The sequence below is a fragment of the Epinephelus fuscoguttatus genome, linkage group LG7 (genome assembly GCF_011397635.1).
Source record: "Epinephelus fuscoguttatus linkage group LG7, E.fuscoguttatus.final_Chr_v1".
Taxonomy (NCBI): domain Eukaryota; kingdom Metazoa; phylum Chordata; class Actinopteri; order Perciformes; family Serranidae; genus Epinephelus; species Epinephelus fuscoguttatus.
This window is the reverse complement of record NC_064758.1, coordinates 400,726-541,543: the sequence shown is the minus strand read 5'-3', so window position 1 is coordinate 541,543 and position 140,818 is coordinate 400,726. Positions and strand designations below refer to the sequence as shown.

Here is a 140,818-nt window from a genome sequence, read left to right as displayed (position 1 = left end):
GCGGCCAAGTTAATGACATGCAGAGAGGAGAGAAGGAGAAAGAGGACAGAGGGGGAAGAAAGAGAGACAGAGAGAGAGAGAGGGGGGACAGGGAGTGGAATTTGTGTGTGTGTGTGTGTGTGTGTGTAATTGTGTCGCTAAAAATTACAAATTATGAGCTGCAGGTTGCTTTAAGGTTACATTATTATTTTTCTCCATCTCTCTCTCTCTCTCTCTCTCCTCTCTTTCTCTCTTTATCTCTCTCTCCCTGTCTTTCTCTCTCATACATACACCCACAATGAATATTTGGTATGTATACTCTGACTAGGAGTTAAAAATCAAAAAAAAAAATTAATATTTTTATGGTTGTTTTTCAACAAAGACAAAAAAAGTCCTGGAGGGGAACAGTGTGTATTTTTATTGAAAAAATAGAAACTGCCCCCAAAAATGATAATGCATCAAAATTGGTGTTGTTATTTATCATTCACATATCACAGACTGTGATAAATAAAATAAAAAAATCCATCCAACATTTATTATATAGTTAATCTTAATTCATGTTTTTTTTTCATTAAAGTAACAGTGACTTCATGTAAATAAAATGGCAAATATATTGTGAAAATCCTCAAAAGGAATGAATATTTGATATGCATAATCTGAGAACAAGTTGCTTAAAAGATTTAAGCAAAAAAATGCAGAGAAATATGTTAATATTTAATATTTTGTGTTGTTCACTCCGTTCGAAGGGGACAGGTGTGATTTTTATAAGGGCCCATAGGGTTAAAAATGCAAGGTTCTTATGAAGGTGGTGTGAGCTTATAATTTGAAACTTGTAGACACAAGCCATGTGACCTAATGAAACTTTGACATGTGTGATGATCAAACAACACATCCATATTCATTTGAAATCATGTGACCTAGTGAAAGCTTGAGTGATGTGTACTGGCTGCTTTGAGGATCTAAGTGCAGCAAACAGACACAAATATATACTAAGACCTACAAATGTTGAATTAAAATCTGATTGTATACATATGTGACACTAATAATATGTGTATAATAACACTAGAAGTATGACACACACAGACAGACAGACATAGACGGCTCAGTTCTCAACATGCAGAGAGGGAGAGACGAGAGAAAGTGGACAGAGGGAGGAGAGAGAGAGAGAGAGAGAGAGATAGAGAGAGAGAGGGGGGATAAGGAGTGGAGTGTGTGTGTGTGTGTGTGTGTGTGTGTGTGTGTGTGTCTCTGTGTGTGCCAGACTTCTCCTGTTATTACACACATATGATTATTGTCACATATGTATACTATCAGATATTAATATATACTTCCCACATGTTGTACCACAATAGCCAGAATCATAAGTCAAACTCAATTTTAAAAACTGTAAAGGGTTCTTATGAAGGTGGTGTGAGCGTATATTTTGAAAGTTATAGACATAAGCCATGTGACCTAATGAAACTTTGACAGTTTGTGATGATCAAATCAAACCTCTGTCGTTTTTATATTTATTTGTTTTAATAACACTGTGCACAAGGACCAGACTGTCAGTCTGTCAGATCAGCTCTGAAATGTTTAATGCTCATAATATGAGTCTTATTGTTTTTAAAAATCTTTAGCTTCAAAGACGTACTATCAATGACTAATAATCTCTATCAATGATATTATTAGTCACTGATGGAACATAATTCCTATAGCCTAATATTGCAATTATTGTTTATTTCTGAGTGAGCAATGGTGCAACATTGCAGAGTCTTTAAATTTACTACATCTGTAACTGAAATACTGTCACTGAATGCTGTTGAGTCAAGAAACAAATATCGATCAATCAATCAATCAATATCACAAATCACAATTTGCCTCACAGGGCTTTACAGCATACAACATCCCTCAATCCTCAGGACCCCATGAGACAGAACGGGAGACAGAGAGAGATGCAGGCGAGATGATCAGGACAGTAGCTTACAACAACATTAATCAAAGCAATAAAATTAAAATGATAATTCTAGCAATTGTGGTACAATATGTTGAATTAATATCTGATAGTATACATATGTGACAATAATCATATGTGTATAATAACAGTCCCAGTATAACACCCACAGACATCGAAGACCGAGTTAGACATTCAGAAAGGAGAAAAGGGAGAAAGAGGACAGAGGAGAGAGAGAGAGACAGAGAGAAAGGGGTGCAGGGAGTGGAGTGTGTGTACAATATGTTGAATTAATATCTGATTGTATACATATGTGACACTAATCATATGTGTATAATAAAAGGGAGTGGAGTGTGTGTGTGTGGGTGTCTGTCTGTCTGTGTGTCTCTGTGTGTCCGTGTCTGTCTGTGTGTGCCATAATTCTACTGTTATTATACACATATGATTATTGTCACATAAATTGACAAAGTTTTAGGAATGAGTTTGGGACATGGTATACTGTCACGTCTGTGTGACCACACACACTTCACTCTGACAGTGTGTCAGAGTGAAGCCTTTGTTATGCTAATTAAGGACTGCATGCAGCTCAGACACAGAGCAGAATGGCTTGAAACTTTCTCAAACAAATCCTTCCAGATGCCAAACCGTGGGTCCCATCTTCAATCTGAAAACATCACCAGATAGATAAATTTGTTCTGAACGCAAACATATAAAGCTTGTATGTCTATGGACTGAAAAATGTCACCTTAATCACAGGTTTACAGTGTGTTGGCCCTCATCTTTTCTTCCAGAGATCATCATGAGGAGTTGTGTCCTGCACCTTCTAACGCTTCTAAAATCCAAACCGTTCAAGTTATGACAAAGTCCTTCACAAGTAATGTTCAGCAGGTGTAGAGCTGTAATTTGTGCAAGTTTGAAGCAGTTATGATAAACGGTGCATGAGCAAATAATTTTTGATCGACAGAATTTGTAAAAACGCCATCTTACATTCAAGACCGACAGCTCACTTCCTGTTGGAGTTAGGTCATGGGTGCGAGCGCGTGATTTGTAGGTCTTGATGAGACGAACGAGGCTGTTTTGGTTTGATCTTTCTAAGTGGTTCCTACCCGTCACCGGGCATTTTAGTGTGTCTAGGTGGCACAACAAATCCTCAGGAGGTTTTGGCACATCACCTGAAAACGCCATAACATCCAAACCAGTCGAGGATTGAAAAAGTTACGCACAATAATTGATAAGGACACGTTGAAGAATAATGTATGCGAGTTTGAAGCCGATCGATAAGCGGTGTAGGAGGAGATGTTTTTTAAAGGAATTTCTTTTTTTGAGGAAAAATCTTACTTTGAAAGGAAATAGCTCACTTCCTGTTGGATTTAGGTCATAGGTGCGAGTGCGTGATTTATAGGTCTTGATGAGACGGACACGGCTGTTTTGGTTTGATCTTCCTACGTTCCTACTGGCTGCAGCGCCATTTTAGTGGTCTAGACAGATAGGTGGCGCTAGAGCCCATTTGGCACTTTTCAGATTAATTTTTTCATGTTATAAAATTTTTCGCCAGTCCTGACATGCGTGCCAATTTTGGTGAGTTTTTGAGCATGTTTAGGGGGTCAAATTCCAGTTGAAAGTCGCGTACGCTGAAAGAAAGAAAGAAACAATAATAATAATAATAATAATAATAATTAAAGCTGCAAGCAGCGTTGGGAGGGACCTCGGCCCCCCGCCGTCGTCCCCCAGCTCAAGTTGCAGACCTAAGCCATGTGACCTAATGAAACTTTGACATGTGCGATGATCAAACAACACACACACAAACACACACAGGCCTGTGTCTGTCAGAGTGAAGCCATTGTTATGCTAATTAATGACCACGTACTTAGGTGACAGCACAGGCACTTCAAGTTCAGTTTGACTAATGACTAATGATAACAGAATCAGCAGGCGCATTTGACACCACAGCAGCAACACACCACACACCACACTATCCAGGCACCGCTGTGATAGAAGTTAACCTGCAAGACAGTGGAACACAAAGGCTCTGGAGAAGAGGCCGAGTTACTGACATGCAGTACGGCAGTTAGTGACAAGCAGACAGGAGAGAAGGGAGAGAGGAGAGAGGGGAGAAAGAGAGACAGAGAGAGAGAGAGGGGGACAGGGGAGTGTGTGTGTGTGTGTGTGTGTGAGTGTAATTGTGTCGCTAAAATTTGCAAATTATGAGCTGCAGGTTGCTTTAAGGTTACATTATTTTTTTTCTCCATGTCTCTCTCTCTCTCTCTCTCTCTCTCTCTCTCTCTCTCTCTATATATATATATATATATATATATATATATATATATAATATAATATATCTCACTGTCTTTCTCTCTCAAATATAAACCCACACAGAATATTTGTTAGGTATAGTCTCACTAGAGTTAAAAATCAAAAAAAAAATTAATATTTTTATGGTTGTTTTTCAACAAAGACAAAAAAGTCCTGAAGGGAACAGTGTCTATTTTATTGAAAAATAGAAACTGCCCCAAAAATGATAATGCATCAAAATTGGTGTTGTTATTTATCATTCACATATCACAGACTGTTATAAATAAAATAAAAATCCATCCAACATTTATTATATAGTTAATCTTAATTCATGTTTTTCATTGAAGTAACAGTGACTTCATGTAAATAAAATGGCAAATATATTGTGAAAATCCTCAAAAGGAATGAATATTAGATATGCATAATCTGAGAACAAGTTGCTTAAAGATTTAAGCAAAAAAATGTAGAGAAATATGTTAATATTTAATATTTTTCTGTTGTTCACACCGTTCTGAAGGGGACAGGTGTGATTTTTTATAAGGGGGCCCGCAGGGTTAAAAATGCAAGGTTCTTATGAAGGTGGTGTGAGCATATAATTTGAAACTTGTAGACACAAGCCATGTGACCTAATGAAACTTTGACATGTGTGATGATCAAACAACATCCATATTCATTTGAAATCATGTGACCTAGTGAAAGCTTGAGTGATATGTACTGGCTGCTTTGAGGATCTAAGTGCAGCAAACAGACACAAATATATACTAAGACCTACAAATGTTGAATTAAAATCTGATTGTATACATATGTGACACTAATAATATGTGTATAATAACACTAGAAGTATGACACACACAGACATAGACGGCCGAGTTCTCAACATGCAGAGAGGAGGGAGAGAAAGAGGACAGAGGAGGAGAGAGAGAGAGAGAGAGAGAGAGAGAGAGAGAGAGAGAGGAGCAGCAGTATGTCAGGTTATGCCACAGCCTGAGGACAACCATCCTGTGCACCTGTCTATATTTACAGTCCTTGTAACTCACAACATTTTCTTTATTCATTTTTTTTCTATATTATATATTGGTGTATTGTATTGTAGATTGATGTATTTTGTATTATATATCATATATTTAATCTTTTTTTTTTTTATAGTTTTCTGACTTACTTTTATTATTGTACTTTATTTGTAAATTTTAATGTCTTTGTAAATATTTTTAATCTACAGTCATGCAAATATAGCTTATTGAATTGAGAGAGAGAGAGAGAGAGAGAGAGAGAGAGAGAGAGAGAGAGAGGAGAGTGGAGTGTGTGTGTGTGTGTGTGTGTGTCTCTGTGTGTGTCCGTGTCTGTCTGTGTGTGCCATACTTCTCCTGTTATTACACATATGATTATTGTCACATATGTATACCATCAGATATTAATATATCCTTCCCACCTGTTGTACCACCATAGCCAGGAGCCGAAGTCAAACTCAATGTTAAAAACGGTCAAGGGTTCTTCTGAAGGTGGTGTGGCGTATATTTTGAGTTATAGACATAAGCCATGTGACCTAATGAAACTTTGACAGTGATGATCAAATCAAACCTCTGTCGTTTTTATATTTATTTGTTTTAATAACACTGCACAAGGACCAGACTGTCAGTCTGTTAGATCAACTCTGAAATGTTTAATGCTCATAATATAGGTCTTATTGTTTACATTTTAAAAATCATGAGTTCAAAGAGACTATCAATGACTAATAATCTCTATCAATGATGTTATTAGTCACACTGATGAACATAATTCCTATAGCCTAATATGCAAATTATTGTTAATATTTCTGAGTGAGCAATGGTGCAACATTGCAGAATCTTTAAATTTACTACATCTGTAACTGAAATACTGTCACTGAATGTGTCAAGAAACAACTATCGATCAATCAATCAATCCATATCACAAATCACAATTTGCCTCACAGGGCTTTACAGCATACAACATCCGTCTATCCTCAGGACCCCATGAGACAGAAGGGGAGACAGAGAGAGATGCAGGAGAGATGATCATGACAGTAGCTTACAACAACATTAATGAAAGCAATAATATTAAAATTATAATTCTAGCAATTGTGGTACAATATGTTGAATTAATATCTGATAGTATACATATGTGACAATAATCATATGTGTATAATAACAGTAAATATAACACACACAGACATAGACGGCCGAGTTAGACATGCAGAAAGAGGAAAAGGGAGAGAGAGAGGACAGAGGGGAGAGAGAGACAGAGAGAGGGAGGTGCAGGGAGTGGAGTGTGTACAATATGTTGAATTAATATCTGATTGTATACATATGTCACTAATCATATGTGTATAATAAAAGGAGTGGAGTGTGTGTGGTGTCTGTCTGTCTGTGTGTCTCTGTGTGTCCGTGTCTGTCTGTGCCATAATTCTACTGTTATTATACATATGATTATTATCACATATGACAAAATTTAGGAATGAGTTTGGTAAATGTTATACTGTCATGTCTGTGACCACACACTTCTCTGACAGTGTCAGAGTGAAGCCTTTGTTATGCTAATTAAGGACTGCATGCAGCTCAGACACAGAGCAGAATGGCTTGAAACTTTCTCCATCAAATCCTTCCAGATGCCAAACCGTGGGTCCCATCTTCAATCTGAAAACATCACCAGATAGATACATTTGTGCTGAATGCATATAAAGCTTGTATGTCTATGGACTGAAAAATGTCACCTTAATCACAAGTTTACAGTGTGTTGGCCTCATCTTTTCTTCCAGAGATCATCATGAGGAGTTGTGTCCTGCACCTTCTAACGCTTCTTAAATCCAAACTGTTCAAGTTATGACAAAGTCCTTCACAAGTAATGTTCAGCAGGGAGAGCTTGCAAGTTTGAAGCAGTTATGATAAACGGTGTGAGCAAATAATTTTGTTCGACAGAATTTGTGAAAAACGTCTTTCATAACATCACACACACACACACAGGCTTGTGTCTGTCAGAGTGAAGCCATTGTTATGCTAATTCTCATTAGGTGACTTCAAATCAGTTTGACTAATAAGTAATGATAACAAATCAGCGAGGCATTTTCAGCAGCAACACAACCTCACATGTCACAGCCAGGCACACATGAAAAATTAACCTACTGCACATTTCTTTGTTACTCAGGACTGTCTTAAGTTACTGAATTTTTGCAGATGGTCATTTCTTTTAGCATCACTTTTGTCTTAATGTTCAAATATTATACAAATTCATCCTCAGCTCAAATCAAACCTCTGTTTTTTTATTTAATTTAATCCTGTGCACAAGGATCAGACTGGCAATCTGTCATACAGCTCCCAAATGTTGACATAATGAAACATTAATAAAAGTAATAATATGATAATTATAATTCTGGCAACTATAGTACAATATGTTGAATTAATATCTGATTGTATACATATGTGACACTAATCATATGTGTATAATAACAGTAGAAGTATGATAAACACAGACAGACAGACATAGACGGCCGAGTTCTCAACATGCAGATTGGGAGAGACGTGAGAAAGGGGCCAAAGGGTGGAGAGAGAGAGAGAGAGAGCGGGGGGAGAGGGAGTGGAGTGTGTGTGTGTGTGTGTGTGTCTGTCTGTGTGTGCCATACTTCGCCTGTTATTACACACATATGATTATTGTCATATGTATACCATCAGATATTAATATATACTTCCCACAGAATCATAAGTCATAAGTCAGAATCATAAGTCAAACTCAATTTTAAAAACTGTAAAGGGTTCTTATGAAGGTGGTGTGAGCGTATATTTTGAAAGTTGAAGACATAAGCCATGTGACCTAATGAAACTTTGACATGTGTGATGATCAAATCAAACCTCTGTCCTTTTTTTATTTTTATTTGTTTAATAACACTGTGCACAAGGATCAGACTGTCAATCTATCAAGTAGCTCAAAATGTTTATTGCACACATGTAGCTTACAACAACATTAATAAAGTAATAATATGATATAATTCTGGCAATTATAGTACAATATGTTGAATTAATATCTGATTGTATACATATGTGCACTAATCATATGTGCAACAGAAGTATGAAACACAGACAGACAGACATAATGTAGTTCTCAACATGCAGAGAAGAAGGAGAGAAAGAGGACAGAAGAGAGAGAGAGAGAGAGAGAGAGAGAGAGAGAGAGAGAGAGATAGAGAGAGGGGGGGGATAGGGATTGGTGTGTGTGTGTGTGTGTGTGTGTGTGTGTGTGTGTGTGTGTGTGTGTCTGTGTGTGTCTGTGTGTGTCCGTTTCTGTCTGTGTGTGCCATACTTCTCCTGTTATTACACACATATGATTATTGTCACATATGTATACTATCAGATATTAATATATACTTCCCACATGTTGTACCACAATAGCCAGAATCATAAGTCAAACTCAATTTTAAAAACTTTAAAGGGTTCTTATGAAGGTGGTGTGAGCGTATATTTTGCAATTTGTAGACATAAGCCATGTGACCTAATGAAACTTTGACAGTTTGTGATAGAAGTTAACCTGCAAGACAGTGGAGCACAAAGGCTCTGAAGAAGAGGCCGAGTTACTGACATGCAGTAACAGGACACGAGATAGAGAGATATAAGTTAAAAATAATGATTATAGAATGTCAGAGCAGCAGAGCAGTCATGCTTCATGATAGCTCCTGAATCAACCAGTTGTTTTCTGTCGAAAAGTTGGATGAACACAGAAGATTTATGAGAAAATTGTAAAAGGAGTGATGAAAATCCATCAGAGGAGAGAAAGAGAGCAAAAGGAAGAGGAAGAAAGAGAGGAAATACAGTTGGAGGAAAACTTCAGAGAGAGAGAGAGAGAAAGAGAGACATCAAACAAAGGAAGAAAAAAGCAAAACAAACAAAGAAGGAAGAGGAAGGAGAGGACAAGGAAAGTGACAGCAATCAGCCAGCTACTGGACACTGAAATCAGTGAGTTTTGTCAATTATATCTATAAAACAAGCTCCAACTGAAATATTGAAGCTAACAGCTAACAAGCTAATCCTAGCTAAACAACAGTTGGCTGTGTGTGGTTGCCTAGCAACGGCATCAATAGCAGCAGCATAGAGCCTCTATTTCAAGGCAAACATCAGATGTGAATATCAAACTGTGTCAAGATGTCTACCTGCTCTGAACAGATTATCCTCCAGCTGTTAACAAAACAGCAAGAACAAATATAAACAAAAAACATCAGACAGACCAGAAACTGTTCCTGGACCACTACAAAGATGGCAGGACCTGCAATCTAATCTTCTGGACTGATGAACCCTATGCCTGGCTGAATGTCATCAGCTCTTATTACTCAACAGTAAAGAGAGCAGGCATTTGTAATGGATGGAAAATCAGTATATTGGAAGACAATGATCCATACTCAACCAGAACAACAATCAACCTGTTCAAAAGGACTGCCGATACAGGATACATTGGACAGTTTGAGCCTGCTATGAAACAAGTGTTGAGAAGGAGAAGATCTCAGAGCACACCAACATGTCTCCTGTTCTCCTCCTCAGACAAACTTTGACAGATGCCGACAGCGGTTTCCTCCTAGGCGCTCTGAGGACCTGGATGAGGAACAGTTCTCCCAAATGATGAGTTAGTCCAGCTCACAGATGGACCAACAACCTAACTCTCATCCCAACATGTAACACTCAAGAGAGAACTGGACAATGTCAACTCACACTGAGAGAGATTCAGCAAAAGCAACCAACCAGAGGAACCAGCTGGATCATCTCAGGAGAGTGGAACTACAGAAAGACAGAGACGACTGTAGAGAGAGATGAGAGAGGAACTGAAGGAGAGGGACAGAACATTGTCCAGTGAAGTAAGACTGAATCTATGTTTATGTTATCAGATCCAGACCAGGTGTGACTCAGACTACACATGAAGAACAACATAGTCCTCTCCTCGATTTAACGCAGCCAGAATAGTACTCACCTTCCTCTCAACCAGCTACTATACATATACCAAGTTCAATCTAGTACCTCGAGTTTGGACCACAACAATATGTCACTGGAGACCCAATGCAGCTCTGGACCTGAAACTAAGCAGCAGGAACAGCAGACACAGAGTCAACAAACACTCCCAGGCAGAAGGGCTGACATCCTCCTATCATGGAAATGGAAAGTTCCTGGATGAAAAAACCCTGTTCAATGAGCAGAAAGATCTTGCCACAAAAGCTCTGGAGCTGCTGATGGTGCGTGAGCTCGGTGAGCCACATCTCATCCATACACCAGACTTAACAGGACAGAGTGGCAGACTCTAGAGAGTGATCAGAAGGCCTCCAACAGCAGGATGTCATCTACACTGCTGAGGAGAGACTTAGACCATAGACAGAGTGCACTTCCGCCTCTCCAGGGACTGCGCCCTCAACACCAACGTCTTCTTGGCTCAACATCCAACTCTAGACCTGGACTGCCTTTATGACAACGTCCATTTGCACAAGAAGCAGTATCTTTACAAGACCCTGAAAGACGTTGCCCTCAGCAGAGAACTACAGATAAAAGACAACATGAAGCAGATCACGCAGACCATCAAGATCTCTTCAACCTCCAGACCACCCAGACCCCACGATACACTCAAGAGCATCAGAGAGAATGGCGAGACAGCATCACCACCATCTGAGCAGCCTACACACAGCTGATACACAGACCTCAATACCCAGCCAGAACCACCCTGCCTGGAGGTGACTCCCAACAGCAGAGGACTACAGAGCAGCAGAACATCGGAGGAGCTCGCTGCAGCTGTGAGAGGAGCATGGCCTTCCTCTGTGACATCAGGGACATACAACACATATTAAACTATGCTCTCGCCTGTACGTGTAGAAGAGCCCAGAGCATGAGCAAATAATAGTTAAACATGATGTTTAGATTTTTAAATTGATTGTTAGAAGAGCAGAGCAGATCAAATAATGTTAACTGTTCATGATGTTTAGATTTTTTTTTTTTTTTTTAAGTGGTTTGTTAGAAAACAACAATTCCTAACAATATTTCAACCACATATTATCAGTTCACTTATCATTATATTTATCCTTTATCTACACATGATTTTCTTTTCTTTCAGTGTTCATCTTATGCTTTTTAACAGATCACATTATGAAAATCACAATAACATGTTGGAACATTCAATCTCAGAACTTTGCTTTTGGTCTAAAAGCAGAAACTCTCTTTAGATTAAAGACTCTGACATCATTGTCTTACAGAGACATTGCAGAGAAGGCGTTTCACTGTGTATCAAAATACAATGAGATTATTATGTCAACAAATCCCACAATCACAGGAAGAGACTCAGGCATGATTATATGGTATAAATCAGAACTCATTCACTCATTAGAAATAATTAAAAGTAGAATCATATATTTGTGAAAATTAACAAAAGATGCTTTGTGTTGAGCAACATGTCTACATGTGTGCAGTCTACATCCACCATCAGAGTCATACTATAACCCGATGTTTTCTATCCTTGAGAAGACATTAACCATTAAAAGCATGAAATATTCTGATCTGGAGACTTGAATGCTCGAACAGGGGAAAGGCAGACATGAACACAGAGACAAACATTTACCTGGAGGATATCCCCCTCCTGAATGTCCAACCAGAAAGAGCTTTGATAAAGTACAAAATACAAGTGGCATCCAGCTTCTGCAGCTCTGTCCTGGGTGTACATGTCAGGGCGGCTGAGAGATGTGCTACATAGTTCAGCTCTGGGCAGTAGCACAGTGACTACTTCATCAGATCTCACCCAGTGTCTCTCAGAGCCTTCAGTCAAATATCTCGACAGATCAATCTATCTGAAACACCATCCAACACACAGTGACCATGTCAGCTTTATAACTGCACAGACTCATTCAGATGGAAACCAGACAGTGTAAGTACCAGGAGCGCTGGAAAATCAGAAATACAGAGTTTAATTCATTTATTTCTTTCTGAAATGTTTCCTCATAATAACATTGTGTAAACTTTGCTGTGAACAAATCAATTCAATTTTTCATCATTTGGCTTTGTTATCTAATTTGAAAATCTCGAACAAACATAAACAAATAAACAACAACAAATGGTTTGACATCGAATGCAAAACTTGAGAGAAAAACTTTAAGAAGATTATCAATCAAAACACAGAGATCCAGATAACAGAACATGTTCAGTATGATGATGTTCTGAAACAATACAAATATACCTAAAAACAAGAAAGAACAGCACAAAGAACCAGCTCTGTGAAATCGAGAATCCTTAGAGTCCAAGTTCTGGGAGAAATGGAACACCATAAACAAAAACCAGAAAGATGAACTGGCACTTCAAGATGGCAATACCTGGACTAATCACTTCAGAGATCTGTATAGTAATATCACAAAAATAATGATCAAAACAATATAATAAATGGAAAACCCTGGAATCTGTGCTAAGAAAAACCAAAACCCTAGATTACCCAATAACAGAACAAGAACTCACAAACCATCCAATCCGTCAAAACAAAAAGAGCTGTGGAGTGATGGAATATTAACGAAATGATCAAATACTCAAACAATAAAATTAAATGGCGATTCTCAAACTATTCAACATAATTATATCAGTTGCACTTTTCCAGACATCTGGAACAAAGGTTTAATAACTCCAATTCATAAATCTGAGATAAATATGACCCAAATAACTACATGATCTGTATCTAGTAACCTGGGAAAAATATTTTGTAACATCATTAATAAACGACTCGTAAATTTTCTTTCTTAACATAATGTTTTACATAAATGCCAAATTGGTTTTGCCAAATTGCACAAACACATTTACTCTCCACACCTTAATTGACCAAGAATTAAATGTAAAGAAAAGAAAGGTCTCTGATTTCAGAAAGGCCTTTGACTCCATCTGGCACGAGGGTCTTTTCTACAGGCTCCTTGAAAGTGGAATTGGGGGGAAAACATACGATTTCATCAAAGATATGTATACAAAAAGCAGATATGCCATAAAAATTGGAGACAAACAAACAGCCTTCTTCTCCCAGGGCCGGGGGGTCAGACAAGGATGCACCCTCAGTCCCATCCTCTTTAATGTCTATATCAATGAATTAGCCAATTAGATCGGTCCACAGCAGTCATCCTGAAAACACAAGGTCAAAGTCTCCTATACAGACGACTTAGTGCTGCTCTCACCCACTAAAGAGGGTTTGCTACAGCACCTGAACATCCTGCAGGACTTCTGTCAGACCTGGGCCCTGACTGTAAATACCACAAAAACAAAGATAATGATCTTTCAAAAGCAATGCACAAATCTAATGAACACACACAATTTCTATTTGGACAACACTAAATTACAACAGACAAAAAACTACACATACCTCTGCCTAAACATCACATACACAGGAAACACCAACATGGCTGTGAAGGATCTGAGAGACAAAAGAAGAGCTTTCTTAAAAAGAAATATAAAACAAACATTCAATTAATCTGGCTAAAAATATTCCAATTTGTAATTGACAATTCTCCTGTATGGAAGTGAAATCTGGGGTCCTAAATTAAATCAAAATTTACAAATGGGACAAACAGTCATGAAAGTTTCACACTGAGTTCTGTAAGAACATCTACAGGTCAGAAAGACCCCAAACAACGCCTGCAGAGCAGAACTCCAATACCCCTTATTTTAAAAATACAAAAGAGATCAATTAAATTTTACAACCACCAAGTCAAGTCACCCACAGACATACCATCACAAAGCCCTGCTGCCCAGAGTCTCGGCCGGCTGGTCCTGAGGCTCTCTGAATAAAACACCAACCCAATCAGACCCAATTGATAAACCATCAGAAAGAAAAATACATTACATATTGGAAAAACAACCAAAACACAGAGTAAATTACAATGTTATCTGGCCTAAAAGAGAATACCGTTAGCAAATTATCTGAGCACAATCCAAAGTGCTTCAGTGAGAAAGTGTTGGCTGTACAGACTCAGTGGACACAGTCTTGCCATAGAAACAGGTCGCCACAGACAGAACTGGCTGCCAGAGAGGACAGACTCTGCTCCCAGTGTGACAGAGGACAGGTAGAGACAGAGCTCCACTTCCTCCTCATGTAAATATCAAGCGTTAAAACAAATATTTCACACATATAACACAAACATGCCCAATTTGAATTTAAAAAAGACACAGAGAAACTCCCTTAATTACTGGGAGAAATCCCCAAATGTTTAACGACTGCAGCAAAATTCATCTGCTGCTGTAACGAGATGAGAACGACCAGTGGACCCGTATATACACAACTAATACACACACACACACACACATGCACACACACACTCACACATGACCACACACACACACACACACACACAAAAACACCCCACGGTAACACTTCAAGCCCCTCAGACACACATCCAGGTATATACTTTATTGTTAAATTTTATATATCACTTGTTATTATTTATTATTAATATTATTTACTACTTTTAATACTAATACTATTACTATTATTGTTGTTATACTATTTTTACACTTATTTTATTTTATGTTATTAATTCTCTAAGTGCTTTGACAATATTGTTATTATAACTTTCATGTCAATAAAGCAAATTTGAATTGAATTGAAATTGAGATGGGGGGACAGGGAGGGAGAGAGAGAGAGTTTGCTGACATATTGACATATCTCACATGTTCACATACTTCCTGTTTGTGGCAGACAAAGTTACAGATTGCACGAAGTATACATAATGTTGTATGCATCAAAAACACAGCATTTAATTTTTCAGTCAATTACATCAAAGGAAAGGTGTTTGATGAGACTACTGTGTTGTTGAATGTAACATTTCCTCAAAGATTTATATTCTTTCCTGATGTTTGTAACACTGTTACTGACTTGTACTTGAAATGAGGTGATTTACTGCAATCCTCCAAGTCAATCTCTTGGGTTCAGAGACATAAAATTGATAAAATACATGGAAATACTTTTAAGGTCATTTTTATAGTAATTTAAAACCTCATGTGTGTGTGACCACACACATACACACTTCACTCTGACACACAGACTGTCAGAGTGAAGCCTTTGTTATGCTAATTAAGGACTGCATGCAGCTCACACACAGAGCAGAATGGCTTGAAACTTTCTCAAACAAATGCTTCCAGATGCCAAACCGTGGGTCCCATCTTCAATCTGAAAACATCACCAGATAGATAAATTTGTTCTGAACGCAAACATATAAAGCTTGTATGTCTATGGACTGAAAAATGTCACCTTAATCACAAGTTTACAGTGTGTTGGCCCTCATCTTTTCTTCCAGAGATCATCATGAGGAGTTGTGTCCTGCACCTTCTAACACTTCTAAAATCCAACCCGTTCAAGTTATGACAAAGTCCTTCACAAGTAATGTTCAGCAGGGGTAGAGCTGTAATTTGTGCAAGTTTGAAGCAGTTATGATAAACGGTGTCGGAGCAAATAATTATTGATTGACAGAATTTGTGAAAAACGCCATCTTACATTCAAAGACCGACAGCGCACTTCCTGTTGGAGTTAGGTCAGGGGTTGCAGTGCGACATTTGTAGGTCTTTATGAGACGAATGAGGCAGTTTTGGTTTGGTCTTTCTAAGTGGTTCCTACCCGTCGCACCGGGCATTTTAGTGTGTCTAGGTGGCACAACAAATCGTCAGGAGGTTTTGGCGCACATCACCTGAAACGCGCCATAACATCCAAACCATTCTAGTAATGGAAAAGTTACGCACAATAATTGATAAGGACACGTTGAAGAATAATCTGTGCGAGTTTGAAGCGATACGATAACGGTGTAGGAGGAGATGTTTTTAAGGAATTTCTTTTTTAGGAAAAATCTTACTTTGAAACGATATAGCTCACTTCCTGTTGGATTTAGGTCAAAGGTGCGAGTGCGTGATTTGTAGGTCTTGATGAGAGCGAACGAGGCTGTTTTGGTTTGATCTTCCTACGACGTTCCTACTGGCTGCAGCGGCCATTTTAGTGGTCTGAACAGTTAGGTGGCGCTAGAGAGCCCATTTTGGCACTTTTCAGATTAATTTTTTCATGTTATAAAATTTTTCGCCAGTCCTGACATGCGTGCCAATTTTGGTGAGTTTTGGAGCATGTTTAAGGGGTCAAATTCCAGTTTAAAGTCGCGTCGGATGAAATAAACAATAATAATAATAAAAAACGCTACAAAAACAATAGGGTCCTCGCCCTTTCAGGCCGAGGTCCCTAATTAAAGCTGCAAGCAGCGTTGGGAGGGACCTCGGCCCCCCGCCCCAGCTCATGAAACTTTGACATGTGCGATGATCAAACAACACACACACACAAACACACACAGGCCTGTGTCTGTCAGAGTGAAGCCATTGTTATGCTAATTAATGACCACGTACTTAGGTGACAGCACAGGCACTTCAAGTTCAGTTTGACTAATGACTAATGATAACAGAATCAGCAGGACGCATTTGACACCACAGCAGCAACACAACCACACATGTCACACTATCCAGGCACCGCTGTGATAGAAGTTAACCTGCAAGACAGTGGAACACAAAGGCTCTGGAGAAGAGGCCGAGTTACTGATATGCAGTACGGCAGTTAGTGACGAGCAGAGAGGGAGAGAAGGGAGAGAGAGGAGAGAGGGGGGAGAAAGATAGACAGAGAGAGAGAGGGGGGACAGGGAGTGTAGTGTGTGTGTCTGTGTGTATGTATGTGTGTGTAATTGTGTCGCTAAAAATTACAAATTATGAGCTGCAGGTTGCTTTAAGGTTACATTATTATTTTTCTCCATCTCTCTCTCTCTCTCTCTCTCTCTCTCTCTCCTCTCTTTCTCTCTTTATCTCTCTCTCCCTGTCTTTCTCTCTCATACATACACCCACAATGAATATTTGGTATGTATACTCTGACTTGGAGTTAAAAATCAAAAAAAAAAATTAATATTTTTATGGTTGTTTTTCAACAAAGACAAAAAAAGTCCTGGAGGGGAACAGTGTGTATTTTTATTGAAAAAATAGAAACTGCCCCCAAAAATGATAATGCATCAAAATTGGTGTTGTTATTTATCATTCACATATCACAGACTGTGATAAATAAAATATAAAAATCCATCCAACATTTATTATATAGTTAATCTTAATTCATGTTTTTTTCATTAAAGTAACAGTGACTTCATGTAAATAAAATGGCAAATATATTGTGAAAATCCTCAAAAGGAATGAATATTTGATATGCATAATCTGAGAACAAGTTGCTTAAAAGATTTAAGCAAAAAAATGTAGAGAAATATGTTAATATTTAATGATTTTTTTGTTGTTCACACCGTTCCGAAGGGGACAGGTGTGATTTTTTTATAAGGGGGCCCGCAGGGTTAAAAATGCAAGGTTCTTATGAAGGTGGTGTGAGCTTATACTTTGAAACTTGTAGACACAAGCCATGTGACCTAATGACACTTTGACATGTGTGATGATCAAACAACACATCCATATTCATTTGAAATCATGTGACCTAGTGAAAATATGAGTGATATGTACTGGCTGCTTTGAGGATCTAAGTGCAGCAAACAGACACAAATATATACTAAGACCTACAAATGTTGAATTAAAATCTGATTGTATACATATGTATATTATGTTATATTATTATGTATATTATGTATATTACATATACATATTTTTTTTATTTTCCCCCGTTAAAGGGTTCTTTTTGGGGAGTTTTTCCTTATCCGCTGTGAGGGTCTGAAGGACAGAGGGATGTCGTATGCTGTAAAGCCCTGTGAGGCAAATTGTGATTTGTGATATTGGCCTTTATGAATAAAATTGATTGATTGATTGATATGTGACACTAATAATATGTGTATAATAACACTAGCAGTATGACACACACAGACAGACAGACATAGACGGCCGAGTTCTCAACATGCAGAGAGGGAGAGACGAGAGAAAGAGGACAGAGGGGAGAGAGAGAGAGAGAGGGGGATAGGGAGTGGAGTGTGTGTGTGTGTGTGTGTGTGTGTGTGTGTGTGTGTATGTGTCTCTGTGTGTCTGTGTGTGTCCGTGTCTGTCTGTGTGTGCCATACTTCTCCTGTTATTACACACATATGATTATTGTCACATATGTATACAATCAGATATTAATATATACTTCCCACATGTTGTACCACAATAGCCAGAATCATAAGTCAAACTCAATTTTAAAAACTGTAAAGGGTTCTTATGAAGGTGGTGTGAGCGTATATTTTGAAAGTTATAGACATAAGCCATGTGACCTCATGAAACTTTGACATGGGTGATGATCAAATCAAACCTCTGTCGTTTTTATATTTATTTGTTTTAATAACACTGTGCACAGGGATCAGACTGTCAGTCTGTCAAAGTAGCTCCAAAATGTTTATTGCACATAATGTAGCTTACAACAACATTAATAGAAGTAATAGTATGATAATTATAATTCTGGCAACTATTGTACAATATGTTGAATTAATATCTGATTGTATACATATGTGACACTAATCATATGTGTATAATAACAGCAGAAGTATGAGAAACACAGACAGACAGACATAGACCGCCGAGTTCTCAACATGCAGAGACGGAGAGAAGGGAGAAAGAGGACAGAGGGGGGAGAGAGAGAGAGAGAGAGAGAGAGAGAGAGAGAGAGAGAGAGAGAGAGGGGATAGGGACTGGTGTGTGTGTGTGTGTGTGTGTGTGTGTGTCTGTGTGTCTGTGTGTCTGTGTGTGTCCGTTTCTGTCTGTGTGTGCCATACTTCTCCTGTTATTACACACATATGATTATTGTCACATATGTATACTATCAGATATTAATATATACTTCCCACATGTTGTACCACAATAGCCAGAATCATAAGTCAAACTCAATTTTAAAAACTGTAAAGGAGTCTTATGAAGGTGGTGTGAGCGTATATTTTGCAATTTGTAGACATAAGCCATGTGACCTAATGAAACTTTGACAGTTTATGATAGACGTTAACCTGCAAGACAGTGGAGCACAAAGGCTCTGAAGAAGAGGCCGAGTTACTGACATGCAGTAACAGGACACGAGACAGAGAGAGAGAGAGAGAGAGAGAGAGAGAGAGAGATGGGGGGACAGGGAGAGAGAGAGAGAGTTTGCTGACATTTTGACATATCTCACATGTTTACATACTTCCTGTTTGTGGCAGACAAAGTTACAGATTGCACGAAGTATACATAATGTTGTATGCATCAAAAACACAGCATTTAATTTTTCTGTCAATTACATCAAAAGAAAGGTGTTTGATGAGACTACTGTGTTGTTGAATGTAACATTTCCTCAAAGATGTATATTCTTTCCTGATGTTTGTAACACTGTTACTGACTTGTACTTGAAATGAGGTGATTTACTGCAACCCTCCAGGTCAGTCTCTTGGGTTCAGAGACATAAAATTGATAAAATACATGGAAATACTTTTAAGGTCATTTTAAAGTAATTTAAAACCTCATGTGTGTGTGACCACACACACTTCACTCTGACACAGACTGTCAGAGTGAAGCCTTTGTTATGCTAATTAAGGACTGCATGCAGCTGACACACAGAGCAGAATGGCTTGAAACTTTCTCAAACAAATGCTTCCAGATGCCAAACCGTGGGTCCCATCTTCAATCTGAAAACATCACCAGATAGATAAATTTGTTCTGAACGCAAACATATAAAGCTTGTATGTCTATGGCCTGAAAAATGTCACCTTAATCACAAGTTTACAGTGTGTTGGCCCTCATCTTTTCTTCCAGAGATCATCATGAGAAGTTGTGTCCTGCACCTTCTAACGCTTCTTAAATCCAAACTGTTCAAGTTATGACAAAGTCCTTCACAAGTAATGTTCAGCAGGGGTAGAGCTGTAATTTGTGCAAGTTTGAAGCAGTTATGATAAACGGTGTAGGAGCAAATAATTTTTGATCGACAGAATTTGTGAAAAACGCCATCTTACATTCAAAGACCGACAGCTCACTTCCTGTTGGAGTTAGGTCAGGGTTGCAGCGCGACATTTGTAGGTCTTGATGAGACGAACGAGACAGTTTTGGTTTGGTCTTTCTAAGTGGTTCCTACCCATCACAGCGGGCATTTTCGTGGGTCCAGGTGGCACAACAAATCCTCAGGAGGGTTGGGAGCACATCACCTGTAACACGCCATTATATCCAAACCATTTGAGGACTGAAAAAGTTACGCACAATAATTGATAAGGACACGTTGAAGAATAATGTGTGCAAGTTTTTTGTTATACTAATTAAGGACTGCATGCAGCTCACACACAGAGCAGAATGGCTTGAAACTTTCTCAAACAAATCCTTCCAGATCCCAAACCATGGGTCCCATCTTCAATCTGAAAACATCACCAGATAGATAAATTTGTTCTGAACGCAAAAATATAAAGCTTGTATGTCTATGGACTGAAAAATGTCACCTTAATCACAGGTTTACAGTGTGTTGGGAGGGAGAGAAGGGAGAAAGAGGACAGAGGGGGGAGAGAGAGAGAGAGAGAGAGAGAGAGAGAGAGAGAGAGAGAGAGAGCAGGGAGTGGAGTGTGTGTCTGTCTGTGTCTGTCTGTGTGTGCCATACTTCTACTGCTATTGTAGACATATGATTATTGTCATATGTATACCATCAGATATTAATATATACCCACATGTTGTACCACAATAGCCAGAATCATAAGTCAAACTCAGTTTTAAAAACTGTAAAGGGTTCTTATGAAGGTGGTGTGAGCATATATTTTGCAATTTGTAGACATAAGCCATGTGACCTAATGAAACGTTGACATGTGTGATGATCAAATCAAACCTCTGTCATTTGTCTATTTATTTGTTTTAATAACACTGTGCACAAGGACCAGACTGTCAGTCTGTCAGATCAGCTCTGAAATGTTTAATGCTCATAATATGTAGGTCTTATTGTTTACATTTTAAAAATCTTTATGACGCTTCAAAGACGTACTATCAATGACTAATAATCTCTATCAATGATGTTATTAGTCACACTGATGGAACATAATTCCTATAGCCTAATATTGCAAATTATTTGTTAATATTTCTGAGTGAGCAATGGTGCAACATTGCAGAGTCTTTAAATTTACTACATCTGTAACTGAAATACTGTCACTGAATGCTGTTGAGTCAAGAAACAAATATCGATCAATCAATCAATCAATATCACAAATCACAATTTGCCTCACAGGGCTTTACAGCATACAACATCCCTCTATCCTCAGGACCCCATGAGACAGAAGGGGAGACAGAGAGAGATGCAGGAGAGATGATCATGACAGTAGCTTACAACAACATTAATGAAAGCAATAATATTAAAATTATAATTCTAGCAATTGTGGTACAATATGTTGAATTAATATCTGATAGTATACATATGTGACAATAATCATATGTGTATAATAACAGTAGAAGTATAACACACACAGACATAGACGACCGAGTTAGACATGCAGAAAGGGAGAAAAGGGAGAAAGAGGACAGAGGGGGGAGAGAGAGAGACAGAGAAAGAGAGAGGGGGGGTGCAGGGAGTGGAGTGTGTGTACAATATGTTGAATTAATATCTGATTGTATACATATGTGACACTAATCATATGTGTATAATAAAAGGGAGTGGAGTGTGTGTGTGGGTGTGTGTGTGTGGGTTTCTCTCTGTCTGTGTGTCCGTGTCTGTGTGTGTGTGCCATAATTCTACTGTTATTATACACATATGATTATTGTCACATAAGTATGACAAAGTTTTAGGAATGAGTTTGGTAAATGTTATACTGTCATGTCTGTGTGACCACACACACTTCACTCTGACAGTGTGTCAGAGTGAAGCCTTTGTTATGCTAATTAAGGACTGCATGCAGCTCAGACACAGAGCAGAATGGCTTGAAACTTTCTCAAACAAATCCTTCCAGATGCCAAACCGTGGGTCCCATCTTCAATCTGAAAACATCACCAGATAGATAAATTTGTTCTGAACGCAAACATATAAAGCTTGTATGTCTATGGCCTGAAAAATGTCACCTTAATCACAAGTTTACAGTGTGTTGGCCCCCATCTTTTCTTCCAGAGATCATCATGAGGAGTTGTGTCCTGCATCTTCTAACGCTTCTAAAATCCAAACCGTTCAAGTTATGACAAAGTCCTTCACAAGTAATGTTCAGCAGGGGTAGAGCTGCAATTTGTGCAAGATTGAAGCAGTTATGATAAACGGGGTAGGAGCAAATAATTTTTGATCGACAGAATTTGTGAAAAACGCCATCTTACATTCAAAGACCGACAGCTCACTTCCTGTTGGAGTTAGGTCAGGGGTTGCAGCGCGACATTTGTAGGTCTTGATGAGACGAACGAGACAGTTTTGGTTTGGTCTTTCTAAGTGGTTCCTACCCGTCACACCGGGCATTTTAGTGTGTCTAGGTGGCACAACAAATCATCAGGAGGTTTTGGCGCACATCACCTGAAACGCGCCATAACATCCAAACCATTCTAGTAATGGAAAAGTTACGCACAATAATTGATAAGGACACGTTGAACAATAATCTGTGCGAGTTTGAAGCCGATACGATAAATGGTGTAGGAGGAGATGTTTTTTTAAGGAATTTCTTTTTTTTAGGAAAAATCTTACTTTGAAAGGAAATAGCTCACTTCCTGTTGGATTTAGGTCATAGGTGCGAGTGCGTGATTTGTAGGTCTTGATGAGACGAACACAACTGTTTTGGTTTGATCTTCCTACAACGTTCCTACTGGCTGCAGCGGCCATTTTAGTGGTCTAGCCTGATAGGTGGCGCTACAGAGCCCATTTTGGCACTTTTCAGATTAATTTTTTCATTTTATAAAATTTTTCGCCAGTCCTGACATGCGTGCCAATTTTGGTGAGTTTTGGAGCATGTTTAGGGGGTCAAATTCCAGTTGAAAGTCGCGTACGCTGAAATAAACAATAATAAGAAGAAGAATAAACCTTACAAGAACAATAGGGTCCTCGCCCTTCAGCCGAGGTCCCTAATTAAAGCTGCAAGCAGCGTTGGGAGGGACCTCGGCCCCCCGCCGTCATCCCCCAGCTCAAGTTGCAGACCTAAGCCATGTGACCTAATGAAACTTTGACATGTGCGATAATCAAACAACACACACACACAAACACACACAGGCCTGTGTCTGTCAGAGTGAAGCCATTGTTATGCTAATTGATGACCACGTACTTAGGTGACAGCACAGGCACTTCAAGTTCAGTTTGACTAATGACTAATGATAACAGAATCAGCAGGACGCATTTGACACCACAGCAGCAACACAACCACACACATCACACTATCCAGGCACCGCTGTGATAGAAGTTAACCTGCAAGACAGTGGAACACAAAGGCTCTGGAGAAGAGGCCGAGTTACTGATATGCAGTACGGCAGTTAGTGACGAGCAGAGAGGGAGAGAAGGGAGAGAGAGGAGAGAGGGGGGAGAAAGAGAGACAGAGAAAGAGAGGGGGAGAGGGAGTGGAGTGTTTGTGTGTGTGTGTGAGTGTTATTGTGTCGCTAAAATTTGCAAATTATGAGCTGCAGGTTGCTCTAAGGTTACATTATTTTTTTTCTCCATGTCTCTCTCTCTCTCTCTCTCTCTCTCTCTGTCTCTCTCTCTCTGTCTATCTCTCTCTCCCTGTCTTTCTCTCTCATACATACACCCACAATGAATATTTGGTATGTATACTACTGACATGCAGTACGGCAGAGTTAGTGACATCCAGAGAGGGAGAGAAGGGAGAGAGAGGGGAGAGGGGGGAGAAAGAGAGACAGAGAGAGAGAGAGAGAGAGAGAGAGAGAGAGAGAGAGAGAGGGGACTGGGAGTGGAGTGTGTGTGTGTGTGTGTGTGTGTGTGTGTGTGTGTGTGAGTGTAATTGTGTCGCTAAAATTTGCAAATTATGAACTGCAGGTTGCTTTAAGGTTACATTATTTTTTTTTCTCCATGTCTCTCTCTCTCTCTACATATACATATATATATATATATATATATATATATATAGGAGTTAATAATCAAAAAAAAAATAGGAGTTAAAAATCAAAAAAAAAAAATAATATTTTTATGGTTGTTTTTCAACAAAGACAAAAAAAAGTCCTGAAGGGGAACAGTGTCTATTTTCATTGAAAAATAGAAACTGCCCCCAAAAATGATAATGCATCAAAATTGGTGTTGTTATTTATCATTCACATATCACAGACTGTGATAAATAAAATAAAAAAATCCATCCAACATTTATTATATAGTTAATCTTAATTCATGTTTTTTTCATTAAAGTAACAGTGACTTCATGTAAATAAAATGGCAAATATATTGTGAAAATCCTCAAAAAGAATGAATATTAGATATGCATAATCTGAGAACAAGTTGCTTAAAAGATTTAAGCAAAAAAATGTAGAGAAATATGTTAATATTTAATATTTTTCTGTTGTTCACACCGTTCCGAAGGGGACAGGTGTGATTTTTTATAAGGGGGCCCGCAGGGTTAAAAATGCAAGGTTCTTATGAAGGTGGTGTGAGCTTATAATTTGAAACTTGTAGACACAAGCCATGTGACCTAATGAAACTTTGACATGTGTGATGATCAAACAACACTGCTGATTCGGGAAAATGCACTGTTCTAGTTCTCTTAGATCTGTCCTCAGCTTTTGACACCGTCGACCACCAGATCCTGCTGAGTAGACTGAGGGATGAAGTAGGACTGTCAGGGTCAGTTTTACATTGGTTCTCGTCATACCTATCTGGGCGTAGATTTAGTGTCACAGCTAACCAAATGGTTAAAGGTCTGAGTCAGCAGATCTGTTGTGTGGAGTCCCTCAAGGTTCTGTTTTGGGTCCTGTATTATTCTTGTTGTATTTGATTCCCTTGGGAAAAATCATCCAGAGATTTTCTGATGTTTCGTACCACATATTTGCTGATGATATCCAGCTTTACTGCTCTTTCAAGCCGACTGAGCTCCAGAGGCTAAATTCCTTAGTTCATTGCTTGGTGGAGATAAAACAAGGGCTAAGTGATAACACCTTGCAGCTAAATGTGGACAAAACAGAAACGCTGGTTATTGCCCCTGATGACTCAATTCCAGGGATTAACCAGTACTTAGGTGACTTGGGCCAGTCTGTTAAACCGAGCCTAAGAAACCTGGGTGTTGTATTGGACAAAGACATGTCATTAGTGCAACACTGCAAACAGCTGACCAAAAATTGTTTTTTTCAGCTGAGGAAAATCTCCAAACTCAGGAAAATGGTGTCACAAAATGATTTGGAGCTGATCATTCATGCATTTGTGTCTTCGCGTTTAGACTACTGTAATAGTTTGTTTTCATGTCTGAACAAGAAGGAGCTGTCTCGCCTGCAGTTAGTGCAAAACTCTGCAGCGAGAATTCTGACCCGCTCAAATAGGAGGACACACATCTCCCCTATTCTTAAAGCTCTTCATTGGCTGCAGTTTCCTGTAGGATCAAATTTAAAATTCTGGTTTTAACTTTCAGAGCTTTGTATGGTCAGGCTCCACCTTACATCAGTGATCTGATCCAGCCTTACACCCCAGCTCTGAGGTCTGTGGATCAGAATCTGCTGATGGTTCCGCGCACTCGTTTCCGGACCAGAGGAGACCGATCCTTCCAGGCTGTTGCTCCCAGGCTTTGGAACGATCTTCCGCTCTCTCTGCGTTCGATGGAGTCTGTTGACTCCTTCAAAAGGCAACTTAAGACCTATTTATTTGTTCAGGCTTTTGCTTAATTGTCTTGGGGCTGCTATGTTTGTCACTGAGTTGTCTTGGCCTTTTTTAATTTAAATTTGTATGTACTTCTTAACTGTGTATTGTTTTGTTGTAATTATAAAGCGCTTTGTGACCCAGGTCTGTGAAAGGCGCTGTACAAATAAAGCTTACTTACTTACTTACTAAGCTTACTTACATGTATACACTCATTACATATCCATGAGACAACTTCAAACAAATGCAATTAAAAGTGATGCCACTTGTCATACTTGTGCCTTATCTCACAAAGACCCAGGCATATATACATGTGCCTAACCATTTCTCCTCTTTCTTTTTTTTTTCCTCTTTCAGCACAAGAACAACAGGGGGATGCAATGGAGCCTGAACTCACCCCGCAATGAAACAACCACCTTACCCTGAGTCTCAACTCCGTGGGTTTTGCAAACCTTTCCCTGTTCCTTATTTTTAATAAACCAAACACTGAGCTTCCCAATAGTGTGGTATTTGTTTGTGGAAATGTGCTAATGCAGTCTTTGAGAATGATAACCTTAAATATTTTTGTTGTTGTAGTCTGTAGTGAGTCTCACGTTACTCCTGCTGACTTAAGCCAAAAAAAAATTCTCATCTCTGTGTCAGTGAAGAAACTGTGCATGTGTACCCCTCTCTCTAAACGATTGGAAAATCCCCACACAGCACCATGGTGAAGACTGTACGAGAGGACAACACAGATGGAAGGGCACAGACAAACTGCTTGACATCCAAGTCACATTTCTGTGTTTATTAAAAATTAATTTGTTATAGTAAATAAGTACATAGTAAAAAGACAAAGATACATAAAATAAATATGTCTATAAACTGCTGCTGCTGCTGCTGCTGCTAGCCCAGTGACCCATTGTGCTGTCACTTGACAGTCATTGGTAGTCACCTGTTGTCGGTCTCCTTCTGTCCCACTGAAAGTAATTAAGATAACATTAGTTATAAATCATTAGAATCATTACATTATCAATAAATGTTAGGATGTGATTACTCCTGACAACCATACAAGACTAAGGACAGAACTGAAAACATAACAGAAGCAACATGCTGTTTCACCAAGGTAAGGAAAGACTAACATATTTAAACAAGGCAGACAATAATATATGTTATATACACATAACACATAGTTATACTGTGTAATGATACATTTCCATCATATAATTATGGGTCATTCTCAAAATACGGTGAAAAACATGTCCCTGCATTTTCCAGACACACAAATGCTTGAAAATTTTTAAAAAAAATCATCCACATTAAACCAAAATTATGTAATTCAATACCATTTTAAATGATGATGATAATTTCAGTTTATATATTTGCAGTTTTATTTTTTTATTTAAATTTTAATTTCCTTTGTAGCTAAAAAAAACACTTGTCCCACTGCCATGATTCAACGGTATTGGACGGTGTAAAAATATTTCCTCTTTTTTGTTTAAAAAAATAATAATTGGTCAATTATGGACAAACACTGCTCTTAATATATGAATAAAATTAAAACTAAATTGGCTATTTAATAATAAAAATATTTTTTAAAAGAATATCTGTCCCTTGATTGGGTGTCATTGGTGTTACTGGTATCAGAGACCCTTATTTTGAAAGGTCAAGAATATGTAAGAGGTCAGGTCAAGGTCAGAAAGAAGAAGAAGAAGAGCCATTTAAGTCAATGCATGGTGAGTGTCTCTTTACTGAGTAAAAGTAAGATATTTTCAGTTCAGTTTTGTTTTTCGACGTGGTTCTTTTTGTTGTGTCATTGGTGTTACTTTGATTTGTGCTAGAGTGAAATATTTTTATGGAAAAAAACAGGTTAATTAGTGTAATTTACAGATTTTAAAATGCTGACTCATGCCACATTTGAGCTATCTTAGACACCATTTTGTGCAATTAGCCTGTTATAGATGTTTGTCATTGGTGTTACTGTCATTGGTGTTACCGCCCTTGCCTGTAACGCCAATGACTATAGGCCTGTGTTTTATCATCATTTAGCATGTTTTATCTCAACTAAAACATATAAATATACATTTAATACAAAATTAAACAATTATTCTGAAAAACAACGATTGTACAGGCAGAGACGAGATGCAAATGTAAATGTGTATGTAAACATTACAAAAAGAAAACATCAAAAATCAACAACAAGCAAAGATGAATTTACAGCTCTTTCAGAGCTGCAGAGACCAGTGCCTTCTTTTTTGGCCCTCGTTTGTTTGCACTAATAACAGAGATAGATGAAATAGCTCTTGAAGTTTACGTTTTAATGTTATGCCTGTTTACTCCATGTTATGGAATTTTTAATGACTGTTTTAATGAAAGTCTTTAGCTGTTTTAAAGTCATTCAGGCCTATCCTTGCCTGTTTTCTGTTCTTTTTTTTACTGTTATCTTTACCTTCATCAGCTATGAATGAGAACAGTTAGATTTCATTCATACTGAGTTGAAATGCATGAAATTAATTGAAATTGAATTTGAAATTAAATTAATTGTTATACAGTGTTGTACAGTGCCATTTATTGGAATGTTAAATGTAACAATGAATAGAAATTATTTGTCATACAGTATAAAGTCATTGGTGTTACTACAAGGAAATTTGAAGATCATATAACATTAGACATCATTTAAGATATTATTATTACTTATGTCAGTGCAATTTAACTTTTATCCAAATATATTATTATTTGACTTCATCCATGGTAAATTTCAGTAATTTTATCAGCATATTTTGTCTTTTATCAAAAGTACACATATAGTCGAATAAAACATTATCACTGAAATTGAGTAATAATGTTAAATATTTCAAAATTAATTCCAAAAATTACTGTTTTATTTCATGGAGTTTGTTCAACAGTTTCCAGATGTTGTGATATGTGCCTTTTGATTCATTTTATTCCATTCATGAATCTTGTAATTATAACCGAAAGTGTGGTAACACCAATGACAGAAAACTAAGTACGCCTTATAAAAAACATAAAAATTTTTAAAAAAGACAAATGTTCTAGTTGTCCATTACAGTTGTTAACATGGTCAACATGCTAATAAATACTTCCCATTAAATTACATTTGTGAAAACTGAATTAATTTTTTTTACTTTTTTGACTTGGAAAATCACCGTATTTTGATAATGACCCTTATGCTATGTCATTAATATACTTATACTGGGCTGCATACATATACAAATACATATCCTTATCCACATCCCTTATATTTAAACTGTGCACTGTGTACATACTGTGTAATATTCCTGTGTGCAATATTTTGCCACTTCCTGGGGAATATACATATATAATATATATACATTCCTATATTTTTACAGTAAAAATACTACATGTGTATTAAGCTGCTGTAACGTGAATTTCCAAGGTTGGGATTAACAGAGTCTTACCTAACCGTAGTAAACTAACACTAATACTCAAATATTAGCACATTTTACTTTAAAAAACAACATACAGATGTAACTGTTTATGGTGTGCTACACATAGATTATAAATAAATGTAGTTATTGACAGCAACTTACCAAAAATCAGAGTTCTGTCTCTCAGTATTATGTATTTAAACGGCCCGCCAGTAACTTCCGGGAACTATCCGAGGTCTACATGAGTCACATGACGCACAAACATTTTGGACTTCCGTTGTCGCGACTCTGTTCTATTCTACGGCACTGCCATGACCTGATTCCAACAGGAAGTGAGCTATTTGCCCTTCCAAAGTAAGTTTTCGCCTCAAACATGCTCTTAAAAAAACATCTCTGCCTACACCGTTTATTGTATCGGCTTTAAAGACGCACACATGCCACCTCAACTGCTGCTAAACAGATCTTCTGTATAACTTTATCAGCGGTTTGGGAATGGGAAGAACTTGTTCGAGGAGTTAAATCTCCACTAAAACAGGTCTCTTCTCTATGTTCTGTCTCTGTCTGTCTCTGCTCTTCTGCCAGGTGCACATGGCAACCGCTGTCACACACAAACTCCATTTTAACCCTTTAGTTTAGTTAGTTTAGTTTGTTGAGGAAAATATTCCATTTTCATTTCAACATTTCAAAAGACTGTGGCCTGAAAGTGGTGACAGATAAAGGCATACTGTAAATCAGAAAACTATTCATCATGACCCAAAGTTTGTCATGGGAGTAAATTAACTCATCTAATTTGCATATTGTGGCGTCACTAGTCGGCGGTCATATTGGATTTCATAAATCTCAGTAAAACAACATTTTGAACATATTTACACAGTAGATTTATTTTGTTTTGTGTTGTTTTTTTTCATCTCATCCTCAAAAAAGGGAGGGGAATCTGATGGGAGTAAATTAACATATCTAATTTGCATATTGTGGCATCATTAGGCGGCGGCCATATTGGATTTCAGAAATCTCAGTATAACAACATTTTGAACACATTTACACAGTAGATTTATTTTGTTTTGTGTTGTTTTTGTCATCTCATCCTCAAAAAAAGGGAGGGGAATCTGATGGGACTAAATTAACTCATCTAATTTGCATATTGTGGCATCACTAGGCGGCAGCCATATTGGATTTCATAAATATCAGTAAATAAGCATTTTGAACATATTTAAACAGTAGATTTCTTTTGTATTGTGCTGTTTTTCTCATCTCATCCTCAAAATATAGGAATAGGAATCTGATGGGAGTAAATTCGCTCATCTAATTTGCATATTGTGACATCACTTCTACATACCTACAGCTACAGAAAGCATTCAAACATCAAAACGTTCAGCACTGTAAGGATTTTCTGATGTTTGTGGCACGCATATCAGAACCAGTGAAAAATTTTAGAAAATCATGAAATTAACCCCTAAAGTGCCAAAATGGGCTCTCTAGCGCCACCTGGGCACACTAAAATGTAGGAATGTTGTTGAGACATCAAATCAAAACTGACGCGTTCATCTCATCAAGCCCTACAATTCTCGTGCTCACACCCCTGACCTAAATCCAACAGGAAGTGAGCTATTTGCCCTTTCAAAGTAAGATTTTGCCTTAAAACTGCCTTTCCTAAAAAATCTTCTTCTCATACACCATTTAACCTATCGGCTTCAAACTTGCACGGATGACAGATTAACTCCTTCTAATCAGATCTTACTCATAACTTTTTCCATTACTTGATTAGTTTGGATTTCATGGCCTCCTAAAGGTGAGATGTCAGAAAAACATCCTGACGGTCTTCCAAAGCTGTCCCATAGGAAATGAATGGCAGCAGGGGGGAGAAAGAGACCAATCTAAGGGCTTTTTCTAGCCTTTACAGCGTCTCCATACTTTCAGCTACAGACTCTATTCCAACTCTCAAATGTTGCCACAGCTCTCTTCTGTTCAGACCTGTTTTCATCTTTTTCATATCTTTTACCGTTTTTTATCTGTGCCTCTCAAAGTACCATGAACAAAAGTGGAGAAATTTTAAGTTTACAATGGGTGTGTATTGCATGCAATGCTGCACGCTAGAGTGGAGAGGGCTATAAAAATCGTCTAAAACTTTTGTCTTTAACTCGCTGCCATGGCCACAATTTTCACTGTACATACACAATTTATATCACAAAATGTAGGAAAATTTGTGCTGGTCACGGATATGTTGACGTGGAATCTCTCACACTTACACATTTTTCCTGAGTGACTCCAAAGCGAAGGGAGCGCTGTTTTTTTTCTCATTCACTCCCATGTAAACTCAGAGGAGAAATTTCTGGAAACAGCTTAGGTGCAACACATTTTAAACTCGCTCCTCTGACCACATTTTTGACTGTAGAAATATAAAACACGGCACGTGTGTTCACGAGAAGTGGCTGTCTCTCACAATCACTTTATTTTCTTGATTGGACCAACGGTTTGGGTATGGGAAGGACTTGTTTGAGGAGTTAAAACCCATATTAAACAGCCTTTGCTGATCTGCTCTCATGAGCTCTGTGTGCCCCCCTCAAGTGCAGGCAAGTCATTAATCGCCATGACAACGGCTGCACACACAGACACGGCCACACAGCTCTGGGAAGAACTTGTTTGAGGAGTTAAATCTCCACTAAAAGAGGTGTCTCTGTGTTCTGTCTGTCTCTCTCTGCTCTTCTGCCAGGTGCGCTTACTTAATTACCATGGCAACCGCTGTCACACACAAACTCACAGAAATATGATGTCTGTGCGTGTGTCTACATCTTACATTCAGACATGACAGGGGCAGCATCTCCATTTTAACCCTTTAGGTGCCAGAGTTAATTGAGGAAAATATTCCATTTTCATTTCAACATTTTAAAAGGCTGTGGCTTGAAAGTGGTGACAGATAAAGGCATACTGTAAATGAGAAAACTTTTCATCATGACCCAAAGTTTGTGATAGGAGTAAATTAACTCATCTAATTTGCATATTGTGGCATCACTAGCAGGCAGCCATATTGGATTTCATAAATCTCAGTCAAAAAACATTTTGAACAGATTTACACAGTAGATTTATTTTGTTTTGTGTTGTTTTTGTCGTCTCTTCCTCAAAATAAAGGAAGAGGAATCTGATGGGAAGAAATTCGCTCATCTAATTTGCATAATGTGACATCACTTGTACATACCTACAGCTACAGAAAGCATTCAAACATCAAAACGTTCAGCTCTGGAAGGATTTTCTGATGTTTGTGGCAATATGTTTGATATTTCTAAATAATTCACAGTGACGACATAAGCTGGGGGCGGAAACGGGCGCGAGTGCAAGGTCCCGCCAAACGCTGCTTGCAGCTTTAATTATTATTAGGGCCCGAGCACCTAGCAGTGCGAGGACCCTATTGAAAGTAGTACGAGGACGTACTACGTACTAAAGCAGTACGAGGACCCTATTGAAATGCAAGGATTTATCATTATTAGGGCCCGAGCACCTAGTGGTGCGAGGATCCTATTGAAATGCAAGGTTTTTTAGGTCCCGAGCACCTAGCAGTGCGAGGACCCTATTGAAATGCAAGGTTTTTTAGGGGGCTAAGCCCACAGGGCCTGGGAACCGTGAATGCAAGCATACGCGGTTCCCAGGACCAGCGGTGCTGGGAACCCTCTTGTTTTTGTTCGGGTTTTTATTATTATTGTTATAGTTTTTCTCTATTTTTATTTTTCCGTTGGTAAAAGTGATGCTGCAGGCTAAACCATGCAAGGGAGGGTGGTGTCATTTGGAGGGTTAGTCCAGACCCCTGCACGTACCTCAGACGCAAAAAATGACATAGGTCTGTCAGCAGGGGGCGCTATAACCAAGGTCAACGCGTTTTGGGCCATAACTCCCACACTGTATGTCTCACATTCAACAGCCTCATATCCCCAGATTCCCTGAATAGTGCTGAATCACCTGGGCTGGGCCACGCCCATTTCCGCCTTAATTTTTTTTCACAAAATCATGAAAACTGGAAAACCTGCTTTTTTAAACTCCTCCTTGGGATTTTGTCCGATCAGCGTGAAACTTGGCACAGACAGTCGTCAGCTGGACCTGATCTAAAGTTATCAAAAGAATTTTGTTCAGTACAAATATGCACAAATTATTAACAAATACATTTTGCTAGCTACCTATAAAAACTCGAACTGTTGCATATCTCAGTCAAAATAAATGCTAACAACACTAAATCTGAGATCCTTGCTTGGCATGTGACTCTGAGGGTATGAGCCAAATTTGACTAATGTTGGCCACTAGGGGGCACTGCAAATATGGGAAATTTATATCTCTCAAATGGCAGCACCAATTTGTACGACATTTGGTGAGTATGATGCTGGGTCACTCCTGAGTCCATAACTTGAAGTTTATCACGACTGGTCAAAGTGGGTGTGGCTTATTACAAGATCAACAACAAACATTTATTTTTATACTGAGGGCTTTGAAATTCACAGGGTATATATAGAATAGCACACAGACCACCCATACCAAAAATTGTGTATCTACTCCACTAGGTGGCGCTATAACAGAGGCAAACGCGTTTTGGCCTGTAACTTCCACATTTTAAAACACATCTTCATAAACTTTATATCCACATGTTCCCTAAATACAGTTGCATCTTCTGACATAGGCCACGCCCACTCCCACTGCATATGTCTCTTAGTAAGTCACTACACATCAAAAATAATTTTTCAAACTCTTCCTAGCGTTTAAGCTCCATCTGCACGAAACTTTACACATACAATCTCCAGACTGGCCTGATCAAAAGTTATCAAAAGAATTTTGCTACTCCAAAAAATGCGGTACTTATAAATAAACATTTTTTTTCTGCTAGCTAAAAAACACATACTGTTGCATATTTCTGTCAAAGTAAAAGCTATCAACATCAAACTCAAGTCACTTGTTTCAGAGGTCAACCAGAGGCTCTGGGCCAAATTTGCCACAAATTAACCGGTAGGGGGCGCTATAAACAGAGAAACATCAAGTGACATGAGAGTTGATCAGATTCGCATGAAATTTGGTGAGCGTGATGCAGAGTCGCTCCTGAGGCCAGCCATGAAGCTTAGTGATGTTTGGTCGGGCCGACTTCCAAGGCCTCCGCAACACCCGGGGGCCGAGTTGCGCAGGGAGGCTTGGCCCCCGTTCATAACTGCTTGCAGTTCTAGTTTATTCTTCTTCTTCTTCTTCCTGCAAATGAATTGCCTTTTTGGGAGGCTTAACATACCCGAAAACTCATGAAACTTTGCACACATCTCAGAACTGGTGAAAAATTTGATATTTTAAGGGTCTCGTGTTTGGATTCCAAAAAATGGCTCATTAGCGCCTCCTACAAAAGTTTGAGGAAACAGCCCCTGAAGCTAGTTTAACCTACACGTATGAAACTCAGCAGGCTCATGTAACGCCCAGAGACGTACAAAAAAGCCTCATGGAGGCATGCTCTAAACCCAACAGGAAGTCAGCCATTTTGAATTTACTGTGCAATTTTGGTGCATTTTGGCCATTTCCAGGGTTCATAGATGAACGAACTAGTCCTAGAGATTTCATCCGATTGACTTCAAACCTTGGTCTGTCCCATCCCAAGACCTTGAAGATGAAAAGTTATCAAAAGCTTGAGTTTTCGTCAATGACCATGGGATGGCGTCAAAGTTAGGGGTCTCGCCACTAAACAGGAAGTAGTTTATAACTCCAGCATACATGGTCCAATTTTGGCCAAACTTCACAGGATTGATGATAGTCCCGCCCTGAACACATCTACATGTCAATAATTAGAGATAAACATAGCGCCCCCTACTGGCAATGGGAAATGTCATGTTTTAGACTTTAATGTACATCTTCTACAAACTTGACCAGATCCACTTCAAACTTGGTGAAAAAAGTCATAAGACGTTGATAATGCTTTTTTGTGGAAACTGTGAGTTTTCGTCGAAGGGTGTGGCTATGGCCTGGCAGCGATCTTTGATGTTTCGCCATGATGATAAACGTTGGTGTAACTTGACTCCACGTGGGAATATCTTGCCAAAACTTCACACATATGATGACAGTCCACCCTGAACACATCAACAGAGGAATTTTGAATCACCACGATTGCGCCACTTTCTGGCTACAGAAAGCTACTTTATACATTCTTTGATGTCCCGCTTCTAGCAGGTTAATCAGACCCACCTCAAACTTGCTGATCTAAGTCCTTAGTCATTGATGATACTTAAAATGAAGCTTTTGAGTTTTCATCAAACGCTGTCACCGTGGTGCCGCCTTGTTCGCCATCAAACACGATGTTGTTTTGAAGGGACAAGGGATGCCTGAAAACTCACCAAACATGGCATACACATCACAGGTCACAAGTCCTGTTGTCTGATGTGATTTTTGTGCTTTGATGCACCAAGATGGCTCAACAGCGCCCCCTAGAATATTTCAATTAAGCAGCCCCCAAAGCTGGTTTGACCTGCAAGTATGAAACTTGGTAGGCACCTGTAACACTCTATCATGTATAAAAAAGCCTCTTGGAGCCATGCTCCAAACCCAACAGGAAGTCCGCCATTTTGAATTTACTTGTGCCACTTTTGTGCATTCTTGCCCATTTCCAGGGCTTGTAAATCAACGAACTTGTCTTACAGATTTAATCAGATTGGCTCCAAACTTGGTGTATGTAAGCGTGACTATGTTGTGACCAAAAGTTATCACAGAATTTGCCCAATGTTGAATGGCACGCCCGCTGCCGAGTGTTGAATCTTGAGGTCTTGCCATGAAAAACAAAAACTGGTGTAGCTTTGGCATAAATGGTCCAATCTCCACCAAACTTCACGATTCATATTAGTCCTGCCCTGAACACATTTTCATTACCATATTTCCTGATAATCATAGCGCCACCTAGTGTCGAAAGGAAGTACTTTTTATCAGACACTTATCTTTGGATTAACCTGAAATTTCAATGCTGTTGTCCATATTTGATGTTCACAAACATATCATTAGTGTCTACATGTGCTACAGAGGGTTTAATTTTGATGTCTCGCCATGAAAAATGACAGTGTTGTAACTTTGGCATAAATGGTCCGATATCCACCACACTTCACATGATTCATATTAGTCCTGCCCTGAAAACATTTATATTACCATATTTCCTGATACTCATAGTGCCACCTACTGGTGACAGGAAACAGGTCTCATCAAACACTTATCTTTCGATTTATCTGAAAGTTACATGCTGTGGTGTGTATTTGATATATAAAAACATGTTGTATAATTAATGCGCTCTCCAACTCCCTCTACTGGAAAGAGGAAGTGATACAAAATGTGTAATATGTCATTCCAGCACTGTATCAAGGATATACCATGTCACTCCTGCATGTGATGTCGAACTTTGACAGAAATGAACTGACACGTCAGAAGGCATCCTGACTTCCGGAAAACTGACTTCCGGTACGGACTTCCAGTATGTATACAACTTCATGTATGGACTTCTGGTATGGACTGGATATATGGCGACGCCCTTGTCTGCCATCTTGCCTGCGGTTGGGTACGCTTGTTAATTAGGGCCCAAGCACGCTGTGAGAGGACCTTATTGAAACTGAAGGAATTCTCCTCCTTCTTCTTCTTCTTCTTCTTCTTCTTCATCTTCTTCTTACAAATAAATTTCCTTTTTGGGAGGCTTAACATATCCCAAAACTCATGAAACTTTGCAGATGTATCAGAACTGGTGAAAAATATGATATTTTAAGGGTTTTGTGCTCGGATGAAAAAAGAAAAATCCCTCAGTAGCGCCCCCTACAAAAGTTTGAGGAAACAGCCCCCGAAGCTAGTTTAACCCAGGAGTATGAAACTTTCAAGGCTTATGTAACACTCCGAGACGTACAAAAAAGCCTCTTGGAGACATGCTCTAAACCCAACAGGAAGTCAGCCATTTAGAATTTACTGTGTAATTTTGGTGCATTTTTGGCCATTTCTAGGGGCCCTTAATTTTCGAACTCCTCCTAGAGATTTCATCCGATCGACTTCAAACCTTGGTCTCTGCCACCCCAATGACTTGGAGAAGAAAGATTCTTCGAATCTTGAGTTTTCGTCAATGCATGTGACCGTGTGATGGCGTCAAACTTGGGGGACTCGCCACTAAACAGGAAGTAGTTTATAACTCCGGCTTATATATACAAAACTTCCCCAAACTTCACAGGATCGATGACAGTCCCGCCCTGAATACATCTACATATCAATAATTAGTGAGAAATATAGCTCCCCCTCCTGACAAGAGGAAATGTCATGGTTTAGACTTTGATGAACATCTCCTACAAAGCTGACCATACCCACCTCAAACTTGGTCAAATAAGCCATAAGACCTTGATGATGCTTTATTGTAGAAACTGTGAGTTTTCGTCAAAGGGTGTGGCCATGGCGTGGCAGCGAATTGCGATGTTTCGCCATGATGATAAACATTGCTGTAACTGTACTCCATGTGGGCATATCTTTCCAAAACTTCACACATATGATGACAGTCCAGCCCTGAAAACATAATTTTCACCATGATCACCATCATAGCGTTTCCCACTGGCAACAGAAAGTCACTTAGTTCATTCTTTGCTATCCGTCTTCTAGCTGCTTAATCAGAGGCACCTCAAATTTACTCATAAAAAGTCCTAAGACCTTGATGATACTCAAAAATTAAGCTCATGCGTTTTCATCAAACGCTGTCACTGTGGCGCCATCTCATTTCCCATGAAACACAAAGGTGTTTTTAAGGAGCAAGGGATGCTTGAAAACTCACCAAAGGTGGCACACACATCAGAGTTCCCAATTTGTATTGTCTGATGTGATTTTTGTGCTCTGATGTGCCAAGATGGCTCAACAGCGCCCCCTAGAAAATTTCAATGAAGCAGCCCCCGAAGCTTATTTGACGTGCATGTATGAAACTTGGTAGGCACCTGTAACAGTCCAAGACGTACAAAAAAGCCTCTTGGAGCCATTCTCCAAACCCAACAGGAAGTCCGCCATTTTGAATTTACTTGTTTACTTTTGTGCATTTTTGCCCATTTCCAGGGCTCGCCAATTAAAGAACTAGTCCTAGAAATTTTATCAGATCTACTTCAAACCTTGGTCTGTCCCACTCCAAGACCTTGAAGAAGAAAAGTTATAATAAGCTTGAGTTTTCATCAGACCATGTGACCATGGCACGACGTTTAACTTCCATGTGTCGCCATGAACAGGAAGTGGTTTTTAACTCCAGCATACATGGTCCAATCTTCAGCAAACTTCACAGGATTGATGACGGCCCCGTCCTGAACAGATCTATATGCCAATTCTCAGCAAAGAGTACAGCGCCACCTAGCTGCAACAGGAAGTTCGTCTTTTCAGACACTTATTTTTTTTATTTATCTGACATTTACATGACGTGGTATATATTTGATGTATAGGAGCATGACATATCCTTAGTACCTTTTCCAACCCCCTCTAGTGGCAAGAGGAAGTGGTGCAAAATGTGAAATAGTCATTCCCTGACTGAATGAAGGATATGCCATCTCACCCTTGCTTGTGCTGTCTGACCTTGACAGACATGAACTGACGCGTCAGCCGGCATCCTGCCATCATCCCCGAGTTGCGCAGAGGTGCGAGGTCCCGTTCATCGCTGCTTGCAGCTTTAATTAATTTTGTTATTGTAAATGTAAACTTTATTTATTCACAAAGAGAAGTTACCTAAGTCAACTTCTGAATTCTTATCTTTTCTGCTAGAATTTAAGACTCTTCTCAAGTAGCTCAGTTTATTAAAAACAAAACAAAAGGAATGCCAGGCTTCTGGAAAGTGCAGATTTTGTTGTTTTGTTTATTTTGTTCAGAGGAACTGAGCAGTATTGAGACAGCAGGCACGTGTGTCTCTGGAGAGCGGAGCTCAGTAAATGTTACAGGGCAGAAGCCCAGCTGAGCAAGTCATCTGTAGCACTCAAAACCGGAGGGTGGGTGTCGTTCGCATGCCATTTAGGGCTGCCAGCGGTGAAGACAGATAGATTGTAGGGCAAGGTTCCTTTGTGAGGTAGAGCTCATGTAGCGATAGCGGGGATCTGTAGGAGTGCCTTTGTTCGCTCTCCAGCCTAGTGAAGAGGCTCTCCTGCTGTCTGTGGAGACACCTCTCTGCGCTGGAGCGGCCGTCTCCCCCACAGCTGACTGACTGAGACTGGACCAGTGCCAAGCTGAGACCCTGGGGGAGGGTGAGCTTTTTTAATGACAAAATTCTAACTATCAGAGGCAAAATTCATGACCTCCTGTCCTCAGATAGTACCTATCATAGGCAGAGTTTGCGGGGAGGCAGGCGGTGCACTGGCTGAAATATGTCACGACATTGAGTCTAAAATATGGCCAATAAAAATCTTGCTTTTTTAAAAATGTATAAATATTTTAAATAATGCAATAAAACAAAACAATTGTATGAAATAAATATGAATCTTATTATGTTATATTTTGTAATAAATTCATTTTTGAACAGTTATGTGACTTGGCGTTGTGACGTTAGAGACGGTTTCCGTTTCCCTCTCATTTTGGCATTGATTCAGCTAGCTAGCTGTCCTTCAGTTAAAGGGCCAGTGTGTAAAATGGGTTGGAAACAGTGACATCAGTGGTCAAATTCTAGATTGCAGGGCTCACTCGCTCACCTCTCCCGTCAAGTAAATGACGTTGGCCTCGTAGGGACAAAAAGTCTTGCGCACGAGTTTTTCAGGAGTAGGTCTATCTAGCGACAAGGTGAATGTTTATTTAGAAATCTAAACCATGTTATGATATTGTAATGAATCCCTCACGAGCAGGAGACCAGAGGAGCGTTCGGGAAAAAGGCTCCAAAAACTCCGGTAACACTCCATGGGGTAAAAGACTCCGTCCCAAACGCTGACTCTTCTAGCGTAACACACACACTTCATACACACATACTCGTTTACCATACTGAGTGGGGACCCCCCTCCCCCTCTGCTCCACCAATCTCCAGCCCGCACACTGACTGACAGCGTAGCCGGTAAACAGAGCTCAGCTGTTTATTTAGCCTAGCAATATCTCCGGACTATAGTAGCTGCAATGGACGACTTTGAACGCGATTTTGAAGAGTTTCTTGTAGCGGACACAGACCCAGAGCCATACCTGTTTGAGCCGTAGTATACAGATGAGGAACTCCATGTGTTTGATGCTGAGCAGGCGAGAAGAGAGGCTGAATACACAGAATGGGATTCGGTGCTCCTGCTACCATCGTTGGGGAGATATATCATCAGGAGGAAAAGAGAGAGTACATCACAAGAAGTGAAGTTGTGTCTTCTTTTCCTCGCAGATGACGGTTCGGGTTCATCCTCTCCTGTTGCGTGGTAAGTGTGGTCCATTCGCAAACTTTATAACTAAAAAAACTTTTCACAACTCTCTATCGACTAACTACTAACACTCTCTGCTGTTTCCTCCTCCTTCTTCCTTCCTTCCGCTGTCTTCGTTGGTTCATTTATACACGCGAAACGCATTCTCTAGCTGGCTGGATTGTCTGCTCGGTCTGTCGTACATACATGGCTGCGCAAGATGGCGACCTCTCTGAAGCAAGGCCCTTGCTATACATATATATACAGTATATACATATATATATATATACATATATATATATATATATATATATATATATATATATATATATATATATATATATATATATATATATAAGCATAATTGTAAGGCTACGAAAACCAAACGAATTTTATTTTATAGCAATTATACACTTGTATAAACATATTAATGAGTAGAATATTCAGATTCAGATTCAGATTGACAATAAACCATGCCAAATATTACACACTGGCCCTTTAAGAATGAGCAAAAATGGACATTTGGCGATTTTTAAAATGTCCACTTTCAACTAAGACTTCAACAACAGTTGAACAAGAGCCACCTGGGCCTACATGTGAAGATCCGGACCTGGAAACACCCGAGAGCAGCTCTGGAATAGCAAGCCCAGCTAACTCCACATCACATCTCGCTCCGGGGCCACCGTTGAGCTGGTTAGCCACCGTGACCACAACAGAGCCACCACCGGGGCCACCAGTGGGTAACATTAATGATGATCTTGGCGAAAAGCACTGCTGTCCCAGCAATAAACTGGACAAACATGCAAACTCTCTGGCGCATCTGAACTGCATGGTTAAATGGGATAACTTTAAACAGAGTGCATCTTCGGGATCTATAGCGGCCAAACTGTCTGAGAGCCATAATGCTGCTGTTGAGAAGAACAGATCTTATCTGTGTAAAGTCGTGGATATTGTGAGGCTACTGTCTAAACTGCCTAAACTGCCTTTCCGTGGACACAGGGAGGGAAACGAGTCAGAATCGTGGGGGAATTATCTTGCGGTTTGCGGCTTCTTCTCGAAGTATGATTCTGACTTTAAAAGTATGCGGTCAAATTATTTCAACACTACAAGTCCAGATTTCCAGAATGAAGTAATCGACATATGTGCAAACTTGGTTCATGCAGAAATTGCACAGAAAGTACAGGACACTGGCTTTTTTTCTATAATTGCAGATGAGGCCAGGTCATCCAAAACTGAACAACTGTCAGTTTGTTTAAGATATGCAGAGCAGCTTGAAATCAAGGAGCGTTTTTTGATTTTTGTTTATTGCTCAGCATCTCGGAACGCAGCTGGGATTGTGGAAGCCATAAACAAAGGACTGGAGATGTGTGGACTGAAAAACATCCCAATTGTTGCCCAGAGTTACGATGGTGCCTCTGTAATGTCTGGTCAGGTTTCTGGTGTGCAGCAGCGCATCAAAGAGACGCATCCATACGCAGCATACATACACTGCTTGGCGCACAAACTAAATCTGGTGCTTGTGGATTGCTGCACTGTCAACCGTAGTGTGAAAACATTCCTGAACGTCATTGGCAAACTGTACTCTGTTTTTGCAGAGTCGTCAAACCATCATGGCTTTACTGAAGTCCACAAATCGCTGAATATGAAACAAACTGAAATTGTGCAGCCCAGTGTGACGCGATGGGCCTGCAAGTGGCGCTCTTTGCATGCAGTTAAAAAGCACTACTCTGCAATTACAGGGTGTCTGAGAGAAATAAGTGATGAGGGAGACAAGTGGTCAGTGGAGGCCACCGGCCTTTATGAACACCTTACCAGATTGTCATTCATTGGTGCAGTCCTCCAACATCACACTCTCCAAAGCAGCAGCGCTTACCGACAACCTGAGAGCTCACTTCGTATCTCGGAGACAGGCTGATAAGTGGAGCAATGTATGGAGATCAGTGAAACAGTTCTGCCGGGACAACAACGTCTCTGTACCCGAGGATGTGGACGTTGAGTGTCAGACTCCTGGTCCCCTTGCACCCAAAAGAAAACAGGCCACAAAACCCCCCACCTCCCTCGACAGTTTCCTGATCACAACTACTTTGGGCCAAAGACAAACTGATGAAAATGCTGCGCAAATGTCATAGAGTGAGACACCTGGATTCCAGCAGCACCTGTATCTCCCAGTGCTGGATACCATCATCAACGAACTGGACAGACAATTCATGGGAGAGGCCGTTGAACTCGCACGGACCTGTGCAGCGGTGTTCAGATGTGACAAAAATGGAATCGAACCCCTCATATACAAAAGTACGCACGGCCTCAGAGATGGACCTTGTTAAAGCCTTTGCTGTCGGACCTGTGTCACGTTAACATCTTCAAAAGACTGTGATAAAAGACAGCTATCCAAATCTGCACAAGATGCTCCAGTTGGCACTGACTCTGCCTGTTGGATCTGCCACCTCCGAGAGAAGCTTTTCTGTAATGAGAAGAAATCAGAACTGGCTACAGTCAATGATGGGAGAAGCAAGGTTTTCATCTTTTGCGGTTCTTCACATTGAGGACGACATAACAGCCAAGCTGTCACCTGAGAAGATTGTGGACATTTACGCAGCACGCCAAAAAAGGCGTTTACTTCTACACTAGGTAAGACACATGTTATTTAATATATGTAGGCCTATACTGTATATATTTACAACCATACTGTAACAATTGTTGCTGAGCATCATCTAATTGTGATAACAGGGTTTAACTTTATGGTTGGCTGCCAGTGTGCTTCAGCTGTGTGTGATCATGTGTGATGCGCTGTGTAGTTGGCTTTATGTGTGTGTGTGCGCCCGCGCGCGTGAGAGCGCACACAGACAGGTGTGAGCACATTCCTTTGTATACAATTTAACACGGAATTAGTTCATGGCGTACACTAAATGTTTTAAAAGGACACATGGAAAATGAAAGGCTAACAGTAGCCATAAAACAAATTGATATTTTAACTGACTTAACTTCATGGTTGGCTGCCAGTGTGCTTCAGTTGTGTGCGCTCATGTGTGATGCGCTGTGTAGTTTGGCTTTATGGCAGGCTTGGCACTGTTGTCTGTTACTATGTGTCTATGTGTAATAGCCTATGTCACAGAATAGTTATATTGCACAGCATTCGGTGTGGGCAGCAAAGGAATGATTTCATTGTACAGAGAAATGCATTTCCTTACTGTGCACGTGACAATTAACACTTTGAATCTTGAATCTAGTTGGACTGTACCCTGATGTGAAAAATGTTTGCCCCCCTAAACTTTATAATTGCCTTAAAGACATAACAACCTTGATGAGCACCAATTTCCTGATGTTAAATTCAAACAAAACTGAAGTTATTGTTCTTGGCCCCAAACAACTCAGAGAATCTTTATCTGATGACATAGTTTCTCTAGATGGCATTGCTCTGGCCTCTAGCACTACCGTAAGAAACCTCAGAGTAATATTTAATCAAGATTTTTCTTTTAATTCTCATTTAAAACAAACCTCACGGACTGCATTTTTTCATCTGCGTAATATTGCGAAAATTAGGCCTATCTTGACCCGAAAAGATGCAGAAAAATTGGTCCACGCTTTTGTTACCTCAAGGCTGGATTATTGTAACTCTCTATTATCAGGTAAGTCTAGTAAGTCCTTAAAAACTCTCCAGCTAATTCAGAATGCAGCAGCACGTGTACTAACAGGAACTAAGAAACAAGATCATATTTCTCCTGTTTAAGCTTCTCTGCACTGGCTCCCTGTAAAATCCAGAATTGAATTTAAAATCCTACTGTTAACTTAAGGTACTTAAGAAGACTTAAAGCTCTAAATTGTCAAGCTCCGTCATATCTTAGAGAGCTCATAGTGCCATATTATCCCACCAGAACAATGTGCTCTGAGAATGCAGGGTTACTCGTGGTCCCTAAAGTCTCCAAAAGTAGATCAGGAGCCAGAGCCTTCAGCTATCAGGCTCCTCTCCTGTGGAATCATCTTCTTGTTACGGTCCGGAGGCAGACACCATCTCCACATTTAAGACTAGACTTAAGACTTTCCTCTTTGATAAAGCTTATAGTTAGGGCTGGCTCAGGCTTGCCTTGTACCAGTCTCTAGTTAGGCCGACTTAGGCCTAGTCTGCCGGAGGACCCCCATGATACACCGGGCACCTTCTTTCTCTCTCTCTCTCTCTCTCTCTCACTCTCTCTCTTGTCCTATTGCTGCATCTTGCTAACTCTGGATGTCACTAACTCAGCTTCTTCTCCGGAGCCTTTGTGCTCCACTGTCTCTCAGGTTAACTTGTATTGCAGTGGTGCCTGGACAGCGTGACGTGTGTGGTTGTGCTGCTGCTGTGGTCTTGCCAGATGCCTCCTGCTGCTGCTGTTATCATTAGTCATACTTCTACTGTTATTATACACATATGATTATTGTCACATATGTACACTATCAGATATATATTTATTATATATCTATATATCTATATTTATTAACTATATATTATTATATATAGATATATATATAGATATTATCAGATGTACGACATCTATTGCACGTCTGTCCATCCTGGAAGAGGGATCCCTCCTCATTTGCTCTTGCTGAGGTTTCTACCATTTTTTTCCCTCGTTAAAGGGTTTTTTGGGGGAGTTTTTCCTTCTCCACTGTGAGGGTGCTAAGGACAGAGGGCTGTCCTATGTTGTAAAGCCCTGTGAGGCAAATTGTGATTTGTGATATTGGGCTTTATAAATAAAATTGATTGACTGATTAAGTAGTTTTAATTAGGGACCTTGGGCAAAAGGCAGAGGACTTTCTGCCAGACTTTTGTTTCTCCCACCGCCTTTTGAGGCCAAATTTGACCCCTAAACATGCTCAAAAACTCACCAAAATTGGCATGCATGTCAGGACTGGCGAAAAATTTGATAAAATGAAAAAAATAACCTCTGCTGCTGCAGCCCGTAGGTATGTCGAAGACAGATCAAACCAAAACTGGCTTGTTCATGTCATTAAGACCTACAAATCACACGCTTGACACCCCTGACCTAAATCCAACAGGAAGTGAGCTATTTGCCCTTTCAAAGTACGATTTCGCCTCCAAAATTCTCTTTTTCAAAAAATATCTCCTCCTACACTGGTTATCGTATCGGCTTCAAACTCGCACACATGACAGCTCAACCCCTGCTGAACAAATTTCTGAATAACTTTGTCATTAACTGGATCGTTTGGATTTTATGGGCTCTTAAAGGTGACCTGCCACAAAACCTCCTGACGATCTTCGAAAGAAAAGCTGACGGGCAACACATTTTAAATGGCCACTGTGGTCTGTAGGAATGTTGTAGAAAGATCAAATCATAACAGACTTAGAATTACCTGTGCCTTCCAATACTCTCCTCTCGCTAAAAAGATGTCATCTATTGTGCATAAACACTGGCATGTTGTTTCCACTGACCCTGATCTGAAAGGACACCTGGAAGACCCTCCGCGTGTGGTTTTTAAAAGACACCCCAACCTCAGAAACATGTTGGTGAGGGCAGACAATCCCAGTCCCCCATCCACTTCTGTTTCTTTTCTGAGTCCTGTAGAACCAGTCAACTATAAATGTGGCAACTGTCAACAGTGTAATTTTACACACAAAACTAAAACTTTTCATCATCCACGTACTGGTAAAGTCTTCTCTGTCAAAGGTGTGATTTCTTGTAAAACTAACAATGTTACATACATGCTGAACTGCCCCTGTGGTCTTGCTTATATTGGCAAAACATCCAGACCTCTTAAAGGGGCAATAAGCGAAATCGTTTCACCGCTAGGTTCGCTGTTGTGCACTGCTTGTAGAGCAAAACAAAGCAGTCTGCCTCTGCTCTCCAACCCCCCCCCCCCCAGCTGTGAAGCTAGTGGAGGCTAATGCTGTGTTCTGAGAATTCGCAAATTCGCATGTCAAGATTACATACAAAGTCAATGCAAAGATGCGATTTTACGCGAAATCGCGCCGGGCGGCGTGATGGACGCGTCTAGTGCGACGCGATGGACGCAATAGAGGCGTTTAGCGCGGCGTGCTAGACGCGACATTCGCGTCCAACGCCTCATCGCTCGAGTTGAAAATATTGAACTTTTGAAGGGAATTTGCATGACGCTGTGCCGCGAAAGCCAATCAGCGTTGAGATTCTCCTGACGTCACTGGCTGTGTCAACAACGTCCAGTTGTTGACACAGCAATAAACTGCTACTCACCGGAGACAGATGGACAGACGCTCCGCAGCTGAAATGGACCGCTTGTAGTTGGTGTCCTTCCGGGAGATCCTGGCACCAACCCTCGCCAACAGGTCCTCAAACTGGGCCCCAGTCAGCCTGAAGTACCGCTGAAAGCAGCTATCATCCAGACGGAGTTCCTGGAGGAGGTGGTGAAACTCGCCAAGCTGGAGGCGCTTCTGCAGGATAGGGTGAACCCAAAAACGACGGCGTTTGGCCCTCCGACACATTTGGGACTTCCAGAGCAGGTACAAAGCAGCAATGGTGGTTATCTCAGCCATGGTCGTCAGTGGCTACCCGGAGCTATATGATACTACGTGTCTACTCTACAGAGACCGCAACAAAAAGGAGCAGGCTTGGGTGAAAGTCGCCGAGGAGACTGGTCTACTTGGTAAGTTCTGTAAATATGTGTCTTTAATTAGTTTGCAGAATGGTTGTACTATGAACGTTAGCACTAGCTTAGCTCCAGTTAGCACAACCGGCTTCCCCGCTACTTGCGCGAATGACGCGATAACGCGAATTAACAAAATGGTCAGGCGTCCAAACTCGGGCGTTACGGGCGGCGCGTTACGAGTGATTAAATCGCGTTCATAGCGATTAAATCGCGTTCATCGCGTTTGGTGGGAACACAGCTTAACTGGGTGTGTTAGTAGCTGAGTGAAGTGGAGCCTGAGGAGGTAGCACCGGTTAGCCCCCGCTTTCACTGTAGGCAGATTCACTCACCACAGGGGCGAGAAAATCAAACATAAACAGCCAACTTAGTTTAGCAGTTAGTAATGTCTTTCACTCACGGTCTCTGCTGTGTTTAGCTATTTCCCTGCTTTCCTGTTAGCATTAGCACTTACTCGGCTGCCATGCTAACGCTCCAACTGAGCCGGGCTCACGCTTCTCCGCCAGGCTCAGTGAGTCGGAGCCGAGAAGCGTGGGGACGTTAGCCTTAGCACTAGTCGGCTGCTATGCTAACGTTCCAACTCTTCACCGTGAGCCCGTGAGCTCTCTTCTCCTGGAGAAGAGAGGAATGTTAGCTTTAGCTCCCACAGTTAGCACTAGAGCTACTACGGCTACTGGAGTAGCTTGCAGCTATGGAGCGCTTCTACCAGCTCTTCTAGTCGCTGTGCCTCGACTCCATTTCAGCAAATATATTACATTTATTAGAGGGACCATCATCATTGAAGTAGGCAGGGGAATAGCTAAACACAGCCGCCAGACTTTTACAATGCTAATTGCAAATTAGCTGGGCTGCCGGGCTACACACCTAACACAACTGAAACGTCTGACCCATTGCTGGGACCGAAGCTCCGGACATTAACCCATGCTACGATTGTAACATTAAATTTAATTGAATCGACATAGCGACATGTGCCTAACGTTACTGTAACACTAATTAAAACAGACATTTGACTTTATGTTGTACCTGTCCAGGAGAAGAGCTAGCTCCGAGTCAGACTGTGGCCTCTTTAGCTCTTGCAGTGCTCTCCACCTTGGAAATGCAAGGCCAATGTTAATCCGAGTTCTGTCCCTTTCTTTATCCGACAACTTCTTTTCCAACAACCGTTGTTTCTTTAGAGGTAATGTCAGATCCTGGTCTTCTTCAGGTGGACGTTCTGCTCTCTGTCATTTCATTTCGAAAATAACCGCCCACCATTGCTCACTGGCTGTAGCCTTTTATAGGGAGGGAGGGCCAAGGGCTCCAAGAGGAGGAGGAGGAGGAGGAGGAGGAGGGGGGATTCACATGAACGTACATGAACGCGCAGCCGGACTGGCTTGTAAACAATGGTCTGGAGATCAACAGCTTACTCCTCAAACGTGAACTGTTCTGGATTTACACTTTAGAGACTATAGCCCTATTCGGACGGGATTAGTTTTACATAGGGACGAGGGGTAAAGTAATAATTACCAGAGATTTTAGTCCCGTCCGAATGTGCTATGTCAGTAATCATTACCGCAGATGTCTGTAAAGATTACCGCGACTTTTACCTTCTGTAAAAGGGTCAAGGACAATTACCTCAGGTAATACTAATCCCCTGCAAACATACCAGCAGTAAACATGTGTGTTAGGGCTGTCAAAAAAAAATCGAAGTTAGAAATATATTCAAATAGGCTATATTTATTTTTTTATAAGTTCGAACCTAAATTTGATAATTCGAATATCATTAATAATTAATTAATACTATCCTGTTGTATATCACGGCAAATCCCGTTCGGGCGGAGATGGCTCGCACATGAGCCGGGCCAGAGAGGGACGCAGCGGGAGGGAGAGGCACCGACGGAGGAGTCTGCTGCACCAACACCACCCACTGCGCTGTCCACGATGTGTGACCTGTTCAGGGAGACATACAGGGAGAGTGGTGCACCTGCTGCCTCCCTGCCTACCCTTTCTGAAGAAGAGATGAAACGTTACCAGAATGAGACACCACTACGAGCCGGCCAGGATCCAGTCTTGTGGTGGAAAACTACGCACTGAAGTATCCAAACATTGCTCAGATAGTGAGACAGAAGTTGATCATACCTGGCACTTCAGTGAGGTCAGAACGGGTGTTTTCATCCGAGTGTCACGTTCATATTGCGTCAGCAATAAGCATGTTATTTTTTTTGTGTTTTTTTTGTAAAAAAATTAAATAAATAAATAATAATAATACATTCTAATATTATTCGAACTCTATAAAATTCATTCATTCATTCATCTTCTAACCGCTTCATCCTCTTGAGGGTCATGGGGGGGCTGGAGTCTATCCCAGCTGACATCGGGCGAGAGGCAGGGTACACCCTGGACAGGTCGCCAGACTATCGCAGGGCTGACACATAGAGACAAACAACCATTCACGCTCACATTCACACCTACGGACAATTTAGAGTTATCAATTAACCTAGTCCCCAATCTGCATGTCTTTGGACTATGGGAGGAAGCCGGAGTGCCCGGAGAGAACCCACGCTGACACGGGGAGAACATGCAAACTCCGCACAGAAGGGCTCCCACACCCGGGATCGAACCGGGAACCCTCTTGCTGTGAGGCAACAGTGCTAACCAAATTAATTCGAAAATATTCAAACTCAATTTTATGGTGCTTTTGACAGTCCTATCATCCGTTCATGATGGCAGGAGGGCACGGTGGTGCGTGAATGGACTTACCTCTCCCACTTGTGGTAGTTTTACTGATATTTCTTAATCCATGCGAATCGGCCATTAATATTACTGACGTCCTGTGATAAAGTGACATTACCCCAGGTGCCCATGTAAAACTAATCCCGTCCGAATAGTGCTTATGTCACCCAAGGGTATGAATGAAGAAATGGACATCCGTCCTTTCCTGTAACTTGTTCTATATTCTCTGTCAGTTGTTGCCTTGATATCTGCGTGTCTCCACTATGTACTGGTACCTCTTACTTTCTGGGACTTTAGTGTCCCATTTTGCATCTATTCGGATGCAGCATTAGTGTTATTTTAGGGCTTGATGACGGCACTTTTGCCCGATGGCTGCCTGCACGTTCCACTGAGTACCGCTCCCCTCTGTATTTATTGTGTTGATACAGATGTTGGTGTCAACAATATTTGTACTCACACTTAATCTTTGGTATACTTGCCTTGATATGAAATTTCACTATTTGGATGTTATACTGCTGCTGGTATTGTGACTTTAATCATGTGTATGTGTTTTTGCATACACACGCATCACAGTTAGTTTGTTTGTGTGGGTGTGTGCCCTTGTGCACGTGCATATGTTATCTGCTTAAATATTCTATTTTTGACTACTGTCACAGCCGTGACAGTAGTCAAAAATCGAATATTTAAGCAGATGAGCGGAGCAAAAAAGGTATATAATAAACCACAAAATGTACAATACAAGATTGTAAAGTATTAAATAAATATTGAATAAAGTGCCCTGACACCCATAGGTGTCAGGGTGTCAGTATTCAATATTTATTTAATACTTTACAATCTTGTATTGTACTTTTTGTGGTTTATTATATATACCTTTTTTGCTTGCCTTATGTCCTTTTCCCTGTAACCCTTTGGATCACGTGACCCACATCACATGTACTTAAGATGGCGTCACCCTGTGTATTTCATTTACTAAACACGGTGCAAATAAATGGACTGAACATTGGAGCCCTGCGGTGTGCGAGCTATTTCTTCTTTACATTTTATGTTTTTTTCGGCTCAGCACCTGCCCCTTTTTTGTGGTTCGGATGTGCGTGTGGACCTTGTACTCCCTCTATGAAATTGTAAAATATGCTGGCAATCTCAAGCACTCCGTGGGCATGATTTACATGCATGCAATTAAAAAAAATTACAACTCATGTCCTCCCCGAACTTGTCATCAGATCTGCACCCATAGGTCCCAGGCTGCATCCCATACCTGTGTGCAGGGCAGCCTGCTAAATGAATTGTCCTGCTAAATGAATTTATATTAATAAAGATTATTTTCCATTACTCCTGGTTCCCTTCTCCTTTCATTCGGGTGCATAGTAAATATTCTGTGCTCAGGCTCTCTACATTCTCAGCATCTGAGACAAGGTTCATTACAAAAGCATCAGTCGCCTCCTCCGCTCATAACTCTCCTGGGTGGGACGAGGACGCGAGGAAGGGAAGCGAGTGAGTAAAGGGAGGAGACACGTTAGCCTGATGAAATGCACCCAGTGACATGTATGGATTCAGATTGTGGACTAGCTTGTCTGCCTCTTTAAAAGGCGTGGTGACAGCGGTACAGTTATACACTTCGGTGGTAGAGCAGCGGGAGGAGGTGAGCGCGCGGACGGTCAAAACAAACAAAACAGTGATATATGGTTAAAAACTCTCAGAGTAATAGTCGGAGAAATCTGACAGGTGATCCTTTGAGAAGGGCACATCCAGATCCTTCGAGGCGAAGTGAGAAAATGGGGAAAAACGGAAAGAAGAAGCAACTTTTCATGGACTCGGTGGGTCGGCACGGCTGTGTTGTGAATGGACCAGAGATAGGAGCTGATAGGGATGAGTCTGATGAGGTAGGAGATGATTCTTTCAGTGATAGTAGTAGCTTTATGGAGGTAGGTGCTGGGCCGAAGCAGAGAAGGGAGCGGGATTATCTTGGAGGTAGCGGTAGCGGTACTGATAGGGCAAAGAGAACTAAAGTGTCTGAGGAGGGGGGGCGAGAGGAGTTGGGGTATAAAATCATATTGAGATTTGGTGAGGAGAAGGGAATTTCTTCTATGAAATCCAGTGAAACTCTCTGGACTTTTGAACAGTAAGGTAGGTGATATTCGCATGGCTAAAGTCCTGAAAGACGGTAACTTGTTGATTGTTTGCAAGGATGAAAAGCAACGAGAGCGGGCTGGTAAGATCACCGAAATAGGACGGAGTAAAGTGGTTAGCTCAAGCCGGATTGAAAGTGGAGGAAAGCGGATAAAGGGAGTGATTTGGGGAGTGCCAGTTGGAGTGTCAATGGAGGAAATTAAAGCCTATCTAAAATGGGGAGTTTTGAAAAGTGCCCTGCGGCTGCAGGTAACTCGTGGAGGAGTGAGAGATGACAGTGAGTCTGTGTTGCTTGAATTTGAAGAGGAGGTACTCCCAAAGAAAATCACTCTGGGTTTTTTGAGTTATAGTGTAAGAGAGTATGTGCCAAAACCAATGAGATGCTACAACTGTCAGAGATTTGGACATACAGCCAAAAATTGCAAGGGAAAGAGAAGATGTGCCAGGTGTGGAGAGGATCATGAATATGGGCAATGTAGACATGAGCAGCCAAAATGCTGTAGCTGTGGTGGCAATCACAGTGTGGCGTATGGGGGGTGTGAAGTAATGAAAAGGGAAGTGATGATTCAACAGATAAGAACCCAGAATAAGACCACCTATGCAGAAGCTGTGAAAATGGTGACACAGAGAGAAGGGCAAGATGGAAGGATGGAGAGAAGCAGAACAAGAGTACAATCAGCAGAAGTGAGAGAGCCAGATCAGGCAAGCAAGGGGAAGATGATGGTTGAGGAGCAAGAACAGATGCTAATGGGATGGCAATTGAAGAATTGCTGGAAGAAAAGGGCATGGTTTGTGTCAATGATGGTAGAGGGACCAGGATAGATGTGCGTACAGGGAACACTTCGGCACTAGATTTAACCCTAGTTTCTAGGAATTTAGCAGGAAGATGTGAGTGGGAAGTGGTAGATGACACAACAGTAGAGTGATCATTTTCCAGTGTTGTGTAGTGTATTACTCCAAAGGAATGAAAGGCAAGGGAAATTTTGGGGGAACTGGATATTTAATAGTGCAAAATGGGAGCAGTTTGAATATATGTGTGAGAGAGAAGTATCTAAAATAGATTTAAATGAGGAGGTGGAGGAGATTGATAGAAAGTTTAGAGCAATATTGATAAAAGTAGCTAATCAGACAATTTCTAGAAGTAAAGGAACAATGAAGAGAAAGGCTGTGCCCTGGTGGACAGATGAGTGTAGTATGGTAGTGAAAGAAAGGAATAAAGCTTTAAAGGTTTTAAAGAGAACACATAATTTCCAGAACTTAATTAAATATAAGCAAGCTCAAGCAGTTGTTAGTAGAACTGTACGTAAAGTGAAAAGGCAAAGTTGGCAGATTTTTTGTAATAAAATTGGTAGGTCAACTCCTGTTGGGGATGTTTGGGGCATGATTAGAAGCATGAGAGGTGTCAGGAGAGAATGGCAGTATCCAGTTTTGAAGCTGGAGGAGGAAATGGCAGAGTCTGAGGAAGAGAAGGCTGAAATGTTAGCTAGGGCCTTCATTTAGATCCATAGCTCTGACAATTTGTCTGAGGAGGGTATGAGAGGAAGAGCAAGAACAAGTGCAGCACATCCTGGGATTTTGGAAAGAAGGGAGGATACAGACAGTGTAATGGATGCTCCATTTACTTTGGCTGAAATGAGGAGAGCACTAGCTAGATCTGGGCTAACATCTCCTGGTGGGGATGAGATTTGCTATATAATGCTAAAGCACTTAGGGGTCTTAGCATCAGAGGTGTATAAAGTACTTGAAAAAAATAACTAAGTAAAAGTATAAGTACCATAACTGAAAATGACTTTGGTAAAAGTTAAAGTCACCTATAAGAAAATTACTTGAGTAAAAGTCTTAAAGTAGCTCACATTAAATGTACTTAAGTATCAAAAGTATCTTGTGAAAAAATATACTCAAGTATCAAAAGTAAAAGTACAAGTACAAGTATTTTATAGTACGCATGAAAAGAAGCAAAACAACCAAAAATTATTCTCCCCTTGTTTTTTTTATTTCACTTTTTCAGGTGAATGAAATGTGGTATAGAATACAACTCAAAAAATAAACAATGTCTTGCAAAATTTAACACAAGGACCACTTTTTCACTTTTTAACTATGTTGGGGGCAATCCTCATGAACTGAGGCACACTACCACACACACAAACTTTCTGGTTCAAGTGGAGAAGTTGAACTTGCAGTTCATCCTCAGCAGAAGCTGATTTTCAAAAGTGTCCGCAGCTAGCCGTGCTCTTTTTGGGCTGAAGATGAGACCTGCTATGCTGAACAGCCTTTCGCAAGCTGCAGAAGCAGGCAGAGGTGTGTTGAGTTTGACAGACAACTTGAGAACCACAGGAAACGTCTTGAGAATCTTGATGTCATCTGTTGAGTAGGCCAGGTACGAATCAAGCTGCTTGGTGGCGCTTGGTGTTTTGTGGGAACTTTTCAGGATGTGGAAGAAGTCTCCCTCATCAGATGAGCCAGATCCAGCATCTGCTGAAATGGAAGGATCCTCCAACTGCTCCCTGATGTAGTCCAACCCTGAAACACAAGGAGGGTGACACTAGCATTAGTACAGTCACATTTTTATTGGACAAATTTAATTACATTTATGACATTTTCCATAATTCTAAAGGAATAAATAATATTACATTGACTAACAACACTATCAGAAACAAAAGGCCAAAATTAGCACACAAAAAAAGAAATAAAATAGAAAAAAGTTGTGAGACAAATTGTGAAAATAACAGATCTACAACCAAGGCAGTGTGAGCTTGCAGATTGCCTACTTTCACAAATTCAGGGAATAGATAAGGAGAGAAACACAAATTTAAAGTCTTGACTCTGACAATTAAACATCTTAGATATTGGCTCAACTTCTATTCGATGAGTAATAAAATAACATAAATGTAGTAAACGTACATTAAATTTGTAATTTAATGAATATTTTCTCCATATTGTCTTAACGATTTTCAGTGTAGCATCATCTTGGATCCAGGCCGTTTTGAATTTTGGGATGAGAATCGCTGCAGCAACCGATTCAGGGTCTCTTAACATTTCACCAAAACGGTTCTGGATGCCCACTTGAATGGCTTCAACCAATGGCTTGCAGTGCTTCAGTGCAATCTTTATTTTTTCCAGTTTGCTGCTCAGCAGGGAAATAGTTGGAAGAAGCCATCCCATCTGGACTTCCACTTCTCCTTGGAGGATGTTGATGGACTGGGCGACAGGGCTCATGGTGGTGTAGTACTCTTTGAGGAAAGTGAGCTCAACTGGATGGAACCTGTTAGGGAGAAAACAAACCACTGTTTCACAATTATGCATGAATATTGTACCCAAAAATAAAAAAATAGATAAATACATAATTCAAACTTACATTGGAACCTTCAATTCTACACAGATCTCTCTCAAAGCTGGCTCTCCCTTCTCTCTCAGAATCTTGAGGAGCCTTTCCACAGCCATAAACATGGAGTTCCACCTGGTGGCGTTTGGTCGTAGCAGCTGGAGGGAGCAGGCATCTTCCACAGCTCAAAGCCATCATTTTCATCTAGGACCGAAGTCACATCAACAAATTCCACTCCCTCCTCCATCTCATTCCCTTCCTCATTCTCTTTCTCTTCCTCTTCTGCTTCATTATTGTTTTTGTCCACACTAAAAATTTGAAAAGCCTTCAGGAAGTTGGAGCCATTAACGGTTGTTGTCCTCACAACTTTGTTCCTGATGCCATATTCAGAATGGATGTCATTGAGTGCGGTGGCCAAAACATCAAAGGTGTGGGAACCTCTTAGCTGTCTGCAAGCTAGGACTGCTGATCGTCTAGTTAGGTCTGTAGGGTTCACCCAATGGGCAGTCACACCAAGGAAGCTCCTTCTCCTAAGTGACCAGCAGTCTGTAGTGGTGGCGATGTGATCCACTTTACTCATCTCCTCAGTTAAGACGTTTTTCATAGTCTTTGCTAAATCTTCAATCCTTGATCTCAGGGTGACCCGTGTGATGACTTTGGCAGTAGGAAGGAGATCTGTGAGAAGCTCTCTGAAGGCTTCATTTTCAACAGTTGACAATGGCTTGAGCCCGTTGACAACATACTGAACAATGGCCCTGTCAACTGCACTCTGAGATATGGATCGGGTATCCAGCAAGGTGGTCTGTTTGATGGTGGAGGTCCCAGCTTCCGAAGCCCTCTTTCTTTTCTGTGAAGTCAGCTGCTCATATTTTTTTAGATGGTGTGGATGTGCTCTCTACATGAAAAACACAAAAGTAAAAGAAATAACAATATTAGTTTAAATGATACTCAAGACATCATTCAACAGTTACCACAATGATAGGTCTGGATTGTTCTAACCACTTTCACCCTGGTGTCCCATTTGTGGGCATGTCCAACATTGATAAGGTCAACTGTCAACTATATTTTATCTTTCAAAAATACCAAATTGTTTAAAGCTAAAACATAATACAGCACACTGAGCTTGGACATCTAATTGCTGTACAGCAAATACAATTTAAAAAACAAAAACAAAGCCATTTTATTGAACGGCATGCTATTTTACTACAGCTCCCATGAACAAACAACAACAAACAATAACCCAATGCTTAACTTCAAGTTACTGATCTTGTATGATTTGATTGTGTATTTTTCATAAAAAGGTGAAGCACTTGATATTAAAAATGTATCATGCAGGAGGAAAACTGCCTCATTTGAGTAAGTTAAGATGCTAACCTTGTTTTATTGACACTGCTGCAGAACAGTTTTCCGCAAGATATTATCTACGGGCAATTTGCTTATGTTATTAGCACATAGCGTTAGCAACTTGCTTCTTACTAGCACGTAATGTTGGCTAACGAAAAGGCCAAAATGTTGGCTAAAACTATGTAAAACTATTAGCACATATTTATTAGTGCTGGGCCTTTAACGACCGTCGGTAACGCCGTTGCCGGCCATCGGTAACGGCGTCGTTAACGCTCGTTAACGGCCCAGCACTAATATTTATACTCCTCCTGCCACATGACATGACATTGGCAGCGATTAACTTACTTAATTCACTTACCTCAATGTGTTTCTTAAGGTTGGATGGAGAGTTGTTAAACGCCTTTATCTCGTGGCACTTTGGAAGGCACAACATGCACTTCATTCGGTAGGTTTTGGGATTTACCCCCATCCCGAGGTAGCTGAACATTGTTGCCAGGTATGACCACGGGTGACCGTCGTCTTCTGCCGAAGCTGTACCGTCTTCTGTCTCTCCCTCGTTGTCGACATGTTCTGCGGCTGCCATGTTTACAGTGCTGCAGATCTCTGCCGCCCCGCGCATCCCGCCCTTCACTTTAATCTTCGCGAGAGTACCGTACGTGGTTCTTCTCGTCCTCTCGGACCCGCGCATTCCAGATATCTCTTTGATTATTTTAATTTGTAACGAGTAACGAGATGGCAAATGTCAAAGTAACGAAGTAAAAGTATATTTTTTTTTACTTTTAAATGTAGTAAAGTAAAAGTAAAAGTCTTGATTAAAAAAAAACTCAAGTAAAGTACAAATCCTCAAAAAAACTACTTAAGTAGTGTAATGAAGTACATCTACTTCGTTACTATACACCTCTGCTTAGCATCCATGAAGCTGCTAGGTGTATATAATAAAGTGTGGGAAGTGGGGAAATTACCAAGTAGCTGGAAAGAGTCAGTGATTATTCCTATCAGGAAGCCAGGAAAGGATCCGTCAAGTCCAATGAATTATAGACCTATAGCCCTAACATCACATATGGGGAAGATAATGGAGAGAATGGTCACAGATAGACTGACATTTTATATGGAAAGCAGAGGACTCCTGTCTCCTTCTCAGAGTGGGTTTAGGAGGGGTAGAGGGACCATGGACCCTGTTATGTGTCTTGAAACAGAGATCAAGAAAGCACAAGTGAACAAAGAATCTGTAATGGCAGTGTTCTTTGATGTAGAAAAGGCGTATGATATGGTATGGAAGGAGGGAGTAATGATCAAATTAAATATGATGGGAGTAACAGGTAGGGTATATAATTGGGTTAAGGAGTTTTTATTTGACCGATTTATTCAGGTTAGAATTGGAGCAGCTATATCACAGAAATATAAGGTCAATAATGGTACTCCTCAAGGGAGTGTTATTAGTCCTTTACTGTTCTCCATTATGATAAATGATGTTTTTTCCCAAGTGCAGGGGGATATTGGGCGGTCATTGTTTGCAGATGATGGGGCCTTATGGAAGAGGGGGAAGAATGTTGAATATATTGAAAAGAAAATACAAGAAGCAGTCAATGTAGTGGAAAAATGGTCCTATTCTTGGGGATTCAAGTTTTCTGTAGGAAAAACCAAAGCAGTATTATTTACAAGAAGGAGGGGTGCTGATCCTCAGTTAAAGATGTATGGACAAATAATAGAACGAGTGAAAGATTTTAGATTTTTGGGCGTGTGGTTCGATGAAAAGTTGACATGGAATGAGCATATTAATAAGGTAAATGCTAAGTGTAAAAAAATACTGAATGTAATGAGATGTTTAACAAGATTAGAATGGGGAGCAAGTAGGTCAGTTTTGAAAATGATTTATGTTGCACTGATCAGGTCAGTATTAGACTATGGGAGTGCTGCATATGGTTCAGCATCTAAGTCTTTACTGAAAAAGTTAGAGGTGGTGCAGTCTCAAGCCTTGAGGTTGTGTTGCGGGGCTTTCAGATCAACTCCTGTGTCTGCTCTTCAGGTTGAGGTGGGAGAAATGCCACTGCATTTTAGACGAAAGCAGTTAATGATGAACTACTGGGCTAATCTTCAAGGGCATTCTGAAGGGCGACATCCAACAACAAAGGTGCTTCTTCCCTGTTGGGAGAGTGAAAGGGCCAAGCGCGAGTGCTTTGCTTGGAACAGTGTGAAAGTAGCTAAAGATATGGCATTAGATCAGTTAAGATACTCACCTACAGTGCCTTTATCAGTAACACCACCCTGGTTGTTTCCTGCAGTTTCAGTTGATTTATCTATGCTCCAGGAGCAGAAAGAATCTGGTAATATTGCTCAGCTAGTTGAGGATAGGCTGAATACAGTGTACCAATTAGCTGTGCCAGTGTTTACAGATGGATCTAAGGATCCGGTTACAGGGAGAACAGGGTTTGCTTTCAGTGTCCCAACAATGGAAGTCTATGTTAAAAAAAGAACCACAGGTCATTTGTCTGTCTATACAGTTGAGATGTTGGCAATAGCATCAGCATTACAGTGGGTAGAAGAGTCACAAATCAGAGAGGTTGTTCTTTGCTCTGATTCATGTTCAACACTAATGTCCTTACAGTCAAATATATCAGACAGTAGGCAGGATATTATTTATGAAATTTTTGAAACTTTGCACAGGATTAAAAATATGAACATTGGGGTGACATTTATGTGGGTTCCGGCTCACAGAGGAGATGGGGGTAATGAATTAGTAGATACATTAGCTAAAGAGTCACTAAAAATGAACGAGATCATGGAAATCACATTGAGCAAGTCAGAAGCAAAATGTTTAATAAAGGAGAAGATCATGAGAGAATGGCAGCACGAATGGGATACAGCTATTACAGGTAGACACCTGTATGCAGTCCAGTCAGTAGTTGGCAAAGTAAGACCAGCCAATAGAACCACCAAAGAAGAGAGGATTTTAACCAGACTGAGGGTAGGACATGCTGGAATAAACAAGACACTGCACCTGATAGGGAAACATCCCTCAGGGCTATGCAAGCATTGTCAGGAAGTAGAATCAGTGGAGCATGTTATTTTGTGGTGCCCAAAATATTCATATGAACGTGAAGTATTAAAGAGAGAAGTCAGGACTGCACAGGAGGAGCTGACACTGAAGAATGTATTAACAGTTGGTGTAGGAGGTCTTTTCAAGTTTTTAAATGATACTGGGTTAATTAGAAGGATTTAATCGAGTTGAAACTGTTTATTTATCTTTTTTTCTTTTTTCTTTCCATTTATTTATTTATTTATTTTTTGTTATTTTAGTGCTTTTGTTTTGAAATAGAGCGATAACTCTGGTCCACACTCCAACACAGTAGGTGGCGGTAATGCACCTCAACGTTGGTTGCCACCCGCCAAAAACACCAAAAAGAAGAAGAAGAAGAAGTACAGTTATACAGAAAGCTGCGTAGCTAATGAGCTGAGATGCAACTTCCTGAAGTAGAGGTATTTGTCATAACTTCGAGCTCGATCCCAACACGGACAAACAAAAACATACAGAAGCAAGAATATTTGTGATCAATTTGCCTAGGCTCTTGCCAGAAGTGGGCGGGAGGGGGGCGACCGAACAGAAGGCTGTTAGAAATCAGTGCGCTGACGCCTCCTGCTCTAACGTTAGTGGAGTTAGCTGGATAACGCTATCTTTTCATTATTAGCCGCCCAGTTTGAAAATGGCAGACGAGCTCGCGATCAAGCTCAGCCGTCGGATCCAGATTGAAGAAGGAGCCGAGGATCCTGTTGCTGTGGACGTCCCCGGACACCAGAATGGGTCTGAAGACAAACCGAGTACGGCCAGCGCGGACGCGGAGCTGGGTGCACTGCTGATGCGGAGAGAGGGGCTGAACGAGGGGCTGGGTGAGCCCTGCCAGCCCAGCATGAAGGTCTTCAATCCCTACACAGAGTTCAAAGAGTTCTCCCGACACCAGATCAGAGACATGGAGAAGCTGTTCAAAACGTGAGTATGTGTCAGTCTCGACAAACACTGCTACTCCTGACAAGATGGAGGCTAAATCTTTAAACATGCCTTTAGGCCAAAAAATTCATTTAACAGGGAAGTTCAAGCTTGTTCATATGAGGAAGTTAAGTTGGGCACGACGGTCACGTAGGTCACTTCTTAATAATAAAATTACCATTTGTTTTTTTTAACCACTGAAAAGTAGAAAAAGTACCACAGAATAACACAACACTTGGACTGAAATTAAAGGCCGACTGAGCGGGAATGACTGTTGCTTTTTGTAAAAAATACGATACTGCTTATAATAATAAAATGACCGCTAGCTGGGATCTGTTGCTATGATGGTGGGCATTATACTCTATCAGATAAATGATTAATAAGTCAAGTAAAAAACAGATGTAATGATAAGGCAGTAACGCACCAGTTCGGCGGATGTTTGTAGCTTGGTAGATTGCAGGGTGCGGACATTATGCAAGTCAGTGATAAGGAAATCATACAACAGGCTTTTATTACAAAGTGTTCTTCTCAGCTCTCTGTCATTTAACTGAAGTGTGATCAGTAATGCCCTCATTAAGCCCATGTACTTTATAAGACCAATTGCATCTTTGTAGTCTAAAAAAACAAAACAAGAAAAGAACAGAAAAAGAAAAACCTTCATGTTTTGCTGTATGGTGGTTTTTCCAATGAGGCTGTATGTGACATAGGCTGAATCAGATTCGTTTTTGCATATTTCTACTCCTGTTTTTGCTAAGTACTCATTTGTTATTAAAATTTAAGTGATTAATCATTTGATTCCCTTAGGTGGATTTATTAGTAATCGTGTAGGAGCAGTGTGTTATGTGGACTTTTATTTGTTTTAGTTATTGACTGGGAGGGTGGTTGGCGTTATTGTAAGCAACAAGATATTACATAATGTAGCCTTTATAATGACTGTGATATAAGCTTAAAAGTAAAGGCAGGAAAAATACCCCCAAAAAGGCCTTGGGCCCAAAGGGTTAAATTGTAATAGTATTAAATTGAAAACTCAACAGCACATAGGCTACATAGGTGCTGGACAAGCTCTCATTATTTAGGCATCAAATAAATTATTTTTAATATTATATTAGGCTCCTATAGGCCTATATGCGCGGCAGATTTTTTTAATGACAGTAATGAAATTGATACCATTGCTATTTTTAGATACCACAGGATACCTGATTACTGTATTATTGCCCGACCCTAGTGAGAGGTGCCAAGCGGATGTAGGGATACTCATGAGCCCCAAGTTGAGTGCTGCTGTGTTGAGGTTCTCCCTAGAGAATGAGAGGGTCACTTGATGCAGCTGCGGGTCGCTAAGAGAAGGTCTTTGATTGTTGTTTGTGCGTATGCACCAAACAGCAGTACAGAGTACCTGGCCCTCTTGGAGTCTCTGGGGGCTGTCCTGGATGGGGTGTCGGCTGGGGACTCCATAGTTCTTCTGAGGGACTTAAACGTTCACATGGGCAATGATGCCTCCCGGGTAAAGTCTACTCCAGGGTGCTGGAAAGGACGCTCTGACTAATTGTCCAACCTCGGATACAGGGGGAGCAATGCGGATTCCATCCTGGCCCTCGAACAGTGGACCAGCTCTTTACCCTTGCGAGGCTTCTGGAGGGGTTGTGGGAGTTTGCCCATCCAGTCTACCTGTGCTTTGTGGACTTGGAGAAGGCTTACAGCCACGTTCCTCGGGGGGTCTTGTGGTGGGACTACGGAGTACCGGGCTTGCTGCTATGAGCCATCTGGTTCCTGTATGACCAAAGTGAGAACTGTGTATACTATGCATATAATAATAATTTTCCACGTCGATTAGATAATCTCTTCACTCAGAGATGTCCTCTTTATGACACATGGCTTCACTGAGGTCTAACAAAGCTGGTTATCAACTGACTTTGTAAACTGTGGGTTTTCTAATGTAGTTTATGAGCATGTGTATGTGACAGAGGTAGCAAAGGCATCATGAGAACCAATGAAGAACGTAATGTGACAGGATATTAAATGGTGACATCCATTAGTTATAGAAACAGCAAAAAGTGATATTCAGCTAGATGAATTATAACAATGACATCACATAACTAGAGTCAAATAAGAGTCTGTAAAAACAAATAGCAAAAGTAAGACTATAAATAAGTGCAGGGATTTTTATATACTGTATATTCTTAGTATAAATTGATTATTTTTTGCTCGTTTGTCCATAAATATGTGATGCTTATAAGAAACATTTAAAGCAATGTCAGAGTATTTTTGCTGCTGACAGAGAGGAGAAGAAAAATGTTATGTCTGATCATGTCTATCTGACCAAAGTGTTGCATTTATAGTCATGGGAGCCAGTTAACTGTGTGTGGATTATTTTTCTCATAGAGGACAACAGAGAGTATAGTTCCCAATGTGCACGACCTGGGGCTGTTTCTGTGCGACGCTCTCCCCAGATTCTTCAGGTTCCTGTCATGTCTAGGCCTGTTCAGATATTTTAAATGCACTACTTACAGGCACTCTTTGTACATCTATCTTGGAAGGGTTCAGACCAATCAGACATGCAGTTTGAGCATTTATCTTTTGAGTAAAAACCATTCTGATGTGCAAAGACCATGTCTCTTTATGGAATTGTTGAGTATGATGGGAAGGTAAATGTGTCCCTCATCAAACCAACCATGAACAGATAATCAGACCCTCTGTGTTTACCGCAGTCAGTTAATTATAGGACTGTTTACTTACTACTCCTGCCCAGTCCGAACATGACTGGATCCAACGAAACAAGTAAAACAACTAAAATAATATTTTCCATATTATTAAGCCAGCCACTATATTCTAGCTGTGAGATCTAATGTGGATTTCAGCCCCAGGCTGTTTATGATAATAAAATGATTCTGGTCTGTGTAAGTTTAAGTTAAGTTTAATAGGTTTTCACATACAAGGATTGTTTGAGTAATTAAGAAATACTTTTCCAAGTCCAAGTAAAACCCATTTTTGACATCCCATTTTTTTATTACTGAAAAGGAAGAAACAAAGACTACTTGAGGTTGGCTCCAGAAGCCAGTCAATCTCCACTGACCCATGTTAGAATGCCTAGCTTTATTCAGGCTTAACATTATGTATAGTTAAGGGCAGCTGTGAGTGATAGGCTGCCTGCAAGGTGTCCCTACAGCCTGTGAATCAGATCCACCCTTCACTCCTCCACAGCTCCATCCTCTTGTCCAAATAAGATCACCTCTGGCTGCAAAAATCCAAGATGATGACATCCAAAATGCCAAACTCAAGACTTAAAACTGGCAGTCCACAATCTAATGGGTTACATCATGGTAGCTAGGGCTGGGCGATATGACAAAATTTTCATATCACGTTTTAAAAAAAATCATATCGATTTCATGGTATTTAACGGTGTTTTGCTGGGGTTCGACCCACTTGACATGCTGCAGTGTTGTGCTATGGCCTATTCAAGTAGACCTGTTTTATAGGCCTGGATATGAAGCGTCCGTAGCGCCAAATATAATGGTAGTTTCTAAAGAGTTTTTAGTTTTCTAAATATTTTACCCTATATGCAATTAGCACTGGTGGTGCATATAGGGGAAACACTGCTCTTTCTGGTATGAGTTCTCCTGGGTCATTGTGTTCTTCTTCAGCAACGTATACAGCTGCATCGCTTTCAGGACTCTCTTCGGCAGCCATTCTCGCCTCTAAACTTTTCTTTATGCTCTCACTCTTGCCGGCTCTAGCACGCCGTGTGGTGTGCAGCGGTGAAATGGGTCACCGCGCACGTTCCAGACATTGTTTGGGCTATTCAACTGTATTGCGGTAAGGGCTGCATGATTTTAGCTAAAAATAAAATCCTGATTTTTCTTTCTGAAAACTCGATTTTTGATTTTTTTTTCTTTGTATACTTTCATCCCAGTTGGTTACCTTCCAAATTACTTACTCAGATTTTACCTTCAATACCTATATTTCTTATCATAAAATATTACAACAAGTAGGGCTACATGGCCAACGTAGAAACTGCCCAAACATCACTTTTAATGCTTTTAACATTTTAACAATTTTAGATATATATTTATGAATTACTATGAATTAAGATGAATTACTTATTTATTATTTATTTATGAACTCTATACCCCACAGGGCTTCATACAAATGAGATGAGAATAAATTATTTCAAATATTTTGTTTTTATTTCAAAAATGATTGAGTAGCCTAAACATAAATGATTCCCCCTTGGGATAAAGTGACTAAACTTCCCTTAAAAAAATAAAAGGTTTTCCTATCCTCTTAAATAAAGATGAATATTCAAAGTGCAAAACTTTAACATTTTGTAAAATAAAGCTTTAAAAATGTGCTATATCTCTGAGGCAAAAAACACAAACATTAATTGCTATTTGCATGCTATATGCCTAATGGGGGGGGGGGGGGGGGCACTTGTGCAAAAAAAGAAATGTCATTTGCATGCTAAATGATAAAATCACGAGACTCATTTGATTTATCATGAAGAGAGAGGTAGAGGTGCTTCTGTAATGCCAGTCTTACATTGTTTGCCAGCCAGTCAGTCAGTCAGTCAGTCAGTCAGTCAGTCAGTCAGTCAGCCAGCCAGCCAGCCAGCCATCCAGTCAGTGAGATTGTTTCAGCCAGCCAGCCAGCCAGCCAGCCAGTCAGTCAGATTGTTTCAGCCAGCCAGCCAGTCAGTCAGATTATTTCAGTCAGCCAGCCAGCCAGTCAGTCAGATTGTTTCAGTCACTCATTACATTTGTTAGTCACATTTGCAATTGCAAGATTTTTGCAAGGAACACAAGCCTGTCTACAACATCTGGCTTGAGAGACGCCCTGTGGCATGTTACAATGTTCCCTCCAACACTAAAGTGCCTCTGTGACGGGGCACTCGTCACAGGGATTGAGAGGTATTTCTTGGCTAGCTTGCTGAGCCTGGAGAAGTTGTCTTCGTGTTTCTTCCACCACTGAAGTGGATCAGCATCCTCGCTTATCTTAGTGGTCAACAGGTAGGTTTCTAGCTCAGTTCTGATTTGGTCTTCCTCTGACAGGGAGGAAGGGGGCACATCCTTCTGCTGGAAGAAGCTTGCCAAGCTCCTCCTCTTCTTGGGTGCACAGCCAGGGCCAGTCTGAGCTTCTTCTTCTCCTTCCCGGTGCACCTGCACAGCTGGGCCAGGCTCTGGTGTGGTGTTGTCAGTGGCCAGAGGCAGCAGCTCTGTGACAGCTCTGTTCTTAATGGGTTCCACTCTCTCAGGGCGAATGTACGTCATGTGGAACCTGGGATCCATAAGTGAGGCCATGTCCAAGAGTTTGTCTTGGTCAGGGTTACTGTATTTGCCAGTCATGTAACTCAGAATGTTTTCTTTGATAGTTTGTGTGAGCTCAGTGTCATCGTCTGCTGGCTTGAGGAGATTGTTTCTGAACATGCTCAGAGTTGGTTTGATGAAAGAGACAGTCACATAACTCTCCCCAGACAGTGCATCAGTGAAATCTTGCAGTGGTTCAACAGCTTTATTCACCGACTCCAAAACCTCAAGGTCTTGCCAGGTGGGCACGAGGTGTCTGCTTTTCTTCTCTGACCCCAGGACACATGCTATGGCTTTCTCTTGCTCCAGGACACGTTCTGTCATCGCTTGTCTGGATCCCCACCTGGTTGGGGACTCGTGATGAGCTGATGAACGGGGAGGCCGAACTTCAGCCAGCTCTCTTTTTCTTTTCCAACTAAGTGAAAAAGAACTGACAACCTCCTTACAGACTCTGATGACACGATCAATCCGTGGGTTCTTCACACCATTCGTTGTATAAAAAGAAATATAGAGAAAATAAACAAACACTGTAACATCACATGGGACTACATTCATATATATGTTAAGAGGCTAAATATCGATGCATTTAGGATTGACATACATAGTGTGTGTCTGTGTGTGTGCGTGTTTGTGTGTGATATACAGTACAGGCCAAAAGTTTGGACACACCTTCTCATTCAATGCGTTTTCTTTATTTTCATGACTATTTACATTGTAGATTCTCACTGAAGGCATCAAAACTATGAATGAACACATGTAGAGTTATGTACTTAACAAAAAAAGGTGAAATAAATGAAAACATGTTTTATATTCTAGTTTCTTCAAAATAGCCACCCTTTGCTCTGATTACTGCTTTGCACACTCTTGGCATTCTCTCGATGAGCTTCAAGAGGTAGTCACCTGAAATGGTTTTCCAACAGTCTTGAAGGAGTTCCCAGAGGTGTTTAGCACTTGTTGGCCCCTTTGCCTTCACTCTGCGGTCCAGCTCACCCCAAACCATCTCGATTGGGTTCAGGTCCGGTGACTGTGGAGGCCAGGTCATCTGCCGCAGCACTCCATCACTCTCCTTCTTGGTCAAATAGCCCTTACACAGCCTGGAGGTGTGTTTGGGGTCATTGTCCTGTTGAAAAATAAATGATCGTCCAACTAAACGCAAACCAGATGTGATGGCATGTCGCTGCAGGATGCTGTGGTAGCCATGCTGGTTCAGTGTGCCTTCAATTTTGAATAAATCCCCAACAGTGTCACCAGCAAAACACCCCCACACCATCACACCTCCTCCTCCATGCTTCACAGTGGGAACCAGGCATGTGGAATCCATCCGTTCACCTTTTCTGCGTCTCACAAAGACACGGCGGTTGGAACCAAAGATCTCAAATTTGGACTCATCAGACCAAAGCACAGATTTCCACTGGTCTAATGTCCATTCCTTGTGTTTCTTGGCCCAAACAAATCTCTTCTGCTTGTTGCCTCTCCTTAGCAGTGGTTTCCTAGCAGCTATTTGACCATGAAGGCCTGATTCGCGCAGTCTCCTCTTAACAGTTGTTCTAGAGATGGGTCTGCTGCTAGAACTCTGTGTGGCATTCATCTGGTCTCTGATCTGAGCTGCTGTTAACTTGCGATTTCTGAGGCTGGTGACTCGGATGAACTTATCCTCAGAAGCAGAGGTGACTCTTGGTCTTCCTTTCCTGGGTCGGTCCTCATGTGTGCCAGTTTCGTTGTAGCGCTTGATGGTTTTTGCGACTCCACTTGGGGACACATTTAAAGTTTTTGCAATTTTCCAGACTGACTGACCTTCATTTCTTAAAGTAATGATGGCCACTCATTTTTCTTTAGTTAGCTGATTGGTTCTTGCCATAATATGAATTTTAACAGTTGTCTAATAGGGCTGTCGGCTGTGTATTAACCTGACTTCTGCACAACACAACTGATGGTCCCAACCCCATTGATAAAGCAAGAAATTCCACTAATTGACCCTGATAAGGCACACCTGTGAAGTGGAAACCATTTCAGGTGACTACCTCTTGAAGCTCATGGAGAGAATGCCAAGAGTGTGCAAAGCAGTAATCAGAGCAAAGGGTGGCTATTTTGAAGAAACTAGAATATAAAACATGTTTTCAGTTATTTCACCTTTTTTTGTTAAGTACATAACTCCACGTGTTCATTCATAGTTTTGATGCCTTCAGTGAGAATCTACAATGTAAATAGTCATGAAAATAAAGAAAACGCATTGAATGAGAAGGTGTGTCCAAACTTTTGGCCTGTACTGTACATGCAGACTGACTACGCTACCAACATTTCAAAGGGCATTTAAATGTGTTGTAAGGACCCTTTTACTTACATATCCATGTTGTGAATATGGGTCTTCCAGATGTGGAAACAAAGCAACTATCCCCTGTGCGTACATCACCCTGACATTTTTAGGGGGGGATGTCCTAATGTATGAATTCAATGACAACAATCACTCAATTGGACACAATTAAAAACAATCCCATACTAACAATGTTCTTTAGAGCCTACATGTATAGTTCTTACCCATGTGTTTGTGTCATCTCAGCAGCAAGTATGTTTATCATCTGTCTTGTGGTGGCATCTTTCAGGGATTTGGTTTTTGCATACTCTTGCATGATGTGTTCACCGCCAGGCTTTGTAGTGAGGATTTTTTCAATCAACTTAAATGGAAACAAAATATGCAGTCAGAAATGTTTAAACCATACGTACAACGGGGAAATTATAACATAAAAACACTCCCCATCAAATGGGATGAAATCCAGATTAAACTTAACAACAATGTCCACTACCCACCTCTTTTGCCTCACAGTTTATGTGGCATGGCCTTTTAGGTTGACTTCCTTCGGCAATGGCTGCTTCTTCAGGAGGGTCACACATTGTGAAGTTCAGAATGATAGTATCTTCACATGCTGCTGAGCATGATGATGATGATGATGATGACAGAGAAGCATCTGTGCATTAAGGAATATGAACAAAACAGAAGCATATTAAACACTGTAACAAAAAAAAAATGTAAAAAAAAACGGAAAATGACTGGCAGCTACGGCTGCCAAACAAAAACCGTCAAATAAAAGTAAAATATTGTAATTTAAATAAAGTTCAAAAACATTAAATTTACAGAAATTGTCATTAAAAGTTCTGCAGGAAAATACCGTTATTTTACAGATTTTTACTACATTATTACAATCAAACACCTTCAATAAAGTGATAATTCTCAAGTTTTTGCAGAAAAATACTGTCATTTTACAGATCTTTACTTAACTGTTATAATTAAACACCTTCAATAAAGTGATAATTCTAAAATTTCTGCAGAAAAATACTGTTATTTTACAGATTTTTTACTATATTATAATCAAACACTTTCAATAAAGTGATCATTCTCAAGTTTTTGCAGAAAAATAGTTATTTTACAGATTTTTACTAAATTATTATAATCAGACACCTTCAATAAAGTGATAATTTTAATTTTTCTGCAGAAAAATAGTTATTTTACAGATTTTTGCAAAATTATTACAATCAAACAGCTTCAATAAAGTGACAATTCTAAAATTTCTGAAGAAAAATACTGTAATTTTACAGATTTTTACTAAATTATTATAATCAAACACCTTCAATAAACCCCAAAACACCTTTAAAATGCAGTCAAATGACTGGCAGCAACGGCTGCCAAACAAAAACTGTAAAATGAAAGTAAAATATCCTAAAAATGCTTACATTTACAGACATTTTCATTAAAGGTTCTGCAGAAAATTCCATAATTTTCCTAAATTATTACAATCAAATGCCTTCAATAAAGTGCCAACACATGCTTAAGATTGTAAAATAACAAAGTAAGAAGTCTGAATACACTGCATAAAACAGATTAAAATTATCTGTAACTTGAAGTGTTTGTTTAGATGTAAAATAATGTAAAAAAAAAACAAAACAAAAAAAACTGTAGAAGTACAAACTCCAATATTCAATGATTCAGTTTTTTGTAGAATTACAGAATTTTTTGTCGAATTTAATATTTTAACTACTGCACTGATTAATAGCAGACTTTTTTCCAATCCTCATAAAATATAATCTTTAAGATTATTGTGAAATATCCTCAACTGAAAATATACTTAAGAAATACAAAGTAGATACATCTAAAGATTTTCAGTTTCAATTAAAGTGGGGAGGGGAAACATAATTACAAATAAAGTACAAACCACAACTGATTCTAAAACCGTTTATTTAAAGTATTCAGATGTAAATTCACAATATCAACCAGTTATTTACAAACAGTTCTTCAGAGCCCCCCAGGAGGTACTGAAAAACTAAAAATTATATTTCTCCATGTCTCTATTTTGTCTGTTAGCATTACTATCATGATGAGTTCATAATTTCACCTTTGAAACAGGTGGAGAGTCATTGACAGGGTGGTGGTCTGCTATTTTTAGCCTGCTTTTTCCTGTTCAATTTTCTATTATTTTCTACAATATTCTCCTGACCCTTGGGGGTTCTGTAAACTGTAGTTTTGGTAATATTTGTGGACAAGCATATTTTAATTTAGAATCCTACCTATACAGTGCATTAAGTAAAAACAAAACATAACACAAAAGGTCAATGAATCCAGAAGTGACAGTGCAACATGGCAGATAACGAGGAATCCTCCTCCAAATTGGCAGCAATCAGTTGGATCTTTTGTGCATCTGTAAGGAAAAAGGGGGAAAAAGGACACAGTAAGATTCGCTGAGAAGTCCTTCCTGTAAAAAGTAGGATTTCAGATTTTTTTTACCATTTCTTTTAACATGCTTAAAGAAATATTTCACTTTACATGAAAATACAGTCAGTATCTACTCACTTTCATGCTCTTTCATGCTGTTAAAAGTTTCTAGTCCAAAAAACACTCCTGGAGTTTCACAGTTGTAGCATTTTCCCAAACAATTGCATTAAACAGGGACTACATTTCAAACGTGAAAAACATTTTTAAAATGCCTCCAGGTCTGGTCTGGTGTAATCCAAATCTCCCAAAGCCCCAACATGCAGAGTTGACTTATTTACACCATGTTTTCAGGCCAGAATTCTCAGGTTCTTAGCTCTGAGTCATGTTCAAGCTCACCTACGGTTCACACTAGGGCTGTCAAAATTGCTCAAAAATGACGTTCGAATATTCCTTCTAAAAATAACTCATAGGTTCGAACCATTCAAAAAAAATTTTTTTCACATTATGTCCACAAGAGGGCAAACTAATACAAGGAAACATACTTGTATATGTATTAATACAAGGAAACGTAGCTACTTCTAGGTATTTTTATTTCAACATAAACGTTTTTGAAAACATTTACATACCTACACATTAAAACACATAAAACAATTATCTATAACATTACGTTAGAAACGACCGTGGACCTCTCGCTCGCCCCCCCTCTCTGACCCGTCACGCCAGGGCCACACGGCCCGCAGAAGCGCTGCGAATAGCCTCGAAGCGCTGCCAGTTTCCTTTCGGCACCCATGTTAACCAATTGTGTCATCCACAGTGTGACCGGCTCGCGCCCTGCAGCGATTGTTTCGGCGTCTGGTCTATTTTCTGCGCGAGCTGCGAGAGAATGTGTCAAGCAGTGCGTTCAGTGCAGCGGCCCAGGCCAATGCCCACTCGCAAGATAAAAATAAGGTTAGTTCTTTTATCGCTATTGGTGGAAATGTCTTGCGAATGTACTTTTTATGAGATCACAACCCCGTAAACCACTTTCTTTCAGCAGAAAACTATCTGGGTATTTGTAATGTTTCAATTGCAGAGGTAACAGGTAGCACACAAAGATCTTCAGAAAAGGTAGACACGTCTCGATTTCACCAGTTTATTTGGCCATGTCAACTAAACATGCTAACGTTTCGGCCTGGTGGCTTTCATAAGAGCATATCATTCATTAGCATGTTTAGTTGACATGGCCAAATAATCGGGTGAAATCGACGTGTCTACCTTTTCTGAAGATCTGTGTGCTACCTGCTTACCTCTGGGTAATTTGGATGCAACTGTAGTTTTGGTTTAGCGCCACACACCAATAGTGAGAGAGCACATCTTAACAAAGACCTACTACTATTTAGCAATGCTGTTGATTGATTCAGGTCTAAATCTTGACATTTTAGTGCAAGTAGTTTAAAGGGATAGTTCAGGTTTTTGGACATGAAGTTGTGTGAAACGCTGACCATCTGTAGCTCTGATGTGACGGTGTCATACTTGTCAACGAGCCTCCTGCTCTGAGAAATGGCCGTAGCTTACCGGAGAAAAAGTAGTTCTGAAGATAAAAGGGGGACACGTAACCAAAAGCTTTTAAGCTACAAAAAAGTATGCATGTGTTTTGTTAGACTATTTCAATAATTTTAAAACATCCCCGCATTACATCAGACCTTGCTATCGATGCAATGCGGGGATGTTTTAAAATTATTGAAATAGTCTAACAAAACACATGCATACTTTTTTGTAGCTTAAAACCTTTTGGTTACGTGTCCCCCTTTTATCTTCAGAACTACTTTTTCTCCGGTAAGCTACGGGCCATTTCTCAGAGCAGGAGGCTCATTGACAGTAGTGACACAGTCACATCAGAGCTACAGATGGTCAGTGTTTCACACAACTTCATATCCAAAAACCTGAACTATCCCTTTAAAATCTGTATGTGGAGTGCCCTCTACAGGTTGAAACCCGCCTATTACATTTGAATTTTATCTGGAGGCAGATGACGTATTTGGAGGCGCCTCACAGTGCACTCCACACTCAATAAAAATCATAATTAATAATATCACAATCACAATCTAAGCTTTGGAATAGTGGTCACATCTGCAGTTGATACTTACCAGTGATGGTCTAGGGTGCCTGTTCTCCCCCGTAAACCCTGCTCCAATGCTTGTCCTAAAAAATATAAGCAAGTTTCTCATCATTAGCAGTCATCAGTGTTGGAGGTGAGAATGTAAATTGTACTCATAATGAACCAGGCAGTTGCACATACATAACAAGGCTGTGTCAAATACTATATTACATCTTTGTAACTTTCTCCAAGACAAGCACAAGCAGTATCATATAGAGCTGCAACAATATGAGTCAACACAGAGCTGGCGAGTTCAGCGCGCAGGCTGCGTGGAGGAATACATGACGTGAGTCGGTTAGTTCCAGGTAAACTTTTTCCCGACCAATTAATGCATTGGAAAAAATAGTATTCATGGTGTACACTTAAACTGTGGTATTTTTTTGAGAGCAATCTACTACATCTAATATACTTAGAGGCTATTTGTACATCATACAACCCCACTTTAAAAAAACTGAACTATCACTTTAAGCCCAGGAAAACAATATTATGATCTAAAAAATCTGACAACATAACAATATCTAGTCTCATATCACAATAAGATCTATTATCGGTACATTGTCCAGCCCTATTGGAACAGAACTTGAATGAAGAAAATGTATGATTGAAAAAAATATTTTCGCTTATTTTAAAGGCTTAAAGGGATGCATAACAATGCCATTTTCACTGTATATCCATTTCTTATGAAACTGTATGGTAAGTGTTAGTGTGGTAACACGTTATAGCTTATAATCATAAATAATAATGAGCAAATAAAAAAATGTGAGTGACATCCCTCAAGGCAGGTTTGCCGGTTTTATTGGAGGTATTCAGAAGTAATAAAAGAGCTGATACCACAATACATTTTCATTTCAACAATGCATATTGCCACATTTTGATATCACTGTCTTTATGTCAGGATAACATAAATACTCACTGGCTCTGAAGATCTTGTGGCAGGAGCTTTTTCATTCCCAAAATTTCTGGATCATGAGGGAAAACACACACAGACACACAAACATTATCAACCACTGGCTTACTGTTGGAGACATGAGCATGCAAAGTACTACTCAGCAGCTTCACAGAAAACATTCTCATTGTAACTGATCTGAACTTGCTTTCATGAAACAAATCCAATAATGTATGTCTTGCCTCTGTTTGTCCATCTGTCCCTGGGTTTAATTATGCACCCACCATTCAGTGATATCTTGTCACTCCTGGTTCTTCAGCCTTCTTGTGATCTCACAGGTGATGCACTGCAAGGGGTCCTGTGTGAAATACAGTTTGGACACAGTGAAGAATATGGTAAATGGACTGTACTTATATAACACCTTTCTAGTCTTATCAACCACTCAAAGTGCTCTAAATTCATGTCTATCATTTACCCATTCACACACTCATAGTGGGTGCTAGGGGTGTCAACCAGCTCATCAGGAGGATCTACATTAATCATTTACGCACATACTTTCACATGCTCTGTCTCTATCTGTCAATTATGTCTCTCTCTGTACATATATGTACATACATAGACACATACATATATATACTGTGTGTATATATATATTATGTATATACAGTACATATATGTACTCTCTCTCTCTCTCACTCTCACACACACACACACACACACACACACACACACAGCTCCAAAAGGCAATTTTATGAAAAAGGGGCATGACAGTTTTGATGAAATTCTTAAGTTGTGTCTATATCAACCCCCTAACGTTTCGAAGACCATTACGGTTTGCGTTATACAGTAACGTTACTTTAAGCTTACATCTCAAATTGCTTCACCAACAGTGCTGAACGTTACGTTATAGCTGAGTCGTAAATTAACGTTAGGTTAACTTAACTCAGCAACAACCAACTGTAACGTCACGTAATGTTAATATCATTACAAAGAATTGCTGCCTACAAACAGAACAAGCAAAGCCTCCCGACTACTCCATTCAATATTAACGTTATGTTTTGCTGGCATTAATCATGCCAACAAGCTAACGTTATAACGTTAGCTAACTTCAATGTTAACTTACCTGTAACATTAACGTTAGCTAATTTAGCTAGTATCCTGACGGTTACAGACAGTAATTGACATGACACTACAAACAATAACGTTCTGTTAGGTTATCAACTTACAGAAAATATAACAGGGAATGGTTTCTTACCTGATGTCGCCAGAATAATAGTAATAAGGTGAAGTTCATGTAGTTAGAAGACAAAACAGATCCCGCCGGATCCTTCCGTTGCCTCCATATTCCAGTTTTTTTTGTTCTCCGTTAACAATGACAAGCCACGACTCACTAAATAAGCAAGCAGGTGTAAAATAAGCCAGTTATTAATCTAGGTAACGTTATTCGATGGGCAGTCAGTCGCGCCGATGTCCCGCAGCAGTCATTCAAACTGATGTATTTTCAAATTAAGGCGCGCAGAGTTGTCATTGGGCAGTTCTTCTTCTTCTTCTTTGTCTTCTTCTTCTGTGTTTAAGGGCGGTTGGCATCTAAATTTTTGCATTACCGTTTAGCCAAGGGTTTATATCTGCCTTGGTGAAACTATAAAATAATAATCATGGAGGCTCCAGTAACTTAAGGACGACTTCTCCCTTTTTCCCAGTCAATATAGTCATATACCACTTCCGCTCTTTCACCCTTCACAATAAGAGCCCATAACAGGAAACTCAAGATCATCAATCATAGGTTAGTATCTACTGTACTCTTATTACAAAAAAGAAAAAAAGACACCCACCCATAAATAAATAAATTAAATAACGTTCCCCTACATCCCTCATCGCATAGGCTGTTATATTTAATTGATTGTCCAAATGTTTTTTTCATTGCAGTGTATGAATACAATTTTTTTTATTAGTCCTGTCCAGTGATCTAAGACAGATTAAAATATACTACTATCCTCTATTAAATGGAGAAACCTCCGTCCTTCTCTGTTGAATGACTGCATATGATGTTTTGTTTGTCAGTTATTACAGAGATCTTTCCAGGCTTTCTATCGTTTGTATGGGTTGCTGTGGATGCTGTATCACCACCCAGAAATATTTTATTCACTCTGTTAATGTTTTCTTTTAATGATATCTTGTTTTTTGTCAAGTTTTGGGCATGTGGGCTGAAGCACACCCGAAGTAGAAACTTATCGCAGATAGATGTTTTCTACACCCTAATATCACAACCCTAACCAAAACTTAGACTTTACAGAGAAAAACATTAGATTGTTAGTATGGAAATAAACCTTAATATAATGACCTACATGTTTAATTACAGACATTGAATGTGAAAGTACATATAGGATAAATATAAAATTAATAAGATTTACCATTAATTTACAGAGAAAAACATTAGATTGTTAATACGGAAATAAACTTTAATATAACAAGCTACATGTTCAATTACAGAGATTGAATATAAAAGTACATATAAATATAAAACTAAGATCTACTGTTAATTTACAGAGAAAAACATTAGATTGTTAGTACAGAAATAAACCTTAATATAACGAGCTACATGTTTAATTACAGACATTGAATGTAGAAGTACATATAAATGTAAAACTAATAAGATTTACTGTTAAATTACAGAGAAAAACATTAGATTGTTAGTATAGAAAAAAACCTTAATATAACAAGCTACATGTTTAATTACAGAGACTGAATGTAAAAGTACATATGAATATAAAAACAATAAGATTTATCGTTAATTTACAGAGAAAAACTTTAGATTGCTAGTATAGAAATAAACCATAAATATAATGTGCTACATGTTTAATTACAGACAATTATTGTCATTTTACATAAATTTGACTGTAATTTAAGAAAGCAGAAATATAATGTATAATTAATACAGTAAATTTTCTGTAAAAAAAAAAAGAGAAATAAACATAGTTTGTCATTACTGGTATGACACTTTAAAAAAACAGGTGGGTTCTTAATTTACAGATAATATCTGTAATTTTACAGTTTTGTATACTATTTTTAAAAGACAGAAAACTACTGTAAAAATTTAAAGTTATTTACCGTAAAATTAGGATTTTTTTTTTACAGTGAATGGAACTGTTATTACTCCCATCCCAACCTTTAAGTTCAATATGAACACATTTATGAATGGTCAGTTATTACCAAGTTCTTCATTGCTCAACACGACTCGGAACGTTCCAGGTGACTCCTTCACTATTTCTTCAAAGACCTCTCCGTCAACTTCTGTGTCTGATTTGTCAAATACCTTCATATCAGGCTGCCTACCTTCTGGTATGTTAATTTTGAGACACACTGAAGTAAAGGAAAGAAAGGGAAAGGGATGTTTCAGTAATTGTAACAAGACCATTTCCTTCTGATGAGAATCAAAACCATAACTAAGTGGAGTGAGCCTCATGTCGTCACAAAATGCTGTCAAGTTGAAACTTAAGTCAATAGATTATTCCCATGCATTTAAAGGCACAGCAGAAACAGTTATCAACTAAGGTAGTTCAGAGAGAATAGTTTATGATGAATTAAGTGTATTAACTAAGTAAAAGGTTGTGATATTGTGTTGTTATCATGATGTACTCACTAACCTTCTTTCATGAAGGCATCCAATGTTAGGTCAGACAGCCTAACATACTTCTGCTCCCCACCGAATGACACACGCAGCAGCATATTCTGTTAAAATAACAAAGGTAAAAATGACAACCAAGAAAAAACAGTTGAACAAAGAGTAACATGCTTACATTGTTCCATAACCTGAGCCTACTCACCAACTACGGTCCACACTTTTTACTCACTTCTGCTTGATTACTGTGAACAGCAAGGCAAAGTTGACATAGATGAGTTGTGATAAACAAATCAAAATATTTATTACACACATCTATTGAGTGAATGCTCCATTCTGATTGGTCAACATATTTTTTCAGACCGTTGTTAAGTGTACCACACCGTTGCTAGCGACGCTGCTCTGATCAGAGGAGCACAGAGGAAAAGAGGTTAATAGGAACTCTGCAGGATATTTGCCTTTTGTTTATTTGTCCCTTAACTCACAGCTTCAGAGTACTAGTGTTAGTTAAATCAATGACTTATAACTAGTTACAGGGAGAATGGAGGCTCTCTGCCTTCCACCTAGCGTCTCTTGGCTGAAAACCAACATTGTGAGATCAGAGCCTCCGACCCGGTGTCCTAGCTCTCGTCTCTGCGGCACTGCCACACAAACGTAACGCGCCCCGTAACCCGTAATCTCTTGTTTATGACAGATAAGACTACACAAATATACACACGGTAACAAGGTAGGCCTATATGATAAATAACCTTATCCACCGCTCCATGGATTGATTTCTCACTGGCTTCGTTGAAAAAAAAGCACATGGCAACAGGGGTTACAGAGGAAAAGAGACTGGATTTAAACTATGTACAGATTTATACTAAATGACGCAATTTCAAAAGCGTTAAAAGTCGTACTTTGATCAACATTGTGTCTCAAATTATTTATTTCACAGAGTGAGCAGGTCTTTATAGAGAAATAAACCTGGACAAGGTGAATGGAACCCCGGACAAGCACTAAGTTACTTTGCAACTTTATTCCTCAGTGAGAGCTAGCAACAGTAGTAACTGGCGTGTGCAATTTCGCTGTCTTAGTGTATTTTTTAAGGTACCACTTCGGCCAATTCAGAAAATGGCAAACCGACCTACTGACCGTTTGAGTCGTCGAGTATTGAGGCCACACAGGGGGAGGGGGAGGGAGGCTAATTCAAGCTAATTCGCGGTTAGCTTTACTAACGATTAGCATATTAGTAAACAATAACATAAAACGTTACCATAAGACAGGCAGCAAGTAATTGTGTGTACCAGCACTGAGGGGAGAAACACGCAGTTAACGGTGCAGCTTTACTCAAAATGTCGAACTTCTGAACTGCTAGCAAGTTGCTAACGTTAGTTGTATGGGACATGTAGACGACAGCCATTCAACAGAGGAATGGGCAACGTGTCCTCAATCAACATTTATGAACCGATAAAACTGTGTTTACATGGAAAACAATTATTAAACAATGTTACGAACACCAGAATGTTAATGTTACTTACCCGACCATGGCACAACTCCAGGCCTGCTCCAGACTAACCTCCCCCATGTGCCGCCGTAGCGTTCAAGACGTCACGACTAGTGCGTAATCATCACTCTGTAGAGTTAAAGTAACACTGCATGTCTGCAGGATTTAACACTGACTTTTAACTATACTCTTAGAGTGGGTTTACTCCCCATATAGTTGAAAATACTCTATCTAGGTTAAAATAGGTTTACTCTGAAATATTGACACCCCATTTTTTACTGTGTGAACGCTGACTGACTGACTGACTGAACTTCGCTCACACTTCACAGCAGCATATCTCTTGTTGTAGTATTATTTTTTTTTTTCGTCAGAACGGAATTCAGCATTCTTTATTTTTATAATTCGCATATTCTTCTTGCTTAATTATTATAGCCCTATTATCATCCCCCTTACACACACACACAGCAGACGATACTTCAACTCGAACACTTTATTAAAAACGGTAACTATAACCGTCAAATATTCAATTCAATTCAATTTTATTTATAAAGCCCAATATCACAAATCACAATTTGCCTCACAGGGCTTTATAGCATACGACATCCCTCTGTCCTTATGACCCTCGCAGCGGATAAGGAAAAACTCCCCCAAAAAAACCCTTTAACGGGGAAAAAAATGGTAGAAACCTCAGGAAGAGCAACTGAGGAGGGATCCCTCTTCCAGGATGGACAGACGTGCAATAGATGTCGTACAGAACAGATCAGCATAACAAATTAACAGTAATCTGTATGACACAATGAGACAGAGAAAGAGAGAGAGAGAGAGAGAGATGCAGGTAATGACAGTAGCTTACAACAACATTATTGAAAGTAATAATATTATAGTTATAGTTCTGGCTACTGCGGTACAATATGTTGAAAGTATGTATTAATATCTGGCAGTATACAAGTGTGACAATAGTCATATGTGTATAATAGCAGTAGAAGTATGACTAATGACTAATGATGGCAGCAGCAGCAGGAGGCATCTGGCAGGACCACGACAGCAGCACAACCACACACGTCACGCTGTCCAGGCACCGCTGCGATATGAGTTAATCTGAGAGACAGTGGAGCACAAAGGCTCCGGAGAAGAAGCCGAGTTAGTGACATCCAGAATGGCCGAGTTAGCAAGATGCAGTAATAGAATATGAGAGAGAGAGAGAGAGAGAGAGAGCGTGTGAGAGAAGGAGAGAAGGTGCCCGGTGTATTATAGGGGGGTCCTCCGGCAGACTAGGCCTAAGTCAGTCTAACTAGGGGCTGGTACAGGGCAAGCCTGAGCCAGCCCTAACTATAAGCTTTATCAAAGAGGAAAGTCTTAAATCTAGTCTTAAATGTGAAGACGGTGTCTGCCTCCCGGACCGTAACAGGAAGATGATTCCACAGGAGAGGAGCCTGATAGCTGAAGGCTCTGGCTCCTGATCTACTTTTGGAGACTTTAGGGACCACGAGTAACCCTGCGTTCTCAGAGCGCAGAGTTCTGGTGGGATAATAAGGCACTATGAGCTCTTTAAGATATGACGGAGCTTGACCATTTAGAGCTTTATAAGTTAACAGTAAGATTTTAAATTCAATTCTGGATTTTACAGGGAGCCAGTGCAGAGAAGCTAAAACAGGAGAAATATGATCTCGTTTCTTAGTTCCTGTTAGTACACGTGCTGCTGCATTCTGAATTAGCTGGAGAGTTTTTAAGGACTTACTAGAGCTACCTGATAATAGAGAGTTACAGTAATCCAGTCTTGAGGTAACAAAAGCGTGGACCAATTTTTCTGCATCTTTTCGGGTCAGGATAGGCCTAATTTTCGCAATATTACGCAGATGAAAAAATGCAGTCCGTGAGGTTTGTTTTAAATGAGAATTAAAAGACAAATCTTGATCAAATATTACTCCGAGGTTTCTTACGGTAGTGCTAGAGGCCAGAGCAATGCCATCTAGAGAAACTGTGTCATCAGATAAAGAGTCTCTGAGTTGTTTGGGGCCAAGAACAATAACTTCAGTTTTGTCTGAATTTAACATCAGGAAATTGGTGCTCATCCAGGTTTTTATGTCTTTAAGGCAGTTAGTTAATTGATTACTTTCTTCTGGCTTCATTGATAAATACAACTGTGTATCATCCACATAACAATGGAAATTTATAGAGTGATTTCTAACGATGTTACCTAAAGAAAGCATATATAGAGTAAATAGGATTGGTCCGAGCACAGAACCTTGCGTAACTCCAAAACAAACTTTGGTACGTAAGGACGATTCATTATGAACGTCAACAAACTGAAAACGATCAGATAAATAAGATTTAATATCATCAACATAACATTGAATAATGAATGGATTTGGAATAATGTTAACAGACATGCATATTTTCTTCCTCACAGGCTGCTCAGAAGTGAGAACCATGGACAGCAGCATTGTGTGTTAGTGCTGCTGTCACACCCTCACACAGTGCGCTTCTCTGACAGACACACTTTTTTTTTTTTCTCCTCTCTCTTCGCTGTCCGAGCCTGACTCAGCCTGCCCCAATTAACTTAATTAGTCGGCCCAAACAGACCCGACCCATCAGGCTTATACGGTCGGGCTCGGGTTGAAATTGAGAAATCTACTAATATTAACTTGCCCCTTTACAAATTATTTTATTTATTGTTTTATTTAATTTTTTACATAACAACAAAGACTAAAGTTAATTGTAATTGTTAATCCAGGGCTCAACAATAACGGTTGCCCAATTGCCCGGAGCAAGTAAAACTCAAGGTCGGGCATGTAAACTAACAACTCACTTGCCCGATCGGGCAAGTTTCTAAAAATAGTAAAAGTTAATAACTAATTGATAAAATAAATGTATTTTAAAATACGCTCCTTCGGCTCTGATGCAGCAGTCTCTCTGCCTGAAGTCACAGGCACACGCTGTGTAACAATGTCCTGCCCACAGCCCCCATTGATTGGTTACATGGCACAAGTGAAGCCAATCAACACTGAAGCCTCTCTACATGCTGCACTGTGTGTGCATGTCCGAAGGCACAGAGCGGCACAGCATATAAGAGAAGAGGAGAGGGCCCTGTCTTACCTTTTTATAAACTAAAGTCATTTTGTTTTGCGCGATGGACGCTTCATATAATAACATAACAATATACTATTTATGGTGTTATGCCATCGTGTCATTTCTGTCTCTATATGGCCACGTGTTAACAATTCTCCTCTGCTCTCTGTATCACGCACGGCACAGTTCCGCCACACACACAGGTGAGCACGCTAGAGCGGCTCGGGCTGCATTTTCCTGACCAAACCTGACCTCAAGCCCGGTGCAGTTTGTCAGCTGACAAAGTTATTGTTATGGACAGTGTGTAAATAACCATCAACAGACTGTTGTTACGCACAGACAAACACGCTGCTCCCACAGCAGCGCAGCACAGCACTCTTGGTGCTGAGCTTGTGTTGCGTTCAGGCGTTGTCACGTAAATAACAACTTCCAGCACTTAAATAGGTCATAGCACAAAACAGCAGCATGTCAAGTGACTTTTTACTTTTATTATATTCAATAAAGTTGTATTTTACTGTGTTACTCATTACTGTGCTCAAATGTACTGTATGTACTCAGGGTACCCGCGGATCCTTGAAAAGTCTTAAAAAGTCTTAAATTCATGTATCCAAAAGTAAGGCCTGAAAATGTCTTAAATTCATTAGAAATGTCTCAAATTGGTCTTAAATTCATTACTCAAAGGTCTTAAAATTGTTGCGGAATGAATATTTAATCTGACTTTATTTCTTTTCTTTTTTTTATTCTCGCGGCACTTTTCTGTGAGTATCCATGCGCCGTCCAATAATGGGGCACGTTGGTGGTAGCACATACACAATGAATGGGTTCATCGGCGGAGGTCTGCGCTTTGCGCACTCTGTGTGAAAAGGGCTTAACGGCGCGCACTGCCCACCTGGCACTCAATATGCTGCTGTAGTGGTTTGTTTTCCAGACATGTGAGTATCTTTGAGCAGTGAAAGTTATTATTTATGACTTTTTACTTGTCGGCAGTGATTAGTTTTCCACAGAGCTCTACGTGCGAGCATTTTACTCGCATTTGCGACGAAAAATAGTTTTGTGCCAGCAAAATAAATCATTCAGCACGCAGTGCGAGTCAAGATTTCAACCAGCAGCAGAAACGAAAGGCGAATCATGCAGGTTGTGGGTTGAACGGGGGTCACAGACAGGAATATGGTGGTCAAATAGCCTACGGCGGCTCTGCAGCGCAAAATAACGGCTTACCGGCGGCGACAAAGAAATCTGACTCCAGGTCCAGTAGCCTAATTTTCTCTTTTGCTGGCGTCATGACTGCCGTTCACATTTCTCTCTGTGGCAGGCAACAGCCCACAAACCTCACCGCACTTTAGGGACTGTTCTTTACTTATGGAGAGACTGTTCTTTAGCCTACTTGTCAGGGGAGGAGGGTGGCTGGTTGATTTTTATTTTATTTATTTATTTTATTTCAATCCCCCCATGTTAATCACTTATTGATGCTGTTTTTCTATGAATAAGTCAATAAGTAATTTATTCCATTAAAATATCATTGATGTATTATAGAAAAGTGATTTATCCTTTTATAAATGACAAAAGGCACATCTGCCTCATTTTTGCTGTGGTATCATAATACTACTCAGAACCGTGATACTTTCACTGGTATCGTACGGTGGGTCCCAATTTTGGTACCATGACAACACTAGATGTCACAACCATTCCATTCAGAGTTGCGCAGTGAAGTGGCTCTGGTGCCGCTTAAAAAAGTGTTCCCCCACTTCTAATTTTACAAATTAAGCACTGGTTATAGTACAGCGGGATCCCCCAGCCATCGCTTATATTTATAGTTTTTTCGGTCTTAAATTCCATTCAAGGTGGCATGAAAAAGGTCTTAAAAAGTCTTAAATTTAACTTACTGAAACCTGTAGATACCCTGTGTACTTAGTCCTAAAGAGCCCTTCTGGTGCCAGTAGATACATAGAAACATCCCAGCAGGCTGTGCTTTGCAAGCATACAAAAAAGTTTCACGCATATGAAAATTATTTTTCATGCGTGTGCTTCACCTCCACTGGTACAACTCCGTCCTAGGGGAAACACTGCTGTGTGCGTTTTGTGCAACAGGTGGATGTGGTAGTCTACTGGTAGAGTAGAGAGAGAGCTAAGTAGCGTTTAAGTAGAGTAGAGCAGGGGTCCGTTTCACAAAGCAGGTTTAGTGAAAACTCAGTCTGTTAACCCTCAAATGAGGGAAACTCTGAGTTTTCCGTTTCAAAAAGGGAGGTAACTCAAACCAGAGAAAGAGGGGTAACTCTAGCCTATTTCAGAGAGAGAGGTAACTTAAAGAGGCAGCAGAAGGATTCAGGTTTTTTTTTTTAGCTTGGTGCCACCTAGCGTCAGCAGTGTTGCTCGCACTGTCGCAAAGACCAAATTGACCGTGGGGATCAGAGATAATCAATAAAATGTAGGCTGTAAAACCACCAATATACCTCTGTGTATATGTAGAATGAGAAGGTGTGTGGACACTACTAAATAAATGAGAAAAGAGACAGAGCAACAGTTATCAGATTTATCTGAAGAAAAAACAAATAGTAATGCAAATAATTATACCAGAATGCACAGTACCAGTACAAACAACTCACAGTAAATGATACCAATATGTACAGTATCAGTACAAACAACAGTAGACACGTAAGGGATAATGTATCGTGGGCCGGTGACTGTTGAAAAATAACTCCCGACAGGGGAATGGAACCCCGACGCGCAGCGGAGTTATTTTTCAACAGTCACCGGCTTACTATACATTATCCCGCTTAGAACATGGCTTACTACTAAAACATTCAATTGTTAGAACTGGCATCAATATTATAAAACTGCTGACAGAGTGTACTGACAGAGGAGAGGCGTTCACCAGACAAACGGGAGCGGAGGAGAGGATTTTACTCCACTTCTCCCGGTCGGAGAGGCCTCTGTGCCCAGTACCTGCGGCGGCGGCAGCAGGGGGTGGGGGTGGGGGTAATCACTGTCCAAGGGCTGCCGTAGAATGGCAACGAGGATGTCAGCCAACCAACACTCGCTTCCCGGTCCCTGGTCATGGCGATTTGTGATGCTGGCCAGCTAGGAATTAACTAGCAGCCAGTACAGTACAGTCCTCTCTCGGCTAACGTTAGCTAACATTTAGCCGTGTTACTTACTGATCCATTAGAAAGAAAGCTAGCAGGACACCGGTGTTGAAGACTCTTTGGTCACGGAGCTCCCTCCATCTCTTGAACGCCTGACTGAGGTTTACTCTTGTTTTTCCTCTTCTTTTATCACTCTCCTTTTTGTGCATCCTCGCCTCCTCAGACAGATTAGCTCGTTTTATTTTGGGAGGCCGTTTTTCACTTATCTCCAAACTTTGTCCGTCTGCCATTGTGCTCCTGACTCAACTATCTCATGCCCCGGCCAGTTCCTCATAAGGACCAGCTCCAGTCCCTGCTGAAAAAAGTCAGAGAAACCATTAGGCATATTCTATTGGTTTCTAATGGTTTTGTAATGGTTTCTAATGCCTACTTATGTTTTCCTAATGGTTTGGTTTGTTTTTCTAATGGGATTCTATTATCTCCTACACAAATACACAGGACTTTAACTGGTCCGTACTAATGATTCCTACAGGAGTCTAATGGTTCCTACTGGTGTTTCTATACCAGTCTAATGGTCACTATACAGTGGTCACTACAGGGTGTAGTGGTCTTTAATGGTTCCTAATGTGATGGAGGAACACAGATGTTATAGCCTTCTTTGGCAATCACATCTGTGTGATTTCTAGTGGGTCCTTGTGTAGGATATATAGTATGTTTGTAGATTGCAGTGTTCAGTGATTTCATTAAATACATCCCAGCCAACAGGTCCAAGTGGGGCCCACATGGGATTTACTTGGGTTACATGGGCTTTAACTGGGCATGGGCTCAGAGTGGGCTTTTACGTGGGTTGGTGTTGGACCCCATATGGGCATCCCAGAAGAATATACATGGGCGAGAGATGGGCATCCTAGTTGGCCAGCACATATGGGAACTAGATGGGTCCAAACTGGGCCATAGCCTATTGTGAAATGAGCTGTAAATTTAATTGTTTTTAGGTAAAATAATATTGTTATATACTGCTGTATTATTGACACTTAAGGTGTCATCAAAATGTTTTGGTATTTAAGCCACTATAATGTGAGGTAAAAAAAAAAAAAAACAAAGAAAAAAAGAAAAACCTGAATAAACTCAACCACAGCCGTAGATAGCCTATCTGCTCTTTAAAATAGCCAGTGCATTTTTTTTTTATAAACAGTGTGTGCCCGTGTGTGTGGTCGGGGTTGTCACGGAAATGAGAGAAAGTATCTTGCGATAACCGCAGATGACTCATTCATTCTGGAGTTGCCGCTCAGGATCAGCGCCTAAAATATTTCAACGGTTGAAGAGGAGTTTTGAGTTGGGCCAAACAGTGTCGAAGGTAAGTCCTGACTAACAACACTATAGAACTGAAAAAAGCACTGTGTAAACCTAAAAGTTTGTTCAACTACTTTTTTCCCTTTAACGATGTTCTTGGCTAGGTGGCTAAACGTCCATTAGCTAGCATGCTATGACTCAAATGAGTTTAACATGTAATGTCCTAACTTGCCAATGTAGACTCACTAACGTTAATTATGTTAGAACAACTGTCAGACAGTTGACGCTCATATCTAGAGGTTTTTTTTTCCAAATATAGGTTTGACATCAACTATTTTTCACGTAGTCACGAAAAAGTACTACATTAGCCATAATCCCAACGTCTACCAGCGGGGTCTGTGATTGGCTAAACTCTTTTTTACCCGCGAACGGTGTTTCCGTTTCCACTAGGAGGCTCGCGTGTTGGCTAACGTCATGACGATTCGTAATGCATTTTATGGCACAGTCAGTATGATTTCTTATGCTATATGTACACAGACATAGAACAACACATACTATAACACAGTGCCACGCATGCGTTAGCAACGTAGATATGCCGTCATAACGCCGAACGTTAACTTTGTGACAGTTAGTCAGCAACTCTGTATGTTGAATCCATGTATGGTTCGATCTTTCATTATTCCGTTTCAAAACAAAATCAGAAAAATAAGAAAATGGGTCCGTTTTCCCGTCTTGAAACCAAAACGGAAAACCAAAAATGAAAAACTGCGTTTTCCTGTAGGAGAACAGGGTGGAGACTAGCAGAGTCACAAGCAGCTGCAGTTTTCACAGTGGGACTGTTGAGTCACATTATTAAGATTTAACATTTTTTCAGGCGAGAAAGCAACCATATAGATTGCCCATATGCTGTTAGCTTATCCAAATAACACCTGTTTGTAAATCTGCTGTGACGTTTTCGGACATGTGAAAAGCCGTGACTGACCGGTGTTTCGGGTTAAGAGGTGACCGGTTCATGGACGCGCGTTGTCATGGCAACGGCAGAAACAACTGCGCTGGCTGTCCAACATGGCGGAGTCTGAAGCGTAAAAAACATCATAAACTTACCCATCTCCAAATAAACATTCCATAAATCATCATCATTTCATTTCCTATATTGTTTCCCCCGTCTTCTGTCTATATCTAAAAATCCAAGTTAATAACAAACTGACACTGTTGTGGTTTAGATCATTTAATTAATTTCTGAGAAGTGAATATGTGCACGGAACGTTTCTAATGCTATTTATTTATTCTCAACACAACATCAGTGTTGTTTTGAGCACACTGTTCATTGATCATCAGTGTCATAAAGCAACTGCATTGGGAACACTTAACACTCGCTCCTAAATATAATCTTGTGCCGCTTTGACTTTTAATGATAAAAAATGATAATGACAATGATAAAGACCGCTTTGAGTAGCTTGATCTTCATTTCTGATCCATCACCTGATAAGCTCACCTTGACAAAGTGCCTCGAATTAGACAATAACGAGCCTCACTCTTTTGCTCTTTCTGGATGTCACTTACAGGGAGTTTGAAAAAAAAAAAAAATTCCCTCACCAAAGACATGGGAATAAACATTGTTTTGTTGGATTAATTCCTCTGGAATTACACAAAAAAAATGTTGTTTTTTCTTCAAACTTGGTGGAGGCGTGTAGCATGGGCCAACGCAGAACCCCTTAAAAGGGGAATTATGGTTTGGATTCTTCAACCAATTATTGGTGTGGATCCGAATCACATCAAGGGGTTTGCTCTCTGTGCACCATTTTTAGTTGGGCATGAAGGGGTTAATTTCTGAACAGTGGTTAATACCTGAAAATGCTCAAGGGGTAATCACTGAATACCCTCCTGTATTTTGCAGAGGTACCCCCAGGCTATAACAACAGAGAAAAAACTTAATCCGACAAAACAAGATTCATGAAAAAATCTGGCTTTGTCTCACGGACTCATAGAGCGGGTCGTTTATCAACCAAGGGGTTAGTGGTTCGAATCCCAGCTCTGTTGTCCACATGTCAGTGTCCTTGAGCATGACACTTAACCCCCATGTTATTCCTATGGGCCAAATAGTAAATGGACTGCACTTAGATAGTGCTTTTTCCACCAGCTGAGGCATTCAGGCACTTTACAATGGCCTCTCATTCACCCATTCACACACACACACACACACACTCACACACCAATGGCGGGAGCTTACATGCTAACCTGCGTTACCATCAGGGCCACAGTCACCCCAAACTGATGTGTTGTAGGCTGCAGTGCACACTAGCTACCTTTGCTTTGGTTCGTAATGAGATGACCATTGCAAAGTGCTTAAGGTGTTTGAAAAAGAGAGCCTACCTTTTTCAAGGGTGTCAGTTGTCAGATAATTCAATATGATTGTTGCAAAGAGAGGCTTATTCCTTAAAGGCAAAGTATGGTTTTTAGCACCCTGGACCCTATTTTCCCATCTACTTTTATCTAAATGAGTGGTGGGATTTTCAATATTTGCAATTGCTCCAGGACAAGGCGAGGGACTGCAGGTCCAAAGCTTGTTTCAGTGTATTCCAGTGGGACAATTGAAAATGTCGATATGTTACATTTTCCCTTGCCTTGTCCTGGAGCAATTGCAAATATTGAAAATCCCACCACTCATTTATATAAAAGTAGATGGGAAAATAGGGCCCAGGGTGCTAAAAACCATACTTCCCCTTTAAGTCTTGAAATGTTCTTGAAATTCCTATGTCTTGAAAGTCAGGCTGTGACTAAAATATGAATATTTTTGTCTCTTTTTTTTTCTTTTTCTATTCCTCTCCAGGGAAAACCAAAAGACACTTAAACTGCTGAGTGACTAAACTGCTATCCCTACAGACACCTTGACTTCATCTCCCTCCAGGGATGCTGGAAGGTTTTTTTAGTGGGGGTCGTGCTGTCTACACCCCACTTCCCTTGTCCCTGTCTCCCTCCCATATTTGTCTGTTTATATTTGTTCAGTATGTTTTAACTTCGTTCTTGATGGTTTATGTTCTGAAAAAATGTAATTAAAATGACAAACTGCAATAAGTTGTCACGCCCCAAATGTCCTGTTCCCAAATCGGAGGGGAAAATATCCGAATACATACACAATTACACGTGTAGAGATGTCTCTGGTGCCCAGTGTTAGGACTCTGCTATAATTTTTGTTGCAGCAGTACGTTTCTCAGTATGTTTTTCTAATAGTTTTAGATCCTAATGGGACCAGTTTTCTAATGGTTATAGCTCCTAATGGAACCAGTAGCTTTCTAGTGGTATTACATTCTAATGGAACCAGTAGGTTTCTAATTGTATTACATTCTAATGGGACCAGTAGGTTTCTAATGGTATTACATTCTAATAGGGCCAGTAGGTTTCTAATGGTTTTATATCCTAATGTAGTACCATTAGGAACCTAATGGTACCATTAGGTTCGTAATGGTTTCTTCTAATGGTTCCTAATGGGGTTCCAATTCCCATTAGACCATTAGGAACTATCAGAAACCTAATGGTTCCTAATGGTTTTTTTTGTAATGGTATTCTACTGGATTTTTCAGCAGGGGTCCCTGATTGGCTGACTGACCAGTTTGGCAATACATAACGTATTTCCTGCCGTAAAGGAGATTTTTTCCGCGAAAATTCGTCCCCGGTGGCAGAAGCTTATTGCAAAGATTGCAAAGCCATTAAGTAACCTATGTAAACGCTGATAGTCTGATTTTACTGTGTATACTACCCTGTGCAACCCACATTATTTACATAATGGTATATATAGGCAAAAATGCTGTCTGTTGCTTCTTTAAGCTCTTGGTCAGTTACCGTAGTAACAGACTCTATGAACCTAACCTGGTCGGGACCAGGTTTTTCTCAATGAACCTCGAGTTTCTCTCTGTCTCCGCCCTCTTTCAGAGCCACACACTCCATTTGATTTCCTCATTCATTCAATCAGCAGGCGAGTTTTGGCGTAGCCTAGGTCTACCGTCTGTCATTTAAAAAAATCATTAAAAAAAATCAGAGTCAGTATACTAGAAGTCCATTAGGCACAGTAGGTGGCAACTTTTGTCACTAACATGGCATGTCCTTTTGATAATGATCCCGTGGATGAAGGTACAATATTACTGTGCAGAAAATTAAATAGTTGTCGGGAGATGGTTATCAGACCATAGATGTTCTAGCATTTCCAGACAATTATCTTTTTGAGCTGTACCGTTTCATGTCACAGTCCATCATCTACATACACAACCTAATACGTCCTTACATTTGCAACATTACCAATCGTAGTCATGCTCTCACATCCCAGGAGATATTGTGTGTTGCGCTGCGTTTCCTTACAAATGGAAGTTTTTTTGTACAAGGTCGGAGATGCTGAGCGCTTGAGTAAGGCAACTGTATGCAGGGCGGTCAGTCCCTCAGCCACTGGCCTTCCTAAATTCTGGCTTAGGGCCAGCTCCTCTGCCTTCATTAGAGGTAGCGGTGCTGGGCTACCACCCGTTTTACGGGCATCTGCCTTCTTTCTGTTGGCTGAGTAGAAGTCTGTGTTAGTTTAAATAGGCTTAATTATTTAACAGAACATGATATAGATGAGAAGATATTTATGTGTGTAAAAACAGCATTATGTTGGGGATAAAACAACTGCACAGTCAAACAGCCACTTAATATTTACTTTACAATGTAAAACGTGATCAAAATGAGGTACCCCCATGAGATTATGCCGAGGTCTTACCTGTTTGAACAATGTTTTTACATTTCATCCTAAACTGCTGCCAAATGCGCTTCTCCCCCACGGGATTGCACCTAAATGAAATAAATTAATAGGCTACCATTCTAGCAGTTTTCCCCTGTAATGTTGTTGTGATTGAGCAGCAATGTTCTCCCACGCCGTCTCCCTCTCTTTTGCAGCTGCAGCGGTGTTGCACTTCTTTTTGAAAACGTGTGCAAACTCGCCATATGAGCGCATTAAGATTTCTAATTCTAGTGGGGTGAAAAATGTAGCCCTCCTCTTCCCCGTTGCCATGGTGACTTGTGGAATCGGGCTCATTGATGCTGGCTTTTTATAGTTGTGGTGCACGTGCTTAACTCGTGAAACTAGGTGAAACTACTCCGAGTTGATTAAACTGATTCAAATCAGCTGTTCTGGAACCGGAAACTCAGAGTTTAGGATTAGACTCAGAGTTTGTTGGACCTGCTTTGTGAAACGGACCCCAGGGCAGAGAGATGGAAGCAAAATATATTAAACCCGGTGTTAATACAGCAGAACTGGAGAGAGGGGTGAAAAATAAATAGAGGTGGGCATGGCTCAAGTAGGGCACAAAATTATAGATGGAGAACGATTGACAAACATTGCCGCTGCCGATTTATCCACTTGCAGCAAACTGTGCATTACATAATCTGAGTTTTGCCCACATTCAACTACACTCTTGTCGTGAGAAGTGCCTCTTACAATTTCCCAATCAGTACTGTGCATATGCAACTCTCATCAGAGATGAGAGGAAAGGGAGATGGCTCACTCCTGAGCTACTTCCATCATCAGCTCTGGAAAGAACAGTGTGTTTAATTCTTTATCACCACTTGCTTGAACTGGCAAGTAAGTTACTGGATTTACTAGCCTTAATAGACATTTTACTTACCCTAGGCAATCTGGCAGTCCTTACTGTTGAGCTCTGGGCATAAACCTGACCATTATGTGCATGCTTTACACCTTATTTTTAACCAGTGACAAATACTGAAGGATCTAATTCAAAAGTAATAAATCCATCAGCTTGAAGTATTGATATGATATGCATTTAGGTTAACTGAGAGCATGTACTGAAATTGTTTTGTGATCAGCTACATCAACATTCTGTTGGTCTCATTCAGTTAAAAAAAAAAAAAAAAAAAAAAAAGGTCCACTTGTGGTCACAGAGTGATGTCTCTTTGTCTAACAAGCACTTCCTAACCAACAAATGTTTCATTATAGACTCAATAAATTAAAAGTAATAAATTATCATATAATCTGGCATCACTCACTGATTGTATTCATCTGCGACAAAAATGAAGATTTTCAAAAACGGCTTCCGAAGTGAAATTTTTTAAAAATATTCATGTCTGTGGAGACGTGTAAACCGGATAGACGGAGATTTTAGAAAATGATGTTGCAACCCAGTTTGCCTATGCCCATTAGGCGCCCCAGGTGCTAACAAAACGTTTGTTTACGTTTTGTTAGCACTTTTGGGACTGCTTACGAGCATACAAATGAACTTGGCACTGCTGCATCAACATCACCGCTACATCGGCGCACAAAGACATCTGCTGTGCACAATATTACTTGGTCCACACCATCTGCGGTTTAAGGTCCGCCAGAAACGACGGTTTTGGATCAGACCTGGTCGAACCAGCAAATGGTGGTACAGTTTCGACAAAGGACTTGTTGATGCAGCGTGGAAAGAAAACTTTCGCATGTCCGGAGCATCATTCTTAATGTTGAGTGACCTCCTTCGTCCTTACATAGAAGGGGAACAAACTATTATGAGAGCTCCAGTTGATGTTTTGAAAAAGGTCGCTTGTACACTTTACAGCCTCAGTGACGAGGGGAGACTACGCAAGACAGCGAACGCCTTTGGTTTGTGTCGACCGTGTGTCTTGAAGAATGTTCGCCAGGTTTGTACAGCCATAACAGTCTATCTAGGCCCAAAGTACATCAGACTGCCTTTCAAAGAACCTGAAGTAGAAGAACTCGTCACACAGTTTTACCATGCCCACGGTATGCCACAGTGCTTGGGAGCAATCGACGGGACGCATATTGAAATTAAACAGCCATCTACAAACTGTACGGACTACATCAATAGAAAGGGGAGATATACGCTTAAAGTCCAAGCTGCATGTGACTATAAGTACTCATTCATCGACGTGATCAAATGGCCCGGGAACATACAAGATGCTTGAGTGTTCGCCAATTCTCAGTTGAACACTCATTTCACAAGACTAGTCGTATTCCTGCTATTTAAAGACAAATTGTGGAGGACGAAGAACCCATCCCAGTATTTCTGCTTGGAGGTACGGCTTACCTGTTAAAGGGATAGTTCGGGTTTTTGGACATGAAGTTGTGTGAAATGCTGACCATCTGTAGCTCTGATGTGACGGTGTCACTACTGTCAACGAGCCTCCTGCTCTGAGAAATGGCCCATAGCTTACTGGAGAAAAAGTAGTTCTTAAGATATAAGGGGGACACGTAACCAAAAGGTTTTAAGCTACAAAAAAGTATGCATGTGTTTTGTTAGACTATTTCAATAATTTTAAAACATCCCCGCATTACGTCAGACCTTGCTATCAATTGGGACTATTTTCTGGCCAGTATCACTCCGCCGTGCAGGCCCGCAAGACAGCACGCCAACAGAAATCAATTAGACAGTTCATCACCACGCCGTGCAGGTGCGCAGGATAGCAACGGCTAACGAAAACTTCATCGGCTGTTTCCAACAGAGAACCAGTAGGCTATTATTAGTGAGGAAGAAGATGTACTAGCCCTATACTACAGCGCGAACACCGGCTCAGGCTCACGACACACCCTCGTCAGCTGCTGTAGGTAAACAGAGGAATACCAAAATGGTGCTAACTTGTGATTTCCCCAGCTGTGGGAATAAAAACATCGCTGGCTCCCAATTCCATCGGTTTCCTGTTACAGATGTAACCCGTAGGCAACTTTAGCTTGTGTCAACTGGGATGAACCTCGCTACCAAGCCGGCGAGGGTGAAGCAACTGCGCGTATGTCAAGCTCACTTCAGCTGCCCACTGATCCCGACGGACAGAGAAAACGCAATTTCTGCTCTGCTGTGCTCAAAGAGGAGATATATTACCTAATACCAGTCTATATAACGATGTCTGTAGCTGATTGTCTGTAAAACAAAATGTTTGATTGAACTAATAGCCTGTTGCATTGTGGAGAGTACATTATACGCGGCCTGGTTTTATCGTCGGCATTTAGTTTATTATATTAGGCGAACTGCTAAATCCATGACATGAGTAATCAGTCATATAGAAATGTGAATTCATATGTGATTAAGACCAGTCTCTGCTTTGTTCTGGTGGTGGGTCAGCCCAAGTTGCCTACGGGTTACATCTGTAACAGGAGACTGATGGAATTGGGAGCCGGCGATATTTTCATTCCCAGAGTTCGAAAAACTAGATTTTGCAGTTTTTACCATTTTTGGCAGGAAAAAAGTTAGGTGGAAGTGGCCGGGGCCATGCACATGTGACGCAGCTTCATTCAGGGAAGCCATGGATTTTGAATATGCGACATACAGTGTGGGAGTTACATGCCAAAATGCATTAATCTTGATTGTAGTGCCCCCTGCAGGTGCACATATGTACATTTTTGCGTCTGAGGTCCCTGCAGGGGTCTGGACCAACCCTCCAAATTGCACAACCCTCCTCCTTTCTCCATATGAAAGTAACATGGCGATTATTTGACCAATGAGAATTTGGTTGGACAAGAGCATATTGACCAAATAATCCACCAGTCGACCAGGAGACTACAGCCCTGGTAAACAGACATCTCAAAACCTGGATAAATTAAACCAAAACTCTGCAAGGCTTCTAAGTGGTGCAGCATGCACATGGCTGAAGGTGTGAATTCTCTTTCAGCTCTGTAGCCAAGCCATAATGAAGGAGTTGTCTACTTGATCTACTTGATTCTGTCCAGGTATGATGCTGGGAAAGACAACTACATTGACCTGATGGAGCTGAAACTGATGATGGAGAAGCTTGATGCTCCACAGACACACATCGGCTTGAAGAACATGATCAAGGAGGTGGACGAGGACCTGGACAACAAGCTCAGCTTCAGAGAGGTAAACCAAGAAAACCAGCTTAGAATCAGTCAGAGGATGTGATGTTCTTTCGTCCTTATTCACATCTCTCTGTTCCTCCTGTCCTTCTCAGTTCCTACTCATCTTCAGGAAGGCAGCAGCAGGAGAGCTGGCAGAGGACAGTGGCCTCAGAGTCCTCGCTCGCCTCTCTGAAATCGATGTCTCCGCAGAGGGGGTCAAAGGAGCCAAGACCTTCTTTGAAGCCAAAGTAAGTAGAAGTGACTTCTTCTACAAGATTTTAAATGTTTCCATACAGTCTTTACACTAATTTAAGAGTTTAGGAGGTGAAGAGATACAGTCATACCCTTTAAATGAGAGTAGAAAGAACATTCCCATTTAAGTCAACATAGTAAGATGGTCATTTTTTGTGTGTATGCAACCGCAGTTAATGGGCTAATGTCTGTATTAACATACTAACTTCTGGCAAGTTGCTGGCAAGTTGTCGTAATGACCAAGCGAGCAATCAATGAGAGTCGCCACAATCTTCTTTACGTTTCGATCCCTTCTGGATCTTCCAGAAGGGATTGAAACATTGTCCTAATAAACCACAGTTGTGACTTGGAGCAGTGTGCAGGCTTTTTTCCTTTTCTTTAATTAACATTAAATCACCTCGTGGGGCACCATTCCTGTAAAGGGAAAATTGATAGCCAGTTAAAGATATCAGTCTCATAAAATACGCTAAACTATTAATTTGGAGTTTTGATTAATAATTAAATTGACAACCAGGGCAGGAATTTCACGAGGGCCATGAGGGCCATGACTTTCGTGGCCTCCTCATTTGGCCCTGTGCCCTTGAAAAAAATATCTGCCCTAAGGCCACATTGGCCTTGATGCCCCGCCCGAACTGTCCCAGGTGATTTTGCGGTTTTCTCCTCTGCCTCTTTCCTGTCAACACGGCTTTGACACCTACGTCTATTGAGAAAAAAATAATGCGATGACATTCTGGATTCTTATTGGGCAACAACAAATGAGACGATGCGTACATCACCAGTCGGGGGTTTGATTCGAGCCTGGCATGAACCAGTCGGACGGGCTATAATGACAGTTTGACACCAATCTATCACCGCCAACCACGAGACTTCATCAAACGCCTGGGCAGGGATCGGTACCGAGACCCAGTATTAAACAACCCAAGGCAAGTTTAATCAACACCGTAATAACAGTAAGCTCCACCATTATCGGCGTTACTTTTTAAAGTTTCAGTTTCTTCATCATTCTGCAGCCTCTCTCCTGCTCTCTGCATGTCACCCCTCACAGCACGCGCACACACACAGACACACAAACTCAGCAGCAGAGAGGCCGCGGTGCAGATGAGGGGAATATAACTTCAAGATTACTCTAGTTAACGACAACTACACTTGTTACTGTGAGTAGCGTAAGTGCAATAAAACCTCTGCCAGTCAAGCCAATACTTTATCAATACATGTGATCAGCATGTAGAAAGACATATTTCAACCCGCTCTGTCCGCAGTCTCTCATTCACCGCTATTATGATTTATGATCGCGGACGACACAAGCACATAGCGATCACAGTGCTAACAGCAAAGTGTTAAAGACTTAAAACTAAAATGAAAGCTGTCTGTAGGTAGGCTAACACTTTATCTGAACATGTACCTGAGGCAGCCGACCTGCAGACAGTGAGTGTCCTCAGTAGAGGAGGGACAGAGAGCAGGATGAATGACTGATACTGATGTCTGTCTTCATGCTGAGATAACGTGACTTTCTTCACTCAGTATTGTGATGTCAGGAGGAATATTTATATTCCAGTGAGATATTATTGGGTTTTAAATAGTGACTTTGTTGTTGTAAACATAACTGTTACTGCCATGGACTGTATAAAACTATACCTTGTGTAACTGACCTATAAGGAAAGCATCAGGAGGTGAGGTCTGTGCATGTGTGTGTGTGGAGGGGAGGGGAGGAGAGAGGGAGATGCTGGTATGCTGGTAGAGAGATAGTGTGTGTTATTAGATACTGTTAATGTCACTTACTATGCTTCAGTGCATTGATAGCTCTCTTTTAGTCTGTTTCTGCATCATGTTGAGGAGGGCCATGCCTGTGTGTGTGTGTGTGTGTGTGTGTGTGTGTGTGTGTGTGTGTGTGTGTATATATATATATATATATATATATATATATATATATATATACTGTATATGCAAAATAAGTGGATCAGTTGCTCGCTGCTAAAAATGTGGCCCATCGACATGATCTGGTTTTGAAATGTGGCCCAGTTGAAATAGTAATTGAATAGCCCTGCTATAGTTTGTTTGTTTGTTAGCTATCTAACAACACATCAAAAATAATTGTAAGCCAGTCTTGTTCAGTGAATCAGTTTATCATGTACGCTCAAAAAATATTTAGGCCTAATATTTAAGATTGTTGCTTGGGGCGGCAGTAGCTCAGTCCATAGGGACTTGGGTTGGGAACCAGAGGGTCGCCTGTTTGAGCCCCTGTCTGGACCAAATATGGAGCGTGGACTGGTGGCTGGAGAGGTGCCAGTTCACCTCCTGGGCACTGCCGAGGTGCCCTTGAGCAAGGCACCAAACCCCCCAACCGCTCAGGGCGCCTGACCAAGGGCAGCCCCCTCACTCTGACATCTCTCCACTTTGTGCATGTATAGGTCCTGTTTGTGCATGTCTTTCGGACCTGTGTGTAATTGACAAGCAAGAGTGAAAACATTTAATTTCCCCTCAGGGGGATTAATAAAATAAATAAACTGAAACTTAAACTTAAAACTTATAAATACATGAGCCTGGTTGTTCTATATATATAACACATTGGGTTTATTAGTGCTATTAAATAAATCACATTATTACTTATTATACTCATTATTATTACTTGAGCTCAATTTATTTATTCATTTCACAGATAGTTAATACATCCTTAGCCCTTAAATTAAATTCTTTATGGACGTGGACTTAAAATCATTGTTTGACTGTATGGCCTTGCTCCCTGACTTTTGGCCTTTGTGCCCTCAAAAAATTGACAATGCGAAAGGCCAAGTGGCCTTGCCCCTAAAATGACGAAATTCCAGGCCTGATGACAACAACCAAAATTAACAGTAACACCTGAAGGTTCTCGGAGTTCTTGACGCAGCAGAGGTTGACTATTCATTCACTCTTGTGTAACATTAAATAGACAGCAGGTTTCGCAGTTCTCGAGTAAGAGAGGGATCTGTTGGAAGGGAGCAGACCTTCTACAGGCCTGTGACATCACAGAGTCACATGTCAGTGTAGAAGTCCTGTCCAATCAAGTTGTGAGACTTGTGTCTCACTGAGGTGTGAGGTGAGACCTCCTGGAGATGGGTGTCAAATAGCTGTCTTTGTTTGAAGACAAAGAACGTGTAGAAAAGGAAGCCTTTAAATCTCCAGTTTAGAGTTTACCAAATGACAAATAATCATATGTGGTCCTGTGAATCCCAAGAAGAGGAAACATTTCACTCTTCTGGAGAGTGATTTTGTAGCCAGATATTTTACCAAACTGGTTTAAGGTGTGGACAACTGAAGGAACAGAAGTAGTAGGGTTAGATGTGTACAATAATAAGTCGTCAGCATAGAGAGATACCTTGTGAGGTAGCCCATTTCTTGTTATCCCTGAAAAATCTTCAGACTGTCTAAGAGCTATGGCTAACAGCCCTATTGCAATGGCAAAGAGGAGGGGTGACAGTGGGCAGCCTTGATGGGTGCCTCTACCCAGAGAGTAATATTCAGACTGCTGACCATTGGTAATTACAGTGGCCAAGGGTTCACAGTATAACAGTTTTATCCAAGATACAAATGCCTCATCAAATCCAAATTGTTTGAGAGCTAAAGTAGTTACATTCTACTCGATCAAATGCTCTTTGAAGTGAGATCACCATTTCAGGAACAGAGGCTGAAGGGGAGTACACGATATTAAGCAGTCTTCTTAAATTAGAGCTAAAATGTCCAGGGGTCACACAAGGGTTAACCCCTGTGCGACCCCTGGACATTTTTGTCCATTTCCAAAACTCAAAACTCCCTCACAGACAAATCAAATGAAAGGTCACAGGGGGGTGATATTTTGCATGGGGGTGTCATTCTGGGTGAAATTTGAAAATCCCAATTTTGAGCACGAAAATCCATTATTTGACCCTGTAATGCATTTTTATCCCATCCATGACCCTTCAAGTGGACAAAAATGTCCACTTTCTAGAAAGTGTCCAACAAAAGGTCACAGGGGTGTGATTTTTGGCAAGGGGGGGTAATTTTGGGTTAAATTTGAAAATCCCAACTTTCAGCATGAAAATCCATTATTTGACCCTGTAATGCATTTTTATCCCATCCATGACCCTTCAAGTGGACAAAAATGTCCACCTGTCATTTAGCCATTTTTTATTGTTGCTATTTGTATTTAATATTCTCAAAATCTTTGAGGTGACCCATATGGAGTTACACTTAATCACTTTTGACATGGATTTTAAGATTTTAACCCCTTCCAGGGCATTTTGAACACATCTGGAGGCTGTTTCTATAGAGGGCAAAACCACTAAAGGGGGTGGTAGAGGACACAGAAATGTTTTTGCAATAGATGTCTTGGGTGGTAATCACAGACTGTGACTGTGTCAATGATCCCCAATAAATGTGGTTTGGATGCCATGATCTTTTGTTACTGCAAAAACTCATGATTTCTCTATTGTCAGTGGTGTCTTTAGTGTGAAAGAGGTGTACCTTAGAAATGAAGGCAAAATGAGAGTTCAACATAAGAAAAATATTGTATTTGAATTACAACAATAAACACAATAAATTCTGAACAAGAACAGTACAGTAGATATAACAATAACAATAGAACAATAACAACAAAAAACAGTGTGACATAACTATTGTGTGAGGGATAGGGAGGAATGAAAGTGGGGAGGAGAGAAGGACAGGAGAGGCTCAAATGGTGCATTCTGAACAGTATATTGCCTGAATGCATCTCTTACATACAAACCTCTTGCATCTAGTGCAAGAGGTCCCTGGTTTTGCCCTCTTTGCTGTGGGGCAGGTCCTGCAGAGGCCCCTGGTCTGTACCACAGCAGCAGCAGCAGCAGCGGCAGCGGCATGTGCATGTTTGGCGGCAGCTCGTGTCTGCCGGATGGGTGGCTGTAGGCCAACAGCTGGTGGTTGTGGAGCTGGAGTTGGTTGTGGAGCTGGTGGTTGCTGCTCGGCCCAGGCCTTTGCCTCCATCACCCGCTTGCGTGCCATGTCAGCCTGGGGTAACCGGGTTCTCCTTGCCATATGAGGATAGATGAGCTCTTTTCCCAGTGTGACAATGAAGAGCCGCCTGCGATATTTTTTTTTTTTTTCCCAGCCTGGGTTCAAGGCCGTCCACACAAGGAAACCGTTCCAGGTGGAGATGTCCAGGATCCTGGAAAACACTGTCACAGGCCACCTCCTCGTCTGTCTTCGGCATGTATAGGTGCCGATAACCTGCAAGATAATAAAATAAAATTAAAATAATAAAATTACTTTTCACACACACACTCACACACACACACACACAAATATATATATATATATATATATATAAATAAGTAAGGCATACCTTGTCCAAGTTATCCACCGCTCCCTTGCAACGGTTATAGTCCAGGATTACCTGTGGCTTTTGGTGTGCTGCCTCACTCACCACTGGCTGCCGGTGCTTGGTGCTGAGGAGAACCACCATCTTTCGCTCCTTTGGAACGTAGGAGCAAATCATTGTGTCTTTTGTGAAAGCAAAGGTGGTAGACAGCACCTGCCTTGCCCTCATGTCCAGGAGTTGTGCTGGGAGCTCCTGCCTTCTCTTTTTGAGAGTGCCGACAAGAGCCATCCCCCTCCTCAGCAGCTGCTGGCCCAGGTCATGTGAGGTAAAAAAAATTGTCGGTGGTCACTAGGGCTGTCAATGAATATTCTAAATTCGAATTTAAATTTGAATTTGAAAAAAAAATGGACCTTCGAATGTGAAAATTGATATTCGATTGTGGAGAGAGGAAAAAAAACACCACCGCAGCTGTCCTCTTTGCAACTGGGCGTTGGCATCAGACGCACATTTCTCCACGCTGGTCGACAAGCGGTTCTGCTCCCGGCTGTTGTCTCTGTCACCCGGCTTGACACATTCGCTCACAGCTCGCGCAGAAAATAGACCAGACGCCAAAACGATCGCTGCAGGGCGCGAGCCGGTTACGCTCTAGTGCTTGGAGACTATTCACAGCGCTTCCGCGGTCGTTTATAACGTAATGTTATAGATAATTGTTTTATGTGTTTTAATGTGTAGGTATGTAAATATTTTCAAAGACGTTTATGTTGAAATAAAAATACCTACAGGTAGTTATGTTTCATATACAAGTATGTTTCCTTGTATTAGTTTGCCCTCTTGTGGACATAATGCGGAAAAAAATATTCAAATGGTTCGAACCTATGAGTTATTTTTAGACGGAATATTCGAATGTCATTTTTGAGCAATTTTGACAGCCCTAGTGGTCACAGTTCCTGTGAGGCCCTCCGTCAACTCCATCACCACACGCTTCCCCAGGCCCTCCTGAATGAATAAAAAGAAAGAATGATTATAGGAATGAGCTCTGTATTTTATCTGTGTAGACCAATTTCTACATTTCTACCCAAGTATTTTGATCTATATGCTTACCTCACGTTTTGCTGTTGGGGAAGGTTTCCCCAGATAAAACTGCAGGTTCCAACAGTATGATGTCTCACACTCACAAAGGGCCCACACCTTCAATCCATATCTAAATGAGCGTGTGAGAGAATGAATCCATGAATGAATGACAATCTTAATTTCAAAATATGATAAGAGGCTAAATATAATAAAGCCAATAGGGTAATGATGATAATATGATAAAAATAAATGTTACCTGTCTGGCTTCGAAGGCATGTATTGCATGAAGGGACATCTCCCACGAAATCCTGTGGACACAGAGGATGCAGATGAATTTTAGCATTCTAGATTTCTGTGACAGTTCGTAACAGTCTATTGTCACCGTCAAATAAAGTAATGCAATACAATATAATACTAACCAATCAGCATCTCATCCACGCAGACCTCTGAGCGAGGTGCCCACATCCTCTGCAAGGCAGAGACCCAGATGTCCCACACCTCCCTGATTGGTCCCAACTTATCATGGTCCTGCTGAAACCGTGCCTCCCGTGTTTCACGGTCATCAAACCTGTTTGATTGAAAGAAATGAGAAAAACAATGTCACAACACATCCCTTTATCCATCTAGATGAAATGAATGAATGAATGCATGTACATATACACTGAACAAAAATATAAACGCACCACTTTTGTTTTTGCTCCCATTTTTCATGAGCTGAACTCAAAGATCTTAAACATTTTCTATACACACAAAAGACCATTTCCTCACAAATACTGTTCACAAATCTGTCTAAATCTGTGTTAGTGAGCACTTCTCCTTTGCCGAGATAATCCATCCCACCTCACAGGTGTGGCGTATCAAGATGCTGATTAGACAGCATGAATATTGCACAGGTGTGCCTTAGGCTGGCTACAATAAAAGGCCACTCTGAAATGTGCAGTTTTGCTTTATTGGGGGGGGGGGGAACTGCAAGAACTGGGATGTTTTCAGCTTCCAGGAATTGTGTACAGATCCTTGCAACATGGGGCCGTGCATTATCATGCTGCAACATGAGGTGATGGTCGTGGATGAATGGCACAACAATGGGCCTCAGGATCTCGTCACGATATCTCTGTACATTCAAAATGCCATCAATAAAATGCACCTGTGTTCGTTGTCCATAACATACGCCTGCCCATACCATAACCCCACCGCCACCATGGGCCACTCAATCCACAGCGTTGACATCAGCAAACCGCCCCCCCCCCACACGACGCCACACATGCTGTCTGCCATCTGCCCTGAACAGTGAAAACTGGGATTCATCCATGAAGAGAACACCTCTTCAACGTGCCAGACGCCATCAAATGTGAGCATTTGCCCACTCAAGTTGGTTACGACAACGAACTGCAGTCAGGTCGAGACCCCGATGAGGACGACAGGCATGCAGATCAGCTTCCCTGAGACGGTTTCTGACAGTTTGTGCAGAAATTCTTTGGTTATGCAAACCGATTGTTGCAGCAGCTGTCCGGGTGGCTGGTCTCAGACGATCTTGGAGGTGAACATGCTGGATGTGGAGGTCCTGGGCTGGTGTGGTTACACGTGGTCTGTGGTTGTGAGGCCGGTTGGATGTACTGCCAAACTGTCTGAAACGCCTTTGGAGACGGCTTATGGTAGAGAAATGAACATTCAATTCACAGGCAACAGCTCTGGTGGACATTCCTGCAATCAGCATGCCCATTGCACGCTCCCTCAAAACGTGCGACATCTGTGGCATTGTGCGGTGTGATAAAACTGCACATTTCAGAGTGGCCTTTTATTGTGGCCAGCCTAAGGCACACCTGTGCAATATTCATGCTGTCTAATCAGCATCTTGATATGCCACACCTGTGAGGTGGGATGGATTATTGCGGCAAAGGAGAAGTGCTCACTAACACAGATTTAGACAGATTTGTGAACAGTATTTGTGAGGAAATGGTCTTTTGCGTGTATAGAAAATGTTTAAGATCTTTGAGTTCAGCTCATGAAAAATGAGAGCAAAAACAAAAGTGGTGCGTTTATATTTTTGTTCAGTGTATTTTACATCTATAAAATAAATCAAACAAAATCATCATCATCATGTATGACTCAAAATAATGTATAAAAAAAATCACACCTGAGCATCCTGGATATAAGGATGAACCTCTTCCTCGACATTACTGCCGGGAAGAGGTCTCTGCCATCTATTCCCCAGAGGCTCAGGGTGTTTTCTCCACGGGATTTGAAAACACCAGCCAACAGGAGAAGACCGAAATAGGCCTGCATCTCCACTTTGTCGACTGGTACCCATGTTTGCATGACCCTTTGGCCCTGCATATAGAGATGAAACAGTATGAAAACTTCAAACAACATATTACAGTCATCACTATTATCACAGTATTGTTAAATTTTACTGAAATGTTATCTAAGAAGTGTAATAGTTTTAACTTACCTGCAGATTTGTCATGTTCACCACAATGTCATAAATTTCATCTGTGACATAAAGGTGAAACGTGCTGAGGATGTCAGTTGTCCTGTGTATTGCATAGTTGGTCACGCCCTCAACTGGACCACGTTTGGGTGGCTCATAAATAAATGTCTCTGAATTGACTGGAAGCCAGCGGATTCTGTCATTGAAATGATTTTTCCTGGTGCCCTTTGACCACCAGACATCCTGTTCCATTTCCCTCACTTCAAAATCTTCATCTTGCCCCTCGTCCTCCTCTTCCTCCCCTTGGCTCTCATCTTCCTCCTCTCCTTCTTCGTCCTCATCCTCTTCCTCAGCTCCTTGGCCCGGGACCCACTCCTCATCCAGAACATCATCCAAATCTGAGGAGTCTTGGTCACTGACAAGCCCATTTTCATCCTCCTCCTCATCTTGCTGCATCTCCTCCATGCCTTCATAGCTGTAGTCCTCCTCCTCTTTCAACCTTTCATCTTCCTCCTCATATCCTACCTCTTCATCTTCTTTCTCCCCCTCTGAGGCACTTTCTGTTTCTTCTTTTACTGACTCCAGGAACACCAAAATGCTTTCTCTGGCCTCAGGAGTGCCAATATTCCTCCGAAACCTGCTTTCTCTGCTTTTTCTCGCCGCCATTTCGCTCTGTCTGCTCCTCTGTGTGGCTTGTGAAACATGAGACCTGCACCCACTTTTTGTAAGCAATATATAGATTTGTTTGAAAACACCACACCGTTTCCGGGGGAAAATGTTTGATGTCCTGCACGTGTGTATGATGATTAGCAAATGGCAGACAGCCTTGATCTGATTGGACTGTCTTGTCTGTCAAAGTTTTTGATAAGCCCTCTGTTGCTGGGCACTGCCGCCGAGGGGCAACCTTTGAAGTGCTGAAAGTTACTTGTGTGTTACTTTCCTGTCTTATTATGGAGAGGGAGGACACTTTATTTCTAAGGTACATCTCTTTCACACTGAAGACACCACTGACAATAGAGAAATCATGAGTTTTTGCAGTAACAAAAGATCATAGCATCCAAACCACATTTATTGGGGATCATTGACATACTCAACCCTGTGATTACCACCCAAGACATCTATTGTAAAAACATTTCTGTGTCCTCTACCACCCCCTTTAGTGGTTTTGCCCTCTATAGAAACAGCCTCCAGATGTGTTCAAAATGCCCTGGAAGGGGTTAAAATCTTAAAATCCATGTCAAAAGTGATTAAGTGTAACTCCATATGGGTCACCTCAAAGATTTTGAGAATATTAAATACAAATAGCAACAATAAAAAATGGCTAAATGACAGGTGGACATTTTTGTCCACTTGAAGGGTCATGGATGGGATAAAAATGCATTACAGGGTCAAATAATGGATTTTCATGCTGAAAGTTGGGATTTTCAAATTTAACCCAAAATTACCACCCCTTTCCAAAAGGGGGGGGGGGGGGGGCACATATTGGTATAAATGATTGAAACAACATGAAACTGACCAAATGCTGTGGCATTAGCACACAATTTAGGCAATCAAATGAATCATAACATAACTCCAGTCAAAATTTTCCATTTCTCTTTTTTTCCCCTCTTTTCTACTCCCCCATTTTCTTTTTAACTTAACAGGGCATGTAACATCCCATAGTAGTCAAAGTAAAGAGAAGGATGTCCATGTACATTGAATTTATCCCAAGTAGTGGCATGTATGGTTAGAGTTCACGTTTGTCAGGTCCATCTGGAGCCTTACTCACCATCGTGCCCATCCGCGCTGTGTGGGGGGGTCCCGGCCCAATTCGCTGTATGTCTTTCCACAAACCAGATCGGCTCCTCGGGGTAGAGAAAAAAATGCTTCTGCCCGTCTTTGTCAGTGACCTGTAGCTTGGCAGGGAACAGCATCCAATAGCTGAATCCAGCATTCTAGAGCTGCGACCTCACTGGGACAAATGCGGCTCTCTTCCTGGAGATTTCAACACTGAAGACGGGAAAAAGTGAATCTCTGATCTGCGAAAGGAAACAAAGCTGGCTTCTCTCATCAGCCTCAGCTCTTTAGTCTGAAAGTAGTGAATTCGCACGATGAGGGGATGTGGTCTGGAGTTGGCTGGATTCTTCTTAACTGTGGTGATCCGATGAGCCCTTTCTGCCATCGATGAGGTAGGAAAGCTTCTGCTCCAAATCTTTCTCAATGAATGCTGTGGGATGCTGTCCCTTGATGTTTTTAGGGAGTCCTATTATGCGAATGTTGTTTCAAGTGGATCGGTTTTTGAAATCATTCAGTTTCACTTTCAGCTCTTCGTTGTCTTTAGACAATGCAGATGGGTTCCACTTTTTCTAGTCTTGTCTGTGCGTCATCCAGTGTTATTTCCAACTGTTGAATGGACTCGTGATGTTCATGGATGATGGCTCGGTTGGGCAGAGTTTGGCTATGTTGCATTCCTCCATGGATGTTAGCAATCTCTCCATATCTGGCAGGGTTAGCGGAGTGTTAGCCTCGGGGTCCTGATCCACTAGCCTAGTTTTGTCGCCTTGCTTTATCTGTTTATCTGGTTGGTCTGCCGATTGGCCCGTTTTTTTACTGGTCTTCTTCAAACTCATGGCTATAATCAGCACTAGCACGGATGGCTGCGTGATATTGGACGGATTTGAAAAGGAATTTCATCGACTGTCAACAGAGTAATCCTGGTTTGTGACCTACTCCGCCATGCGTCAAACCGGACGTCATATAATATGTAATATCTTCAGGTAAACAAACATTAACATTAAAATGACAGCTATCGCAGGTCCTTCCTGTCTGCTGCTGTTATTATTATTATCATTATTATTATTATTATTGTTTATTGCTGTTTCTTGTATTTTTTTGTACTTTTTTGCATGCTTAGTTTTTTAAGTTTTTAAATTTTTGAAATCTTGAATCTGACTCTTTCCCTTTGACTGCTGTAACACTGCAATTTCAATGGAGAAAACAAGCTGTGAGTGATCAAATTGGAAGTGGACGCTCTCAGGCGTTACAAATGAAGTGCACTTCAGTCTTAATTGTAACAGCGTGACTTGCAACACGGCTTAAAAAAAGGATGGTATTAAAGTTAAAGTTTTCATGACTGCTCAACAATATTTTAGTAAAACTGTTTCTACCTTAATTTCATACCATGGATGTGGTCAAATAATGGATTAAACATAATGATGTTATTAAAACTTACCGGATGCAACAGCTGGCACGTTTGTATTTTTCCTCGTCAGCAAATACATTAAGCACACCTACACAATTAAGAGAATCTGATTGATGGAAGTTGTAAAAACACTGTTCAGCCCTGAATCTGATTCATTACTGAATGACATCTAACTGAACACAGAGAGCATGCAGTGTGGAGAGGCATGTCTGTAAATGCGCATGACACCTGGACGGCCAACAAAGTAACACCCCAAGTCACTCAGCATGCATTCATTCTAGGGCTGGGCAATTAATTGAAAAATAATCAAATCCGACATTCAGAACCTCTAACCGATATAATCTTGCCCATATCAGTAATTTATTTATTTCCTAAAACCATTTCAGCGACTAAAGGTTATACCACCAATCTATGTCAGCTCTTGAGCACAATGACAGTACCGAACATGAACAGTGCATGGCTAAAAAAAAGAAGAAGACTGGCAAAATCCCAGCAACAAGTGCCTTCACAAAGAAGTTCTCTGTAACGCAAGCATTTACAAAGGCTACACAATATGAAAAAGAATCAAGATGAAAAGAAATAGAGATGCAAGTTGGTTTCTGATGGCAGTATTTCAAATCATTTATTTGTTTGCAAGAAATACAAGTTAATTATTGTCTACTTTTTCTGGAAACTTGCTTTTTACATTAAAACTAAAGTGTGACGTTTTCATTACAAGTGATGTGTACTTTGATTTCAGTTGTTCGAAATATTCAGTAAATAACCATGAATAGTTTATCTGTGTGTGTTTCCTTCATTTATTTTTCCTTCATTCATTTTCCATAACCGCTTATTCTGTTAGAGGCTGGTGTCTATCCAACTGACATTCGGTGAGAGGCGAGGTACACCCTGGACAGGCTGCCAGACTATCACAGGGCTGATGTTTCCTTCAGTTACTTTAAAATCACAAAGATAAGGTATACACTCTTTCATTAGAAAAAAATATCTCAGCTTTAATAGTTGAGCCTGTTTACAATACAAACCTTGCCACTGAACTATGAGGTCAAAAAACGAAAACAAAATAATCGTTGATTAATCATATTCGAGGTAAAATGTTCAGTTAATCGTGATATTGATTTGAGTTAATTAATTCATTATCTGTAATCGCTTATCCTGTTCAGGGTCATGAAGGGACTGGATCCTGTCCCAACTGACATTGGGTGAGAGGCAGGGTATACTCTGGACAGGTCGCCAGACTATCACAGGACTGACACATGGAGACAGACAACCATTCACACTCACAAATTAGAGTTACCAGTTAACCTGACATGCTTGTCTTTGGACTGTGAAAAAAAGTCAGAGAACTTGAAGAGAACCCACACTGACACAGGGAGAACATGCAAACTTCACACAGAAAGGTCTCAGCCAGCCAGTGAGTTCAAACCAGGAACCCTCTTGTTGAGAGATGACCCTGATAAAAAAATATTAGTTTTCATCAACACATAAAAACAAACCAACACACTAAACACATGCATGTGTGGAATCAAAGATTGTATGTCGCTGGTTAATAAAATGTCATCATTCAGTTCTCATCAGAAGTTGATGAACCTACTTGGCATGTCGCACTTGCAATATCTCACGTCAGTAATGTCAAGTCTCTATCGGTAGCAAACACTGATGTAAGCAGGTGATGGGGGATTTATAGACTTATGTCACCTGCAAACCTTATGAAAATTAAACAATATGCGTTAACAGCTGATCCCCACTCTCTCCTCTGTACAGTTATATACAGAGATTTGTTAAAAAATTGGGATGAGAGTGGGACATCCCTACCAGTAGGTCTACTGGTAGGGATGTCCCGATCTCATCCCAAAGATCTGTAGTGGGGCAGATCAAGGTCTTTTTTAACTGATCAGTATATTAGGTATATTGATATTGAGCTATGTAGAGGATCCAATCCTTTGTTTTACATCAGCTGTTTTTTTTTTTCTTTTTGTTTGTTTGTTTTTTCTTGCGAAACTTTCATGCATCATGTCAAAATGACAAAAGCTCTCTGGTGCCCACTCAACTACTACTATACTACTGAGAGGAGTGTATGTGGAGAGAAAAAACATGAAAAAAACAAACTAACCAAACAAAAAAACAGAGCTGGTTATCGTTACCTCTAAGCATCCAGTGGCTGCAACGATATCAAATTAAGCTTTTGGTGAGAAAGTTGAATAAATCCAGCTGTTTGAAAGAGAAATTTCAATTCAATTCAATTCAGTTTTATTTATAAAGCCCAATATCACAAATCACAATTTGCCTCAGAGGGCTTTACAGCATAAGACATCCCTCTGCCCTTGGACCCTCACAGCGGATAAGGAAAACACCCCTGGAAAAAAAAAACCTTTTAACGGGGAAAAAAATGATAGAAACCTCAGGAAGAGCAACTGAGGAGGGATCCCTCTTCCAGGATGGACAGACGTGGAATAGATGTCTTGTGTACGGAATAGATTAACATAATAAATTTACAGCAATCCATATGACAAAATCATACATAAAGAGAGGGAGAGACAGAGAAAGAACCAGGGCAAGCAGTTATGACAATAGCTAAAATAACATTTAATTTTAGTAATAACTAAATAACATTTAATTTTAGTAATAACTAAATAACAGTAATGTGGGTAGCAAATGAAGAAGAACCAGCAGAAGCTGAGGAGAGAGAAAAGGAGAGAAGGGGTTCGGTGTATCATAGGAGGTCCCCCGGCAGACTAGGCCTATGTCAGCCTAACAAGGGGCTGGTCCAAGGCAAGCCTGAGCCAGCCCTAACTATAGGCTTCATCAAATAGGAAAGTCTTAAGCCTAGTCTTAAATATGGAGATAGTGTCTGCCTCCCGGACTGAAACAGGAACATGATTCCACAGAAGAGGAGCCTGGTAACTAAAGGCTCTGGCTCCTGTTCTACATTTGGAGACTTTAGGAACCAGGATAGAACAGCAACAACACAGTGGTATTAAAATAGACATAAAATAAAATATGTTAAAATAAGTGCATGAATAGAAATTAAATTAAAATAAAATTGTCCATTCCACAGTCCAGCCAGTTGTGGCTTATGTGAAGTGTGTAAGTGTGTTTGTGACTGGATTCAGAAGGTGTTAAGCAGTCTTATTGCCGTGGGGACGATGGATCTCCTGAAACGCTCTGTTCTGCAACACAGTGAGATGAGCCGACTGCTGCAGCTGCTCCTCTGTCACTCCAGGAGGCTGTGGAGAGGGTGTCTGCTATTGTCCATTATAGCTTTCAGTTTGTTCAATGTGCCCCTCTCCACCACAGTTCTTAGTGGGTCCAGTTTCCTGCCGAGCACTGAGCCAGCTTTTTTAAACCAGATTGTCCAAGCGCTTGGTGTTTTTGTCTGTCAAGCTAGCTCCCCAGCATACTGCACAAAGAAAAGTGCACTGGCTACCACTGTGTGATTGAACATGGTCAACATCTCCACACACACATCAAAGGACCTCAGTGTCTGCAGGAAAAACATGTGGCTCTGCCCATTCTTGTAGATGGCGTCAGTATTAGAGGACCAATCCAGCTTATCATCCAAGAGGACCCCCAAATATTTGTAGGTATGCACCAACTCTGTGTCCTCCCCATGTATGGACAGTGGTTGATGGGGTGACCTCTTCCTTCTGAAATCCACCACCATCTCCTTGGTTTTGGCTGTGTTCAGGTGCAGAGAGCACTTACTGCACTGGCCCCTGAAGGCATCTACAAGGTCCCTGTACTCCTGCTCCTGATCGCTCCTGATCTCTCCTGATACAAGCCACAATAGCTGTATAGTCCGAGTATTTTTCTATGTGGCAGGACTGCTGTGTAGAGTGTGAACAGGAATGGTGCTGAAACAGTTACCTGTGGAGCACCAGTGCTGCCCCTGACCATCCCAGAGACACAGCAGGGTTCAACGCTAAGGTTTTTTTTTTTTTTTCACTTGCCCGGTCGGGCAAGTTGGTCAGAGATCTACTTGCCCGAAGTCAGTTTTTACTTGCCCTATAAAAATTGTTTAATTTAAGCAGCTATCAAATAACAAAGACTGCAGTTATTTTTATGTTATGTAATCTTTATTCACACTGTATTAATTAAAACAACATATGTCATGTATTGTAGCTTAATTCCTACACAAAAATGACAGTGTCAGGGCTTAAAGTGAAAATTTGTCAATCGTTCTTTGTCTAGGTGAAGCACACGCATGAAAAATAATTTTCTTTTTCAATGCTTGCAAAGCACAGTCTGCTGGAATGTTTCTATATATCTATTGGCACCAGAAGGGCTCTTTAGGACTAAGTACATACAGTACATTTGTGCACAGTAATGAGCAGGTGAAATGTCTGTCTAGCTTACATATGAGGTGTCTCAAGATTTAGGAACATATAGTTATACTGAATATAATAAAAGTAAAAAGTCACATGACATGCTGCTGTTTTGTGCTATGACCTATTTAAGTGTTGGAAGTTGTTATTTACGTGACAATGCCTGAACGCAACACAAGCTCAGCATGAGTGCTGTGCTGCACTGCTGTGCGAGGCTGCGAGCAGCTGTTTGTCTGTGCATAACAGCAGTCTCTTGATGGTTATTTACACAGTGTCCATAACAATAACTTTGTCACCTGACAAACTGCACCGGGCTCAGGGTCAGGTTTGGTCAGGAAAATGCGGCCTGAGCTGCTCTAGTGTGCTGACCTGTGTGTGTGGCCGAACTCCGCCGTGCGCGATACAGAGAGCAGAGGAGAATTATTAATGCGTGACCATGTAGAGACAGAAATGACACGATGACATAACACCATAAATAGTATATCGTTATGTTATTATATGAAGCATCCGTCGCGCAAAATAATATCAGTGGGGGCTGTGGGCAGGACATTGTTACACAGCGTGTGCCTGTGACTTCAGGCAGAGAGACTGCTGCATCAGAGCCGAAGGAGCGTGTTTTAAAATACATTTATTTTATCAATTATATATTAACTTTTACTATTTTTAGCAACTTGCCCAATCGGGCAAGTGAGTTGTTAGTTTACATGCCCGACCTTGAGTTTTACTTGCCCCGGGCAATCGGGCAATCGTTATTGTTAAGCCCTGAACAGCTTCCAAGCCTGACATACTGAGGCTGCTCTGTCAGGTAGTCTGTTATCCAGGAGGTCAGGAAGCAATCTACTCCCATCCCCCCCAACCAGTCTCTCAGTACGGGGGCTGGATAGTATTAAATGCACTTGAAATGTCAAGGGAAAGGATCCTCACACAAATATCGTGGCTCCTTCAAGTAGATGTAGGCCTGATGCAGCATGTAAAAAACCACATCTTTACATGCTGCACCAGGTTCTCCCTGTGTGGTGCTGGCAACTGTGACGCGCAGTAGCAGTGCGTGAGCGTGTGTGTCCTGTTTTTGTCTGATTAACCTGTTTTAGCGTCCCTCTAATTTATATTTTTAATGTGTTTACTTGAGATGTTGAGGCAGAAATGGCTCTTAGAGTTTCCTGAGTCCCTCCAGTACAGACTTGGACACAGGAGTTTTGGACAACACGTCCGTGTTCCCAACAGAAATTCTCCGGTATGGTCCTTCAGAAGGGAGCAGAAGTTGGGAATCCAAACCAAGGGTGTTGAGGAAACGGGGTAGTGCACCAAAGACTGAAGAGGCAAGGCCACCGGAGGATCCCCCTTTCCTCTGTAATTCTTGCGAACTCACAGTGTCTTCATAACAAGATTGACATTCTAGGTTTTTTTTTGTTTTTTTTTTAAACAATCTGTTTATTGATTTTTTCACATAAAAATACAGTGGTTCACAGGTTCTGTATTACAGTTGTCACTTTAACAGAGCCATACAACAAGACTCAACATCCCTCTCCCCCCACCCACCACCCCTGGCACCTACCCCATTCAAGCACAAGAAAACCAGAAGCTGGAAAATTACATAGCAAGAAAAAAACAAAATAAACATCTCATGCAAGATACATTGTTGTAATTCCCATTTCAGTCCAACGAGATCTTACATTCTGTGCTGTTCACATAAGACAAAAAAGAGTCCCAAGTCCCATCAAATGAATCAGCTCTACCAGACAGGGTCAGTCTGATTTTCTCCAGCTTGAGAAAATAAAGCACCTCTTTGATCCAGATCATATAGGTGGGTGGGACTGTGGATTTCCATTTCAACAGAATTAACCTCCTGGCCAGCAGGGTTGTAAATGCAATTAAATCTTTTTTAGCAGGAAAAAGAACAGATTGCGAAGGCCACACACACCAAACAGAGCAGTCAGAGCATTAGGGGCGATACCTTTTCCAATTACCCTGGACAATGTAAGAAAAATTTCAAACCAAAATCTTTTCAGTGAGGGGCAGCTCCAAAATATGTGTATGTAACTTGCAGTGGCCTGTTGGCATCGGTTACACAAAGGAGACACTGTATCAAGCATTTTTGCAAGCCGAGCTTTGGTGTAGTGAGCTCGATGTAAGATCCGGCATTGCATAAAGCTGTGTCTAGCACAAATTGAAGACTTATGGACTCTCCTCAAGATTTCCACCCACTCCCCATCTAGGATTGTCACTCCTAAATCTGTCTCCCAGACCGTTTTAAGAGTAGCAGAGGAGCCCAGATGAAGGTCATAAATATTGGAGTATATTAATGAGATCGCCCCCCTCAATGAGGCGAGAGGTCTCAGGAACACCTCAAAGTTTGAAGGATTGGGTAGAGCTGGGAATTCTGGGAATGCGGTACGGGCCCAGTGCTTGAAGGTACCTAAAAAAAATTGTCCCTTAGGGAGTGAAAATTTATCAACTAATTGTTGAAAAGATGCAAAAATGGAGTCAGCATACATGTCTCTTATGGTTTTTATGCCCAGCCTACCCCATACAGCAAAGGTATTGTCCAGTAAAGACGGAGGGAAGGTGTGATTAGCTGACAAAGGAGCCCCGACAGAGAATGTATGCAGGCCAAAATGGCGTCTAAATTGAGCCCAAGTTTTAAGACATGAGGCCACAATCACATTTCTAGTAAAACCAGAAGTAGAGGAGTGAGGGGGTGAGTATAATAAGGCCTTCAAAGACACCAGATGAGCTGAATTCACCTCCATGACTAACCACGATGGGGGGACCTCAACATCTTCACACCGAATCCAGTAATTCAAATTCCTAATAGTAGTCACCCAGTGACAGAATAAAAAGTTAGGTAACGCCATTCCACCTGCGACTTTGGGTCTTTGTAATACTTGACGGCTCAACCTGGGAGTCTTCTTGTTCCAAATAAAATCCAGAATAAGGCTGTCTACGAAAAAAAGAGAGAGGAAGAAAAATTAGAATGCACTGAAATAAGTAAAGAAAGTGCAGAAAAATATTCATTTTAACTGTATTGATCCTAGCAGCAACAGAGAGATTTAGGAGGGACCGTCGTTTAAAGTCATATTGAATTTGTGTGAGCAGAGAGAGAAAATTTTTCTTGCAGAGATTAGCCTGTGTGTCAGCTATATACACTCCAATTTAGACAGCAATTTGAAGTCAACGTTCAGTAAACTAATGGGCTGGTACGAACCACATTGTAAGGGGTTCTTACCTTTCTTTAAGAGCAGCGAAATACAGGCCTGATTTAAGGTGTGGGGGAGTATACCCAAACTGAAAGACTCAGTGAACATCTCTAGCAGGTGCTAGCTCTCCACCTGCACTGGGAGGTGATCTCTTAGACTGTGCCATCAAATGTCAGAGGTTTAAACATAAGTAGTAAGAAGCCTAAACATAAATCTATCAACATAGTAAGCATAAAAATGGAATAAATCTGGAAGTGTAGAATAGGTGCCAACCCAACCCCCCCAGGAGCTAAACAAGCAAACAACCCCCCCAGCTCAGAACAGAGCACACCCCCTTTATCCCCTCCTAGCAGAAGCATCCATATAATGATGCGTGACCCCCCCTCTTCTGAAACAAAACTTGTTGTTACCTGTTGTGTAGCCGTACTACTAAACGACCATGGGGAATGCAAAATTGAGCTGTCCCATAAAAACAAAAAAGTTTAAAAAAAAATCAGTTTTATTCAAGGTGATGTCACTCGTAGCAGAGAGTTGGAGAAGCAAGTTAAGAGAAAACTTAAAATTGCTAAAATCTCTTATTAAGGACAAGGTGCTTATAAGAGATCTTTGGATCGGGTATCGGCGCCAATCATGTTATTTTTACAAAATCGGAATCGGTAATAAAAGATCAGAGGAATCAAAACAACAAAAATGGCCAGGTTTTTCATCTGTGTTGTTCATTGTTGCCTCCGCTTTCCAATGTATAAAGTGTGGCGATCCTGTATATTTTATAAATATATATTTTTTTATAAGACAGTGGTTATCAGCTGATGGCTTGCTCACCTTCAGACACACCCACCGGTGCTATCTGCCAGTGGGATGGCTCGATCAGCTGAGCCCAGGTAGACCGGCCCCTACATTATGCTGCTCCTGTCAGTATGGCTAGAGACACCGGCGTGTGAGAAATGAGCCAGAAGTCCTCTGCGTATTCGGCTTACCATTTTACACCGCTCAAAGTCCGCAAAATAGGTGCTCTTCCCTGTGGAATATCATCCATCCGGCCACCGGATTCACCTCAGATTACCTGCCATGGACATCAAGGGATCCTACGGAGCCTCCATGCCCGAAACAACACCAGAGTGTTACAGCATTCACCCACAGTCCTGTGAGTTGGCAAAAGCTGGGGGTTAATTTTCCTTTTATTATTCCTTATTTGGAACCTTTGGGCCGGGTTGATTTATTGTTTTGCAACTGAATTGAGTCAGAGTGGAGAGTGGCTTTTCTTTACTTCCTTGTTTACAAGAAAACATGGGGTGGAGTTTTCTTTTATTTAGCGAACTGTGTGGATTGAACGGAATTGAACTGTGATATGTTATTTGGAAATCCCAGAGTGGAGTTTTTTGTTTGAACTGGATTGAACTGACTGAACAGAACGGAGCATTTCTTTTCTTTGGTGAAAAAAATTCATACTTTCTTGAAACCGATTACAGTTGTGTTTGTATTTTTGAAAATTGAGTATAATTCTTTTGTTCTACAGAAACCAGGTAAAAACAATTTAATTTTGGTGTCAAGGGACCTGTTTATGGGTTTTATGGTTTCTTTGTGGGGTTTGACTGAGTTAAAGAAAAATATTTGTTTCATTGGTCAAACTGCTACAAAAGATATAGGCCTATTTTGTTTCTGGAAGACAAGAAGAAGATATTGAATTTGTTTACATTTTGTGCTGCTGAACCACTGATAAGCTTTTTGGATACTATTTAGATAAAAAACAAACCTTATGGGGCAACTTGGATACATTCTTTTTTTTTTCTTTCTTAATGCTTCGCAAAGTATCGTATCAGACTCGGTATCGGATTTGGTTTCAAAATAAAGGACTTGGTATCAGATCGGATGCAAAAAAAATGTGATCGGGACATCCCTAGTGTAAAATCTATTATGGGCATGAACAAAAAAAAGTGCTCTATTTCTTTTGCTGGAAAATCAGATTCCGAACTGTCTAATTACCTGAATAACTTTCATAATCGTTTTATGTTTACGATTTTACCACTGTACTGTCTGTGTTTAAAAAGCTCCCCCACAAGAACTGAATGTACACATTGACAGTGACTCTGTGTTTAAACTATTCAGGGGAGTAAAAGAGAGGAAAAGTCCTGGCCCTGATAATATTAGTGGCCGCCTTTTGAAGAACTGTGCAGCATCACTTTCTGAAATATTTTCTTTTATTTTTATGAAGTGCCTTCAACTTCATAAAGTTCCTAGCATCTGGAAAAATTCTGTAATTGTGCCTGTTCCCAAGATTGATGCCCAAGTCTCTCAATGACTTTCGGCCTGTCGCTCTTACTTCTCTTGTGAAGGCATTCAAAAAGATAGTTAAGGCTGAGCTCTTGGGAGGGACCCAGGGATTACCGGACCCACTCCAATTTGCTTACAGGCCTGGTAGAGGTATCGAGGATGCTGAGGCCACCCTACTTCATTCAGTCAAGAGCCACGTTGATGGTGTTAAGAACTTTGCATGGTTGCTTTTTATTGATTTTTTTTTTCTCAGATTTCACCTGTATCCAACCTAGCTGACTTTTTAAGTGACAGATCCCAGAAAGTGAGAGTTAATGGTGTTTTATCAGATGTCCTTTTATCCTCCAAAGGCTCACCACTGGGGTGTGTCCTCTCACAACTTTTGTTTTATACACTAACGAGTGTCAGTGTAATTATAAGGGCAGACATATTTTTAAGTTTGCGGGTGACTCTGTCGTAGTCTCTCTGCTCAGTGATAATGACTGTCAACATGGCCCTGAAATGGAGGATTTTAGTGCCTGGTGTAAACGCTCCTTCCTGAACATCAGTGTCTCAAAAACTAAAGAAATGATGATAGATTTTAGGAGGAAGTCGTTCATTGATGATCAGGCTGTTGAGGTGGTGAAACAGCACAAGTATTTAGGGACAATAATTGATGGGTGCACTCACTGTTGATGCCAGCACTGATGCTGTATGTGCATAGGTCCACCAGCATATGTATTTTTATTGCAAACTGAGGAGTTTGAATGTTGATAGTTGTTTTATGAAAATGTTTTATTCTTGTTTTATTGAGTCTGTGTTAACCTTTTCTTTTATCTGTTGGTTTGGGTCTCTCCCTGTGAAAACTAAGAAGTGGCTGGAACACTTTGTGAGAATGTGCAGTATAATAGCTGGCATTACTCTGAAAGATCTTTCACTCTTATACAGAGTCAGAGCTACAAGGAAGGCACAGGCTATCTTGGATAACTGCACTCACCCTCTTTTTGCAGAGTATAATCTGTTGTACAGATATGCTCTACTAAGGTGTAGGACAAACAAACTCAAGCATTCATTTGTCCCTGCCATCATTGGACTCCTCAACAGCATCATGTGACATGTTTTTTACTTGAAGAAAAAGAATGGTGTTATTGTCATTGTAAACATGTTACAACAAAATTATAGAGTGCCACTCCGTATGGTGTAGGAAAAAAATAAATAAATATAAAAAACAGTACGCATACAAAAGACAGTACACAATTAAGATATAAAAGTCAGTAAAAGTGCAGACAGTAAAGTGCATAAGCTTAAGTAAAAAAAAAATATATATATAAATAGATTGGTCATCTTATTGCTATTTTCATGTGTGAGTGTTTAGTGTTTTGATGGGTCTGGGAAAGAAACTGTCTCTGAATGTGGATGTGCGTGTTCTGATTTGTCTGTACTACCTTCCCAAGGGAAATAACTGAAAAAGATCATCTCCTGGGTGTGAGGAGTCCTTGATGGTGTTGTTTGTTCTGTTAAAGTAGCTGGACGAGGCGATACTATCCAGTGAGGGCAGAGGGCAGCCGATGATCTTTTCTGCAGAGCGTGCTTGTTGTGTATTGTGTGTGTGTGTGTGTGTGTGGATATGAGATTTCTTTCTTGTTATTCACTGCTGGCTGCACAAAAAATTGCCCCTCGGGGATAATAAAGTTTACCTTACCTTACCTTACATCTTCCACTCCTGTGTGCTCCTGATAGGCAAACTGTAGGGGGTCTACAGCATCAGTGATCTCTGATTTCAGGAAACGGAGGACCAGGCGCTCCAGGGTCTTCATAAATTGTGATGTTAAGGCCACCGGTCGATAGTCATTTGACTCGGCTGGACGCCCCACTTTTGTACCGGTACAAGACAAGATGTTTCCCACTGCACGGGGACTTTGCCTGTTCGAAGACTCCTGTTAAAGATCCACTGAAGGGGCTTCGCTAGCTGGGCTGCACAGTCTTTTCGGAGCCTTGGACACACTCCATCCAGGCCCGCAGCTTTCCCTGTACGAAGTCTCCTGAGCTCTGCCCTCACCTCATCTGCTGTAAAGGACAGTGGTAGTTGGCCATGGGTGGTAGATGTTGGAGCTGTAGTAGTGGGGAAGGGGCTACTTCCAGGTGACAGTGGAGCAGGAGCAACAGCAGCAGGTGACACTGTGGAAGGGGGGATGGTTGCCGGGGGTAGGGTAAACACTGCCTCGATCAAACCTGTTAAAGAACAGGTTGAATTTGTTGGCTTTGTCCACATCACCATCCATAACCTGGCTTTTCTTCTTTGAATAGCGTATGATGTTCTTCATTCCCTTCCACACATCTCTGATGTTGTTCTGCTGCAGCTTACTCTCCATCTTTCTTTTGTAGTCCACCTTTGCCTCTCTCAGTCTCCCCCTCAGCTCATGCTGAACCTTCCTGAGCCTCTCCTTGTCCCCTTTCTTGAATGCCAGCTTTGTCTGGTTGAGGAGCTGCTTGAGAGGAGAGAGTAGTGTTGTTAAAATCCCCCGTTATTGCAATGAATGCACTAGGATACTGGGTCTGAATCCTAGCAACAGTTGGATGATGTCACACACCACTGCTGTTGCTGCCTGTGGTGGAATGTAAACAATAATGGTGACAATGTGTGAAAACTCCCATGGTACATAATATGGTCTAAGACCGACTGCCAACAGTTCAATATTCTGACAGCAGATCTTGTCCTTCACCGTGATATCCAGGATGAAACCATACAGTCCCTGACAAAAGTCTTGTCGCTTATCCTAGTTGTAGGAACAACAAATAATAACCTGACTTGTAGTTGATCAATTGGAATCAGAAATAGCTTATATGAAAGGCAAGGGCTTCTAGATTATGCTTATTATACCAAAATAAAGTTGTGTGTCACTCATTGAGTTTTATCATTTAATTGGGACAGAAAGGTCAGATTTTGCTTGGACAAAAGTCTTGTCGTGTCTTTAAACAATTCAACCAATCACAGATTAGAGCTCCACCTGTGACAAATACTATAATTAACACATTCCCAGGTGTGTATAAAAAGAACCCCAGCACACCAGACCTTCATGTGAAGTGCAACCTGACCGCTGACAACATGCCAAAGATTCAACCACAGACCAAAGTGATGATCATCAAGAGCCTGAAGACCAAGTCTGCTGCTGAGGTGGCAGACATCTTCAGTGTATCCAAACGTCAAGTGGAGAGGATAAAAAAAAGATTTGAAGAAACTGATGATGTTCATGACAAGCCCAGGTCAGGCAGACCCCGTAAGACAACTGTTAGAGAGGACCGTTTGTTGCTTCGGCAGTCCAGGGCCAGCCCTTTTTCAACTGCAGCAGAGCTACATCAGAACTGGTCACCAGAAACCCCTGTATCTACCAGAACAGTTTGTCGAATTGTCTCACGCAATGGTCTCCATGGCCAAATTACTGCTCACAATCCAGCATTAAACAGAAGACAACAAAAGAATCGTGTTGCATTTGCCAAGGCCCACAGCTTGCAGAAAGGATGGACAGTGGAAAAGTGGCAGAAGGTTGATTTTTCTGATGAATCATCCATTGAACTGCATCCCAATCGCCACAAATACTGCAGAAGACCTGTTGGAACCCGCATGGACCCAAGACCCAGAAAACAGTCAAGTTTGGTGGAGGAAAAATCATGGTTTGGGGTTACATCCAGTATGGGGGGTGTGCAAGAGATCTGCAGAGTGGATGGCAACATCAACAGCCTGAAGTATCAAGAGGTTCTCGCTGCCCATTACATTCCAAACCACAAGAGAGGGCAAATTCTTCAGCAGGATGGTGCTCCTTCTTATACTTCAGCCTCTACATCAAAGTTCCTGAAAGTGAAGAAGGTCAAGGTGCTCCAGGATTGGCCAGCCCAATCCCCAGACATGAACATTATTGAGCATGTCTGGGGTAAGATGAAGGAGGAGGCTTGGAAGATGAAACCAAAGAATCTTGATGAACTCTGGGAGTCCTGCAAGACTGCTTTCTTTGCCATTCCAGATGACTTCATCAATAAGTTATTTGAGTCATTGCCGAGATGGATGCAGTCCTCCAAGCTCATGGGAGTCATACACGATATTAATTCTTTTTCCCAAGGCACCATGACTTTATGTTCTTATGTTATTGGAGCATGTTTGTGTATTCAAAATAAAGTATCATTTCTACAGTACATTATTTTTGTATGCGACAAGACTTTTGTCCAAGCAAGATCTGACCTTTCTGTCCTAATTAAATGATACAACTCAGTGAATGATGCAAAACTTTATTTTGGTATAATAAGCATAATCTAGAGGCCTTTGCCTTTCATATAGGCCATTTCTGATTCCAATGGATCAACTACAATTCAAGTTATTATTTGTTGTTCCTACAACTTGGATAAGCGACAAGACTTTTGTCAGGGACTGTATACTGTTCACAAGCAGGATGAATCCCCCACCTCTGTTTTTGCCGCTCGCCTTCGCGTCTCTGTCAGCTTGCACAGTAGAGAAGCCAGGTAGGTTCACACAGAAGTCAGGCACGTTGTCATTCAGCCACCTCTCCATGAAGCACATTAGACTACACTCCCTGTAGAGTTGTCGGCCCCTTCACCAATGCCAGCAGCTCTTCTCACTTGTTGGATAGCGAGTTTACATTCCCCATATGGACCGACGGCAAGAAAGGCTTGTATCTCCACCTCCTAAGCTGTAACTCTGAATGGCTTCCTGAGCTCAGCCGATATCGGGTGTCTAACTCCACAAGTGGTTCCTCTCAGAGCTTCCCAGATCTTCCCTCGTGTACACAACTTTACTCATCACATTGGAAAAATTAACAATCATAAAAAAGAAAAGAAAAAACACTCAAACATGACTTAAAGGGGAACTAATGTTTTTTTCAACCTGGCCCTATTTTCCAATCTACAATAAGTGATAGGATGTTCAGTATTTGACATTTCTCCAGTACGAAGCTAGGGCTGACCTGCCTGCAGCCCGTGAGCACGCGCTATATTAAATAATCAACCAGTATCAAACAACGTCAAAATACGTTTTTTTCACACAGATAGGCTTGGATTGTTAGTATAATTAAACGACAACATAATGGAAAGGAGAAATGAACACGGCTGCCGGTTCCGGGGCTGTAATACAGCGGAATACGGTGAGAGATGAAACAGGGTCTGTGGAGAGTGTGGTGAGTGCAGAGAAGCACAGTGGGGATAAAAACGGTGATACAGGTGAACAGTTGGAGGCTGATGCAGCGGGGCAGGTGAGGGAGGTAGGACAGGAGGCTGGGGGAAAGCAGGTAGAGGCTGTTGTAGTGAGGCAGGAGGAGGCTGGGGTAACAGAACAGGTGAGGGCTGCAGGACAGGTGGAGGATGGTATAGTGATACAGGAGGAGGCTGAGGTAACAGAGCAGGTGAGGGCTGGTGTAGTGGGACGGGTCAAGGCTGTAGATAATACATAGCAGGAGCTGCCATCTGGTTCTGGGTTGCAGAAACAGCTGGTGCAGGCTGCTCCAGATAATAGTCAGGTGACGGAAATGGACACAGATGGTGAGTATGATTCTGACAGCGTTTCAGTTGCAAATAGTGTCTCCCAGCATGAAGACTTCTATTCTTTGGAAAAGGTATGACTTTTTTTTTTTTTTTGGGGGATAAGGGTAAAGAGCTGGTTCATGGTTCCGCGTCCTGGATGAAAACCACATTGCTCCTCCTCAATCTGAGGTTCAACTTTTGACCGGACCCTCTTCTCCAGCACCCTGGAGTAGACCTTACTTGGTAGGCTGAGGAGTGTGATCCCCCTGTAGTTGGAACACACCCTCTGGTCTGCCACTCCAGAGGCACTGCCCCCGATATCCACACAATGTTGCAGAGGCGTGTCAACCAAGGGATTACTTTCCTGACATTAACAAGTTTATTCAGACAGTGAACACTCTTCAGAAGGTTATAGGGAAAGACCTGCTGGATGAGAAAAAAGGTTTTGTCGAAAGAAACTATTATGAACAAAGGTCAAAAGGGGAGAAAAAGAGCGAAGAAACTGAAAGTTTCATGAGTCCAGCATGATCATGCAACACTGGGTGTTTCCTCTCTGCTGTGTCTACCTGTCTGTTCTGCTGCTCTGTGTCTCTTCTCATATGCAGGCCTTGAGGGTTGCTTCTTTAAATATCAATGGGGGTAGAAGTGCACAGAAAAGAGCTTTAGTTTCAGAGGTTGTTGAGCAGAAAAAATTGGATGTCATATTTCTGCAAGAAACACATAGCCTAGTAATAGCCTGAATGAGACAGACTGGAGAATATTGTGGAGGGGTCAGCATGTACTCAGCCATGGCTCTTACCTTAGTGCTGGAGTTGCTGTTTTATTTCCCCCCTCTCTACAAGTAAAACTTTTATCCAGCACAGAGATAGTGGCAGGTAGAGTTCTCATAGTGAAAGTATTGTTAGAGTTTACTTTCACTTTTATTAATATTTATGCACCCAATCAAGGCCCTGAACGTTTAGCTATGTTTAGGTTATTAAAAGACAAGCTAGATTCTGGGTCGTGACTTGTTGGACGTGTTTAAAGAGTCCTTTGAAAAAGGGACCCTTCCAGCCTCCTGTAGGCGTGCAGTGATCTCACTGTTGCCTAAAAAAGGAGATTTAACCCTGCTAAAGAACTGGAGACCTGTGGATCTTTAATGCACGGACTACAAAATACTTTCAAAGGTTTTAGCCAACAGATTGAAGCTTTTTATTGAATTATTTATTGGTATCGATTAGGGATACACCGATCCACATTTTTTCACTGATCCCGATACCTGAATTTGGATATCTGCCAATACTGATACTATTCCGATACCAGTGCTCTGTTTGCTTCAGCATTATTGTTGATTTTATATGAGGCTGTAATAAACTCTTCTCTATGATATATATCTCTCTATGATATGTACGCATGTATGCATGTTGTGTCCCAAAAGGCAACTTGAGGTAAGTATACGGTCAGAAAAGCAGGAAATCCTGTTAACAGGAAAAATACCATCCTGAAAATAAATATGCAACTGTAAGGGTTTCAAATTGATTGTCAATATTTATTAAATTCCAAGACAGTGTTAAACTACTAGTGCAATATACACAACCAAAAACAAAACAATACCTGTCATATTAATCTGAACAGCACAGATACAAATCAAGTAGACACTATTATGTAGTAGTGTTGTCACGGTACCAAAATTGGGACCAACGGTACGATACCAGTGAAAGTGTCACGGTTCTGAGTAGTATCACAATACCACAGCGAAAATGAGGCAGATGTGCCTTTTGTCATTTATAAAAAGATAAATCACTTTTCTATAACACATCAATGATATTTCAATAGAATAAATTACTTACTGACTTATTCATACTTCAAAAATGGCATCAATAAGTGATTAACATAGGGGGGGATCAAAATAAAATAAATAAATAAAATAAAAATCAACCAGCCACCCTCGTCCCCCGACAAGTAAAGAACGACCCCTTAAGTGCAGTGAGGTTTGTGGATCATTATCTGCCACAAAGAGAGGAATGTGAACGGCTCGTTTCCCCTCTGACATGTCACATACCTGTGTGCCGCCACGGCTGGGCTGTTCAGGTACTTTTGGGCAGTCATGACACCAACGAAGACTTATTGGACCTGGAGCCGGACTTGTCCGTCGCCGGTAAGCCGTTATCTTGCGCTGCAGAGCACTACGGCCAACGTATTTCACAGAAACACATTCCTGTCTGTGTCTGTGACCCCCGTTCAACCCACAACCGGCAGGATTCGCCTGCTGCTGGTTGAAATCTGTACTCACAGCGTGCTCCTGAATGTTTCTTTTGCTCGCACAAAACTATTTTTAGTCTCAAATGCGAGTAAAATGCTCGCACCGTAGAGCTCTGTGGAAGACAAATCACTGTAGCATATATAAATAAATCTAACCTACAAGTAAAAATAAATTAATAATAACTTTCACTGCTTAAATGTACTCAATAGCTCAGCTAATACCTGAAATGTCACTGGAAAACAAACCACTGCAGTGGCATATCGAGTGCCAGGTGGCCAGCGCGCACCGTTATTGGACGGCGCATGGACACTCACCCTCTTGCGATTGGACTTTGAACTTATCCCACAGTAGTGGTACCTGTGGTACTCCAACATTATAGTATCATGTGTACCGTCGTGTTTTAGTACCGCAGTCTACCGTTGGTACCAGTATACCGTGCACCACTACTATGTAGCAATCATCATATCATTCCAGCAGACAACGTGAAAGCACAGACACGGCTGGTGGATCGGAAATTTCCGCAGGTGGATCGGAAATTTCCGACCCGTGAATTACGTTGGTATCGGAACGCGATACCGATACTGGATCGGATCGGCCCCATCCCTAGTACCGATCAGGCATACTGTGTCCCTGATAGATCCGTTCTGGACAATTTGTTTTTAATGGGGTTTTTTTGGACCTAATTGTATTGCAGAGTTTTGCACAGTGGCGACCGGATCTTTGCTCTCAAACCATAAAAAAATGTGATGGCACAACAGTCTTCTTCAGTACATTATTCTGTGCTTTCTTTTGATTTTCACATTGGCTAGTCATCCTGTTTAATTTGTCTTCTGGTTAAATCAGAACCGTTGAAACAAGTTGTAGGAAGTAGAGTTCTCAACAGGCCCAAAAATTCAACTGAAACTGAAATGACCCGAGGGACTTGAAGCCCGAAACCAGCCCAGCCCGACTTCATCATATACATCACTGGGTCCAAGCCCGACTGAACCCAAGTTTTTTTTTTTTTTTTTTTTTTTTTTTTTTTAAATGGAAGGGGAAAAAAATGATGATCCCCCTGTGTGCCTCAGCAGTCTGGCTTCCAAGGCTCAAATACAGTATCTTTAATCACATAAAGTCAACCAATCATTCATGTCCCAAAATAATATTACTAGACAGACAGGCTTCAACGTCAGCGTGGGGGAGAGCAACCATTGCGCATCATGTAGCGCTGCGCCGCTGCATTTAATGAGCCGCAGCCGCTCTCAACACTTTTCCTGCACCTGAACGCTGACTGACTGACTGAACTTCGCTCACACTACACAGCAGCATATCTCTTGTTTTACTCGTACTCGTACTCGTACTCGTCGTCCTCCGCTTATCCGGGTCCGGGTCGCGGGGGCAGCAGCCTCAGCAAAGAAGCCCAGACAGTCCTCTCCCCAGCCACTTCCGTCAGCTCTTCCGCGGGAACCCCAAGGCGTTCCCAGGCCAGCCGGGTGATGTAGTCCCTCCGGCGTGTTCTGGGGCGGCCCCGAGGTCTCCTCCCGGTTGGACATGCCCGAAACACCTCCCAAGGGAGGCGTCCAGAAGGCATCCTTACCAGATGCCCGAACCACCTCAACTGGCTCCTCTCGATGTGGAGGAGCAGCGGCTCTACTCCGAGTCCCTCCCGGATGTCTGAGCTCCTTACCCTATCCCTATCCCTCTTGTTTTAGTATTATTATTTTTTTCGTCAGAATGGAATTCAGCATTCTTTATTTTTATAATTTGCATATTCTTCTTGCTTAATTATTATAGCCCTATTATCATCCCCCTTACACACACACACACACACACACACACAGCAAACAATACTTCAACTTGAACACTTTATTAAAAATGGTAACTATAACCTTCAAATATCAACAACATAACATTGAGTAATGAATGGATTTGGAATAATCTTAACAGACATGCATATTTTCTTTCTCACAGTCTGCTCAGAAGTGAGAACCATGGACAGCAGCATTGTGTGTTAGTGCTGCTGTCACACCCTCAGACAGTGCGCTTCTCTGACAGACACACTTTTTTTTCCCCCTCTCTCCGCTGTCCGAGCCCGACTCAGCCCGCCCCAATTAACTTAATTAGTCGGCCCAAACCGACTCGACCCGTCGGGCTTATTCGGTCAGGCTCGGGCTCGGGTTGAAATTGAGAACTCTAGTAGGAAGCCTCTGCAAGTAATTGGTTGCTGGCAGACACTCTGTGCTGCAATTTTCTTTATTATTTTCTTTATACCTTCTTCCACTTGGGTCCATTCTCAGGAAGCACGGCATTTTATTTCATTGTTATGCGGATGACAGCCAGATTTATGTCCCCCTTAAAAAGGCTGACTCTTCTGCACTTAAGCCACTTCTAAATTGTCTGGATGACGTCAAAGCTTGGATGGCTCGAAACTTTTTAAATTTTAATGAGAACAAGACGGAAGTGATTGTCTTTGGTAGCATTTCCGTGACCTCCCCAGTCGACCTGGGTTCCCTGGCGCAGTTCGCCAAACCCACTGTTAATAATCTGGGGGTAAAAGTGGACGCGGAACTAAAGTTCGACAGCCAGATTAAAGCTGTGGTAAAAACCAGCTTCTTCCAGCTAAGACAACTTGCTAAAATTAAACCCTTTCTGCACAGACAGCACTTTGAAACAGTAATACATGCCTTTGTAACCACTCGGCTTGATTACTGCAATGCTCTTTACATGGGGGTCAGCGGGTCCTCCATTGCACGTCTGCAACTAGTGCAGAATGCAGCTGCACGTCTCTTAACTGGCACTCGAAAGTCTGAGCACATTACACCGATTTTAGCTTCACTTCACTGGCTACCCGTCCATTTTAGAATTCATTTTAAAATTCTTTTATTTGCTTTTAAAGCCCAAAATGGCCTTGCTCCAGTGTACCTCTCTGAGCTTCTGCACCCTTACGCACCTACTCGATCCCTCAGGTCAGCTGACCAGCTGCTCCTGAGGGTTCCCAAAACAAGGCGGAAGCTCAGAGGGGACCGAGCGTTTGCTACTGCCGCCCCTAAGCTTTGGAATGAACTGCCACTGCACATCAGGCAGTCCTCTTCCGTGGCCACTTTTAAATCTCTTCTTAAAACGCACCTCTTTTCCTTGGCTTTTAACACCACCTAGATTGTTTATTTTATGTGCACAGGTTTTACCCTTTATTTATTATGTTTTCTGTTTTAATGTCTATTTTATTGTTTATTTTATTGTTTATTTTTCTTAATGTACAGCACTTTGGAAACCTTGAGTTTATTTAAACTGTGCTTTATAAATAAAGATGGATTGGATTGGATAATCAGCAGTGCCGAGCACTGTAGAGCCGATGCGCTGCTGGTTCTGCCGGCCTGAACAGAATAGAATGTCTGTAGCCTTACTGTTGTGTACAGCCTTATAGACTGAGCTGAGTAGTGATGCGCGGGTCGACCCGTAACCCGCACGACCTGCAAATGGGCCTGCGGGTCGGGCAGCAGTGATCATCTGTTAAATCGGTCTGTAAATGATATTTTGACATTATTATTATAATCTATTAATCTATAATCTGTTACTGTCATGGCATCCGAAGGTACTGATGCGTTGAGCAGGTGACAGTCCGCGGCCGTTTCCAAAACACGTCACGCACTCCAAAAGAAATTTGTTGAAACTTTAAACAATAATTTATTGTACAAAACGGGGAAATCAAACGTTGACAAAAACGGTTCCATAAGTCATATTAAATTCGAAAGATAACGAAAAAACAGCTACAAGTTAGAGGGAATAGTGATAAAGTGGTAAAACTTGGCATTGATCCACAGCTTCAGACGGATGTGCTCAAGCGTGCTGTGCGCACAAGTTCAGTTGGTAGGCTATACTATATTTTCACATTTTTAACAATGCAGTTTAAAAGTTTTGATTTTTATTGATAACCTACATTTACCAACAACAAAAACACTACATTCAGCATAAAAAAATGTTAAAAAAATAAATAAATTTAAAAAAAAAAGTAAATAAAAAAACGAATATCAAATACTAAATTTTCATAACGAATACCTACCCATAGAAACAAATATTTGAATATCCGAATATTTGGGTACAGCCCTAGTAACCTCAGCTGGAGAAACAGGGGGTTAAAGGTCCTGGAAGTTTGGTTGGGGAGTGAGGACATGGTGGCACAGAACTGGGCGGCAGTGCTGGGAAAGGTGCAAGCCAAGTTGTTTCGATGGAAGTGGTTGCTACCCCAACTGTCCTACAGGGGAATAGTTCTGATCATCAATAACCTTGTTGCCTCATCTTTGTGGCACAAACTACAACTACAAGTACTAACCCCACCACAGGGCCTCTTGAAGCAATTGCAGCGGCTCCTCATCGATTTCTTCTGGTCGGGTCATCACTGGGTGAGAGCATCATGTATCTCCCTGTGGCAGAGGGGGAGCAGGGCCTTGTAGACATCACTGCAAGGACTGCTGCTTTTAGACTGCAGGCAGCTCAGAGGCTGCTGTACGGCTGTTCTGTGTGCTGGGTGGCTGTGGCTCGGCTGTTGCTTCGGAGGGCTGGGGGGCTCGGCTAAAATAAACACCTTTTTCTGCTGAAGTCCGCTGCATACAGTTTTACTGGACTGACACCATTCTACAGCTCTGTCATTGATGCCTGGAAGACTCTGAGGTTCACTAGACCACTAACCCCCAGCCTGGGATGTGGGTGTTTGAGGAGCCACTGTTTGACAATGAGTGGTGAAGCTGGGCCATCTTGCAGGGATGTCCATGGAGAGACTGGCTGAGGTGACGGGCATATAGTCGACCCAAGTGTTGCAGAGGCTGGTGAATGAGGTGTGGCAGTCACTGTCAGTACCTCTCCAGGCCTGTGCTTTGAACACGGATCTGGCTGACCATTGGAGTGAGAGATGTGAATACATCTTCCCTTCCCTGAGTGTGGGTCCTGTGGTGGGGGGGTGGAGAGGAGAGAATAGCCTGTTTCTTTCCATTAAGACACTTGGCACTTGGGACTCTCAGCTCCTGTAAAGGGAAGCAACTGTACATCAGCTGTGTGAAGGTGCTGAACATCAGCGCTCTTGCAGGAGTCAGAGCATTGAGGTGGACAGAGGTGTTCGGTTCAGACTTTTCCCCTGATGGCAGCTGGCTGGTCCTGTATAAGCCTCCAGCTGAGAAACGGATGGCTGACATCCAATGGAGGATTATACATGGAGCAATAGGCATGAACAGATACAGAGCTCACTTTGATCCGAGCACTGGGAGGGCTGGCCTTTCTGTTCAATACCAGAGACCTTAGATCAATTAGTGGTGTCCTGTCCCTGATTAGCTGGTCTTTATAAACTGGTGCGGGAGTGGGTGGATAGATTTGGAGAGGGTTTTTTTTTTGCAAATGCTAAATTAGCTATTTGGAAAAGCCGGAAAAATAAACTTGTTGGAGTGGGCTGGACTGATGCAGTGCTCTGTCTGAAGGGTTTGGTGGCAGCTCGGGAGAATGGCTCTTTGGTGCTCAATTTTTAGAAAGGTAGGTGTAGTTTTTTAGGTTTTGTGTTATTCGTGTGTATATGCGGAAATATTAATGTTTGATTAATTTATTCTGAAATAGGTTTTTTAAACAACTATCAGAATGTTGCATAAATAAAGTTGTTTTCGAATCTTTTTCTCATTCTTCATCTTCTTCTTCTTATTCTTATTATCATTATCATTATCATTATTATTATTATCATTATTGCTGCTGATACTGGGTGCAACACAGTGCTGTTGGTCTTTGAAATTCAGTTTCAATTCTCATCTCTTCGGTGATAAGCTCCACTCCATCACCTGACAGCTGTGTGTTATCTGGTTGGACAGGTCAAGGCCATCAATGACTCCAATCGTTTTGAGGCAGAGATCCGCCAGGAGCAGGAGGCCAAAAAGAAGCAGGCCGAGGAGCAGAAACAGAGACGCGCTGCTTTCAAAGACCTGCAGTCAGCCTTCAAGTGACCATCTGCCCTCTCTTCCCTCTCAGGACCTGTGGCTCTCTGTGCTGCACTAATGATGTCAGTTTGTCAGTGTGTGTGTGAATGCTCCATGTATGCAGACAGTGGTCCCACATGGTGGTCAGTAGTCTACGATGCATTATGTACATTATGAAAAATCAGCACTGTTTTTTTAGTTAAAGGATAAAGAATCAATGATCAATCAGTCTAGAATCATCTATTCATTCAGCTCTGGAGCTCAGTAAGGCCTCATTTCCACTAAGCAGTCTTGTTCCTTTCAATTCAGGACATTCCACATTAGAATGGTTACTTTCCTTTCCATTGTCTCAAGTTGTGGAGGGTACCAATAAAACACTCATTCCCGTCCATATTGTTTATACCTCTCTTGCCTGGTATACACTTCAGTGATGATTGGATTGTCAGGCACTTCAAAATAATGGATTTGAATTTCAACCGGTTTATGCGAATGGCTAGTATTCTATTTCCTTACTTGGAGAGGAGAAAAGAAGTTTTGGATAATGTTTCTGTGCGCTCTGGCAGCACCACTCCCCTGCTCTGCTTCAAAAGCCTCAGCTTGTTCTTTATTGTGCTGAAATGTTGTGCAACCCCATTCAGTGGCTGATCAGCAAGGCGCAAACTGTCCTTTGCATCATCGCTAAAGAGAAAATATAGAAAGAGCTCGATGGATCAGTGATGCAGCCATTACCATCAGTCATGAGAGCACTGTCTGTGGTGTACAGGTACACAGTTTAGGTGCATGTGGTTCTAAGGGTACTACTGGTATATCAAAAGTGTTTGGTAAAAATGCTGCTTAACACTCTGAAACAGCAGAGCCATTTGTGCTGAGCTAAATGAATAAATGAGTCTTACAATATTTGTCATCCACCACTGTGTCCCCAACATCACAGAGCCACTTTTTACCCACATGTCAACACTGTGCTGTCTATGTCAGCACTTCAGGGGTGCTGAAGCAGAGGCCTCTAACAAAAAATGGTTGAAATGATTGTCAGTGTGAAAACTTTTCAAAGCAGGAAAATCCTCCCTCATAGTGGAATAAACTGCTCTGCAGTGTTTTAGTGTTACTGCTGTTGGCATGCAATATTGTCTTACCTGTACCTGGGACAGAACACACACACAGCCACTCAGGGTAGGCAGTTTTCAGTCCCCACGCCCAGAACCCTTTTGTGTTGGGAGCGTTAATCTGTAAATTATAGCTAAAATGACCCAGCGTCCACCTTATTATTTTTGTAGACTAGTGATGAATGCACTTGTGTCACTGTTATGGCTACTGTGTATGTAGCTTGTCTGCGTAATATTTGACTTAAAGGGATACTTTGTCATTTTCAATCAGTTTTGTATCATTACAATATGGGTATATGTGTAAATAAACTGAGATAAACTTCCCTCCATCTAACCACAGCCCAGATCTCCCTGATCATCTCAGCTCTGTGATGTCTTCCAGCAGATTTTTTTTTCGCTGGCTTCAGTGCCATTACTTGAATTACAGATTGTGCTTCTGCATTTTCATATTGTCTCTATGTCTCTCTAATATTAACCCAGATTATGTTACTCTATTTCCCATTTCTTGACTAAAATGTCTTCAAAAACATATTTTAGACAGCTGTTGAACTATTGTTTGTTATATTGTGTCATGTGTAAAAACAGCCAAGCTCGCATTACAAGCAGGAGCATTTATTGGTCCAGTGTGGTGCAGTAGATTCTGCTAGATTTAGATTTTCTATCTCTTGAGCAAAAGCAAATGCCACAGTCCTTTTTCTCTGTTTTCTCTGGTCATAAAACACCAGTTTGAAAAATCTTTGCATCTTTCTACTGCACAGACAGCCCAGTTTTATACAAAGACCATCCAGTGTTTCCCATTAATTAACGAAACTATAGCGGTCCGCCATAGTTTAATTTGACCCGCCATAGTTTATAAAAAAAAGATTTAGGCTGCCGAAAGTATTGACTTCTCATGATATAAATAATATCTCGAATGCCGTAGCGTTTTGTGCCGATGTGCTCAGGCTGTCAGATCCAGCGCTCGACAGTGGGAGCATTTCACTCCACTAAAAATAGGTGTGTGCGAACTGTAAAAAATATTTAGGGGCACATGTGCGCATAAAAAAAAAAAATCAGCCAAAGCAGCCTATATTTTTGTCAATAAAAAAATATGATAATCTAACTGCAAATGTTGGAGGAACTCCAGCCGCCTTCCCTCTTCCCCGTGTGACACGGTTATGGGCGGTTTTCCAAGCCACTGTCGGCACAATGAATCTAAGTCCCACTGTCGGCAGGGTGGAAATAAGTCAAAGGGCTTTAGTTTCCCGGCGCAGCGCAGGGTGGCGAACCCCACGCAGAGCTAGTTTCGAGCAGCGCAACCCGAGGTGCGTTCAGTTTGGTAGTTTGGCAGACCGAGGTGCGCAGAGATGGGTGTGGTGGTGCAGCAGGGGGAGGTGTCAACAGATCCAGCTTGGCGCAGTGACAGTTTCGTGCCAAAAGGCTTCGGCTAAAAGCTTGCCAGCTGAAACCAGGTCTACTGTCAGCGCAGGCGGAGCGCAGCCGGTGCCGAAGCCGAAGTTTGGCTGACCGGCGGACAGTGCGCACACGTCACCAAAACCTCACAGGCAGGTTTCCAGAATGTCAGGCACATTAACAATGCAATAAATACCCCCAAAAAAAACACTATTCAATGCAGCTATCTGCAATCAGCACATAAATGTATATCGACTGTCCCGTCACATCTGATGTCAGATCAAAGGGGATTGGCACCGTTTGGCACGCGTAATGGAAACCCAACATGATTTGATTAAACAGCTGCAAACTAGTGAGTTCACATCCCTCTCAGCCAACCACCAACAGCCACAGCATCAGATAGGGAGTGTATATTCAACATCTGTCATCTTAGAAAAGTCAAAAGAAAAGAAACAGAGTGAGACTGCGTGAGAGAAAGAGAGAGCATGCGCGCGCACGAGAGAAACGCATCATTGATTTACAATTGTGGTGACCTCCTCCCAGGCCACCTTTGCATCATCAGCCCGTGGAGGTCTGCTCGCAGTTCCGTATATTCGGACACTGCGAGCAGACCTCCCGGACCAAAACATCAGTTTCCTCCTGGGAGGAGTTTGGCCGTCTGACGCTGCTACTCTCTTCTGCCATGGCGAATTGAGTAAACTCTCATTACGCCTTCGCGCGGCGCATTTAAGGGCGAGGAGAGGGGCTCATTTGATTGGTGTGATGTGTGTTAAACCCACTCCACGCCTTCTCTCTTCCCTCTTTCCGACTTGCGCAGGTAGGAGGGACGGAGGTGGGACAGACGAGTAGCTGCGCCAGCGTGCACGGTGTGCCAAACTTGCAAAATCCACCTGGCCAAACCCAGTTGGCGAAGCGCAGGTGCGCTGCGCCCCCGCTGCGCCTAGTCTGCGAAACTAGAGCCCAAAGTGTGGAGAAGAGGGACCGGGAAAAGCGGCGGACCTCCGGGGAAGCCTGCTCCGTTCTCCCCGCAGTTAGGGACCATTCGCCACAGTACTGCTGCTGGGCAGGGTGGAAATAAGTCCTGAAGAGTTTCAGAGGACCTGGAGAATGTTTTAGGATAGTAATAACATTATATAAGATAATCATATTACAAAGATAATATAAGATTTAATAACATTAAAGACAAAATTAAATTGCAATACTTTTTCAAAACTTGATGATTTTACCTTTCTGTACATTTTGTATACAAATCCCCGCCCCCGCCCACCCCCCCGAGTTTCCCAAAATCCTGTGGGAAACACTGCCATCTTTTCAGCAGTGAAATACTTGTTTAACTAATTTCAGAGCTCGTATTAAATCCACAGTGACAAAGTGTCAAGTAGTTTTCAATGTTGAACAAAAAGCTTAGCTCTACATTTATACTGTCAGCTCTGTATTTTTGGACAATGGGTTTGAGTGGGTGTTGAATAAATTTTGATATGCGATTTTGGATAGATTCACCACCATGTTTTGCATAAGCCCCCCGAAGCTTTGAAATAAGATTTTCTTTTCTAATTTCAGACATAAATACTATCCTAACAGCTTCATTAACATTTTTATTTATTTATTTACCCACTTCAGTGCTTAGATCTGAGGATGTAGTGACTTTTTTTATTTCGAGGTCACACTCACCACGAGTCATCAGATCCTTGTTGATGAACTGAAACCAGTCTTGAGCTTATCAGCTCATTTTCTGAGGTCCTTGTGAGATCCATCGTGTGTGTTGTAGTGATTGAAGTATCTTACTCAAGACATAGTAGATTTAGCTTAACATTTAAATCCTAAAGATGGTTTGGTGGATTGTGCTGATGGATGGTGGTGGGGGGGTCAAGTTTCTCTAGTCATTAATCTGTAATAAACATTGTGTTTTGTTGAGGCACCTATTCAAATTTTAAAGGTTTAGACTGTATGGGGGCTTAAAACATTATGATTTAAGTATATGAAGGCCATTCCCATGACCAATTATGTGTCATAAGTTGTTACAGCAATTGTTGGGTTGATGCCATTTGTAACACAGTTTGGGTGCTAAATTGAAGCATGTTTTACCTCTTGAGAATTGATTAAAAGAAATTGGCCAAAACCACCATAGAAAAATATTTGGTGTGATTTGGAATAAAAAACTTTTTATATCTGGAGATTTCTATAAGAATTGCATTTTTTTTGGTGATTGTGTGGTGAGCACTTGTGTTCTTTCAACTGCTGAGAAACCCCCTTTTTGCCAACATACCCACAAAAGTCAAACATTCTCTGATTGCTTAACATCTTTAGTTTGTGGCTGTAAGGTTTAATGAGGCTGTAATTATTGTAGAGATCACTATAGGTCATTTAATAGAGTGAAGTCAGTTTTTTAAAAAAAATGGTTTCACTACAATGAAATGGCTACTGTGGGGGCTAATATCATCACATACTCATCATCACAAACTGGGGTCATGGAATCCACATGAGAGCCTGTGCCTGACTGTAAAGCTTCTCAGCTTTACAGACAGGCACAATGTATACAATTCTAACACTGTTTATGGACACCAGTATGCAGAAATATTCAAACACGATACGAGAAAATAGTGCATTTATATTTCATGCAAAGAAGTGCATAGTTTGTGCCCCAAACTGTATGGGACTAACATAAAGTGGACATGTCTGTAAAGTGGAGACTCATGGGTACCCACAGGACCCATTTTCACTCAGATATCTTGAGTTCAGGGGTCAAGGGACTTTGTGAAAATGGCCATGCTGTTTTTCCCTCAGCCTAACTTTGGAGCATTATTTAGCCCCCTTTCTCAGCATAATATGGTGGTACCACTGAATCCCTTAGCTCTTCTAGTTTCTCATGACACCAGTATCATCACACTAGCTTTAAAACTCAGCCCTGTATACCCTCTGAAAGACAGGAATGTTGGCCAGGATCGACAGGGACCTGGCAGGTCTCAGAGGGTTTTATAGGGAGCAAACAGTCTCAAATTTTTCCACAATCATTCCATCACTGATGTTGAATCACAAATGCTTCCTGACATTGAATACTCTGGTGGTTTTGTGTCATGATTACTTGTTCAATATGGTTTAGTAGTATTTCCATTTTTTGTAATGAAGGAACAATAAATAAACCTGGTTATTGGCAGGGTATGAGGTTATGCAGTAGGCAGAGTGATGGTGTTTTTCTAAATGCCTTGCAGTGTCGTCACTGAATGTCTTCAATAGTGAAAACATCATGTGACTCTACCTGAATTAGCTATTTGTTAGCTTAAGAGATAATGATGTCTTCCACATATGTGTCAATACATGGATTATTTCCTGTCAATAGTGGACCACCAGTGGAAAAACTACATTTGTTATGTATGAATTGATAACTACTAACTCTGAATGTGTATTGACTTGGAGGGGCATTGTATTATAATGTATTGATCATATTATTGTATATTTTACAAAATCCTATTGTCCAAATGAGTGATTCCAAACAATTGAAGTAATACAAACTTTTACTGATGTCATGTATAACAGTGAAGAACTTTGCCATTCACCGTCATATTGTAGGTCATCTAATGCATCAGAACAATATTCTTTTGAAAGATGTGATAGTGTACTCACTCTAGGCCCTAGCCCTACATATTCAGAGCATTTATAAAACACATCAAACACACCAACTAAATGTTACATATTTGTAGAATCTTTGGGATTATTATTTCAAATCATCTGACATCTTTAATTTAGGTGTCATAGCACATAGCAATTTAAATTGTTTTAGGACAGATTTGTTGTCCATGAATGTTTGGAACAATTTTGTAAGGGTATTGGGGGAAACTTTTGGCTACTTAAAGGGTAACTTCGGTATTTTTCAATCTGGGCCCTATTTCCCCATGTGTATGTGTGCGTATGATTCATAGGTACAACTCGTTCTAAAATTGGTTCAGTATTGAGGGAGGCGGATGCAGCCGACAGCCGCAAAACAAGCTAAAACGGCAACGGGGGCAAATGCGTCCCGTATAAGTTTGTGCATTAAAAGTGCTTTTTTTCGCCACTGACCGGTTCAGATCACCAGTGCTATCTCTGTAAATAGCATACTAAGCATTTCGAACATTGTTTATATAACATTACCTCCACTGTGTCTGTAGCTCTCTCTACTGGTGGGACAGCCATTTTCTTGAGGAAGAGGTGTTTCGGGATTGGATGTCTTCTCTTCTTTGGCTGGCAGCAGTCATCTTGGGAGAAGTGAGCACTGCAGACCTGATGGTCTGGACAGGAGTGTTAGCATCCATTTGTAGCACAACTAGCCACAACTTCAGCATCTCGCCGTCCGACAAAGGCAGCCTGTGAAAGCTGTACGGGGTGTTGCGCGACGTCCTGTTCTTGCAATTCGGATAAGTTCAAACACGAACCATTGTTTTCAATCGATGCAGTAAAACTCTCAACTGTGCTCCGGGACAACCAGCACCACTCTGAGCGGCGCTCAGCATGGCTCCTGTGTTTTCTTCTGGCAACAAGCAAAGCTCTCGCGAGATGACGTCACAGCCGGGAGGAGGTGAAGGGTCAGGGAAACGCTTAGTATGCTCTTTACAGAAATAGCACTGGCGATCTGAACCGGTCAGTGGCGGAAAAAAGCACTTTTAATGCGCAAACTTACACAGGACGCATTTGCCCCCGTTACCATTTTAGCTTGTTTCGCAGCTGCCGGCTGCATCTACCTTCCTCAATACTGAACCAATTTTAGAACGAGTTGTACTTATGAATCATACGCACACATACACATGGGGAAATAGGGCCCAGGTTGAAAAATACCGAAGTTATCCTTTAATGAAATACTTAATGAAACAATATGCAAGCTCCAATAAGGTTGATATTGTTACATTGCCTTCTGTTAAAGCATGCCAGTATGCTATACAACATAGAGACTGGAATGCTCCTATTGAACCACTGCACAAATTTTTATTTTATTACAGTATGCAAAATAATGCACCTTTTTAAGGATGAGGGGTTTCTTCGACTGTTGACTGTTTTTTCTTTTTTTGGTACTGATTTCCCTTACTACTGATTTTTGGTATCTGATTTTCTAAATCAAAATAAACACCATTACTTCTAGTAGATATTATAGGTTATTTATTGTTGTGTTCCCTTTGTGGTACTTTACTGATTATATCCAGGGTTATGTCAACACTGTTCTGTGTAGTGGAGGGGTGCCAGGAAACGTAAATTTCATTTATTTTAAACTTCATTACATTAAATAAGCCCTAATTACAGATGGGAAACAGAGACTCTGACCTCCACTCCCACTTCAGTCTGTATTATTTCCAGAATAGTGCCAAACTCTGGTCTGGTAAGATCATCCTGTTGACCTGAGCTCAATATTCTTTCTGTATCAGTCTGGCCCCGCTGCCTCCCCAAACACTTTAAGTGGGCAGGAGCACTCACTTTGACAGACAAACTCCTTCAGCCAATCAGCGTAACAAAACACCAGGGACCATCTTCATCATCAACAGACAGTTGATAAATCAAACTTTTGCCAAACTTGCGCAAAAATGTCTTTTTCTCCAAGAAACTCTGAGTGCATACTCTTGTTCCTACTTAATTGTTGTTACTGACTCTCACTTATTGCTGTGTTTACCCTACTGTGGAGCGAAAGCCGCCATTACTTTTCTGCAAGCTGCGGCCTGCAACACATTCTCTCATTGGCTGCTTACATTGTCAATTATGGTGCAGATCCCTGATTGGCCCTGATTGGATTGTAATTTCTGGAAAGTGGGGAGCCACACTGACACAGAAAGCAAAACAGAATGTTGAGCTCATATCATCAGGCTGGTTTTACCAAGCTGGCCAACCTCTACTTATCTGCTATGAGGGTCCAAGGACAGAGGGATGTTGTTTGCTGTAAAGTCCTCTGAGGTAAATTGTGATTTGTGATATTGGGGTTTATAAATAAAATTGAATTGAGTTACTGTTACTACTACTACTACTACTACTACTACTAATAATAATAATAATAATAATAATAATAATAAACTAGTACAGCCAGAGAATCAAATAAAAAGTTATTTAAAAAAAAAAAAATGGGAAAATCCACCTCTGATGCAAAATTTACAGGAAATTACTGGCTCATCCAAATCACTTGTTCTACATAAACTTCCTGCAGATATTGTGATTACTATCTGAGGTAATTGTACAAGTTATCATTTGCACTGTTATTATTGTGCATTGAATATGATTGATTGATGAGGCCCTGAGTCTGGAAGTGATGTTGCTGTGGCAGGGACTGTCCTTTAAACACAACGGAGAGCATTCATTTACTGAAATGTATCACAGGCCAGGATCATGGTTTTTTTTTTTATTTCTTTTTTTATCAGCAATAATAAACTGAGAATAAACTACTGAGTAATTATTTTAGGCTGTGTGTTGCTTTCAGTGGTAAATTGTGTGGTTATTTGGGACAGCATTAGATATATTACTAAATACAAGTTTTTAAAGACTGTTTATTTATATTTGAGCAAATTGGGATCTTGTCTGATTTTAAATTTTGCCCAGCAGACAGATTTGTGTGCAAATGGCTCAGCACTGACCCCAAGGTCCCTGTTCACCTAAATATGAAAAGGTCACTCAATTTTATTTAAAAATGTCTCCAACATTGTGTAATCAATTTTTCTGTTATGTTTGGGCTAAAAGCTATTACATGTTTAAAGCATCTGGTACCTTAATAGAGGGTTAAAGTGTTTAAATTAAGATTAATAATAACAAATGTTTTCAGTGAAGCTTTTGTACATTTGGATGATTTTTCTAACTTTGATAAACACCATTGGAATACTTCAATTTAAAATACTTTTGATCAGACTTTCTACATTCCTACCTTAATGTTGACTTCTAAAGCACAGTGAAGTGATGCAAATGATCCATTTGCTTTTCCCTTGAGTAATCTGTCAAGGTGGTGGTTGTAATCCAGGGCAGGTTGCAGGACCCGAGTTTCATACACAGGTGGAGAATCAAAACCGCAGAATTTAACAGTGGAAAGACTCCAGTTCTGCAGTTGACGTGTAACACTGAAATGCAGGCAGTGGAATATTCTTATCTCATTTCTTTTAATGGTAGGAAACTGTACATATGCTCAGCACCAGCCTTGTATATCACTTTAACAATAATAATGAATCACTAAGCAGAGTATTTGTCAAGTGTCTGATTTGTTGGTTACAGTATATAGCTTGGACTGTAGTTGCAATATGTTTTTTATCAGGCAGCAAGCCCCAGCAAGGTCTTTGCGTTGTGTTAGGCGAAGTATATTGGGGCGGCAGGGGAGACAGGGAAACAGGACTCAAACTGGTGGTTGAGGCGGAGCAAACTTCCCTCATTTATTGGCCTTAAAAGACACAAAGCAAACTGTCCTCAGTTTCCAAGGCACATATTAACACTTGAATTAAACTAAATATCAAATACAGAATAAAATAAACTTCAGCTACCTCTGTTACAGTTACTGATTAGCCAGCTACAACACAACT

General features: G+C 41.0%; 3 protein-coding genes and 2 long non-coding RNA genes across 7 annotated transcripts; 2 read left to right on the top strand and 3 right to left on the bottom strand.

Moving 5' to 3' along the window:
• Window positions 1–55,477: 55,477 nt before the first annotated feature.
• Window positions 55,478–57,421, bottom strand: LOC125892024 (uncharacterized). The gene is made up of 2 exons (XM_049581744.1): window positions 57,092–57,421; window positions 55,478–56,284 (listed from the first exon to the last, which is right to left on the bottom strand). Exons 1-2 carry the CDS (start codon window positions 57,419–57,421, stop codon window positions 55,478–55,480), a joined length of 1,137 nt encoding a protein of 378 aa, XP_049437701.1.
• Window positions 57,422–60,183: 2,762 nt separating this feature from the next.
• Window positions 60,184–133,883, top strand: LOC125892042 (EF-hand domain-containing protein D2-like). Its single transcript, XM_049581771.1, has 4 exons — window positions 60,184–60,718; window positions 94,986–95,133; window positions 95,225–95,359; window positions 130,711–133,883. The coding sequence occupies exons 1-4, from the start codon at window positions 60,435–60,437 to the stop codon at window positions 130,840–130,842; spliced, it is 699 nt and encodes a 232-aa protein (XP_049437728.1). The 5' UTR covers window positions 60,184–60,434; the 3' UTR covers window positions 130,843–133,883.
• On the top strand, window positions 61,466–92,207 carry LOC125892086 (uncharacterized). Its single transcript, XR_007449704.1, has 2 exons — window positions 61,466–62,495; window positions 89,118–92,207. It is a non-coding gene; the product is annotated as an uncharacterized LOC125892086 (long non-coding RNA).
• LOC125892080 (uncharacterized) lies at window positions 70,651–74,115 on the bottom strand. Its single transcript, XR_007449699.1, has 4 exons — window positions 74,022–74,115; window positions 73,765–73,810; window positions 72,841–72,895; window positions 70,651–70,700 (listed from the first exon to the last, which is right to left on the bottom strand). It is a non-coding gene; the product is annotated as an uncharacterized LOC125892080 (long non-coding RNA).
• On the bottom strand, window positions 99,872–104,112 carry LOC125892038 (piggyBac transposable element-derived protein 4-like). Of its 3 annotated transcripts, XM_049581768.1 has the most exons (7): window positions 103,877–104,112; window positions 102,162–102,310; window positions 101,999–102,050; window positions 101,773–101,872; window positions 101,614–101,667; window positions 100,696–101,020; window positions 99,872–100,580 (listed from the first exon to the last, which is right to left on the bottom strand). In XM_049581768.1, the coding sequence occupies exons 1-6, from the start codon at window positions 104,110–104,112 to the stop codon at window positions 100,988–100,990; spliced, it is 624 nt and encodes a 207-aa protein (XP_049437725.1). In that variant the 3' UTR covers window positions 99,872–100,580; window positions 100,696–100,987. The 3 variants fall into 3 exon arrangements, with proteins under 3 accessions (XP_049437725.1, XP_049437724.1, XP_049437723.1); XM_049581767.1 differs by having other exon boundaries at window positions 100,696–101,667; XM_049581766.1 differs by lacking the exon at window positions 103,877–104,112 and having other exon boundaries at window positions 100,696–101,667; window positions 102,162–102,433.
• Window positions 133,884–140,818: the final 6,935 nt, after the last annotated feature.

Bases quoted from the DNA above. Each gene is read 5' to 3' on its own strand.
- LOC125892042 (XM_049581771.1), top strand. From the start codon at position 60,435: ATGGCAGACGAGCTCGCGATCAAGCTCAGCCGTCGGATCCAGATTGAA. The intron at 60,719-94,985 runs GTGAGTATGTGT...GATTCTGTCCAG, and splicing joins ATGGAGAAGCTGTTCAAAAC to GTATGATGCTGGGAAAGACA. The intron at 95,360-130,710 runs GTAAGTAGAAGT...CTGGTTGGACAG, and splicing joins AGACCTTCTTTGAAGCCAAA to GTCAAGGCCATCAATGACTC.
- LOC125892024 (XM_049581744.1), bottom strand. From the start codon at position 57,421: ATGCGCGGGTCCGAGAGGACGAGAAGAACCACGTACGGTACTCTCGCG. The intron at 56,285-57,091 runs GTAAGTGAATTA...TTTTTCATGTAG, and splicing joins ACCTTAAGAAACACATTGAG to AGAGCACATCCACACCATCT.
- LOC125892038 (XM_049581766.1), bottom strand. From the start codon at position 100,959: ATGGCTCTTGTCGGCACTCTCAAAAAGAGAAGGCAGGAGCTCCCAGCA. The intron at 100,581-100,695 runs GTATGCCTTACT...ATTATCTTGCAG, and splicing joins CGGTGGATAACTTGGACAAG to GTTATCGGCACCTATACATG.